This window comes from Agelaius phoeniceus, chromosome 6, assembly GCF_051311805.1.
Source record: "Agelaius phoeniceus isolate bAgePho1 chromosome 6, bAgePho1.hap1, whole genome shotgun sequence".
NCBI lineage: Eukaryota > Metazoa > Chordata > Aves > Passeriformes > Icteridae > Agelaius > Agelaius phoeniceus.
In genome coordinates this window covers 35,010,844-35,155,022 of record NC_135270.1, presented here as the reverse complement: position 1 = coordinate 35,155,022, position 144,179 = coordinate 35,010,844, and the positions used below count along the sequence as shown (strand labels likewise).

The 144,179-nt window shown below is 37.0% G+C and overlaps 1 protein-coding gene across 3 annotated transcripts; it reads left to right on the top strand.

Annotated features, from left to right (window-relative positions):
- Positions 1 to 30,875: 30,875 nt before the first annotated feature.
- STXBP6 (syntaxin binding protein 6) lies at positions 30,876 to 126,527 on the top strand. 3 transcript variants are annotated; one of them, XM_077180387.1, is made up of 7 exons: positions 30,876 to 31,020; positions 62,216 to 62,314; positions 66,540 to 66,725; positions 102,450 to 102,580; positions 104,382 to 104,547; positions 122,135 to 122,292; positions 123,447 to 126,527. In XM_077180387.1, exons 3-7 carry the CDS (start codon positions 66,572 to 66,574, stop codon positions 123,468 to 123,470), a joined length of 633 nt encoding a protein of 210 aa, XP_077036502.1. In that variant the 5' UTR covers positions 30,876 to 31,020; positions 62,216 to 62,314; positions 66,540 to 66,571; the 3' UTR covers positions 123,471 to 126,527. The 3 variants fall into 3 exon arrangements, with proteins under 3 accessions (XP_077036502.1, XP_054490754.1, XP_077036503.1); XM_054634779.2 differs by lacking the exon at positions 30,876 to 31,020 and adding an exon at positions 31,580 to 31,718; XM_077180388.1 differs by lacking the exons at positions 30,876 to 31,020; positions 62,216 to 62,314; positions 66,540 to 66,725 and adding an exon at positions 31,585 to 31,718.
- The last annotated feature ends 17,652 nt before the right edge of the window (positions 126,528 to 144,179 follow it).

The following is a 144,179-nucleotide window of genomic DNA, read 5'->3' as shown; positions in this document are numbered from 1 at the left end:
GGCTAAGAAAAGATGATTTTGTCAAAAATATCATAATATTGTACTTTGTTAGGAAAATTATATTAATTTATCTGATTATATAAAATTTTTAGTCAAATCACTTAGGAAACAGCACAGAAATATAGGCAACCTATGATAATCCCAGAGATCTTCAATCCTAACTAGTTTATAGTGCAATGCTTTTAATCTCCAATTGAGCAACTGTTTAAAGAGGTTGAAAGCTTTCTCAGAATTATAGCATTAATGTTCTTTCATCATTAATGTTCATTCATTAGTTCTCATGGTTCATTTTTATTAGACTAGACTAAGGCACTGGGTTTTTTTTAAAGAGCATTCTTTTATTGACAAAGAGTCCCAGGGATATAAGCAACATAATTCTTAAGCAAAAGAAAAAAAAAAAAAACAAAAAAAAAAACCTACCAGAAGTATATAGAAGTAAAAAGTATAAAAGAAGGAAAAAAAGAAGGAAAAACCAGTTGAATTACCATAACTCCTCTATGGCTTTTTCTCTTTTTTTTTTAATTTAATTCAATGAATGTAACCAGTCACCATCATTATTTTACAGGGTTTTTTTTTTTCTATTAGGGACAATGTCTTTGTTCCTAAGAACAATTCAAATTATATGTGTTCGTCTGAGAAGAAATATGTGTTAATATGGTTGATGAATGTGCCCAAACCTCACTCTCCAAAAAGCAAATAAATCTAGTATCTCTTACAACTGCCATTTAAAATGAAACTAGCACATGTAACATACCTATTGAAATCCATCCTTGAATAGATCTATTCTTTCCATCCTTGTTAAAATGCAAAAGCTGTTTGGACATAGTGCTGGGAAATCTGCCATAGGTGAGAGTGCTTGAGCAAGGTGGGATTAGGACCAAATGACACCCAGACATCCCTTCCAACATCAGCCTTTCTGTGATTCTATGAAATTAGGCTCAAATGCATTTATTTGTTTACTCAGTAGCTCATCTAGTATCCCAAATCAATAATGTGGTCCATTTTCTGTGGGAGTGATATTTAATGTTTAATTTTAATTTTTGGAGGGAGAACATTTCCAACATTTTTTTCAGGCTGAAACTGGCAGGGACAGGTGAAATAAACTATTATTGTGATCATCCAGTTCTCCTCATTGATTTTAAACAGTTCTGACAAGTATCTTAGTCTTCAAGATATTTTCTAGATCACTAAAGCTAGATAATAGGAATTGTAACCTGATTTAATGTTCTTTGGGGCAGAAAGTCTCCCATGTTAAACAATCAGGTGAGTACTAGATATCCTTTGTCAAAGAAGGTGGCAGGAGCAATGGGACAGTCTGAGTACCAGAGATGTTCATACTTACACTGTAAACTTCTACAGATGGGTGAGATCCACATCACTCCTCTCTTTCTACACCTAAATCTTGCAGTCAAATTCCAAAAATGTCTGCCTACTTTCTGATACCTGGTTTCAGCAATGCTTAAGATATGACTCTGAATTTGCCACAGAATGAACTGGGATAATGACACAACAAGGTTTGGAATTCCCAGGAAACACATGCTATGGAACTGATGGGCAGTCTCTCATGAACTCGTAGGAGAAAGGCTTCCCTGAAATGTTTTGGGTGTCTTAGGCACCTGGACCTCTGAGAGATGTTTGTGAATTTGGTTGTGAATTTGTATGGATGATTGTAGTTTGATTTAATTTTCAATAAAATGGACTGAAATAAAGAAACATAAAATCTTCTCAGAATTCCAGATAATAATTCAGAATATCACTTATGTCACATTCCACACAAAAGAGTGTCTCAGAAAATGTCAGAAACATGCCATATGTTTTCTGTTCCAATTAACAGAAAATACCTCACAATCCTGCAGTCACCAAAGTGAGATTTGTTGCAATTCAAAGGCAGACATGATCATTCATACCAGTTAATACTGTTGTGCTAGTGTTACAGGATAGAATATGGCTCCATCCTTCTAAATATGAAAGTATGTGAAAACACTTTTAAGAGCTGAGATGTAAATTGATGCTTATGTAGACCATTAATTCAATATGGCACTTAGGGACATGGTTTAGTGGTGAACATGGTGGTGCCAAGCTTATGGTTGGACGTAATGATCTTATCCGTCTTCTTCAACTTACATTATTCTATAACTTTGTCACTATTTTTAAATGTGGCTAAGAGAATACATGTCCTAAATAATTCATACACAAATTGTCCTGGTCCTGGACAGGGCAGGTGAATTTTTGCAGTACCTGGGAGAGGGCATGGCCAGGAGATGGAGGTTATTTTATACCACCTCACATCATTGCCAGGGGTGGGGGGAAGAGAGTCCCTTCCAGGGAGAAGGAATTCCTTCCAGTCAAGAAAATACAGAGGAGGGAGTTGTTGGTGTTGTTTATTGTAGGGGGATTATTTCCTGAATCCTTCCTTTCTGCACTTTCTCTCATTAGTGCTGTGGCTGTTACCCTTTTTTTTCTTATCTCCCTGTGGTTTTCAGCAAATTGTCCTTATCTCAACCTGTAATCTTTGTCCTCTGTGCCTCCAGCTCTCCTCTCCAGCCCAAGGGGTGGAGGAACAGGGGAGTGAGAGGTGCCTCTCTCACTCCCCTGTTCCTCCACCCCTAGGGGTGGTGTTTTAGTGGGAGTGTTAAATTGGACAATATCATTCCTAAACCACCACACAAGTCCTACTGAATATTATCAGGGCTTGGGCTGGCGCTGCAGTGTGCTTGTAAGTTGCAAACTTACTACGTTTGACACTAAAAACTCTTGTGATTTTCAAAGAGTTTTAATAAAATGGCAACACATTGTCAAGCACATAGGAACATGCCGAGAATCAAACATTATGAAAGCTTTGATCCTGCAAATGTTCTTAAACATCAGTTTCACTTTCAATTTTCAGACATATGGACTCAGTGCCTGTTTCTTCTCCACAATTAATGTTTCTATAAGACAGGAATCTTACACTTTCTGAGACTTTCTGAATCTTATACTTTCATCTCCTGTGAGTACAACACTAAGGGAAGAAGAAGAAGAAGAGGGTAATATTTATCAACACTTGAGTTTTCTTCAAGTTAGTAGGCATATCATGTTTGTTCAAACACTTATACGGTACCGGTACTCTCTTAACATGAACATGCTTCAAGAGAAATCTTGCCTGTTTTCCATCTTCAAAAGTCTCACTCACTGAATATAAGCCAAGGTTGACTCAAAATCTGATGATTCTTTGCTTCCAGAATGTTCATATGGTACAAATTCTATATTCTGTGTTTTATAATTGGGGAAGTATGTTCTGTGAATTATTAGCAGTTCTAAAGGTAAAAGAACAATTTGTGGTTCAAACAAATTTGCAGTAGAAGGACCTGTAATTTCATATAATTTTGTTATTTAGAAGATCTGTGAAACATTTCTCCTTAAAGTCAACCTTGCATACTGAAAGTGTTTAAATATCAAATTTATCTTCCTCGATGTGCCATTTTCCCCAATAAAATTCCATAGTTAAAACTTTGACCTCCTTAGACTTTTTGATAATTGCTAGATGCAATTTCAAATAATTAACAACATCACTTTGTTAGTTTAACACAAAAATTCAATACCGCTCTTCCCAAATATACTGTCAAGTAAAAATTAAGGAAAAGTAAACCTACAGAGTTGGAGAGATGGTGAGGAAAATGTGAGGGACTTGTGATTTTGCTGATGTCTGGAGTTATATTTAGGTATAAGAAGTGAAGAAATGTTCTGAGAGACAGATGGATATAATAGGCATTAAGTTTTTACCTTTCTGTGAGTCTTTTTCAGCTCTGAGGTGAGGTAATATTCTCTTTGACTCTGAAGTATTTTGTAGTAAAAACCGAAAAAACTGGGAAATTTATCCTCAAGATCTGTAGACAAGAACAAGCATGATGGCAGCCTGAGTGTTTAAACAGCTAAACATTTAAATGTCATTTTAGGCACCTTCTGAGCACTGGCTTTTTGTTGTTTTTCCTTAGAAACACCACAGAGAAGCCACAGTTCTGTTTTGCTGGCAGTGCATGAAAACCTGCCAAAGTGACAGGCCCCACAACAGAAATCTACTGTCCTCAGAGTGCTGCCTGTGCTTCTCAAATCTGCAGTCACCCATGTTCAAGGACCAGACCCTTATCTGATCAAATCAACTTAATGCTTCCACAGTAAATGCATTATGTTCACTTATATCAGAAGGAAGGACTTCTGTGGACAAAGAAAAATAGAAAATAGTGTGAGAAAAGTACAGAATTTGAGGAATTGCAAATGTGGTTAAAGATTTCCTTGCAGTGGAACTTCTTATGGATTTGCAAGGCATTCTTGAATATAACATTTTGGAAAAAAGAGAGAGGAAATCAGTTGGAGACACAAAACATAACTTTACATTATTCTTTGTCAGAAAAATACAGACCTGATCTCTTTCTGAAGATCTTACATTGAGAAGCTGCATTGTTAGCAAAAGCCCCACTCTCAGTAGCAGTAGTTTTAAGTAGCAATTCAGACAATAGATTTTCTTTCCATTCCTTGTACATTACCTTCAGTAGAGATTTATCTAAAAGCCATTTTTGGACACTGTCCCAGAGCCCAGACTTCCTTTTTCTTTATTGGTACTACTAAAAAATAGTACCAATAGCTTCACTACACACCTCATATATTAAATACATTCAGCATTCCCCAAATTTTAATGGTGATAAATGAAACTAAAGACCACAAATGGATTAGCTTGACTTGATTGCAAAAGTTAATTTTAGAGGTTGAAAACATTAATGTCTTATTTCGATGAGCTTTTAAAAGCATGGAACATAATGACTTTCGTGTGCATTGCTTTAGGATGCTGCTGAATATTAAATATAATTTTATTGGATAATAATATGTCTCTGCTATCAAGAAAAGCGACTCAGACTGGAAATGTTTCTACTTAACATAATAGATTTTCTACAATAGTATTTTCTTCAAAAGTCATCACCAAAGAAGTGGTGTTTCTCACAATAGACTACTTCTAGTATGTAGCTGAACCAAACTTGCAGGAAATAAAGCATAATTTTCTTGTGAGTCAATAAACAGGATTAACTGGTGCAGATTAAATTATTTCTTTTAGAGATCCACTATGCAGGAAAAAGAAATAAATTACTTTTTAAATTACTCCTATTTCCTCAAGCTGTTTCCTGCTGAGTTACCAGGCCTACAGTCACACCTCACATCAGGGAACACCCAATTTGGCAGTAGCTGCTTTATCTGCTTTTACAGACATGAATACACCAATATTTTAGATATTAAAATTAAACTGCTGCAGTTGGGCAACAAAGAAAGATACTTGTTTACTAATGCAGTTCATATAGAATTCTGTATTCAGCCTCTCATTTTCATAAGGCCTATGAACCAATAGTATAGTTAGTTAAATTAGTTAAATTAGTTAAATAAGCAGTGGAATAAATATTTTAGGAACTTTGATGAACCTTTATCATCCTAATGAGTTCTATTACTTGAAGCTGCTGCTGGCCAGCTGTGACATCAGATTCTCATGCAGCAGTTTCTTCACATGTGTGAGAGCTTGTGATTAGAATTTGGGTGTAGTTATGTGTGTAAAAATGTGATCAACAGCTCATATCCCATCTGTGTCTACTAATTCCTCCCCTGTCCATGCTCAGTGTGAAGCTGTGCCTGTAAAGGTGACAGGGGAATGTGGCTGTCCCTAGAGGCCACCACCTGCCCCTGCACTGTAACACCTGCATAATGTAGCCCAGCTGCTCTTGTCTATTTCTGAGCGCTGTGGTTTTCCTTTGATCTTTTACTCACAAGGTGTCTATGGGTTCATCTCTAGACAATTCAGACAATTCAATGTCTCATTGCTAACAGTGAGGCTTGGAGGAGGATTGATCATGCAGCATGCATCCAACATGCTGGAGAAAAGGTTTCCTTGATTGTTTTTTGTAGGTATGTTCCTTGCCTTATTTAAATTATGCAAATAAACAGGAATTCTGATAAGGAACAAGGTAGATCTTTCACTATCTGCTTACAGATTTGTAGTCTATCTTTGGTTCAATTTTCACACAGAAGTTTTTAATAATAGCTATTAATTCATACATGTTCTTTTGGAAATAAATGTCAAAACATTTTTTATCCCACCGTGTAGTGGAGCACAGAGTGACATGAAGTGATTTGGCCAGTGTCATACAACAGGTATGCCCAGTCCTAAGTTTTGCAACATGCTTTCTTATGCCTAGTACAGAAAAAAGAGAAATCCACCTACTTTGATTCCTAGACAAATGCATTTTCTCTAGAAATATAAATATCATTTTTCTTATTCTCTTCTAGTTCCGAAAAGCAAATCGATTCTTCCCATATTGGTCACAGATACCTGCAGCTAATAAATACTTTTTAAAAACTAAGTACCCAGATTTTAATAATTAATTTCAAATATAATCTCATGCAAATTTGTTTGCATGCACCAACTACAGTTCCAAACTATCTCATCAAGCAACAAATAAACATTTTCCTCTGATAGCTCAGATCAGCTTTAGTATTCCATGCCTACAGAAAAATTCTTTCTCAAGAACTGTCTATGCTCAGAAACCAAAACAGAATATAATTTTCTTTGACTCAGCTTCCTCTTCAAGCAGTTTCTGCACAGCACTGAACATAGTTCTCTAAATTAAAACATTTATTTGTGCATGGAGGACAACTGCATCAAAAATTATGTGCAATAACACCATGAGCGAATTATCACTATAATATACATATACATAAATCCAAGCTTTCCATTGTACATGTCTACAAAAGAAATTCTCTGTGGAAATGTACCCTGATGCAAATTTCAGGATAACAATATTTGAATCTTTATTTTATTTCTAACTGGAGTTTATTAATCAACATATTTAGTGTGTCAATAAATACTCTAGGGAAAATTTTAATGTAGTTGTGCAGCAAGCTGGAGACTTATTTCTAATGTTCTGATGTATTTTTTCAAAGGTTTTGTAAGTAGCTGTGATGAGTCAGATGGTGTCCACAAGCAGAACTGTTAGAAAAGTTGCAAACTATGTTCAACTGGTTTTCACATGGTGAGTTAACTTTGACTAAAGGCCAGACCCCCACTTGGCTGCTCATTCCCTCCTCCTACTCAGCAGGATGAGGAGAAAATAGGATAAGAAAGATTGTAATGAGATAAAGACAGGGACATCAGTTACCAATAACTGACTTGAGGAAAATTAATTGAATTTATTGCCCATTAGAATATTTCAGATAGTGAGAAACAGAGACAAATATTACAACATACTGCTTCTCCCCACTTGCCTATGTTCAACTTCACACCTTCACTCTGCATATGAGCTCTGGAAAATTTAAAGCAACTCAGTTTAAAGAAAGAATATTTTATTAGCAAGAATATATTGCTAATAACTTACCTTGTTTCTTACATACCTTCTAGAGCCTTAGTCTCTAACACATGACCTTGGTAGAATCACAAATTCTTAGGATAAGCTTATGTGGAAGGTACCTACAAGGAACATCAAGTCCAGCTGCTGGCCCTGCACAGAAGAGCCTGAAGAATCACAGCATGAGGCTGAAAACATTGTCCAAACACTTCTTGAACCGCATTTCTCTCCGTGATAGGTTATGCTAAAAGATAATCAGTATTCTCATCTAAGGAATGCATCTATTTTTTTCCCCCATTCCAGGGTGATGCTTTCCCAGATTTGATCAAACTTTAAAGAGTTTCTTAAATTAATGTGAACTTTGAAATTCAAGTGCATAACTGTTACTACAGTAAATAGATACCATTTGTAGCACTGTAAATAGAGCTTCCAAGAAAGCAGAACTATTGAGCCACAGACAGATGGTATCTGAAATTCTGTATTCATTTTGCTGGTTACCAGGAATTTTTTTTTTTTCCTGGCTGTAATAACAGCTATATGTTAATAAAATGGCAGTTTTGTGATTTCCCTAGATATCAACATTACCTAGCAGATTTTGTATTTTTTTAACTCTCTAGCACTTAGCATCTGTGCTATCTTGCAGCCTCAGGTTTCATGGTATAACAAGGATCTTGTCCTCATTAATTCAGGGAAAAACTTTGGAGTACAAACAATAAAAGGTAAGCTTAAAAAAAAATATATATAACCCCATGTGGAATCCAAATGGATTTGTAAGACAATTCAGCAGCTTTAGAAAGCTTTAGGGACTGGCAATGCTAGATGAAAGTTTCCACAGTACAGCTATTTTGTCTTTTTTAAAGTTTCATTTGTTTTTCATTGTTAATTATCATTGTATATAATTCATATGTTAATTTTCATTGTTAAAATTTTCATTTTTTTTATTTATGGGAGAAACTATTATTTCATCTGATTTACGACATATTACATAGAAAAGAGCACTTCTGAAACTTGAATAACTCTTCAAGACTCTAAAATAATAACTGAAATAATGATGCTGACAGAGCAGAAATTGAGAAGGTTGAAGGCTTAAAAAGAGGAGTAAGAGATTTATATCTGGAACAGTTATACTTTGAGGGGGTTCAGCAGGTAATGTCAGAAAGAAAAGAACTATTTTTTTCCAAAAAAAGCAGTAAAACCCCTAGAATTCCAAAGAAATTAGTTGTTATTTCAAAATGGGGCAAATTTTCCATCATATATTTTCTCTTATGCAAATTATGCATCATATATTTTCATTGTATATTAAAAGACATGCTATATATATAGTTTCAATATATCAATAATGTTTAGTCAGTTTGGTGACTTATATAATTCATAAGTTTTTACCAAAATATTGCTGAAAATGTATATATGAATAGAGTCAAAGCACTAGTTAAATTTTACATCAAATTTACTGAAGAGTCAGCTAGGTTGTTCAATAAGCACCTTCAGCAAATGCAAGCTAGCACAGATACTGGAAGAAGCATTCCTTGCCACCACCAAAAACATCCTCCTGTTCTCATTGCTGCCATCCTCATACCAGCACAAATGACTGGGTGTGCTTATACAGTGTGCAGCAAGAGAGCTGCACAGATAAAAATGGAAAGAAGGAGAAGAGGCAAAGGAATAATTTTCTGTCAGATCAGATCCTGCATTCACTACTTTGAGACATGAACAAATTTTGGACACATCTGAGCCTTAAGAGCAGGGAGCATACAGGTAAGGAGTGAGAAGGATTTCTCTGGTGGAAGTGGTGACCTGTAATTGCTGAAATGGCTGCTGCAAAATTTCCTTGTGAGAAGTGCCAGAATCAGATTGTGGTATAAGCTCACTGTGCTGGTTCAAATATATTTTAAAATGACAGTTAGAGATTTTATTAGCAGCATTTAGTTGTTGCAGGATTATATTGGCAAGTAAATCAGACAAATATGCAGTAAAGATCAGAATGAATAACCTACAACAATCTTACTTTTCTCTTACAGTTAGATTTCTTTTCTGCTATGTTGCAGGTTTCTTTCTTATACTTTAGCCTGGATTCCATGATTTTTATCTATTAATGATACTCCCATCTTAGGATCTATACCTGGTCATACAGAGAAAGGAGTGAGGTGTTATCTTAGGCCATTTACACTGAGATTGGGTTAGTCTAGACTCATTATAGTTCATTCTGCTATATGAGGAATGCTCTTTGCTCTGGGGCTTACTGGAGCTGAAGTACTTCTTTAAGTCTATCTTTTACTACTGGTAGAATGGCTGAGACTTTTTAGGTGAATTTAAAAGAGGATTTCAAATAAAAACTTGGCTTCAGTTTCCTATTCTTAAGTCACAGAGGACATACTATTCTGCTTTTTATAGAGGCTGTGTTTTAAGAGATGTAGAGCCATTTTCCAAATACTTGAAAATACAAAATGCTTCCATACTGTTGGAGCCTCCTTTCAATATCTTTCAGGTTTAGGCTAAAAACAGAATTACCTTCTCTCTGAAGCACAAGGCCTCCTCATATAAAATACTGTCCATGCACATATTTAGAGGTAAAAATGCTTTGTAGCCCTTTAAGAAGGGTGGTGAACTTCTCCCTGTACAGCTTGTTCTCTCATAATGTATGAAGTTGGGAAAAAGAATGGTATCTGCTCCTTTTGGCACTAACTCACCATGTTTTTATACTGTCATATTTCAGGTCTACCATGCCTACAACTGAGCATGCTCAGTGTGTAAGTCTGCAAGTGAGTGGGTAAGGAGTGGTTTTGTGTCCTGTGCTGTAACATCAACACAAGGACAGCTGCAGCTTGGCCCCCCAGGAGTTCTGGAGATTAACTATCCACTGGTCTTAGGCACAGCTGTGTCAGCTGCAATATAAATTTTACTGGTTTGAAGCTTAAATATATCGAGAATAAAAGTACTGGGAAATAGATGTGCTAAAGCAGAGCAGGAGTTTTCAAGGTACTAAACAGAAAATTTCGTGCTTGCAATTAAAACAAAAGCAAACAACAGACATAGTATATAGGGTTTGCAAATAAAATTTCCAATCTATCATAGGAAGTTCATTTCATATAGTGGAAAATTAAAGCCCTAATAATTTTCTATTAATCACACCTTAATATAAAGAAATAATGACAGCTTCATGAAATTTTACTGTGTTCATGTGTATTTTTTTCTGGTTCATGTATATTTTAGTTCTTCCAGGGTTGATAAATGCTTGTATTTTTTATGAGCAAAGGGTAACTGCTGGAATTAGTACTGACACTGATACCAGAACAATAAACCTGTTCATCCAGATGTTTGCTTTCCAGTGGGGGAAGGAACCATTCACCTCATTCTTCTGACTACTGTCATTTGGCCATTTCTCACACCAAATCAGCCTCTAGTTGAAAGGCACCTCCATCAGCATTTATCCATTTATAAATGCTCCATCAGCATTTATCCCAGCCCCCTCCTCCGAGCAGGTCTCGTTTTACCAGGTTTCTCCAGGCTAGGTGCAGCCCTGAACACCTTGCAGACTGGGGAGTCTGCAACACCTGGGGCCAAGCTGATCCTCTTGGTAAAAAGGTTTCTTTATACCTAAATGGAGTTTTTCCTGTTGCAGACCTTCCTGCTGCTCCTGGCAGACCCCATTCCCCAGCCCCACAGGCACCGTGCAGGAGCCAGCCCTGGGAGCACCAGCCTGACAGCTGTGCCCATCCTGCCTGGGGTGATCAGATAAAGAGGGGGTTGGATGCACAGAGAGGAGAGCAAATTGAATGTATGGCCCTTTGCTAGATCAGCTTTCTCTCCCAAAAAAACCAAAACCTGAGGGCCTTGAAATTTTATATCAAGGCTTGCATTTATTTTTGGGGAGAATAATGAAAACTTGTTCCCCTGGCACTTAGGGAACAGTAAGTGAAATTACAGTATTCTTTGAACAGACTAAACTTTTTGTCTTTAAAAAAAAAGGTGGGGTCAAAAAGGAAGAATTGTGCATATTTGCAGAATTCTAGCTGTCTGTCAAAGGCTTTTGCTAAACACTGCTAACTTTGGGCTGATCTTACAGTGATAGATGAGCTGTAACTTGACAAAATAAGGCTTGAATTTTTTAATCAGTAAAAATATGAGTTATAAGAAAAAAATTTCAAAATACGAGCTTTATATTACACTAGATGAAGGGCATTTCTGTGTATATGAGAAAGGTAGATTAGTTATAAAACTATTTTTAAAATTGTGCTGACTCCATTTAAATTTATAATGTCTCTTGGAATTAAACTATAAATATTTATGAATTATGTTATTAATTTCTGTAACAAGTCAGATTTTATTTGAATATTTTTGAAGCAAAACTATTTCCTTGGGTAATGGGATCCAAATGAATAAATAAAAATGTTCATTTATAATAAATATCTAACATGAGAATTTGCAAATAGTTGTTTCCTTTGGTTTTTATCCTCTCTTAATACCTATCATAATGAGCTGTGAGCTGAAAAAGGTCATTTGTAGTATGACAAAGCTGTTCAAGTGGTGAATTAAGCTTTTAAATTATATGGAATATTAGAGTCATTTTTTATCTGAACAAATCAAGTTTAATCCCCCCAAGAGGGCTGACTTTCTAGACATTAAATAAAACCAAAGGAAATATCTTTAGAACTTGAATGTCTTTTAATCTATTGTACTGAAACCAATGGCAAATAATTTCTTAAAATGTCCTTTTTATGAACTATTTTTGTCTGTGTAATAGGCTAAATGCTATGGAAGAAATCTGCAGAGAACTGTTACCAAGCACCAGAAATTTACAATTGATTTATTTCTAAGTTACAGCTTAATAGCTATTAGAAGTTAGCTAATACTGCATGAATCTCTGTTCAGAGAAGATATTGAATTGCACATAACTGAAAGCTGTTTATATCCACGATAAAGGGAGTTGATATGATATTAGAGGATGAAATGCCAATTGTTTCAGAGTCATTCTAGTTCACATACCTGTGATGCATACATGATGTATTAGTGACAAATTTCAAAATATAAAGCAGCAGGTTTAGGCAGTAGCCAAATTTTCCAAAATTTCTTTTTGAGGCCTCTTAGCTTCTGTATACGAAGAAGACCAAGAAAATAGGCTTAAAAATGAAAATCTATGGAAAACATTTTGAGGGTGTGGGAGTGTTAAAAAAAATAGCTGAATATACAAATGTACTTTTCCCCAGGAATAAAAGGGGAAAATTAACATAAATATATAATGAAATAATCTTCTGCTGCTGGAAAAACAAAACATGTTGATATTGGGTTTTTTTCTGTTTTACCTGGCGGAGTTTTTTGTGTTTTGGTTTTTTGGGGGGGTTTTTGGTGTTTTGGTTTTTTTAATGTATCCATGTTCCTAGGAAAAAAAGCTTTTTTCCTATATGAAGTAATTTTAATAGTAATATTTCTCAACATGAAATGGCAAAAGCTTCCTTTTATAGACAAATATTGGTAAATCATGAGAAAAGAAATGACGTTCCGTTCTTTTTTTTTTTTTTTTTACAAAACCACCCAATACGTGTGGTTCATCCCGCGTGGTTCAGAAGGTGGCACTGTTCTCCCTGTTGAGTTTAAATGCTTGTGTGGCATATTGGAACAGGGAACAGCTGTCATTTAATGAAGTAATATGAATTCCTTCCCCGTCCATTAGCACATATGTCAAGCAAATGGAAAAATAAAATGTATTTTAACACTTTTCTTATTATTCACTGATATAAGTCAAGTAATATCCTTTTACAATTCCAATTATGTTTCTTACCTGCCTCTCTGTGCTTATAGTATGTAAATAATTCTTATTCACACAATGGAATTACAGACTGCAGAATTTCATTATGAATATCTTTTCTTAATTGTTTTTCTCATTGTCAGACATTTGTTATATGGTCTATTTTGTTCATTCTGCCCACAAGTATATGCCAAACACAGTAAAGACAGCAGGCCCTGAATACCTCTTAACTCACCCAAGTAAATTATTTTGTTTTCTCTTATAAAGAAAAGAATATTTACAGTTTTCAGAAAGGGAAAATAATCCACTTTCTAGCTGTATCACATTAACTGAAAAACTGTAAAATAACAGATGTCAGTGCAGATTGGATTTATTTTTCCAATATGCTTTCAAATGAATGAATGTGAAACTGTTTAATACTTGTTGTATCTCAGAAAGTTGGTTATATTTACATGATTTGAATGTCTGTTTTTTTCAATGTTAGAACTGCAGTCACGTATGTGGGAGGTAACTGGCACTTTCCCAAAAAAGGCTAGCTGTATGGGCTTGTCATTTAGCATGACAGACATCTTTTCTTTCCTATTTATTTTGTGGTTTCATAAATCAGATCTTTTGTTGTTGTTGTTATTGTTGTTGTTGGGGTTTTTTTCACAGTTAGATACTGAATGTGTATTTCTACTCACAGGAGAACTCAATAATCAGATTGAGTCTAACAATGCTCTATGGGCAATCAGGTCTAACAATGCTCTATGGGCAATGAAAAAGGCTGTCCTTCTCCAGGGAGAAAGACATTGTAGTCTTCTACAATGGGGTTTCTTGTATTGTTGTTGAAGCTGTACAGAGATGTTTTCTTATTGATGCAGATAAAGAAATAAATTCATTCATGGTTCATTACTTGTTGGCATCGTGAGAACGTGACAAAATGGGATACAATAATAAACCAACCTTCAAAAAGATCTTCAGGAAAACCAATAATGTTATTGTCCTGTTACTCTAATCTACACCCTTGGATGCTGTGGAGTCACATGTACTTCCATTAATGACAGAGACTTTTTTTCCACTTCTGTGCTATGGTATCAATACAGTTATGGAAGAATGAGCTGAGCTGGTCTCCAGCTTTCCTTCTACATCATACACACTGTCAGCTTAGCTCTCTGTCTGCAGAGCCCTCATTAAAAGGGGAGTGGAAGGAATGAACAGATTGCTTTTTTCAGATTCCAGATGGAGTTTGTAAATCTGACAGGTGAAGAAGAGAAATGAGTTGGAAAGAAAAAATTTCATGCTTGTGAAATTACAAAAATCTGTCAAGAAATTATTCAGAAAATGAATATTGGACAAATTGGGGTTGTAAATTATACCCTTCCTGAGTATAACAGTATCTGAGGGGTTAATCATTCAAAAATGCTTGAAACTGACACCCAGATAATCTGCAATTGCAAATATGTCAGATGAATACCAGCTGAGATCCTTGTCCATGAACAGATTACTTTGTAGAAAGACTTGTGCTATTAGGTGTTTATTAAAATTTTATACAACTTAATATACTGAATTCTTTTGTGACCTTGTAAGCATGAGGCTGTAATTTTCCAGATATGTGTATTAAACTACACTGCACATGTGATAATGAAATACATAAGACTGAAATACAAATTTTCTTTATCAGTGTGAATAAGTATGTGGATATATCTGACTGGTCTCTGCAAATCCAAGCTAAGCAGTTATGCAATACTACTGGTAGCAGCAGGTTGAGATGAGATATAAACTATTAAATATAAATATAAACATATTATCCATATTCCAGATTACAGTGTGTCATGGTAGAGCCTTTAGCTGGCTTGTAAGCCTCTCCAGAGGACAGAGAGGTGAAACAAATGCTAGGTAAAATAAATAACTATATGTCACTGGGTTGAGCACTCCAGTACTTTAGAGTATTTAAAGACTAACACTACAAGTAACTCATAGAAAGTCTTTCATATTAATTATGATCCAGACATGGACCATAATTTTATAGAAAGAAAATTAAATATGTTCAGAATATGATGATAAGAATTAAGCTACTTAATTCTGCACAATAATATATGCTTTAATAGAATTACTTCAAGATATTAAGAAAACTTACTTTCTGTTAGCCTCTCACTTTGGTATTACACCATTAATTTTAAATTTAAAAATAAATCTAATTTTCTTTTTGATTTTTATATTATTTTCCCAGGTTTTGTACACCATTATTCTTGAAATAATGTATTAGTTTTGCATTTTCTTATTGTGAGTATTCTTATCTTATGTTTCTCTTGACTTTTCATGCAAGAGCTGAAAATTGAAATAAAAGGAATATTGCATAGGGTCAGTGCAAATGCTTATCTAATCCTTGCAGTGGCTGAGAGTGCCTGCAGAAGAGTACAAGAACCAGGGTATTTATATTATTCTTTCTCTTTTGGATTCTGGAAGATCAGTAAAACTGGAGGCTTAAAAGAAACATTTTATGTTTATCAGCTATAAGTGGAACTATCTTCCTAAAGTTATCTTTCTCTATTATCTTTAAATACAGGAAAAAAATGGTGTTTATTTTTCATTTACTGTGCTCTATCCTCCAGCCTTTATAGTAGAGACTGAATCAAGATGACTGTACTTTCTCCTGAAAGAGCCCCAGAAGCTGTGAATCCATCAAATGATGTCAAAGCACCTAGAAAAAACTGATATGTAAAAAGCTATTCCTATAGCCTGAAATGGGTTATTGTCAGGGCTTCAAAATCTGGATATAAATTTCTTCTGACCACAGAAGGCCTGAATATGGGTCAGAGTAGAGCAAGTGCTCTCAAGGAATATGAGATTCATGATTTTGCTCTCAGTGGATTGTAAACTGCAAAAGGCTGCATGCCTGCAGTCTGCATTCAGAAAGAACTCTGGCTCCTTTGTATTCACCAAGGGATATCAGACTCCTAGATGTCCTCTGGGGAAAATATATATATATATATGCTGGGAAAATAAAGGTCTTGTCTCTGCCTCAGGAAAGTGTTACACTGATGCTTTTATAAACTGTGGAAGTATATTTGTGACCTGCTACGCTGTCTTGTACACTAGAAATTCTTCAGGCTTTTCTTACAAGATGTTATTTTTCCTTTAGTTTGATTTAGAAAGGAAAACTACCTTTTAGGCTAGTATTTCACACCTCTACTGTCTTCAAAGTATGCAGAAAAAAAGGATTATTTAGTCATTGAGTCAGAGAATTCTAATTTCTCTTCCCATTTTTTATCTTTTTGCTTTAATCTAGGCTCTTTAGGAAGCAGACATATTATCTATTCTCATAAAGGCTCTGGTAGAGATTTATTAGCAACATACTTCTGAATTCTTCAGATTAATATATGACTGAAATGCAAAATGCCCTTACTGATTATAGAAAATGCAGCTTGTATTTCCAGAATACAGCTTTTTTCATTGACTTAAGATAGAATTAAATTCTGCTGCATTTGTGTCCAGGGTGTGTATTAGTTAGGTAGTAAGAACTACCAGAGTCTCATTTATTTTGTTTCTCACCAAAAAACATGCATTCTAAAAATATACTTAAAATATTACTTGGGCAGCCTCTAACAGTGCTTGGCTTTGAATTAGTCACCAAGTATTGAGAGATAATTATAGCACTTAGAGTGAGTGTGAGGAATTGTGGTTCTAGTTGCTGAAGCAGAGATAATTGCTGTGAACAGACTCTCCACCCAAGCCATTCTATAAACACTCACAGTGTTTGGGAGAGTGGTGAAGAGATTGCTGAATGTCCACAAGTTCATAGCCTAGAGCATTAAGAGGAAATTTGTTTCAGTGAAATCAGTGGTAATTTTTTCTTCCACAGCTGTGTCTTACTCTACCAAACTATCTGAGGCTCAAATGTATTTATCAGTCCATCTCCGCAGTGTTAGTAGCATCCATCTGACAACAATACCTGCTTTCTGCAGAAGTATCCCCAAAGGATCATGACTTCCTCATGACCCTCTCTTCTCTTTCCACTTCAGTCCCAGATGTCCTTACAAGCACCAGAAAAACCACACAAGAACTGAATAAAAACAGTCCTCTCCTTGCTGATGCAAACCCCCTCGTTTCTGGTATCTAGCAACTCACTGGCATGCACAGGTCTTTTTTTTTTCCTCAAGATATGAATGCCCTCCATCCCATTTACATGGGAATATTTGGCATGTAATAAGTTTTTAGGTGGTCCCCACAGATGCCTTGATTACCACCATACCTTTTTTCTCCAACTTTCACTAAAACTGGAACTGTACACAATAGCAATCTGCTCTATGTAGACTGCAGATAAAAGTGCATCCAAGGACTCTAAGGTTTGATGAAGATGTTGCCTAGGCTGGTGCCAGAACATGTTCTAGAAAACTTGCTGTTGTTTCTCTGTCCCCTTGTCAATCCCACAAGCTTTTTCATGTTTTTCTCAAGATCTCTCTTCTCTTTTTCCCACTTTCAGACTGGCCAAAACGCAACTCTGAATTTGGCAGCAATTCCCTAAGGAAAGAATTCATCCAGACTTATCTCCAAATGCAGCAGAGCATGTGGGGATATTCTGAAAGAATATGGAGAGGGATTTCACATGGAAGGAACTATGAAAAAATGCATACCAACTGAAAAATTCCCAAGTAGTAAGTCATGCATGTGATGACTCAGCTGGCCTAAGGAGCTGAAGCACTCAAAGCATCTCTGTTTCAGGTACAGACACTTGGACACTTATGTCAGATGTCCTTTCCACAACGGCAAGAGAGGAAGGAGCTTGTGAAGAACTCACTCTCCATTCTCACTAGGACAAACACAACAAATTAGTAGATTTTCTGAGACCAAGAATAGAAAATGAAGGCCCTTCCTTTCCTCTTTTCCTATGCTTACCTTTCTACCTACCCAATGGAATATCTAACATAACCATGCTCGCTCTTCCAGAAACCTGAATCTACAATGTGGAGTTCAGCTACCTGCAAGACCAGCATCTAAACTTCCTTCTGGAAATAAAAATAAACCCCCATAGTCCCCTATCACCATCTAAGAAAATATAAGAAACATTTGCAGAGTATGATCACATACTGAAATTACTTTTGTGTCAGACACAGTAGCCTATGAAGATGTTTTAAAAATACAGTTCTGATTCAAAGTGCTCTTCATTATCTGAGTATGGACTTTTAACTTTTTTTTTTATGATTTTAGTATCATGTAAAAGATTCTATTGTTAGACTTGTTTCACCATGAAAACCAAGTCTGAGTTTGTGTCCCATCCTCCATTTGATCAGGCGAGTGTATGTTCTTTACTATAGACTCAGTGTGTTTTTAAGGCAATTGCATCTTATTTGCAGATCTCTACATTTTGGAAAAAAAAGCCTAGTGCTCTTGTGTGCACATTAAATGAACCATATTTTAAATATCTGAGAAAGAGTTTTCATATATGATGTGATATCAGGAAGTAGTTTTTTTCAGCCCAGTCAGCAAAATTAGGTTCTAATGGAGTTAATTATCCCCCACATGAGAAGCAAGTGCTTGCAATGTGGCATCTTAAGAAGCAAAAGTATAAATTTAAATATGATTTTTACATGCTTTTAAATTAAAAATCACATTACATAATAATATTTATTGTCTATACACAATTTTTATCCTAGACAAGTTGTTGTAACACAAAATGTCAATTCCCAGCTGTTAAAAACATGAATTCTATTTTGTATTTTAAGTTGTTTCCCCTTGAAATGACATTGCAAAAAATATATTTTTGGGAGTAGTTGTCAGTGTTTTTTAATATTATGTGCTTCTTCTGTGGGATTTTTACCTAAAAATAACTACCTAAACTACCTACCTTGATATCTGCACACTCTTCGCTCTGTCTATTTTAAATATTTTTTGCACACTACAAAGTGGCAGTATGTTTTTAAGGAAATACACTTATGGTCCTTTGTTGCTATATTCTGTTTCCAAAGATCTGTAAATAAAAATTACATAAAACTCAATAAGGTGGTTTGAGTTTTTGGGGTTTTTTTATTTCTTCTAGCAATTATCCAAAAGTATTGACATCAGTATCTGTATATTTATGTAAAGTACTTCAATAATTTTGACTTTAGGGAACAAGCTCATTCTAATATTTAATAGCTAAAAGGTCAATTCAAAACAGACTCTTTGTACAGCTTGCTTTGAGTTTTCAACAATTAGTTGATCAGTTGTGATTTTTGAAAAATCTAATTACAGTCTCAGAGCTGTAGGACATCTTGGATTTTTTAACAAATCCTTATGTATTGAAAATCTCTTTACTCATCATGAAATCTGAATAAATATTTAATAAAAATTTTATTTTATTATATAGTCATAGAAAAAAATTACTGAATCACCTTAACTAATATCTTGAAAATAGAAAGTGAAAAAATTATTGACTGATTTTAATGTCACATTGCTTTGGACTGTCAGGATGGCGAGCTCTTTAGAAGAATTCCTTCACGAGAGCTTGAGGCATCTATAAAAAACACCAGAACATCTGGGTTAGACCAGTTATAATCTGAGTAAATTGTTAGGTTTTGAGTTAGTGATTCTTCTTCTTCTGGGTGCTGACTGGTGAAGAATTGGGAATTAAAAAGAACAGACATGACAGGCAGCATCATGTTCATAACCCAGATACAACTGGGGTGAGAAAGCACAAAGATGATTCCTTCTGTATCTGTCACTCACGAAGATGATGGGTGAGAGCTTTTGAACTGGTGGATGCTACCTCCTGAATTGCCCTGTCAGATGATACTCAACAGTAGGCTCTCTGATTGCCAGCAATGTCACCTGTCTACCTCCTCAGCTGAAGGGGCAGCTCAGCACAGATTTATTTCTGGGTATGGCCATCGACTCTCTCATCTGGAAGCTGCTCTTTCACTGATGGCCACACTACAGCACTCAGTCAGTATTGTCCCCAGGCTCCAGACACTACTTGGTGCTGGTGTCTGGGTGTTTCTGAGAGAGACATCTGGCAGTGAGATGCATCAGCTGCACTGCCAGCTCTGTTCCCTGCCTACCACTCTGCACTTTTTGGAGAGCTGGGAGCTGTTCCGTGGCTGCACAGCTCCATTCCCAAAGCCCAGCTGCTCTCAGGTTGCAGACCAGAAAGGTTTCTAAAGGGTACGCTGGAAATCACTGGGCTGAAAGGCAATGCTGTCCTGATAGTGATGTTTCTTTATCAGGGGCTATTTTTGCAGGGCAGAGCTAAGAAACAGGAGAGCCTAGGAACCAACTGCCAAAAGCCTCCTGAGTGTGCCATGCAGATAAGCAGAGGAAAAACACCAGGCAATCTGGAATGGCTCCCACGTGCCCACAGAGAGTGCAGATGTAAATGCCATAGTATGAGCTTTTCTGCACTCCTACCTACTCCTATTCAAATCTGCACTACTAAGTGAGCTGAGGGCATAGGGATCCCTTTTAAATCAATATGAATGTATGGCCCTAAGTACCCATAGAATCCTTTCTCTCCTAAAAGCCTTCCCCTAGTTTAATTTAGTTTTTTTCTTACGTTAAACACTCCTTCTAGCTAAAGTTCTCTGATTCAGAGTTCTCAGTATTAACACCTGAGAACAAAATCACAGATCAGTATTTTGAAAACAAATGTGTTCTGAAAACTCTCAGGGGGTCCATGATATTTTCAATTTATTTAGTTTAAACTGCATTAACCTCTAAAAGGACACAGTGCAGTTCTTTGTATATCATTCTATGTATTGCTGCAGTGTACTCGGTTATCTTGGGGAGAAGGCTTTGCCATTTTAAATTCTTGTATCTGCACTGTTGCACAGAAGAATATTAAACACATGCAAACAAAAGATTGCAGCTGAAAAGAAAAAATGTCTTGTGAATTTAGTTTACTGACTGTAAGCAGTAGAAGAGTGTTGGGGGTTTTAAAATGCTGTGTATATATATATATATATATATATATATATATATATATATATATATGTATGTATGAAAAAAACCAGCTGAAAAAAAATGGTTTTCCAGTCATAGAAAGATGTTTTATGGGTACACAAGCAAAGTATTTGCTTTCATGAGAGCAAAATGGAGAAAATAAGTTTGAGAAGATTACCAGATCAAACAAGAAGTAACTCCATGGAAATTAGGGAGCTACAAGAACAGAGCAAAGTCAAAGTGCACATTTCAGAGTAGGGCCAGCACATCCTGATTATCAACATTGATATGCAATGGAAAAACACAAGTTAGCTGCAGTAACATTCTCATTCATAGAACACTAAAAACCAGCATTTGGACCTTAACAAGAGTGTATAATTTCACAGTTTTCTCTTCGTCAACTGCCCTTTTTATCTTAAGTATTTTTAGCCTGACTACTTTCTTCACTTCCCTTTAGAAGGAATCAAGCCTCAGGAGGCAGAAGTTGCACAACATGGATATTTCATTTATTTTTCTTTCACCTTAAAAACAAAAGTTTACCTTTAGATACAAAAGCAAAAATATACAACAGATATCCACACCTTTTTCACTTTTTTTCACTTAGATAGGATGGCTACAATGAAAGCTCATTTCAGAGCTGCTTATTTAAACACTAAAGTGCCCATAAAAGAAAGAATTTATCCTAACTGTTTGCCAGAGATATGCAAGTTAAAAATAGTATGGCAGTGAAGCAAAACACATGATGACACTGTGCCAGATGACAACAAAATGGCCTAACAATGGAAAAGAAATTAATTTTATATACAGTAAGTTTTTCTCAAATACTCTTATTTTCTACACAGATTTTCTCTTCTCAGTTATCCTGTATTATAGCATGACTCAAAAGCAGAATAGGTAACAAAATGAAGTGTTAAGTACAAATTAGAGATATGCTACTAGACCTTGGTGTTTGGGGAGGTGGGAGGGATTATTTTGTAGGAAATAAATTCTAGATTTTATCCATTAAATATCTTCAGCATTATTTCTGTTAAGTAACAACAGAATTTGTTAACAAATTATCAAACAGAAGGCCATTCCAATATTTTGTATATAATTAGTTTAAATGCCTCACAGGAAATATTTCTGGTAACAGTACTGAATGTGCTTTGAGAACTGAATTTATTCAAGAGTTTGTTTGGTTTTCATATTATGTTATCTCTTTCTTTTATAGACAGAGGATGTTTTACTATTTTTTTTCTTCTCTTAGTTTGCAGAAATTAAAAGTTAAGGAAGAGATATAATTTAGAATCCATTAAAAAGAATAGGTCATCATTAGAAATGTTAAACATAAAGCCTAAACAAGACAAAGTTTAAAGTGCAAAGAGGTTCTTCCTAACTTATGCTAAGAAATGTTTACATCAGTAATTAAATGAAAGGAAATTAGTCTATTGTTACTATTATACAGAGAATGAAAGCTTTTCAGAACAAACCACACTTTAAAATTACCTGAATATCTAGAAGAGCAAATTTCAATTACTTGAAGAGTTTATGATCCTTCTTGGGAAGTTAAAATTACTGGCCATAAATGGGTATGCAATTAAACTAATTTTCTAATACTAAGGCAAAGTATTCTTTTTTAAATCCTCAAGACTATAAATTTTTAAAGTACCTATCCATTACATGTGCTCTGATCCCTCAAATGCAGTATTGTCAATACAGTAACCTCTCCCCAAATTGATTATGTCTGTATATTGGCTACAGATATTGAATCAACATTTTTAGTATTTAAAGAAACCTGATGGTGTTATCAGTTGTATTATTTGGTAAGTGATTTAGGATCAAAACCACAGTATTGATGAGACTCCATCTTTGAAAGAAATAAACAGACTGAACATCTATTGCTTTACCTTTCTGTGCATGTATATGTGTGTGCCTGCATACATGCACAGCTGTTTATTTTGACAAACATGGTTTTATTTGTCCCCAGAGAAAATGGTGCCATTAATCAGCTAATTATGAGTGCAAAACTATCCATTGGGCATTTAATTATTTGTCAGAGTACACAAAGCCATTTCACCCAACTGATTTTTTTAATGGTTAAAGAGGCTGAGTACTATGTTATGTACGGGCTGAAAATTGATTATCTTCAACACAAAGTGAAACTCAAAAGTTATTAAGTATTCACACTTGCTGCTTTCTTTTTTTTCTATGCAGTGGAACCTTTTTATGGCTGGAAATGGAGCTGACTGGACTCCAAGGCTCTTCAAGGATTGTGCAATCCCCCAGGGTTGGTGGGACACAGAGAGGATGCACTGGCTTTGCACTGCTTAGGCCCCCCTGCGAGTGGCTTTTTCACCTCTGTTGCAGAAAGTCTCAGGGCACTTGTACTTAATCTTCAAGAACTTTGGTTATTTCAGAAAGGTCCCAGTTTTAAATAGTGTCCCCACAGAAATATATGCATATGTAGGATATAGATACATATTTAAACATTAAAAAAAGTTTATTAAATAACTTTTTAATTTCCTTCTTAAGACCTCTGATTTTACTCTTTCTGCCTCTGAATACAGGATTTAATTTACTGTTGATAATTGGGCAATGCATCTTACAGCTTTCAGATTGTAAGTGGGTTTCTACATAATAATCCTTACTATTATAAAAATCATTCTCTGACATTCTCCTACTTTCATAAATCCTTATCCAAGCAACCTGTCCACACAAATTATTTCTAACCTAATTTCAGTATGACCTCTGGAATTGGCAGACAGTGAACACCTTTTAGAGTTAAATGCCTTAACAGGGCCTGTGGCTGATTTTACAAGACTCAAATCTACCCCTGAATTTAACACTATTTCATATATTAAGACTGTGACAATTTTGACACTATTTTCAATTTAATATGTCCTCACAAGAGGCAGACATAAGGTCAGTTGTAGAAAAACAAAGATAAAACCCTAGGAAATCTATTTTAATGTTAGAAATCTGTATTAGAAAAAAATTGTCAACACAATTCCAAGAGCGATGATGCAAAATTATTTATGGAATGATTTTTTGTATCTGCCTTCTTGTGTTTTATTCAGACTGGTTGCAGGAAGTAAACTCATTAGAACAACAAATCTGAGGTCTGGAGAATAAAGCCTGGCAAGATCTCAAAGCTTCTCAAAGATTTATGTTCTTCCACTTTTTGACTGATGCTGAATCCACTGCTCTGCAGATACTGATTTTCTGATTTTTTTATGGTTTAATTTGGTGATTCTTAAAAAAAATAAAATATAAGGAGAAATATTGGTGAGTAAAAATTTTTACAGTTCAGTGTGTAATCCAAAAGCATGCCTTTTCATTGTGTTCTGCTTATGATGAATATTTATAAGCAGAGGTTTCACTTTTTTTTTTTTTACAAGTAAGTGAGTCCTTTCAATTTTTCTTATGACTTACTCCTACTTTGAAGATTCAGAAATACACAGTTTGGAAATCCTTGAAGGATTTTACATGGGATGTTACAAGAAATACAAGCAACTTTCTCAGTCTCTGAGAGAGACATCTGCCCACCACAGTGACAGAACACAGCTTTGCAGAATCTATCGCAGTCCAGGTTCATCTCCTCGTGTCCCCCTCAGGGCTGTGTCAGGATAAAACCTTCTCAGGCAGGTTTTGAATGTCTGTGCTGGCCTCAGATCTTACTCCCAGTTCCTCAGGTGGACACTTGAATCTAACTCAGACATGGAATGACAGAAAATATTATTGGGTTGAGACCTTCAGAGGTGATTTTGCCCAAACTCAAAGCAGGGCTCACTTGAAAGACAGATTTGCCCACTGTAGTGATGGCTATTCCACTGCTCCCCTGAGCAACCCCTCCCTTGGTTCTGAGAGTGTATCATCACTCTCACGCCCAAGAATTTAGTTACAGATGTGTCTATGGACAATACTGTAGTTGGGGCAAAATTATTATAGTTACATCAGTAAATCTCATTAAGAAAACAAGTCCCCCTTAACCACCAAGTTACAGAACAAAATGTACTGTTTCAAACCTACCAGCTGCCTTGAAATCATGGCCACAATTTTAAAATATACTTCTAACTTTACAGTTCTTATTCTTGTATATTATTTTATGCATTTAAGATGGTTCTTAAAGTCTAAGATGCAGTTTTTTGCATATCTGGCCTTTAATTCTTTACTTGAAAAGGTAAAATATACTTTATAAACTATTATGCATGCCATTTGTCAAAAATTGGTGTAACTCTGTTTATTAGTTTAGAATGGTGAATTTAACCTGTGGATTTTCACTAAAAACACTCTTTTCACCTTCAGAATATCTACAACTGCTCTGGAGCATATGTTATCCACATCTCTCATCCATGGCTCCACTTATATCAGAAAATCTGTTAATCTCACAACTAGAAAGTACAGGGTACTCTTCTAATTCTGAGTTGTAATCAGACATGACATATGAGATGCTTGTTTTTTAGGTATAATGTATTATTAAATATGAATTCCTTTGTATTGACAATTTTCTGTAAATATTTGTGTTTATAGCTTTGACTGTCTCATAGAATTACACTTTAAACAGAATGTAAGACTCTGCCTAAATTATTTTCCCTTAATTAAAATTCAGAGAGTTTGTGTATGTATATATATATATATATATATATATATATATATATACTATTTAAAAATAATACCTATTGAAGAAAATATATTTCATGTCCATTTTATATTTCAAATATAAACCATATAATGGTTTACACATTAAACAAAATTAGGGTTCGTAATCACTGAAATAACACAAAGTAATGGTTTTCCAGAAGAACAAAACTTTCCCAAAGCAACCAGATTTTTCTCTTTTTTTTCATTCGCAGCTGCAAGCTGAATAGAAAAATAAACTTGTTTCTTTCATTTGTATTATCTAGTCTTGGACATAATTTAGCAAAGAATACTAAGGAGCTGATAAAACATTACACAAGTGCTTTGTACAGGCATCACAGTAAATTATGCAGTGCTATTTGCTTTTTCTCCCCTTTACCATGAAGGGTATTTTTTCAAATAATTGCTGTTAACTTTCTATGAACTCTTAACTCCAAAGCAAATAGCAAAATGTAAATTTTTTTAAATTAACTGTCATGAAAGCATATTTCTAACCTTTCTAAAGTCCTTGGATGTCATACTCAGACCCATGATATTTAACACCACTGTCCACATGGCCATGATACTAACCATTAAGTGATGATAAATAGTAAGGCATGCTGTGCAAATGATATATAATTTTATGTTGCATTCCCCATACCCTATTACAAATCACAGCAGAATTTCTGTGGTTAGGTCATATACTGTGCTAGGCCAGGCAGCACATGATGTCACTCCCCTGATAATCATAAACATTATGCACAGATTTTATCTACTGGTCAAAAGAAACCTGTAATTAGTGACTAAGCCAACCAGATCTAATAAAATGACAGGGTCTTTCCAGTCCTATAAGCATGGAAAAATAAAATCCCTTAAAAACTTCCACTGCTGCCTAGTATATTTTATGTCTTTTCAGAAAAGTGCATGTTCTCAAAAAAATTTAGGAAAATATCACAAACATTTCCAAGATGTCTGAGGCTTACTTGTGCCCCTTTACCCTGCTCTGCCTTGCTGTGCCTGCAAGTCTTCTGAGCCACCACTGGTCAATGAAGGCAATTACTCATCTCATTTTCACATAGTTATTTTTAAACTGGTCCAAGCATGTTCTGACAACACAATCCAGTACCTTCATTGCAGGAACTGGGACAATTTTAATGTATCCCAGTAATTAGGGATTTGGATTTTCCACATATAGATAGACACATATCTATCTATGTCTCTGCATATCTTGATGTTATCTTAATTAATTAGAATTAAGGGTTATTTATTTTGGACAGTGTTCCTACTTAATTAAACATTTTAATTTTCAATTGGCAGGCTTAGAGGAGATCTGAGTTTGCAGTTAGAGATAATTCTTTTAGTGTAAACAGAAAATTAATAAACATCAGAAGATATCAGTGAATAAAGAATGAACAGAAAAATGGTGAAATATTTTTTTCTTGCCTCATTTTGTCTGTCTAAAGAAGGATAAAACCATCTTTTGAATGTAGAACAGCATTCTCCACATGCTGTTCTTTTATTGACATATTGTAGTAGTGAAACTTCCTGCTCTTGTTTTATGGTGTCGTAAGATGAGAGGCCCACAATGAACCTCCTTTGCTTTACATGTCCCAGAGATCCTGCTGTGGAATATCCCATAGCCTGACATGGCTTTTTGCTCAGCCTGTCTTGCTTCCTATGCTCAATCCTTGTGGCTGTTCTTTCAGCTGCATAGAAGGAATATTTTCAGGAAGGTGTTTGAGGGGAGAGATATTTTTATTATATGGGAAAGGAAGAGTCCTGAAGATAAGAGAGAAGGAATGCCTCCTTTGCTACCTGCCAATGCATTCTGCTGCTGAAAGAAGTGCAGAATTCCTGAATGTTCCCTCCACAGGTAAGAAAGGGCTAGAAGCATTTTGTCAAACTACCCTACTATCACCAAAAAGTCTCTATCTATTAATGTAAACATCAATTTTGCATTGAATAGATATATAATGCTTTTTTTTGCAAACAGTAGTAAATCATATTAATTCTCTGGATTGGGTTGTATTAAATTTCTTTTTGTTTAGCAACACTTGCTAATACTGAGGTCTTCTACAAGAAAATATGACTCAGCAAGGATCATGGGAAGTATCCTTTTATGTTAAAATTTTATTTGTATCTTTCACAAAAATACAGAAGCAAATCTGTCCACTTACTTTTGTACATATGGAGGCATTCTTTCATGATTGGAAGAAACAACACAACTTATTTATTCTGAAGCAAAAAGAAAAACAGTGGTGGTCCTTCAGATGACACACTGGGGACATGCTGTAGTTCTGCAGTTTGTATGCATTGGTCACAGATGAGTAGCTTCTGCTTTTATCCACGCTGCACAAGGGTTCACCCCTCCTGCCATCAGCTCTTCAAAGGGCCCACCTCTTGGCTCAGAGACTGGCTGCTTTCCTACTAGGCAACAGGAACTCTGCCTGCCATAGAGACTGCCCTGCCACCACCCAGTCCCTGACTCTCTTTACTTCTAGCCACAGACCTGGTGGATTTGCCATGAGGGGTTTTATGATCTGAGCACTAGAACAATTAGCTAGGGGGGCAGTGTGTGCAGGTGACTCAGAGCCCAGTGCTGGCTCCTACCTGACAATTCCAAAGTCCAGGACACAGCTCCCCTCTCTATGTAGTTCATCAGAAAATTGTATCACACACTTTCTTATGATCCATTTTCTCTGTTTTGCAAGTGTAAAGCACTTAAATTGCTTAATGACTTTGGCTATGCACTAAGCGTGAGGCCCAGCACTTGTCATTTAGCAGCCTTGCACATTCAGTTTATGCTACCTATCTTTAAATAATACATTTAAAAATAATTTCCTATATAAGACTTCAGGTGTCCTGCACTGTTAGTGCTGTGAGGAATTGTAGATATCCTGCTTATTAGTCCTTTATCAAGCTGCTTATCAGTGACATTCTGGTAGTTCAACTGCATAACTGTAACAGTCAGACTTCTGCTCTCTAGGCCCACAAAACACTTTCTTTAGTCTTAATTCTGAGGTCATGTTTCTCAAAAACAGTTTATTATCTAAATGTAATTTTAAGTATCTTGCACACAAACCATTTCAATAGCCTTATGTGTTCCTGGAGCAAAGGCTGAGGTTTGCTTTTGAATACTCAGATGAGTCTTACACACAGATAACCACCAATATCTCTATTTCATCTCTATTCCAGTGGAACTGATGAAGAGGGAACCTTTCCAAATCTGGACCTCTCTCCTGATCCCACAGGATTACAGGCAAGCTCTGACTTTGTTTCTCAGATCTCACTCCTGCAAACACTATTCTTCTTAGAGATGTGCTTTGGTACAATAATTTAAAATTATTTAAAACACTATCACTACCTCGGTTTAAGCTCTGTCTCCTGGCCAGCAATTGCTACAAGAAATGTTTATGTTAGAGGTGAGGTTTGTTTGTACTGAGATAAAAGACTATGAATTGGGGTAGGAGAGACACAAACATGTCCTGTTCTACTATGAAGAATTCTGGAATACTGCAGTGGGATTAACCTTTCAAATTCATTCATCTAGCTGGACCCCTTAGGCACTTAAATAATTTTACATGGTTGACTGACACATTTTTTTTATGTTGCTTATGGCCATTTCCATGTGGAAACCCACTTGCTTTCCTTGCTTTCCATGTGGAAACCCACTTGCAACCCACCTGTGTGGCATGAAGGTTGAAAGCTGCTGGACAGTTTTTGTATGCTAAATCTGTCTAACTAATAAATTTATCCAGACATAGGAGGAGAACAATGGCTGAGCCCAAGCATGCCACTCAGCCTGACAAGCCCAAGGACACTGAAGACATTTTACAAGCATACATGTCACTGGAAATGACAGGCTATATGCTTAAATATAAACTCAAGGCCATCAATACACTTTACATCAATACATTTCTAGCAACACCAATCCAGTAACCCAAATTAAATACTATTAGTTCAAAAGACAATGGAAGCAAAAATTAGACAAATTTGAAAAGTCTGAGTAGCTGCAAGAATAAAAGCTGGAAATTTAATTTCAACTCTTACCTAAAACACACTGCTTGCAAGAATCTACAAGAGGGAAAAAAAAAAAAAAAACAGAAAAAGAAGAGGAAAAAATCTAAAACAAAATGAAAAAAAAAACAACTAAACAAAAAAATTCCCAAAACCTGAAGCTTGCCAAAATACACTAAAAAGAGAAGAAAAAAGGGGTGAAAGGCTGAAGGGCTGAAAAGTGTCATTATTAGTGTTCATGAAGACATATTCAGCTTTTCTCTTGGTTTCTGTAATCAGGCAATACCCATTGTAACTTCAGCATTCCTAGTCTGTATTGCTGCAGGAAAATTAGAAAATAACATTTTAAATGACTCAGTGCTTAGATAGTAGATAAAGATGCATCACTTATCTGGATGTTCCCAAGTTTATCTTTCTAAAAAAAGGTCATGGGGAACTCTTTGAAGATCTCAATGCTCAGATTCATCAGAAAAAAAAAATAACCTTGTTTCCAACTTTGCCTTTCCTAACTGGCCTGTCCTCCCTGTTTTCTGTTCATGGCTATCTATCTGGCCTAAAATTCACAGATGCTGGAGACACTGAACTCTACTAGCAGTCATATTCACAGAAAAAAAGGGATCCATCTTTTGAAAAATTGGTTTTAATACAGAGGGGCAGCTGAAGGCCACTGGAGGTTGAACTTCTAATATATAAAATAGGAAGACATTTTCAGGAGGCTGTTGCCTACAAAAGTAGATTGACCTATTTCCATTATATCCATGCAAAATTTATTGGAATTAATATGAGTCACTGAATGGATTTCACAGCATTTCTAAGAGAGATCTAAAGGAACAGCAATACAAGTGAGTGTAATGGTCTGAAAAACTGAGGCTGTAGGGAACTGCCACTATGTAGCATCAACAAGCATTAGATTAAATGACAGGATCAAAACACACACCCCCTGAGGAAACAGTCCACTTACATTTCTATTCACTAACGGAAATTGTACCAACTACAATTCACATTGACAATCATACAAAAACTCAGCGTTAAACATTGTAAAATAAAGTACAAAAATATTTTGCAATGTTGTGAATGTTTATTTTCTAACTAACTGGCTCATTATTTCCAAGCATTACATTCCCAGCATTGCCACAGTGGACACACAGCAATGCGTGTGGCCCAGGATCTGGACACGTCACTGACACCCAATGTAGAAAATACAACAGCAGAATTTGTTTCCACCCTTATCCTCTGAGTGTGGAGGAACATCCCGCTGTTATTTGTGTGACGCTCTAGCAGCAGACAATGCCTTCCAGGAACGTCGCTGGGGGCCTGGCAGCGATCGCACACCTGACCGATCCCAGGATCTCCGCGGGCCGCTGGGAAGAGCCGAACCCGGCTCCCGCCCCGCGGGCTTTCTGTGCCAAGGTGAGAACGCGTTTCTGTTCCCAGCACGATTAGTGCTGCAAAACTCGTCAGAGAGCTGAAAGGGCGCTTTACACGTTCATTTTGGAGGTTTGCCCGTCTAAACTCTTAATTCCGGCGCCGGGCTCCTCCGCCTGCCCCAGCGGCTCCGGCGGGACTCCGGCCGCGGCGGAACCCGGCCCGCGGGAGGCTTCCCGGCCGCGGCGGGCGCACGCCTCGCCTGCGGAGCGCTCTCGCGGAGCGGCGCTGCCGCCAGCCCGGCTCCACGGCGGCCCCGCGGGCGCGGAGGCGGCGCGCAGCCCCCGAGCAGCAGCGTTTGGGGTTCCCTCCCTTCAGCGCTCCCAAACTCCACTCCAACGCGCTTATTTCCTCCTGCCTCCCAAGCCAGCTTCCTGCCCGCGCAGCCACCGCTTCTCCCCGGCATCCCGCCCGCCCTACCGCGCCACGCCGCCGGTTCGCGGGCGGCCCGGGACGGTGGCGGCGGGGGCGGTGGGCGGCCCGCGGGCGGCCCCGATTGGCGCAGCCGGCGCACGTGGGGCCGCCCTCACGCCTCGGCGCTGGCAGCGCGGCCGCCGCCGCGGGGCACGGCAGGGCAGGGCGGGGGAGCGCACCGGGCTCCGCTCCGCGCGGGTCTCCGCGCACCGCACGCGGCGCTGCGGCGGGGAGGGGAGAGAGAGGAGTCGAGCCGAGCCTGCGGAAAGGTGGGTGTGGAGGGGGCCAGGCGCCGCGCTGCGGGTCGCGGTGGCCGTGGGGTGGGCGATGTGCCCGTCGGCTCCCTCGGTGGCGCGCCGCGCTCGCCCCGTTGGGGCTGCCGGCTGCGCGGCGCCCGCGGGCGGAGCTCTCGGAGGGAGCGGGCCAGCGAGTTAGTGATCAACTCCGCGGCGGCGTCCCCCGCCCCGGCACGGCGCCGGGACCTCCGGGGCGCGCTGGGGGTGCCGGGCCGAGGCGGCCGCTCCCGAGGGCGGCCGGGGCCGCGGGGCTCCGCCGAGCGCCGTCTGCGGGCGCGGCTGGGGCGAGGCGGGCGGTGCGTCCGGCAGCGCAGCCCTTCAGCCCTCGCCGTCGGAGGCTGCGGGAGCGGGGGGGGCCCGGCCCTGCAGCCCCGGCACCGGTGGCTGTGCTCTGACACCGGCCCCGAAGTCTGCCTGGAGCCGCTGGTGCAGCCCGGCGGTGGTCGGTCCCTGTCGACCGTCCTCGGGAGGCTCTGCGGGTGATGAAGAGCAGCACGGAACCGGCCAGTAAATGTAAAGCTGATGCACTGCTCCCCTTCCAACACGATGTTTCAAGAGTAACCTTGTCAGTCCGGTGGACCGACCACCACCACCTTCCCCGCTTTCTGTTTGAGCCAGCTTTGCTAATGGAAAAAAGTAAAATTTACAGTAGCTGTAGTCATTACCCACTTGTGATGGATAATCCTCAGCTGATGAAATCTGAAGTTCAAGGAAATATTTACCATTATTTAGAGAAATGTGTTATTCTTTTTTCATCATATTTTGCCCCCTGTCAAACAGAGGAGCTTATGTTTAAGGAATTGCATCACTTTGCAAATCCCTCTATCTTTCTCTAAATATAAGCTGTCTTAGGATGTCTTCAACTTGGCTGTTTTCCTTTTGTGAGTCAGAGCTAGTGTTACTGCTTTTCATTGCTTGAACGGGCTCCACAGACCCATGACACCTCTCTTCAGAGTTTTAAGAGTTGTTGCTCATGTGATGGGGATCATCTGGCAACTCTGCTTAACGTTACTGAGGCAGACAGGACCTTTTCCAGCCTAAAATACTGGAAGATGACGATAAGGTATCTTGATTTTCTTTTGATTATGACATCTAATCAGTGCTGCAGTGACTAACTGTAGGGGAGGTCTGTAACGTGTCATCTCTTGTAAGGGAGGAGTAAGCAGAGGGCAGGGAAGTTGTATCTTGCTGGTGATGCATTGCGTTAGCAACTCAGGGGTTTCTTTTTCACATCTGTTGTTTCCAAGCACACTTTACCTCTGATTCTTTCTGTAATTCTAGTAAGTTATTTTAATGAGGCCCTAAGAACTCAAAACATAGTGAACACAGAATACTTGTGGTAGTTTGAGTGCAAGTAATCGTAATGGGGTGTTGGGCTTTATTTTATTTTTTTTCCCCATGCTCTGTGAATAGGAATTTTCAGCTTCTTGCCCTTAGGAAGAATGTCTCCCATGGGCCTGATCTTAGTCTGCTTGGTAAATACTTGAAAAAGTCACTTTCAGTGAAATGTTTAAGGCCTTTCTGCTTGAAGAAAAGCAGTTACATTGTAGTCGTGCTACCCTAATTTCCCATCTATTACTCTTGATTTTTTTTCAGGACTATGCCTTAAAAGTTGCATGGCACCTTTAAAAATACACTGAGGTAAAACAGCGAAAATAAAAAGTACTCTAACATTTTGAGTGTAGAGTGAAAGCAGCATTTTGGAAGTTAGCCCAATCACCATTTTGTGATAGCTTCCTCTGGTGAAGGAATTTCTAGGTGGAAAAAGAAAGCTGTGAAGAACTGTGCAATGGAAAGTAAGGGGTATCTTTCCCTTGAGTAAGAGTGTTTTCTTGGTGACTGAGATTTCTTTTAACTTGCACATGTTGATTTCTCATCTCTATTTCATTTATTCTCAAGTTTCTGAGTGTCTCCTAGACATGGTCTGGATAGGAACATGTAAAGTCAGGGAAGTCCGATGATAAAATGGTGTTATGAGCTATAGAAAGGTCAAAGAGAAGTACTTTATGGTTTTTTTTCCCTTTGAGATTTGTGTTCAGATCACCTCAGTCCTGTGTGGATGTGGGATGTTTGGACAGTGAAAATAATATAATCCATTTATAAAGTCCTCAGTCTGAACGGGTTTTTTTTCGTCCTAATTGAATATTCTTTCTTTGTACTATTTAAGGCATCTTTTACTAGAAGTTCACTTCTTAAGTAAGATGAATTCATCAGTAGGTACTTCTTGTGTTTGTAGTGTTGTTACTAGATTAAAGCATACATTTTAGAAAACTTAAAAATACCTTTTTTTTTTTAAAAAATGCAGCTTATAAGACTATATGGGATATCTTCTGTTTTATAATGAATAAAATTCTGTGAAATGCCAGCTCTGCAAAAATAGTACTGTTAGTTTCCTTTGGGGAGAAGCATTCTGTCTGAGTAATAGTGCATTTGTGCTCTCTTCTTTCCTCCTTATTTCCAGTGTCCAGCTGGTAAGCTGACATTCCCAAGGCTGTACAAAAGTGTATTAATCACAGGTGTTTGGATAATATGGTGGTAAGACAAACTTGCCTTCTGTTTTTAACCAAGCAGGAATGCCATAGCTAACATGTGTGCAGAGAAAAATCAAGTCCTTCAAGGGAACACCTAATTTTCCTAGTCCTGGGTTGGTGATCTGGTGATGCTGGGGATTTGAAAAATGGATGAAATAAAAAGCCTTGATATTAATTTATATTGTATCCAGACATGCCAGTGAATTCATTAATACACTTTTGCATATGACTGCAGCAGTTAGTGCTGCTTTAACTGTATAGAAGCATGTTTAAATTTAGGCTTTTGGTTTGCTTGTTTCTTGTTCTGAGTCAGGAAATGCAAACTAGGATGTATCTAATATTTTATCAGTTCTAATAAACATTGTGTGTTTGTTTACAGTTTCTTGTTGTGTAGCATTCCTTGGTTATACAGATCTTTAATCTTATCCCCAACAAATTTCTTAAGCTTGAAGAAAAGGAGAGGAAAATAATAATAATAATAATTCAAAACAAGAACTATGTTAACAAGAGAAGGGACTATTGGTTTTCCTGCCTAAATGATGTCATAGAACATTTAGGCTGTAGTGTGCAGGGAGAAAGTGGTTTTAGGGAAGTGGGAGGAAGGAAGGACATTGCTTCTTACTACTTTTTTTCCCTCCTCTGGGTAACCTGCTATCACGGAAAGGAATGATGATTTTTCAAAAGCAAATGCATTTCTGAAGCTGTATATAGCAGAAATAGACTCATGAAATATATTCACTGGGTAACTGAGGAACAAAAAGATATCAGACCATTTAACAAAATCATTGTATTCAAACTCTTTCAAAATTGCCAGTATCCTCTTCCATCCTGAAAAATCTTTTCCCAGTAGTCCATTTTCTTTTCCAGTATACATTTGTTGGAGGCCCAGTTGACTTCTGGTATGTGTTGTTCATTGTGGTGCTCTAGAGCTCACAGTTGAACATTAAGCTGCCTTTTTTTCCATATTAAGCTTAGGCAGACATCCTCTTCACCTGAGGTTTTTGACACAGACGGTGCTGTGGGGCTTCTTTGTCATAAGTATAAAAGATTCCTTTGTAAATGGGATTGCATGACTATGAGTTAGCTTGATACATTACCTATTCCTACTTTCCCTTTCATCATTTTTCTTTGCAGATAGTTTTGGGAAAGGATTCCTGCTGTGCTGAAGTGCTGCAGGTTTGGGAGCAGTTTGGACTGTAATGTTCCTGTGTTCTTTACAAGACAGCACTTGTATTGGATTTCTGATGCTTAGAAGACCCAGTTTCTGTGTGTGTGTGTTGTCAGTTTCAGACTTTTATATGTAGATAACAGTGCTAATCTACTGTCAACAGCCCCAAGGGAAAAAAAAAGCAGACACTTCTGTTCTGTAGCATTTTGATTTCCTCAGTAAAACAGGAGCATTGTGGGAGTTCAAGGTTGCTCAGTGGTGCACAATTCTTCCCAGTGGCTATGAATCCAAGTTACTGAAGGTTTTTATGGTCATGAACTGCGGATTAAAGTCCAGCACTAAAAGCTGAACTTGGGGGTTTTTTACCGTTTTAACTTGGTTCCAGTCTTGCTGTAGACATGGGAATGGTGCTGGCTCCAGGAATCTTTTTTTTTTTGTTTTTTCTTCTACCTTTATTGTCTTGTGTGGTTTTAAACTTCAGACACTTTCACTTCATTATCTCTTCCTAGAAATTGCACATGTTTTTTATATATGTGAAGTTTCTAAGTAGTGTGAGACCCTCTGTGTAATTACAGGCAGATCCATTAATAATATGGCAAACCCCCAGATTATGTGTATCTGTATGAAACACTTAGGATGGAGAGACTTTGGAAAACAGGTTTCTGGGTAGGTTGAGTTTTTCTTGTCTGTGCATAAAACAGTACAATTAAATGTATCATAGTAATAAATAAACTTGTTTTGGAGTAGATTTCAATGTAAGAAATTAACATACTCTTACTTAAGCCATGGTTAAATTATTAAGATTCTGCCGCTGTGGAAACAATTCCTTTTTCTTGATGCATCAACATGAGATAAAACTGAAAATGTAACTTCTGTAGAATTTGGTGCTTGCCATTCATCTGCAAAAAAGAAATACTTATAATTTCTTCTTGCAAACTGTGCTGGCCAACAAATTTTTTATTTACACAGTTTGGTTTTGGGTCTCCTTTTCACAAGCCATTCTGTGCTATGTTTGCAGCCTGTTTTAGAAAACACTCTTTGTATCTTGTGAATACTTGCTTGGAGAGCCAAAACAGTAATTCCTTAACTTTACTTACAGGTTTTCTTCAGTGTTGTGCAGAGGTGCAAAATTGAGATGTAATCTAATATTTTTCCTACCTTTCCACTTGCTAGTGTATTTAGGAGGAGGGGAAGAGCAAACAACTGGCCATATGCAGTATTCTAGGATGTTCATGAGTTTCCTCTTGAATTGTTTGCCTTTAATGGGCCATATCAACTTTCTGTATTCATTTAAAGCTAGACAATGCTCAGTTCAACATTGTTAATCATATATGGAAAGAAAGAAGGAAAGAATATGATCAGTTATTGACAGATTTGAATTACACAGAGTGAGTTCCTGTTAGTTAATTTATTTCCTTGAGCTTGTATGGCAGGTTCCTGACAGTGTAATAGTGTCCAAGAGCTTTGATATACCCAGAGGTTAGTGACTAGTCTGTAAGCACATCTGTGACTTTAATATAAACATGGCAAATAGTTTTTTGAAGTGGCAATTTGTTCAGTGTAGGTTAACAATCAACTCTACTCTCTAACAGCAAACACTTGTAAGTCTGTAGGATGCCATGCTGGGGCCTTAGGCTTTCAGGCAGCCTTTCAGGAGAAAGGATGGGTGCTCAGAGATGTAATCTGCTCATGTGTGACAATGCAAAGGGGCTTCTTTCTGGCTTCCTGCTGGCCATCAGTTCCTTGCTGGTAGGCATCCACTGCAGGTGGGCTCTCTACCTGGGCCTTTGCCACGTTTTTCATTGCATGAAAGTTACAAGATTCAGAGAGACAAAAAAGTATCTGATGTCTTTCCACACGAAAGGGCCAACAAAAAACTTGTGTTCAGCTGCCCTTAGTGTCTTAAGGACAGATTTAAAGGTGGGTGTTTAAAGTCCAAGTTTATAACTTAGTTTTGTCATTTTAAAATCTAGATCTATGCTGAAGGGGTTGCCTTAAAGAAGCAGTCTGACTTAAAAAACAGAAACCCCCAAAAGATCACAGAACCATAGAACAGCTGAGTTTGGATGGGACCTCTGGAAGTTCCTTTTTACAGTTTTATTATACCACTCTCTTTAGGAGAAGAGCTGTGTTAAGCATAGCTTTTTTTGGACAGTGCTCTCAGGTCCATGGTGTGATTCTTGGGTTTGTCTGTGCAAGGCCAGGAGTTTGACTTCATGATCTTTGAGGGTCCAACTCATTCCAACTCAGGATGCTCTATGATTTGGTTTGGGGCATACAGAAAGGAAGTTGCAGCTTGTAAATATAGAGGTTCACTAGTATGAGGGGATATCAAACAAAGAAGACTTTGTTTTGTAAGCAGACAGCTGAGTGAACTCAGAGGCACATTCTCAGATGGAATGGAGTTCTTGGTTACTAGAACTGAAATTTTCCTAACTTACATTTTTTTGAACGCTAAATGGGGACCTTTTAAGAATCATCTTACATTGTGCCCAAGCTATTAATTTTTGTCTTGATCAGTACAGAATTTCAATTTCATTATGAACACATTTTCAATATGTTCTTTGAAAAAGCAGTATTCTTGACTGATTTTAGTAAAACTCACAACTTAAGAAAATTAATGTGTCAATTATTTATTTAAAACATTGGTTTTACTGTAGCCTGTGTGCATTTACAGCTGTTCAGAAGTGACTGTCAGAGGGGCAAAGAATGATTCAACAGCATATGAGGTGCTGGATGCTTCCCACATCATTGATCATTGGTAACGTATGATCTGTATTTGAAAAATGTAACCAAGACTGAATCTTTACATGTTTTCATGTTTCTTTTTCTGGGCAATTGATTAGTTAGTTTGGCTATAACAAGAGACTGTGTTTGCTCTAAGTTGGGGTATTTGGATTGCTTTCAGTTCACCAGGGCCTGAAATACACATAACGAAATTCACAACGGAAGTGTTTGCTTTGAAGATTCTGATTTAATTTAACTCCTGTGGAAGCTAAAGGCTGTAGCTGACTTCACTGGGACTTGAACAGAGCAGGTAGGCAAGCTTTGTCCCATAGAGTTGCTTTAATGTTTCTGATTCCTGTGTATTTAGTAAGGCTTCAGATGTTCCTTTATTATGTAACTATAGGGCTAGGTAATGTGTTTCACAGATGCTGAGATGCAGTTACAGTATATAACCTATTGTTTAAATATCCAAGTGCAAGATTAAGGATTTGCCATAGATGATCAGTTGTACCTTGCAGAGTTGTTAATTAGACACAGATTGTGTTTTTGACTGAGTCTGGGCTTAAAATGAGTCTCTTTTATGTCAGTTCTGCATTGAGTTAATGCTGTCTACTTAGGCACCTGATTGTCTTCTGACCTGAGGTGTCCACATTTCCTGTCAAGTCAGTGGAAGGAGTTGAAAGCCTTGGGGGCATGAATCACAGCATTGTAGTGTTTCACAAAATAGTAATGACATTACTTCAGTAAGCAGTATTAAAAAGAATGAACAGAAGAAATAGCTTTTATGTGCGTTGGGAGTAAGGCAATACAATTTTGTCACTGCTGTGTTAGCTGAAGGTAGCTGTGTCTGTTGGGTTCCACCTCATTTACACATCTTGACACGCTACTGTCCCTGCTTGCCCCAGTTTGCCAAGGTCCTACTGAATTGTGGATGGTTCTTTCCCCAGCCCAGGAAATCAGATGCTTGGGGGTGTCTCTTGAGAAAGTTTTGGGAAGGTAAGCTAATTGATTATCTGTGAAATTTTTCAGGAGGAAGCTAGGACTTAGGACCTCTAACTTACTTTAATGATTTGATGGGATCTGAAATGTGGCATTTAGTGTCTTAAAAGCAAATTCCTTGTGTCCAATATGATATTTTAACACAGAGCCCTTATCTGACCAAAGGCTAATGTGACACCCTTTAAAGGATTAAGAAACCAGTGTGCATATACCTTGATAAAGGAATTTAGTAGATAGGAACCATGTATAGGGCACCTTCAGGTCCTTGTGAGATTACATAAAAGAGTTTCAGGTTCTGTTTGGTTGCTAAACAATGTTTCATTTTAGAGGACAAGAAGCCTGCAATTAAAAAATATTAGACTTCAGTAACTTTTAATTTTTTGGGGGGCAAACATTATGCATTTTAACCTCCTAAAAAGAAAACTTCAAGGATAAGCTCTGTAAGCTAAGAAATATACTGGATTTAGTCATGTCTTGTAAAACAACAGTGCATTAAACTGCCCTTCTTTTTCTTTCAGCGGTGGTTATTGTGAAATATACAACAGTGTTTTGGAGTGGGAGTATAAGGGCTTATGATGGTTCCGGATGCCTGTGGGTCCAGTTCTACTGCTAGTTACTTCTGTATAAATCTTCTCATTTATTCTTGTAGAAATGATTGCTTATTTGTGAGAGTGGGCAGGTCTGGGCTGAGGCAAGGCTTGATCCTGTTGTCCTTGGAGTGCAATAACAGTGCTTCTGCATTCCTCTTAAGGGGGTGATAAGACCATGTTTGCAACTCTGCTTTCTGTTCCTCTCCACTAGTTTATTAGGGAGCTGGTTTAGTTTTCTGGATGTTTGGGTAAAGAAAACTGAGAATTCTCCAGTAGTATCAGACACTTGTTTATTTCATGTTTGTTCCCTATGGAAACTTGTGAAGCAGGATATAGTCAAGATGCTGACATAGCTTGTGATTAGTTGCTTGTTTCAGACAGTAATAGCTGATGTCTTCACATCTTAACTTGGTAATACTGACTGGTTTTGTGTGTGAAAGTAGGCTTGTTATTAATTCAAAAGCTAAATGTGCAGTTTTGTTTTTGCTTTTTCTCTTCTATTTGGTTACAGTGGAAAGTGCAGGAATGGATTGTCTTTGACAGTAACGCAGGTACCACTTTGGGTGCTAAGTGAGGCTTCCTTCCAGCTCTCTCTGAGCAGTGATTAAGCTGAAGAATGCATTTTTGCAGCCTGGTAACACTGACCTGGTGGCCCCATAAGTGCTTAGCAGATGCCAAACTCTCCCATACATTTATGAGCTGGGTGTGGTGACCCCTCATTTTCTGCAGAAGGAAATGATCTTAAATGAGTTGTTCAAGTTGATATCTGTAGTAAAACTGTGATAATACATCTTTCTAGTTCTGTTTTTATAGATTATCAGTGTATCAGACTTCATCTTTTAAGCAATTCAGTAAGAAATTTGTAATCAACTCTGTGTGCATTTGAAAGCCTCTTAAAAATTTGTCAATTTATCTCATGGAGAATCTTGCCCAATGTATAACGCAAACATCTTCCCTTTCCAGCTTATAACAAACCTGTTAGTTTTCTAGAATAAAACAGGCAGTGATGTATATGGGCTGTTCTTCTGTCTCTTTCATGGTGCATCTGTTGTGTCTTCCTCTGTGTCTGACATAGTTTGTGCATGTACCCCACACATAGTCTGTGCATGTCTCTGCACAGAAGGAAGTGAATTTTCACAGGTGGAGCAATAAAAGCCACCCTTGTGAAGGTGTAGTGTCTGGATGTTTCGTAGGGAGTTGGTTTGGTGGCTGTGAGCAGTTTCTCACTTCCTGCTGGTGACAAAGCAGTAAATCCCAAGTTGTTTTTCTCTATGTTCCCCCCACTATGTGGATTTATTTCATGTTCGTACAGCACGGGCTTATCTGAACTTCAGGATGTTCCCAGCTTTGACATGAGCGCTCATACTTACTTTTGCCTTTTCATTTAAACATTTCTCCTCCCTCCATTTTCAAAAGGGTGGCATGAGGTGAGGTTGACAATTGATGTCTGTTATGACTAAAAGGGAACCTTGCTTTTCTGATAGAGGGATAAATACATAATTTAGCTTGCAGTAAGAGGAAAGTGCTTTTCATTTCACTCAGTGAGCTATGCTGAGGAGGGGATAGTAGGGATTCAGAAAAATGGAATCCAGACTGTGATAAACTGTATTGTAGTATGTTATGCTGAATAAAATTTCCTGAAAATAGAAAAGAGATATTAGAGGACTCCCAGGAAATGCAGCAATTCCCCTAGAAACATGTCTGAGATGGGAGGAAATGAGAGTTCAGTACCACTGAAACACAGAGAGGTGCAATGAGTTGTCTTCTGAGGTGTGGGAGCTATGGGAGGTATTTATCTGATTAATGAACCAGTAGCACTGGTTCAGCTGTCTTCCATGGATGAGGATTATTCCTGTAACATGGTCTCAGCTGTGTCTAATCTCCTTCTAATGTCACTCTTTGTTTTCTGCCTTTATAATTTTGTCTGTTTCTTCTTAATTTCTCACTATTTTTTATCTTAGCATCCTTTGTACATTATTTTAATCATGGGGCAGTTCTCTTTCAAACCTCATTTAGCAGTTCCTAGGGACTTCTTAAAGGCCTTAATAGGTGTGTATTTCCCTGTCATGTGTCAGTTTAAACATTAACTTTGGCATCTTTTGTCAAAGAATGTTGACTAGAGATTGATTTCCTCTATTTATAGGTGAGTTATCACCTTTCTTCATGTTCTTACTTCCTCATTTAAATAATTACACTTTTCTAGTTTATCTTAGAAACAAGGTAACTTTGGGAAGAGTAAGATGTGACCCAGATGACTGGAAAAGGGGAAGGATTTTGCCCATCTTGAAAAAGGATAGAAAGGAGGATCCTGGAAGCTACCAACTTGTCAACCTCACCTCTGTGCCTGAGAAGGTCATGGAACAGATGCTCCTGGAAGCCATGCTAGGGCACATGGAGGACAGGAAGGTGACTTGAGACAGCCAGCATGACTTCAGCCAGTGCAGGTCTTGCCTGATGAAGTGGCCTTCTATGCTGGAGTGACTCCATCAGTGGACAAGGGAAGCTATAGATGTCATTTATCTGGACCTTTGACATGGACCTCCCCAACATCCTTCTCTTTAAACCGGAGAGAGAAGGATTTGTTGGGTGGACTGTTAAATGGATAAGAAATTGGTTGGATGGTCACATCCAGAGGGCAGTTGTCAACTGCTCAGGGACAAGGGACATCAGTGACAAGTGGTGTTCCTTAGGGATCTGTAAAGTGTGTTGTTTAGTATCTTCTTCATTGATATAGACAGAGGGATTGAGTGCACCCTCAGCAAGTTTGCAGGTGATACCAGGCTGAGTGGTGTGGTTGACACACCTGAAGGATGGGATGCCATGCAGAGGGACCTGAACAACCTCAGGAACTGTACCCATGGGAATCTTAGGAGTTTTAACAAGACCAAGTGCTGGTGCTGCACCTTGGCTGGGGCAACCCTGGTATCAGCACAGGCTGGGGATGAACAGCCCCAGAGCAGCCCTGCCCAGAAGGACTTGGGGGTGCTGCTGGCTGAGAGGCTGCACGTGACCCAGCCGTGTGTGCTGGAACTTGATAATCTTTAAGTCCCTTCCAACCCAAGCCATTCCATAGTTCTGCAGTTGCATGACTTACTTTGTAGTTTCCATTTCCCTCTACTTGCAATTCTACTCCCCTTTCACAATGTTTCTTCTGAGTTGCATACTTTCAATGAAACAACAAAGTTATTGACGATAAGGGATGAAAGGTAAGTGTTCTATGAATGCCACTGTGGTATGTTCTAGATCTTTCCAGATATGTTACTGCACTCTGTGACAGGATGTGAAATATTCCACACACATTGAGTAAATAATAGCTGTTATGAATAAATGCTTTTAAATTAGCAGAGCTGGATAACTTGTTTCTGAACATCTTAAAATGAAAAGCCTGAAGAAATGTAGATAGAATAAGGAAAGACCTGGAATTATGTTAGATATGTAATTAAATGGTTGCTTCTTATTCTGTTGTGGAACAAAAGAAGCCAATGCTTTGCCAGTGCTGAGGGGTCACGGAAAAGAAAAAGACAAATTTGAAATTGTAGGCGGTTGTTTGCCTCGGTATGGTGCTGGCAAGTCTAATATACTTTATTATGTGCAGAGTATTCTGTATATAATTAAGCTTAAAATGTGAGTAACGTACATTCAAACACAAGAGAAATGCATCTGTTATCTTTTAATCTTTCATTGAATGGAGCAATTGATTTCAGTGTAGGATTATCTGTATTACAGGGTACAGGACACGGAAGGGCTGCTTCCACTTCTGGTTGGCATTTTTCATTGTTCTAAAATGTCTGAGCACTTTAAGTATGGGCAATATATATATAATACTTTGAATTTTCTATTGTGTTTCTTTAAAATTACTGGTTAAAGGTTATCTTTAGTACATAATTTACATAATTTCTAAATTATTACATTATGTGTATGTACCTGAGATCTTTGCTTTTTAAGAGGTGAATTCGCATCTCTGCATAACCACAATATTTTGGTTTATTTGCTTAGGTCTTTGGCCCACACGGACATCTGAGGCAAAAACATTTTTGGAAGGTTTATTAGCAGTAGATCCTTGCTTGATTCCAGATGGAAATCTCTCAGTTCTCTTGGGGGTCCTATGAAATTGTTCTTTCCTACAGTAATAAAATAGTCTCTCAATTATAAATGGTGCTAGAATTGTCAAGCTGAGCGAGCAACTAAAACTAATGAGTTGCAAAGAATTCCAAGTATGCATCTGGCTTTAAGGCTATACCCACAGTTTTGTGATATCTTTATTTGGGAAAACATCTCTTGCTTTCTTTACTTGCTGTGCAGATGGCCATATAAAAGATTGCTCTTTGAAGGAAGACTAAAACATCAGTAGGCATAGTAGATAAAAGCACAGAATGCACTTAACACTCTCTTTCTTAATTTCAGAATCTTTCTCATGAGGATTTAGAAGCAGCTCTTATAATGATGTAGCTTTTGAGAAATTAGTATCCTTGTAAAAGCTAGATGAAAGCCTTTTAAGAAGTTGTAAGAACAATATTTGTACCATGTGCTATGTGCCTACATTCATGGCTCCTTTATTATAGATCTTGGTTTTTACAGAGCTGCCTGTCCTTGCAAACCTTTCTGTATGAAATTTTCTTGGAGAGACAGAAGGTTCTAAAATACTAATAGATCTTGTAGTCTATAACACAAGTGTACTTTGCAAATGAAATGCTTCTTTCTTTTTTCAGCAAATGGAGTAATGTGAATACTTTTTTGAAGAAAAAACCAAAACCCTAAGCTTCCCCTTCCCTCCTTTTCTCCCTGACCAAAGTATTTTGGGATATTTGCTTTAAAAATGTAGTTGACTCTTTTCATTTTTGAAAATGTTCTAACATGTAGACAAGAATAGTAAAAATTCTTAATCACTGCAATCCTGATAATATCCCACTTTTTAAAAAGATATTAGTTCTGTTGGATTCTTGGAAGTATATGAACTTGTGGAAGACTTAAGTTCAGCTACCTTAGTGGTGAATGACCAGAAGAAAGCACATCTAAATTCCATTTAGGGTACACTAAGACCCTAATAAGGATATTGCTTAGTGGGGTCTCTTTTCTGAAACTTCCCTTCCTATCTGTATACAGTGTGTTTCATTGGTGGCCTTGCTGTACTTGTCAGGCTGAATAAAGGCTGTTAGTTCATATTGTGACTCAGCATCACCTCTGAAATGTATACTGTACATCTGCATTGTATGGAAACTCACTAGTAAAAAACCCCAAGCAACTTTTTAGTATTTCTTATATCTACCAAGGCTCAGATTCAGACATTTGAGTTTCTGGGTGGGTTATTTTGCTTGAAGACTGAAACTTACATAGGCAACCCTGAGAAACTGTTGTGATAGTAACATGATGGCTGATACTTACTGGGTAAGGATGAAAATGTTATTTGCAAAGTGAATGTGTGCAGAATCAAACGGATCTGCCTTATCTCTGTGGGGTATGAGAAATTTTTGGTTCATTCGAGGTTTATTTGCCTTTGTCTTTTGTTTATACTGTGTTCTATTTTATTAGTGATAACATCTATGATAAAATGCATGGCTGGATCCTTGCATAATGGGAAAGCTACTGAAAGAGCTCTTAAATATAAGTAATTATCTGTGAGGCTTTACCTGCCTGTCCTGAAGATCTCTCTCAGGGATTTCTCCAGTTGTTGAACATAATGAGCACAGACCATCATTAACTTTAGAGATACTTGTGTGCCTCACAGGATTCTGGGTCCCTGTTGATTGGATGACACTTACTGATTTTCTTTGTCTTGGAGGAAGACATTTCTCCTTTCTTTTAAGTCTGTCCTGTCACTGCTGCACATTTGTCTTTATATAAAAATTAGTAGGGATTCCCTTCCTTTTCTTGTTTTCTTCTTTCTTAAGTTTCTTTCTCATTGTTCTGTTGTTACATACTCAGATTGCCTTTCTTTTATCTTCTGTTTCATTCCTTCACCAAATTTCACATAGGTATGGGTGGTTAAAAAGACTCTAGTTGCATCAGGTTGCCTACTCAGGGTACAGCATGATTAGTGTGAAAGCTTGATATTGAAAGGAGAAGATTTCAAAGATAAGTGTTAAACTACCAGCAAAAATGTACAAAACCTTGATATTTACCAAGGTGTAGAATGCCATGCACACTTCAGTAAAGAATATTGATCACAGTACTCACAGAAGTGTATTAATAATCTGGATAAGATTTTAGCAATCTAGAACAATCAATCCTAGTTGGTGCAAATTTGCTTAAAAATATTTACCTTCTGACTTCAGTGTACATTCTCACACTTCTCTGGCCTTGCCACTGTATTGTAACAGGGCTCACACCCCCTGAGTAAAGCTATTTTTAATTCCTTTTAGGAATTAATAGAGGAGGGAATTTGTTTCTGGTGAAGCCAGAGCTGTGTACAAGGAAAGTACTAGGTCTGAATTGTTCTTATTACAGTAGTGAAAAGGCATTAGAGCGATAAATAATTCTGTTGTATAGCAGGAAAGACAAAAGACAGTAAACATTTGCATTTGATCTTGAATCTGATTTACATAGTTTATTTAACAAGGCTATCTGCTTTGATTGTAGAAGAGCAGGAACTTTTGGTGATAAGGTGAGTTGCAGTTTGAGTCTCCATTTATGCCTTTCCTCTGTTTGTACCTTGGGCTTACTGGGTGTCAGATACCTTGAAGCAGTTAATAGATCTGCAAAAGCTAGAAGGAATACTGCTCACATTTGAATGCTCAGCAAACAGATGTATGTTATTTTAGGAAACCTGACAGGTCTTAGAGTAAACTTAAAAGTCACCAAATGTACTGGTACATTGAGAACACATCTCCTCAGTGTGAATACAGCTGCACTACCCTCCTGACTACTGGGAGATGAGATCCTGGGAAGGGTGAGTTCTCGTAACAGAAGGCAGAGAAAACCTGCTGATGTTTGAAGGACCTAGTTCTTTCTGTGTGTGAAGTGCAGTTAGCATCATCTTTGCAGCACAAGGGAAGAGAGAATGAGGTAACCTTCTTGTGAGAACTTCAGAGTCCACACTGACTGGGTTTGAAAGCACTGTATGAAAACATTCTGTAGTTTTCTGTCCCAGCAATAGTGTAGCCTGGGAGTAGGGCTGAAGACTATGGTTAATATCTTTGGGGTGTTGACAAATTGCAAATGAAAAAAGATTACCTGGGCTAGAAGGGAAGATTATATTCATCTTCTTTCATTGTCAATTACAGCAGAAATAGTCAGAATAACATCTTAATTTCCAGTAGACTGTTCAGTGTAGATTTAAAAGCTCTGAAATATGTAGACTCACATTTGTTCATGAAACTTGGGTAACTTGAAGCAAGTTGGGAATGTTGTTCTTCCTTTCACCTGCACCCCTCTATTCACATTTTGAAATTATATTGGGATTGTATCACCGATTTCTGTCATGTGTGATTGCAGTGTTGTAGGTTTCTGCCTCTCCTTAAATGAAGGTAAGAAAAATGACATCATTCCTATTGTCATTGAAAGCGTGTTGTTGAGTAATAACAATGAGGGCATTTTATTAAAGCTGTAAAACTGTCCCAGATCTCTCTCTCATCAAAACATGGTTCTTCAAACAAGACTGAAATACTCCAAAATGTAGTCTGCCAGTATATGTGAACTAGAGGACACAGGCTCAAAGATCAGACACAACGTAGTGTAAGCACTTACTGAAACTAAGTTTATGTAAAAAGTGGTAGTAGGTAATTTCTTTTTTTGTCTTCCTTGGGCTAAAGCTAATAAAAGCAGACTTGTGTGGATCAGAAATGGTAATATTCCACAGGTATAGCATTCAGATCCAACACTTTGCTCCTAATTCCTTTTCTTCCGTATCACCTGCATAGTACTGCTGTCTCCTTCCCCTGCAAAAAAAATGTACTCTGGAGATCCATAAATTGGGAAATTATTTCATCTCCTGTAAGCAGCTAAGTTCATTATCACTTCTGTGTATTCAGGTTGTGGTATGAAATTTGCAGATTTGAATTGCTCAAGACATTCCTCAAAACTATATCAAAACAGTAAGCACAGGACAGGAGTTAGAGCTTGATGGAGTTGAAGTAGAGGTGTTGAACAGAAAGTAGTACTGTGGTGAATAAATAATGTGCTTGGATTATCATAAGAATTTTAAAGGATATTGGGGCTGATTTAGCATAGAGACAAACGTTTTTTTCTTAAACTACATAATGAGAGGAAACATTGCAGTAAGAGACAGACTGTTCCTGCCAGACACTAGAATTATGACTACATTGATAAAGTTAGTTGGGATGATTTTTTTTCCTTTCTAAGGTGGAGGTGGCAATTCCTCTTTTAGAATATGATTTCTGAGATCTTCTGTTAATATGTGCAACAGTGAGACTGCCAGAAAATGGTTTTCTAAAAATGCAATCTCTTAAGTCAACCAAATGCTTCATTGCAAGCAGTTTCTTTTAATCCACAAGTCAGTAGGCATCAATCCTGTTTAGTAGTTTGAGTTTTAAAAGAAGAACATTGATGTCACACTGAAGCTTGCATAATGCCAGTGATGGCTGCCTAATAAATATTATTTCTATGAGCTATTCTAAATTCTAGATTTCTCTGGTAGTGCAGATACTGTACATCATTTTATGGAAATAGAAATGGATGCTCTTCTGGATATTCTTTTCTGCATTGTTTTCCATGTTCAAGATTCAGAATGACCAAAGATGATCTTTTGCCTACCATTTTCCACCAGTGGGCACAGCAATGTTTGTAAATATTTCCAATTTAGCAAGACAAGTTTATGAAGGTAATCAAAGAAAGGTCATTTTGAAATAGAGCAGGAAGAGAAAGGGAACCTTCCCCTGTTATACTGTCCTTCTACTTAGGTGAGAATGGCTTGGAAATCTGACCGTTGCATATGGGTTTGCTTCTTTTTTTCCTTTTTTCCCCTGTTGGTTATTAATAGAGTGGGTATACTGGAGATTAACCTATGTTAAGCCCTCTGTTATAGTATGTGGAGTGCTGTCTCTGAACTAAATTGGGAAGAGAAGTGGTGATATGGGTCAGAAGGATACAATTTATGAATGTGAGTTTTCAAATCTAGTGTTTTATTTCAGTATACTTTCAGTTTGCATCTGTTTATGTACTTGACACAGTATTACTACGCATAACTTTAGGATTGACCATTCAATTGTTTGTTGGTTTTTTTTTATTTATTTTGTATTTTGGAGCATTTCCTATTATTAGACCAACTAAAATGTAACAGTTTGTTGGTGAAGTTGATAATATCTTTTGCTGCTCTGGCTTGAAGGAAGAGCTGTGCTCTCTGTTCATTGATTACCTCTTTGTTTTGTATGATTGTGTTAGAAGGTGGTAACTGGCACCTTGCTTTTTCGTACTATTTAAGGATGCCTTGTAATTAATATAATTTGCTGTTCTTCAAGGTAACTAATTCACATGCGCAGTAATTCAAAGGAAACCAAAAGGAGGTTACATGGAATTTCACTTTTGGCAGTGCTTGGTAAGCATGTTTCATCATCCCAGAAATTCTGTTCAGTCAAAGCCTAATTTTGGAAAAGAAGAAAAACTGTCTGTTTCTGTCTGGAACTTGCTTGATACAAAGCAAGCAATTAAGCTTTCTGCCTAAAGACTTGTAATTTGTATTTGAAAAAATTAATAACTGTAAGGGAAAACTCAATAGGAGTTGGAATCTTAGGTTTTTCATTTGATTTCAACTGTCACTAAAGATTTGAGTGGTTTCATTTCTTCACCTAACCTCTTTTTATGAATATGCTCTATGTTTCTAGTTTCCTTCTCCTTTGGGAATGCTTGATGACTGTCATTGTGGATTTTTATTTGAGTGAAAATGACAACTTGAGTGTAAGTGACAGTTTTCAAATCCACTTTTAAATAGATACAAATTTTCCAAATGCTTTGTAGATTATATCAAACCCCTTGCCTTTAATGGGTCTGTAGGATCTCTTCAGCAGATGCCAAGGTGTCCATCTTAAAACACTGTCAGGATCACCATTTATCCTTTGCCCATTGTAATATCTGTGGTTTGCTGCAAAAGTGCTGAGCAATCCCAGCATGGATACCCATGATTCATGAGTCTGTTGCATACCTTTTGTGCATAAGCCCTGCAGTTACCTCATGCTTATGTGTCACAAGCACAGGCATGAGCCTGGTGTGTAACAAGGAATGCTCAGGTGAGAGAGGAATGCTTGGCAGAGCACTGTAATTAAGCATGGCGCAAACAGGACATGTCCGTCTGTCAGATGTGAGCTGTGTATTCTGCAACCAAAATGTCCAAGTAAGTGCTCATCCTTTGCATGGACAGATATGTAGTGTTTTTGATCTTTCCAATGCTAAATGACAGAATTATCATGTGCTAAATGGAAAGCTCTTATTTTTTCAGTTTTAAATTTTGATTTCAAAGATTTAAATCTGTATTTCTTCTAATACTGTTCAAACTAATTTTATCCATCAAAACAGGGACAGTAGTTTCTGATTTTGAAATGTCAGATTACTAGTTTCATTACTACTTTTTAATGCATTTATGCACCCTGGCAGTGTTTGTGAGTTTGAAGTATTATGCAGATGCAGCTGAGGTATAAATTGTATAAATGACATTAGTAGTAAGATAGACTAAAGGATATTAAAACAGGCCAAGCAATTACTTGTTCCATTTATTTATATCTTGTATGCTTAAGGGGGGTTTCCTTTGGTTTAGACAGATGTAGCAATGACATTTCCTGATTTCATGTCCTGGGGCAAAAAAATACCTTTATACTACTATATACCTAATACTAGCTGCAGGTGCAGCTAATTGTCTGTTCTTTCTGTTTCTAAGGCCTGCTTTCCCAGCTTTCTGAAAAACTTCTTACCTTTACTGTTTCCCACAGGAGGTTACCTTGAGTTGGTGTTAACTGCTTAGAGATTTATCAGTTCTAAATAATGTATGTTTGAGTTACCCCCAGTAGGGAATGGATCTTTTGAAATACTTTTGAAATCTATTTCCTGAGTTTCCGTAGTTTAAACTTCTTTCTGAACAAAAACTTCCTCATTGTCCTGTCACCAGAAATAAGTTGATCCATTGTTTTTGGTGTTCTACTATAAGTAAGTCTTAACTGAAATTATGCCTGTCATTGGTACCTGTTTATTTAGGTTTTATTGATATTTTCTGCTTTGAATTTCAAAACATCACTTCCTTATGCAACAGAGAATACTGTAAAGAATCTTTTTTATCTGTAAGTGGGTATAAGAGTGCTTGTTTACAATGGGCAGTTGTGCTTGTCATTTTGTGTATTCACTGACCAAACGGGGAGAAATCCTGTGGAAATAAGCCTTTGAAATTCAGCAGGATTTATTTTGAAATATTACCTCAAAATTTCTCATAACTGTTCAGGGAGAAGTTTCAGTCTTATTTTTTATATACCCAGCATTTTGAAAAATAGAATTAAACTATAGAGGCTTGTAGCGTAGTCTCTTACTGATAGTTACATCTACTAGTATCTGTGAAACTGCTTTTACTTTTTTTGAACCACTGCACAAATTGCTCAGAAATCTGATTTTAAGTGTTAATTCCACTGTTATGTGTACACCATAGCAATGCTAACTATTTGAACTTGTTTTTCTTTCTGTTCAGATATGGTTATAGATTCAAGGTTTTATTTTCTGTTTTAATTTCAAGTTTACAGACTTTCTTAAATTCAGATGACTGCCTACTGGTGGCCCATATGGAACAGGAACCATTCTTAACTGTGAGCGAGACCATTTTGGGCATAATTCTCCTTTTTGGCCTGCTCTATTTATCATCTTACTAGAATGGGTTTATGCTCCCAGGATGTTGATAAATGTTGATGAATTGTAGTTTGAGCACTATTATGCATATCGTATTTGAATAACCAGGAATTTTTATTGACACATAAAGGATGTATATGTCTCTCTAATTATCATAGTGTTGTTGAAGTGCTTATCTTTTTATCTTGACTTAGAGTGGAAGAACTGGCAAGGCTTGGCAGCTCCTTTGCCTCCTGTCTAATTTGGGTTTCTTGCCAGTGTCACTGAAGCAATTTTTAATGTGCTCTTATTAGACTAGAATGGCTTGTATCATTTTTCTTTTCTACTAAGTCTCAGCTCAGAGCTTGTCAGCAGGATTATGTATGTCCTTGTGATGCTGGTGTTTCAAAGAACATTATCAGTTACTTTGGCCCTGTGTGTTGAGTCTTGCCTACAGGGGGTGTGGTGACTGAGGGAGATGCTACAGCCTTTTTAGGTCATCGTTAAATCAGGCTGCTGCTGTCATTCTGCAGAAGTTTTGCAGCCCTCCCTCTGAAGATCTCCATCTGCAGTTTTGAAGTCCTTGCTGCCCTTGCTATACACATATAAGCAGAAAGTTTTTGATTCAGTGGTATAGCTTTTCAGATGCATGTTGTCTTCTTTCCCACTGCTGAGCTGGGCAGTCTCTTGCATAATTACCTTTTATTTGAAGAAGAAATAACTCCAGCTGGCTACTGCTGCTGCATTACTGTGTGCAGGCAATGATTAGGTGTTCTGACTTTCCTTCCTTGTGCTTCTCTACTCTCATTGCTTTGCCTGTCCTTTGCTGGTACCTTCTCTAGTAGTCTCTCTCATTATCTGCCATCCGTTACTTAAAACCTTCTAAAAGCAGGTAAAAATAAGTTTTGTTTGCTTGATTCCTTTGTTTTCCCTTCCCCTGTCCTTATGAAGTTGAAATAACTGCAAAAGGCTTGAGTAAGCACAGGCTTTAGATCCTGTTTGCTGCTTGGTGTGTTTACTCAAGCTGTTGCTGGTGTTCCTTGTGCAAACAGCTGCTGGTGGTTTTAAGTTGATCTTTTGTTTCTCACGTTGGTTAAACCTGCCTAGGTGCCCTGTGTGCTGGGGTTTCCCTGTGGCTGTGGCACCAGGAGTGGTGAGGGCTCCCTGGGGTCCGGGCTGTTGGGTGGCCTCAGCCTGGGGCATGGGACACCTCCCTGGGGCTGAGGTCCAGCCCAGGCTGGGGTATCAGCCCACCAGCAGCTGGGGGGGCTGGATCAGAAGTTCTGCTGAGAGGAGCTTCCGTCTCACAGGGCTGTAGGGATGGCCTGAGGCCAGGCTGGGATGTGGGCCCACAGGTTGGGACTGGCTTGCTGGGGCTCATGGCCACCTGGGGGGAGCTGGAGAGGAGCCCTTTAGAAAAGAGTAATGCAGGAATAGGACTGTCCTGCTTTGTCTTTTGCATACAAAGTAAAGCCTGATTATTTTTTATTATGAGCAGGACGTACTGAAGGAATTAATTCATAAACAAAACATCTGTCTCTCCAGCAGTTTTTTCTGCTGGGATTGGAATGAGTCATGAGTTTGGGAACTGTGCTGGTCTCAGCGCAATGAGATCACCAGAAGACTTAAGGATTTTCACTGTGTTTTCCAGGAAGAAAAAAATATATTGTGACGTTAGCAAAACTTACCCTCCTTTTACATTTGCACATGGCCACCTACTCTTATGCCTTTATGATTTTGGGAACTGTCTTCCAGGAGAGCAGTTTCCTTTTGTTCTCCAATAAAGCATTACAGAGACTTGGACAAGACTTTCTATACTAGTAAAAGTTAACAATCTGAATGTAATGAGAGGAAATGAAGAATGTCAGGAGTGGTAAAGAGCAGTATGTTGTTGCCAATTCAGTTTTGTCCTAAACTTAGATGTGGGTAGATACCATTATTGAGGAAAAAAAAATGAGTTGACTGACTAAAAGTAGTCCAGAAATGTTTAAAAGAAAATAAGATTTTAACTGTAACTTACTTGAAAAGCAGTATTATGGCACTAGGAGATGGAAAATAGTCATTGAAAATGAAACTCTGTTCTTCTGCACTTGCCATTTCTGAGGTTTTATTTATGAAATGTTAGTTTATTTATCTAGCTAAGTTATGATTTACTTACAAGAAGAAATTGAAGTGATCAGTGCTTTGCTGCTCAATCAAATTGAATTGACTTGGTTAATTCCTTCTAACTTTTATAGGAGCTGTAGCAGGTTTTTTAATACTGTCTAGCAAGGCTATTGTATCTGTATTCTCTGGATTTGGTGCTGTAGTTCTTACTGAGAACAGTCAGTAATTTTGTTGGCAGAAATGCACACAGTCATGTTAGCGCACAGAAATAAGCCTTAATGTCAGTTTGTCAAAGTACATTGTCTTAATAAGTTCCTATATACCTTAAACATGCAAGCATATTTTAGGTGTTGGAAGTTGTAAATGTGTCTTGTGAATTTAAAGCCACCTGTGTAAGTTCTTAAGCTTCTTTGCCTGTTGTGTTAGCCATTGTGAAATGAATATGTTTGAAGTAAATTGTTAGAGTGATTAAGTCTAATGAATGGCCAAGTATCAGGTTATAAAGTCATGTTTATTTACCTACTGACTGTGTGAAATGAAAAGTAAAGGGTAAAGCGAAGCTTGATTGAATCATTCATGTTTTTAGATTAACCATTCTCTTTTAATGTAGCTGATTTCTAGATGGGTGATTTTGAGGAGTTACAAGTCTGGAGATAATGCTACTGATACGTTTTATGAGTTTTATGGGTTTTGTTGTTACTATGTCTGCAAAATATATGAAAGGAAAAACCTATAGCAAGAACAGCACTTGATTTAACATAAGATGTACTTACAAAATTTTCTGGGTGCTGTATGTAAGCAGTTAATTACTGAATTATGGAATTGCTTTTAACTACTTATGTTGGTTGTTGGATTACAAAGGCCAAGTAGTTTAATAGCTTTTAAAAAAGTGTGGTGTTACAATTAGTAGAGGTTGTAGGTCCTGTTGAGTAAAGAAAGAAAAAGATAAAAACTGCAGTTGAGTCTATAAGTTGACTGTAACAGGGACATATCATTGTCTCTGAAATGGGTTCAGGATTCAAAAATAATAAATTTTAAGAATGTAATTTTAGGACTTGGTTATAGAGGAATGTGCAGAGATGAGGGTAAGGTTGAAGAATGAATTAACCCAGTGAACTGTAGATTACTGCCAAGAGTAGTGCATAGTCCTCCCACAGTCTCACTGTTTTGATACTAATGTGCAGCTGCAAATTTTAGTATAGGTTGAGTGTTCTAATGAATCAGGAAAATACTGGGAGATGAAGGATGTTGACCCCTTTATTTGGTAACATCCCACAGTTTATCTGGCATAAGCCACTACTGAAAAGCTTCTGTTGGTTGAGGACAGGACTAGATTTTTTTTCTCTTTGAAACAGTATTCTTATCTGTAACTGCAAATTTCTGTCCTTGAGCAATTGTATGAGTTGCTACTGTTGTGTAGTGATGGTTAGGTTTTGTATAGGAGGAGGATTTTCATAAGGCTGTTTATGGTAGAAGAAGAGTGATTTGAGATAAACACATCTGTATCTACATGAATTTGTTTTCTAGGCTGCACACCACAGCCAGGGCTATGTGGCTGTCAGTTGTTTTCCCTTACCTTGTATTCAGATGTCTTAGTTAAAGATGTAATATATTTCTTCCTGCTGTTGGCGCAGAATGCATTTGTGAAATAAAACTCAGAATATGTACTTGTTCCTTTCGTTGAATGCCATTTTATCTAGGGGTGTGGCCATGTAAAATATGATGTGGGTTGTATGAAGTTGATTTTGGCACAGAATTGTTGCAGAGGCTTTGTTGCTGTGGACCTTGTCAGTTACTATACATACTAATCTGATAGGGGAAAATTGAAAATGCCACTCAATTTTAAAATGTGTATTTATCAGTCAAGTATGCATTTGGTGCTAAAATTACCTTTTCATAAGCCTGTGGAGATATACTGAGAGATTATATTATTTCAGGGTCCATAGCTGTGCCTGCTCTTTAGAGACAGCATAAATTATTCATTGCAAAATGCTGGTTGACATTTAAGTTGGAAGGGTGTCTGATAATTGATTGAGCTGGTGTCTTCTGGGATTTGTCTGAAGGAAGACATACATTGTATATTTTGTCATAGTTTTTGTTTGTTTTGTTGTTTTTGTTTTTTTTTTTTTTTAAACAGCCCTCTTACTTTGACGTGGGAAATTGGTAGATTTCTGGTGCCTGTAAGTCTAAGTTCTGTGTGCAATAAGCATGGAACCACTCCTAAATGTACGAAGTGGATGATACAGGGGGTTTGTGTTGTACTGTCTTGCTGCATCCTCGCTCCCTGGACAGGATGCTTCCTAACAAATGTCGGTGTTACTCCTTCATCCACCTTCTCACCCTCATGTTGTATTGTCTTAGTTTCAGGCATGCAAAATAGACATGATTCTCCTAATGTTTTCACCTCAAATAAAGGCATTCCAGTCTCTTCCTTGGCAAACTATAAAAAGACATAATAGAAATATTTTTTGTTTGCTTGGGCTGTCTAGGTTACCATAATTCTTTCATCCTTCACTGTGCTGTTATACTGTTGTTCTCAGAATTTAATGTAGAACTGGAAAATCTTGCTATATGTTTTACAGGTATCCCATACATTGATTAATACCACACTGATCTGTAAGAGATACTAATCTAAAACATAATGGTTTGTCCGCATCCATAAACCTGATGAAACCTTCCCCTACCTCAAGAAGTTCCTGCTTGTTCCCTGCAAGGAGTGCAGAGGGGACAATGGTATTTTATTTATATTTTTATTTTGAAAGAAGACTGTATTCTTCCCAAGAGGCTATCACTTGACAAAATTTCTGCATTGCCATGTTTGATGGAAACTTTCTAGCTATTAAAATAAAACAATTCTACCACTGATAACTGATTGCAAATTACTATGAAAATAATTAAGGAGAACTTACTTGAGATGAGAGGAGAAAAGCCAGTAGTTTCCTATCTAGGTTTTTCTCAGCTTTCTCTAAGATTGAACAGGTCAGTCCTCAAACCCAACCAACCAAAAATAAAAACCCGCACAAAACCCCATAAATTTCAATGTACAAGGTCTGTTTGCAGTCATGGTTTTCTTAAATAGATTCTGTCAGGAGAGCAGAGCTAAGTATCAAACATAGTGGGGGCTAGAAGCCGTGGATGACACTTTTAATCATTTCTGAGCTGATAACATCCCTTGAGCAAAACACTGGATCAGACCATTTTATTTTTGTTTGTAATTTCTTAAGTTTGCAGAACACTCTGCAATTTTGCAAGCTTTGTTGAACTCACCCATTTTGAAGTAAGTGATCCTTGTAACTGCTGGAAGATTCTTGGAAAGAAGTATGCATCATGTCAGAAATGTGTTCAGGTTGTGTTATTTGCCAGAAAGAAAAACTGTTTATTTAACTGCTGCAAAGTATCAGCACACAGCCAACAGATGGTTTACTACTATTACAGTGTTTGTTTTCCCTCAATAAAAACATTCATGTAGTAGTTCATAGAGGTGTGTCTGCTCTTACAGAGATCTTAATATCCCCAGAAGTGCATATATTTCATTCTTAAAAGCATTATGCATTTTGCTAGTAAGTTATTCTTCTTAGGCATTTGGAATGATTGAAAAAACCCCACTATTTATATTTACCAAGGAATGTTGATTCACCTTTGATGGATGAAATAAAATGCTTTAATACCTTGATGTTATCTTTTATTGTCTTGTCCCAATGTATTACTATGCTTTTGTACTTTTCCTCAGCATTAAAGTAATAAAAGGAACATTTTCTTTTTTTTTTCTGGTGTGGGTGTTGCAGGTTGCAGTTTAGAAAATTGAAAATATTTAGCCTGACAGGCCTGACTTTGTTCCCTCCTTCTCTTTTGGGATATTTAATTTAATGGACAGCTGCAACTTGTACCAATATCAGTTATGTGAGGAGGAATGGAAATGGAAATGGAACTGGGAGGATTTGTAAAACCTGATTTCAGAGTGTACTGAATTATACTAATTGGAGAAAGCAAGTGGTAAGAGTACTATGTGCCAGTTTTGTGGGGTTTTATATTTTCTTTCTTTAAAACACCTTCAGCTGATGCTGTAGGAATAACCTGTCTCTCTGGCAACCTGTACACTAAATTATTAATCCATTTAATGTGTTTTTTTCAATTATCAGTACTTAATAAGTCAGAATCTGGTTCCTGTGAGATATCTTGACAGAGTAGGTGATGTGAGTTAGTGTGTTGTAGTTATGGGTGCTATATTGAAGTAATAGCTTTGCATCATTTGTTTTGTGTATTCCTATAGGCAACAGTTCTGATAGTTGTGTAACAGAGACAGACTTTTAACCTGACTTTTGCTACCTCTCTGTTTAAGCCAACAAATAATGGAGTCAGTATACCAAGAAATTTTATACTATTTTGAGGCCCATTTTTTTCTTTTCAAGGAGACCCATATGAGCTCCTGTTTTAGCACTTTTTAGTAAGTTTGGTTCTTTGTAGCAAGTTTTGATTTTGAAAAATTTTGTCTAGATTGGCTCCATGCCATGTCTTCTGTCAGTGATTTCAATATTTGATGAAAGTACATGACATTTTGGGTTCTTCTCTCTTTAAAGCACAATTTCATGATCCTTGTAAACTAACACTGCTAGGGGCCCATGGGAGCCCTAATCTTACCACCTGCACTTCATTCGTGTGTACTGACACACAGCTGTGGAGTGCACTGTATCAGGGAGCTTGATCTGAGTAAAACCAAAAGAAATCACTATTTTTTTAAGATAGCTTAAAACTGGATTAATTCTCGTCTAGTTCACTGCACTACCACAGAAGCATTTATGCTGTCACAAGGAAGAGAAGTACAAAAGGAAATCAATAATTTCTGCCAGAACAAGTGCTCGTGGTGGTCATAAGTTCAATGAGAAACAACACAAACTACTGAAAGAAATTGTGCATGTTCTAAACTACAGCCCTTTCTACTAGTTCCCCTTTCCTTGAGGACCATGGCTGCTCCTTCTCACCAGTATCCTTTAATTTCATTTTTTAGTGATTTTTCTTTGCCAAAATACGGACAAACAATTGAACTTCAGATCAGTTGATTTGGGTTTGTGATAAAGTATTAGGCCATGTGAATAATTTGGAACTGCTTTAATGGTGCCTCTGATGCTGTCCCACGTGATATTAGTCACATTGGATTAACTGAGGAAATTGGGTTCACATGAAAGTAGCATAAGATGTAGAAACAAATTATTTAGGAATGTATTCTAAGGAGTTGGTATCTTTCTAGTTCTTACTGGAAGAGCGAAAGGAAGCTGTGTTATGTCTCAAACCCTTTTTAACTGTCCAAAGTGATGGCACACAGAATGTACCTCCTGACTTTTGGTGAGTGTCAGTCTAGAGAACTGCAAGTGTTAAAAGACAGAATTGGACTATAAAACTATTGTACAGTAGGAGAAATAGCCTTAAAGCAGTAAATACAAAAATCCCCTGTTAAGTTGGAATAATTAGTTATTCAGGTGTCAAATTTCTTTTTTTTTTTTCCTTTCCCACAAAAAGATTGAAGAACATGGTAGATGTTGAAGTGAAGCTCTTGTGTTTCGCTGACTATTTATGGCAGTAGCTGTATAAGGCAGTAGCTCACTCCTTATAGTTTGTAAATCTTGAGTTGGTAGGGGCCCATAAGAGCCACTAAGTTCAACTCCTTTCTCCTCACAGGGCTACCTAAAACTAAACCATATGATAAGGGCATTGTCCAGATGCTTCCTGAACTCTGATAGGCTTGGTAAGGTGACCATTTACCTGGGGAGCCTGTTCCAAAGACCCAACAAATAGTTCTTTCACTTGACTCTGTTACCATCAATGAAGCTGTGAGTCCAGACTTGAGGATTGCATTTCGGAAAAGATGTAGGGTAAAGGGAAAAGGCCTAGAGAGGTGAGGTGTTTGGAGGAAGAAATCTGTGAGGAATGGCAGAAGAAACTGTGGCAGTTCCTCCTGCAAATGAAAGTCTAAGGTTGGTTTTAATAACTGGTCTTAAGATCTAAACACTTCTAAAAGGTCATAAGAATTAAGCTAACCTCTTAAGACTACGATGTACAATGTTGTTATGCAAAAGTAGTAGCTCTTACTGTTGTTAATGTCCCAGTGTCCTAGGGCAAATTTTTACAAATGCAAATCTGGTCTCTCTGTGGCTTTGTTATAACATCTGGTCGTTCCTAAATTTCTTGGTGAATCTGTGTGATTCGAAATGTTCCTGTTAAAAAAGGATGACTCCAGCACAGGCTTCCAAGAAGTTCTTGACTGACTTTTGGTAAACAGTTTTGTAGATTGGGGGGTGCTGTTTAATGTGGTGTTGTCCATCTTTATTTTCAAATTCTTACATTCTTAAAATAATAATGACTTTCAGATTGTGGGATTCTTGCAAGGAGAATCTGAGTGGGTCTCTAACTGTTGCTCTTCACTCAGAAAGACCTGGAGAGGGCTGTACCTCCTCTGCAGAGATGCCTTTGCCTCCCTGGGGCAACTCACAGAAACACCTCCTGCTTTTCATACCAGTTCCAGGGAAGGCACATTTAGGGAACACAGCTGCTTTTGGCGGTTGAGAAAATGCTGAAAGAATCAGTGTCCACTGATTCTTGCATTATTATTTTATTAATTTCTTACGAATATAGTTTTGATCCAGAATGCTGTGAAAACATAAGCAGAAATTAATTTTGATTTGCTGCAGTTCTTCAATATATATTTGTTTTCTGCGCACCTATTTAAAATAATCTACTAACAGCCTGCAGCTATTCACACACAGAATCACAGTACAGAAATGTTATGTCTTACATTTGAGTTGGATTTTTCCCAGATTGCAGTATTTTACATTCTTTTCAGTATTACATCCTTTTTGTGAGCTGGGATCTATGACACTGTTTACTAGGACCTTAGCTTCTAGATCTGGAATTGCTGTTTTCTTTTCAGAGCATGATATATGACCTGGAATATACAGTAACCCATCCCTCAAGATGTTTCTGGTGCTTTATGTCACCTCCTACTTAATTTTCAGTACCATTTAGAAACAGTTTAGGGGCACAGTCTCAAAAGAATGAAGTGATACTGCATCTTCTGCTTTTTCTGCATCTTCCTTGAGGAAGTACAGGTATTACTTACCATGAGCCTCTGTGTATGTATTTCACTCAGCAGAGCAGAGTGCAGAAATGAAAGCAGCTGCTCTGTCTTCCACATGCAAGTGGGACTGGTTCTCATTTGCCCATTTATGGGATTTCTGTGGTGTCCCTGATAATCTGTCTTTGTAAGGAGATGTTTGGGTTTTTTATGAGGTGATGGAAGAGGGTGTACCAAACTTCTAGGTGTATTTTTTTTTTTAAGATTGTGTTACAGATTAAATAAACTCAAAAGTACCTTCCTTTTTTTTTCTGTCTCTATAAATGTGTATTCCATTTAGAGCTTTTTATCTCTTTAAATCTGTAGGTCCATACTACTTGCACAGAATCCAAATCAACTTCCCTTGTAATGAAAGGTTATAGGAAATGCCCAGGGCCTCAGGCTGCCTGCCTCAGGTGAAGAAATGTGTTGAGCATTGAGGCATTTACTGCTTCTGTCTGACTCTTAGATCCTATTAATGTGCACTTCTCCTCTCCAATTTTTTTTTCCTTCACTAAAAACATCATATGTTCTCAGACCACACAGTATGGTAGCCAGTATAGTCTTTCATGTTTCTTTTGCTTATTCTAGGCGCTTTTGAGAAATTCAGTGATTCAAACAAGGCTTCTTGAAGGTTTCAGTAAACAATTCTGCAAAATTCCCATAACCAAACAATGTCTTGATTAAAAACAAAGTTAAGGCTTGTATTTCAAATTTACAGTAAATTCTGCCATGTGTTGGTCTTGGATTAGGTGGGCTATGATATAAACCTTCACTTAAAAGACAGAAAGAAGTTACTACTTTAGCATGTAAGATTCAAGTTTTCCATTTAGGCGCTGTTGCTCTCTGAAGTCTGCCTATGTCCTATTCAGCGTGATTGGGCAGTTTATTTTGTAATTACATATGTAAGTGAAAACACACTTCTTGTTTCTAGTTTGAACTGCTACAAATACAGTTCTAATTTAATGATTTTCATATTTTAGAATTAATACATTATTCAAATGAACCAGTCTTAGCTGAGAAGTTATTTGGAAAAATAAATTGGAAATGTGACAGCCTACAAATAACTCTGGAGAATGATTGAAGCTTTCTCAGTAAATACTTCTAAAAGTTGTAAACCCGTGTTAATAGGAAGTAATGGAATGTTTCTGGCTGCTACAGTGGCTGCTGCTATTGTCCTAATTTAAATAAATATCTTTCAAGCAAAGTTAGATTTGAAAATAGGATGACAGAAGATGATCTGATTTATTTTTTATGTTCAAGCATTTTAAAGATTTTACCTCGACTGTTTCAGAATAAGGTTGATCAACTGATTTGATCCCTGTATGCAAAGCTAATTAAACTTGGTGTTATTCCTCTAGGATAAAGTTACACTTAATAAATGTATTGCAAACCAACTTTTAAAACTTGTCTGCTTTAATATTTGCTCTTTAAAGATTTATAAATTAATTGCCTTGGGTTTTAAATGTTTGGTTTTTTCTGCTTTTTTTCAGAATTGTACTAGCTATTTGTTTGAGATGACAGCAAATACAGGATTTTGATGACCTGTAATACTCAAAGAAGTTTAAACACTTCCAGCAAGTAAATACCAGGCAAGTATCACAATAGCAAAAGCTGGTTTTTTGGCAACAGTGTCTTGCAATTATTTCCTTAAGTAGATGTCATCTTTCAGGATAGTGGCTTTATTAAAAGCAGATTTGAGTGCTTGCTAGAGTTACTATTCCAAGAATAGTTGGTTGCTCAGATGATTTCACACTGCAGGCAGCATTTCAGTGGTTAGCCTGTCCTGTGAGCCCTTCCCTGTTTGTGATTAAACTGAAGATCCTTAAAAACAGCCAGGTTTAGCATACTGAACATTTTTTTCCTTTTTTTTGGAAACCTTTATGTCCTTTTCCAGCTCTTGCTTTGTATTGTAATTTACTCCTATTTGAATTCTGAATGCTGAGGATTAGTTTCCTTTCTGCATACCTATACCCTCAACAAAGATACTGTAAATCCCTTTTTTTCCACTTATTTGCACAGAGTCCTATGAAACATGTGGGTGTAAAGATAAATTAGCCATTTGCTGGCTGTGTGCCTGAAAACAGTCTGAGATTCTGGCTGACCAGAAAACTGTCCAGTTTTTTTTTGTTATTGAACATGTGGGATGCATTAAGGATTCAGCTTAATTATCTTGGTTTTATTTAATCTTCTTTTTAAGAAATTGCCTTTAATTGTTGCCCCCTCACATACTTCTAGAGGAATAGTCAGCTGTTCACAGAGGGAGCTTTTAGTGATAGAAATATAGTAGAGAAGAACTGTAGTAGAGGAAGATGTGAGAAGATGCAAATGAGCAGCGCATTGCGGGCACTTTTTCAAATCCACACAGGAATCTTTCCTCTCTGTGTTTCTTCTTTGTGCTGGGGCCACAGTGTAAATGCTGACATTCTGTTCCATAATGCTATAGTAGATGGAGTGAAAAATTGCAGAAGAAAAAGGGGGTCTTTGTTTAGCCTAAAAGCATCAGTATAATAATTTGAGTGGAAGTAAATATGTGGAACAAAGCATGTGAGGTAGGAAATGTGGTCTCTCTTTCTGAACTCTTAGGTTTACTGGAACATTTTAATCCCCCTTACCTCAGAGGGGTTAATGCTGCAAGCAGCAATGCACTGTCTGAGAGTGCTCAGAGATCCTCAGAGAGTGCTCAGAAATCCAGGATTTTATTTTGTATTTGAGTACAAATGGGAGGAAAATGTTTGTGTTCCAGTGCATGAGTTCATAAGGGCCTTGAGTGGAAACTCCTGATGGTTTGAATTTGTCCTGGAATGTGCACCAAGAGAAAACATAATTTTGCAAAGAAATATGCATATACAACATGAAGTTGTGCACGTACAGGCAAGGGTTTTGTTTTGTTTTGTTTTTGTTTAAGGAAACGAGGGATTTTGTTGGAGAATGGGAAAAAATGAGACTTATTCATGTTCCTTGAGGAAGTGTATATTTTTTTTTTTAAGTAAAACTGTCAGAGATTGTATTATCTACACTTGTGAAAACAGGGAGCATTGGAAGGCTTTACTTATTTAAACAGAGGTCTTCTCCATACCTCTACTAGTGCATAGGAGAAGGTTGCTTATTTGAATTCAGCTGCTGATTTTTTGACCTATGAAAAACAACTTCATCTAAACTATATTGACATCTCAATCTCAGAAGTCTGTTTGTACACGGCACAGTTAGTTATTTTCTTCTGTAAATAAAAGGGCTTTTATAGTTTGTGTTAGTGTCAGTTTTCACATCAGATTTGGCAGTTGTGTCAAGTACACACTGTTAGATTGTTTGAATATGGCTTCTGAAGCTGTTGTCAGCCCAAATTCTGGGAACAGAAGGATCAAGGATCACAATCTCTGAAGTCAGGAGTCCACACCTTAGTTGGAGGTTCCAGTTACAGTCCAGGTATCTGCTGTGTCTGTGTACAGCTTCTGGTAAATGTATACAAACCAACTTAATGTCAAAGCCAGTGGCAGCATGCAGCAATAAACCACTAAGGTTTTGTGATACTGTAGGTAAGAAAAACTTGCATCTTCTCTTAATCCAGGAAGCCTTTACATCCCTGAGAAATCTTTGAAGTCATATTTATTTTACAGTCCGTGACCATTAAGAAAATGTCTGAAAACATCTATTCAACAACTCAGTTGCAGAATTAACAGCATCAAATCATTGCAATCTGGAAAGCACTTTTTCAGTTGAATGTCACTTGAGTGTCTTTTAACCTGACAGCACTTCTGTGTGTTTTCCCAAAAAGCTATTCATTGAAAATTCTTTAGGCGCATGAAGGTCTGGGTTTTGCAAAGATTATCAGTCTCTAGTTCAGTCAGGAGGAGGTCTGGGTGTTTAAATCCACTGTTGTTAACAGTGGCCTTGAATTAAAAAAAGGAAAAAAAATTAACCCAAAAGCTAGTTGCAGTGTTCTAACAGTTTAAATGCTGGTATGATGTACTCTGCAAATATTTCTATAACACAGAAGAAGAGAGAAGTATGTGATGAATGTGAAAACAACACATTTTCTTTCAGAACTTTTTTCTAAGTAACTAACATGTAAGTTTATTCTTTTGATTCTGTTGTCATGTAAGTATTCATTTTAAAGGATAGATAACTAAGATGTTGGGATTTATAAGATCACAGCTTGTCAGGAGGTATGCATTCTTTGATCCCTTGAAATTGATCTGGATTTTTCTTTTGATGGAGACAATTTTTAAATCCAATTCACTTTTTTAAAGGTTCATCTAAAATGATCTGATGCTAAAACACGTCAGAATTCAAATAACTATGTTGGTTAACTGAGGTATGCTGTTACAGATTGTTTTGGCACAGGATTCTGTTTGCATCCCAAAATTAGCAGGTGGTGAATTAAGTTTGGACTAAGTTGTGCTGTCTCATGTGTAGTTTCGTTTTTTTTTTTAATTTTCCCATTTTTTTAAGATAAGGAAATGTCATAAATAGTGACAACAAAACGTTGAGACTGTAAGTGTTTAGGCAATTACCTTGCTGGTAGTATGTGCACAAAAAATAGTGGATCCGTGGCCCTCTTGGGTTTATAATCTAATTTGACTGTAGTTTATTTACATTTATTTTAAATTATGGCAAATATCAAATGATCCCACAGGCAGAATTATCAGGTAGTTCAGGCTTGAGTATAATCATTTTCGTACTAAGGAAACTAAGGATGTCAAAAAGATCTGTCAGCTTTAAAGTCTTAGTAATACAGAAATGTGTAAATTAATATATGTGCATTGGAGTGTCATTACATTGGGACAATTAAAGGTGTCATTCAGCAGTTTCCATGAATGGGAGCCTGGGTATGTGTTACAAGAGTCAGTGCAGAACTAATGGGAGTTACAGCTTGCACAAAGAACCTGTTAATGTCCCCTCTCAGTTGTCCCTCCTTTAGTTAGGCCCCTCTGCAGGCTGTGGTGAGGTTTGTTTTTTGGGATGTACATGACTAAGCAGCTTCCCTCCTCCCTCCCTGTTCTCTACAATAATTTTTTCCTATATGTATGTGTATGTCTCTCCTGAAACAAATGTCTCTCCTAAGTCAACTGTGCTGTTTTGTTACGAAACACATTGAGGAACTGACCTGAGTCAAAATGACACAGCCCAAAAGTAGAGGTGTGGTTTTGTCTGTGTTGATCCCGATGGTGTCTCTGACACTGTTTCCTGTGCAGTTGCCCAGTCAGTAATTCCAGAGTTGAGGGGATGAGGTGCTAAAGCTGCAAGAGATGCAAGAGCTGTGCAATCAGGTGCTGTCACCAGGAGCAGTGCTCCTGAAGGAACAGTCTCACCAAGTCTGAAGCTGTCTCTGTCCTCTGTGAACGTGACTTCTTGTGTGCCAGCACAACCACGGTGCTCCTTCCCTAAGCCCTTGCAGTGCTTTCCCTGTGTATGTGGGACACAGATCCGAGTTTCCCTCAGTTATCAGAGGGGGAATCAATGAAGCTTTTATGCTGCATGAAGTTAAACAGGGTGTTTCTCTGAGAAGATTTTGCAACATACTGAAGTGCTAATGCTTCTGCCCAAAATAAGCTAAGCTTGTATGAGCAAATTTAAGAAGTGTGGAGAACTTCAGTGAAGACACTTAAATACTTTGAAAATTCTGCCTTTACAAATACGAAATTATTTTCTAAATTCTTTGAGGCATTAGAAACTTTCTTTGAAGGTCAGAGTTTTTAAGTAGACTTTGATATAACTTAATAGTTTCTAATATTGTGGACTTTGATACCACTTAAGAATTTCTAATATTGTTTTATATTTATGATTTTTTTTTTAATTTATGATTTTTATTTTTAGAGAGCACCAGTCTGCTATACCTGTGATCTACGATGAATGCTAAATCTGCAATCAGCAAAGAGATTTTTGCCCCACATGATGAAAGGATGCTGGGAGCTGTTCAAGTGAAAAGAAGAACAAAAAAAAAGATTCCTTTTCTAGCTACTGGGGGTCAGGGTGAATATTTAACATACATATGCCTGTCAGGTAAGTTTAATGACTTTTGACATCCAGTTATTTGTTTAGGTTTATCTTTGATTAACTGAGCAGCTGTTGTCTGTAGCCATAAGGAGCTGGATTGTTCAAATCTTCATAGTGTAATGAGAGAATTGTAGCGCTTATACCTTTTGCCTTGAGGAACCACATGCTCTGGGCTGTTTATATTTATACACTATAATAAATTGAACAAGCGGATTCATTGTTTTAAAACCCCTAGGTGTTCTCACAGCACAGCTGCAGAGTATGAACAAATAGAATATTTGGTAACAGTCTTTCCTTAGTCAGATTAAGATATTTCTTAGAAAGATGAACTTTTCAGGACATTGAAGGGATATACAATGTAATTTTTTATGCCATGTTGCAATGACTGCCAGCTGAGTGTGTGTGAGTACCTTTGGTATTTAGGGTGATTTAGTCACTTAGGTTTTTAGGCATATCAGTTGCTCCCTTTGAGTGTGTGCATCTTGCTGGAAGTACAGCTAGTGGCCAAAAGCAATGTGCTATGACTCTCAGAAAAGTACAATTATTTTTGAGCTAAATGAGAGTTTCATGACTCTTTCAAATTGTGGTGTTATTTTTTTAAATAATGTTAAAACTTTCAAAGCACGGGAGCTAAAACTCAGTGACTCTACTACTGTTCTAGCACATCACATGTCTGCCCAAAAAGTGTGAATTTACTGAATGTTACTGAGATGTATTCAGATACATATGTACAAATACTTCTGTTAAAATACAAGCTGCAGAGGAATTGCACACACATACTGAGGTCAGCGAGACAAAACAGAAGGCCTTTCATTTACAGCTGAGTATTTTGCTTGTCATTGTAGGATCGTAGAATATCCTGAGTTGGAAGTGACCCACAAGGATCATCAAGGCCAACTCCTGGCCCTGCATTTTGGTAAAGCCAAAAATGGCACCATGTGTCTGAAAGCATTTCTAAGTGCTTTGTGAACTGTGCCAGGCTTGGTGCTGTGACCAGTTCCCTGGGGGCCCTGTTCAAGGGCTTGAACACCCTCTGAATAAAGAACCCTTTTCTGATACCCAGCCAAAGCCTTCCCTTATAGAGTTTCATGCTATTTCCTCAGGTCCTATCAGTGTTCATGAGAGTGAAGAGATCAATGTGTGACCCTCTGTTTCCCCTTCTGAGGAAGCTGTAGACCACGTGAGGCCTTCCCTCAGTCTCTTATTTTCTAGGCTGAGCAAGCCAAGTGACCTCACCCATTCTCCCCACATAGAGAGCTTCAAGGAAGGATTTAAAAATTTATTCCCCTAGGCTGTTCCATAGACTTGTGGTTGGAATACACTGTGTTGATGTAAGAACTTCATGCTTCAGTCTTCTCAAGGTGTAGAGGAAACTAATCTAGGCCTCTCAACTCTTAAAGAAATGTTCAAATCACTAATGTTTTTAAGCAAAGTTAAACTTTTCTTTTGGCAGTCATATTTTTCAAATGTCAGTCCAGTTTCTTTTTTTTAAATCTTCTTGTAAAGAGCAATCGTGTTCTAGGTCCGTGCAGTAAGTTTTGAGATACAGAGGTGTTTGTTACCCATGTTCATGATTAAAGGTTAGAGATGTTCTCTATGCTTACAATTTTCTGTAGGCTAAATATTCTATGGGTGGATTTTTTTGTCTTTTACTTTTTGTTATTTGATATTCTGTAAAACTTAGGCCTCCTTCTGCTTCCCCACCCCATATTCATATGCATCAGTCAATATGGATTTTAAGACAGTGTCTTAAATGCATTTATTGTTTTACTGCCACAGCATATTATGAGTAAGGAAGAAATAGTGGATGTCCTGACTTAAGCAGAGTTTGCCACTCATGATAAGGAGAAGCATTCAGGATCTAAATAAAATTACTTTGTGGCAGACACTGAAAAGCTGCATATTGATGTTGCAAGAACCCTCACATATGGCTCACTATCCATGGTGTTTTGCACACATCTGAGATCAGGTTTTCTCATATACATTTGTAGTTTATATTATGAGAATACAGTATGATTGGTAATATTGGTAAGCAACAAAGTGACTAGGGAGAGGACTGCCTGGCTGTGTTTGATGTCACATTCCAAACAGCCTGCTCAGCCAGATATGCAATTCATTAGGGTCAAGTGCAGTTAGGTATGTATTCGGGAATCATCAAAGGCACAAAACCACACATTGGGGAGCAAGTGATTCTGCCACTGTGTAAAAGAAATTGTGATGAGGATAAACTGTGATTTTTGCCTATTCCTAATGGCTGTGAAGCAATAATGCTTTTAGTTGTAGCACATTGTAACAGAAAAAGTTTCAGTTTAGTAAGGCTAAGTTAATGTAGTCATGGCAATTTAGCTGTGCCCCAAACGGTCCAAGATGGATTGTATCTTGGGACAGCAGAATATACTTGATTACCTTCCTTTTTTGATGTAATATGAAGCAGTGTACAGTGTACGCTGTGAAGCAGTCACAATGGTGGTTGCCTCTGAATTTGTATTTACATTTCAGGCAACATTTCATGTGCTTTAGTGCTGAGTGTTGCGACCTCTTCCCTGGAAAAGCCTTTATCAGCCTTTGACTCTTGTCCCAGGTTTGCTATGTATTAGGTAAACAAAGTGACTGGAATATCTCTGTGTTCATAGTTTTCTTGGACTAATTCAGTTTGGCCTTTGCTGAAAGGAATTTGATAATTTACTCTTTAGAACAGAATTTGACAGTTGAAAGAATAGAAACTGACTCCTTATATCCTTAGGGGATATAAATATAAAACATCGTGTCTAGTTGTAGTTTCATCAAAGATATGGTACAGAAAATGAAACATCAGCCGCTGTGACAGCTACTTCTATTTGCTGCTCACTTTGAAACTGAGAAATTACACAAATTGTTATAACCAGAGTTAAATGTTTTCCTTTCAGTGTTGAACTGAATTTTGGTGTTGAAAAGACATTTTATCATAGTTGTTTATTTGAATTTCTGGAAGCGTGGATAGAGATGCTGAGCAGGGAGAATGCCTTTAGCCTCAGAGATGGGACAGTGAACCATTAAAAGAATCGAATATTGAGCAGAGTGAGATGGGAGAATAAGGAAGATTCTTCTTTAGTATTGGTATTTGAAGTATGTACTGGGTTTTTTGATTGTACAATATTGAATACTGAGATGTTAGAAGTAAACATTAATGCTTTTAAGAGGTATAGATAAAGCCTGTAATCTGAAACTGAACACAGATTAAGCTAAGAAAGCTGTAGCAAGAGTGCTTGATAGCCTGGTGGTAACCAAGCAGCTGGGTTACCTGCAGCTTTCTAGCCTAGTGTTGGAGCTAGCCAAGTTAAACTGGCAAACAGAGCCAAGACAGATCTTTAAGGAGTTATTTAGCTGAAGAAGAACAAGAAAGGAGTAGACAGATGGGAAACACAGAGGTGGGGTGGCTGTAGGCAGAACAGAGAAAATGAACACTGGGATTTTTGTAATGTAAAAGAGGATTTAACACAGAGAAAAGACAAGAAATTCAAAGCTGAAAGTGGATATTTATCACCTCCTCCACACTAGCAGACCTAGTGAGAGTTATTGGATCAGGTCTAAGTTTTAATTTTGTCGTCATTGTCTTATGTAATTGAAACATAATTGTTTAAAATAGTTCTTAGCCTTATTTAGAATTCTGAATTAAGTATAAAATGCTTAAACAGTCACTTCAGAAATATAGGTCATTGGCCTACTTGCCAATGGCTGGTATTTTCCCCTCTGTTTAAATGTTGTGAGAATGTTACTTCAGTGTTCATCAGATTGACTTTCAATCTGACCCACTTAGATGTCAGATTCTATTGCATATTTGAATATTTATACAAAAAAGGTCATGACTGACATAAGAGAATTGGTCAGCCCAGAAGAGCACACCAGCCAAATGATGATCTGGTCTTCTGTAAGCTCTGACCTGGACAGCTGTTTGCAGACAGCTGCAGGCCAGTTGTGGTGCTTTGCCCAGCCCCATGGACCCAGACTGGATCATGGCTGAACATCTGGGCACAGACTGGGATGTTCAGCAAGGACTGAACAGAGTCCAATGCAAGTTTCATATTGTGTTTTGTTTTTGTTGTGAAAATTCAAATTTCTTTTTTCAGAATAGAGAAAAAAAAACAAACAAGCTTCTTTCTTCACTATCTTATCTTGGTAATGGCTTCTTTAAGGTGAAGGTTTAATAGTTCAAGTATCTGTAGGGCAAATAATGTCTAGCTTCTCTTGCTGTGCGCTCAGTGACCTAAATTACTGCTTTAAACTGGCCGTAAGTTGGATAATGGAAAGCACGGGTGTTTTTCAAATTGTTGCACAGTGTGGTTACATTCATGTGCTGTATTATGCGTGTCTAAATAAATATATATAAAATGTACACATACAGCATATAGCTTCTAGTGCTGATATTAACAAACATAATTGCCTTCATCTACTTATAATGAATTATTATGATACTGACTATAGTTCTTAACCAAGACTCTTTTCCTTCTTTTGTCAGAACATACTTTGTCTTTGTTAGGTACTTCTGGTATTTTAACTCCTTTCTTAAAGGTCTTTGAAAAACAAGACCTCCTGCATTTTGAGTGGAAGTCAGATTAACCTTCTCCATTATTGATCTTTCTGTATATATTGAAATAGAAGAGAAAATGATGAACTACTTTGGAGGGTAGGATGCATTTATTGATTGTATCCTTAATATGTCTTGATGCTCTGATCCCTCCTGATTCTGAGTTGTCCAACATAATATAACCAGTCCTTTTCCACAAGAATTTTGTGTAGGAGGGCATCTTTTTACAGCAACACAACAGAATTATGTATTTGAAAGCATTTAGTCTTAAGATTGATGTGTTTTGGTTTGCTTTTTTTTTTTTCTTTTTAAGGTGGAGGAGGAATGTATGTTTGTTCCTGTGCATCCTCCCAGTACCCTACTTGATCTTATTCACATGTAGGAAATATTTTCTCAATGGCAAGCTGAAGATGTGTAGTTATGTGTCTGCTGTTCAGCACTTTGTTTGCCCCCCAAATCCTTCAGAATAGAATTGTAGCAGCTGGATAAAGCTTAGCAGTTTACTGTGCATCAGTATTGTTCCCCAGAGCTCAGTATTGCACCCAGTCCTGATTAATATCTTCATTTATCATCTGGATGAGGTGATCAGGTCCATCCTCAGACAGATTACAGACTACACCAAGCTGGGCAGGAGTGTTGATCATCTGGAGGGCAGGAAGACTCTGCAGAGGGATCTGGGCAGGCTGGATCAATGGGCCAAGGCCAGTGGTATGAGATTCAACAAAGTCAAGTTCCAGATCCTGCACTTGGAGCACAAGAGCCCCAGGCAGCACTACAGGCTGGAGACAGAGCAGCTGGGAAGATGTCAGGTGGAAAAGGATCTAGGAGGGCTGGTCAACAGCTAGATGAACGTGTTCCAGTGTGTGCCCAGGTGGCCAAGAAGGCCAATGGCATCCAGATCTGTATCAGCAATAGTGGGGGCAGCAGGACCAGGGCAGTCCCTCTGTACTCGGCATTTCTGAGGCTGCACCTGAAGTCCTCTATTCAGTTCTGGGCCTGTCGCTGCAAGGAAGACATTGAGGTGCTGGAACATGTCCAGAGAGGGGGGTAATGAAGCTGGTGAAGGTTCTAGAGGGTAATTCCTTTGAGAAGCAGCAGAGGGAATTGGGGTTGTTAAACCTGGAGAAAAGGATGCTCAGGGAAGATGTTACTCCAGCTGCCTGAAAGGAGGTTGTAACAAGGTGGGGGTCAGCCTCTTCTCCCAGGTAACCAGTGATAAGACAAGAAAATGGCCTCAAGTTATGCCAGAGAGGTTCAGGCTGGACATCAGGCAGAACTTCTTCACAGTGGGGCTTCTTAAACACTGGAATGGACTGCTCAGGGTGGTGGTGGAGCTACCATCCCTGGAGGTGTTCAAGAGAAACGACTGGATGTGGCACTTAGTGCCATCGCATATCTGACATGTTGATGTTCAGTCAAAAGTTGGACTTAATGATCTGAGATGTTCTCCAAGCTAAATGATTCTGTGACTTTCTGAGTCATTTTTAAAAAATGTGTCAATACACAGAATTTCTGTTACTAATGTTGCTTTCAATTCTATTCAGACTTGATCTCTTGAAATTGTTTTTCCTTCCACCTCAATCAGACATAAACTCCCTGAAAAGATTTCCAAAATCTCAAATGAGAAATCTTGGAAAAATGAGAAAGGAGAAAATGTGATCAAAACAAAGACATTGAAAACAAAGACATTGAAAAATGTCAGGCATCAGATCTGTTTATTCAGTCATATTTAAATTTGCAGTAATTAAAAGGAATAAGTTCAATATTCATAAATACAAAGCCAGTTTTGATGCAACAAGATTTATGCATAAAACTAATTGGTTGTAAAACTGTAGATTGGAAGTTGTACCATTGGAGCTGCTTGATGCCTCATTCATCATAAAAGAAGCTTGATGATATTATTAGTTGGACTTTGTGGGCTTTTTCATGGAGGTATGCAAAATTTACTACACGAAGTAACTACTACAAGAAGTAGTTATGTTGCAGACCCCTTCACTCATCTCCATGTTCCAAAGAGAATGGGGGCTCTCTAGAGCTTTATCCATTTATTGTAATTACTTGTGCTGGGTAGGTTTGTATTCCTTAAGAGCTGGCAGCACCTTACTTCAGTGGTGATGATGTATTTCAGTGCCATGTTTTGCCCAGATTGTGGCAGATGCTTGCATCAAGTTTAATGCCAGGTTAAAATGTTTGAATGTCATGATGTCTTTGGAAACAGTTTGTTCATTCTTGGTCCAAGTGAGGCTTTTGGCAGGGTTTGGTGCTATCTTGTATGTGATAAAAATGCAGAGCTGGAAAGTAAGGCTGTACTTAACAAATTTTCATGGTAGCTGTCCCTTCAAGTTGGAGTACAGCAACCATGCACATTAGACCTGTGTGAGTATCCCCTAATTGCTAGATTTGGCAGAAGCTATTCTTGTGGTACCATAACAGTTAAAACTGCTGTGTTTTGCTTTGCAATAGGATTCATTCTGAACAGTCTTCTTAGTTTTTGTAGTGCTGGAGTGTAGTATGTATAATACCCTGACTCACTGCATTATGGACTGTTGAACTTGAATCATACTGGGCAGAAAACATCTGGAATGTTCCCTTGATGTTGCATTTTAGAAAGCATTTCTATTGATTGCTGTATAGTTCTGCTCTTAGAAGTAATATCGTCTTGTGAACAAAACCAGAAGTTCTCTTTCTGCCTGACCAATGCTTACTGTATTAGACTCTTTTAGTAGATAAACATCAGATTAAAATCTTATCCTTTTATAGTACTCCAAGCTGTATGAGTCAAAGCCTGTAAGTTTGCACCATACATCTGGCCTTTAAATACTGTACCATGGAATAATTTTCAGCATGGAGCAGCACGTAAGAAATACTTAACAAAGGAACTGCTAAGCTGATTAGAATACTGCATTAAGCTTCTCTATCATTAGATAGATTTTATTGTTGCCTTGACATAGAGAAAGATGAATAATGCAGTTCTGATGTCTAAATGTTTTCTGTTTGGGACTTTAATCTGTAAATAATCCTTTAAAAGCAAGTAAAATTGAAAAAGAACAGATCAGAACTGATGATTGATTTTCTGGTGTGTTTAGCCTGTGTCCCCCAGTTTATGCAAACTGCTGCCACAGGAGCTCATATACCAATCAAGTAGCAAGACAGACCTGAAAAACACAGTAGGGTGGAATTAGTTAATGGACTAAGTCTGTCCAGTCGTCCCTTACTGTTATAATATCTGAATGTTTCAGACTGTTGCATTAAAAACAAGCTCATATTCTCATGTTTGCATGTATATGTGCTACTGTGAACCAGTGCTCTGCATTTACAGCAGGCATTGTTTTTCCTCCAGCCTACTTACATTTAGATTTTTAGTAACTTGTTTTTGTACTCTGATTATGCATATCCTAACAAGAAGGAAAAAACAACATATGAAGGGTGGGGAGGCTGAGAGAATATAAACTATGCAAAGTTTTTTTGGCCTTGTATCAGGGAGGAGCCTGCCCATTAGTCCAAGTTAAAACAATCTCTAGTAACTGTTTAGTTGGAACAACTTCATAGAGAAAGACTGGCACACCCAGTCAGCTGCTTTTCTGTTCATTAGAGCTCAGCAGCACACAGTAACTCTCAGATAGCCTCAGGGAATGACAAAGTTAAAACCCTACAAATTCTCCAGTGTTACTGTTTTAAACAAAATTTCATTTGGGTGAAATTTTCAGGGGTTGAGTCTGAGAAAACTTTATAACATTGCAGAACGTATTTGTCAGGCAGTAAAGTTCCTTGGGCATTTTTAGCCCCTAATTCTAAATAGTTATTAGAAAATTACTTTAGGCATTTCATTCTCTTTTTATTGTCTACTTAGACCTGTCTTGGGAGGACAGGCTCAGCTGGAAGGGAAGCTGCAACATAAATGTCTTGCTGGATGAAATAACTGGTAAATGCTTTTCCTGGATAATATGATATCAGCCCCTGCTGTGTTAGTTTTCTTAAACCTGTGCCTCATGTCACTCTGTGGAACACAGATAGTGTGGAACACACATAGTAATGGCAAGAGCAATTTTCTGTGACTGGATCAATGACTTGGAAGGGAATAGAATGTTAAAAGAACATTCTCTTACTTCTAGCAAGAGAAGTGTTTACAACATGTATTTAAAGCAGTTACATAAAGTATGCTTTTTCTGAGTGAGGCAAAAAACGTGGAAGCTGAAGTAAACAAAAGCTTTAAACCTTCAGATATTATATTTATTCACTTGCTTTAATGGCAGATTGCTAAAGAAAACTTGACTGTTTAAGTGTCTGGGAATATCTAAAGTTGTCTAGAATACTATCTGAGAAGATTTTAGGCAGCTGAAATTTGTTGAATTTGCTCAAAAAGAAAACAACATCTAGGTAAAGAATGCTTAAAAGTTTGGAAATAATTTCTGTTCACCTTTATTTTTGTACTCACATATCATGATTTCCTTTAAGAATATTTTTCTTAGGTTTAGCACACATAAGTTTGCCGTACAAATATGCAGACAATCCTTCAGCTGTACTATTTCAGGGAATGCTGCATTTTTGCCCAGTGTCCAGTCTGTAATGAAAGGTAGTTGGGAAGCAAAACAAAAATTGTCTTTAAGTATGGGGAAGAGAAAATGGGTTGAGGAGATGGTTTGAAATTTTTTAGGAACTGGGAGAAGGGGGGGGTTTTACAGTGACATTAGGAAGAGTCTAAACTCATAAACCACTGTGTGGATTGACTGATTAAGCAATTCATATTTTATTCATTTGGATGCCGAAATTATTTTTTTTTTAGTTTAAAAATAGGCTTTCCTTTTGTCTCCTGTTTTCCCCTGACCACCTAGAGATTAAAAAACGTAAGCAAGTTTGCTTACAATTTTGCCTTTGGATTTTGTGTTGTACTTTGGAAGTATTTTGAATCACATAATTCCATAAATTCCATTTAGGTTGGAAAAGATCTCTAAGGTCATTGAGTCCAACTTTGACCAGTCATCACCTTGTCAGCTAAATTGTAGCACTAAGTAACATGTTCAGTAATTTTTTCACATCTCCAGGGATATGTTCTGTGTGTTCATATAATTTTTAACTAAAAGTGAGGTTTGTTTGTGTTCCAGCTAGAACCTGATGTATCCTAATAAAAGATGTTTGTGCTTAGGTCAAATAGCTTTTGTTCTGGCCAGGGAGAAGGGTGAGGAGGGGAAGAACAGAACAGAAAGAATCAACGTGTACAACTACACCAGCTGGTTGAACTACAGACTTCTGTTGCCTCTAATGATGTGTTGGAGCATGAGGTTGCCTTTGTGCAAGTTAGGACTTCCAGTCTGTACTGAGATATTGTGAGGACTAAAGTATGTCATGGTTGTGAGAGTTTGTGATCCGTGTGATGAGAAACAACTTTTCTTTAAAGGCTCTAATTGCCTTTTAAATATGATAAAAATGTTTCCTTGTTTAATAATTTTTCAGTCCTTATGTTACACTAATCAGAGAATAGCAGAACAGCCTGGGTTGAAAGGAGCCTTAAAATAATCATCTGGTCCAGTCTTTATTTGTTAAATAATATATTTTAAAAAAACAGTGCATAGTGAGGCACTGGTGTTGTTCAGACTGTCTGCTGGAATTATCCAGAGCAGCATCCTAAACAAGTAGAAATGGTGTCAAGAATAGTTTCAACTATTCATTTAGGTAGGTAGCACAGTCTCAAGGACTTGAATGACCAGAGGTGTACTACTGCTTTGGACTGAAAATTTAATGATGTAGAAAATCTTGTAAAACTTACATGTATCTGTGACTATCTGCTGCTCTGCTTTTTCTATTGTAAGTGTTTATCCATAACCCATGGTTTCTCACTGATTCAGCTCAGTCACTTTAAAGAATTTCATATGGTTCTCAGGTCTCTTTGATGTGGACCTGTTCAAACAGTATTCCTTTTTTTCCATTTGCATTTTTCTCTCTTTAAAAAACACCTGCATTATTTAGGGCAATCAACTTGGTTTCATGATGTCTTTCCCTTTTTTACATATCTGTAATGCCTTTAGAAGATGGGAAGATATTTGAAATTCCCTCTTTCTGTGAATAGCTACTATTCTAAAACAAATCAGTTGTGACCAACGTCTTTTAGTGTTCTGACTAAAACTTGCACCAAAGTGCAAGTTTTACTTTGGCAAGGTTTCTGTTTGTTACTTCCACTTCTAAAATATGCCTTTTTCTTTATGATAAATTAATTGCATTATTTAGCCATGGCTATTGCTTCTTGGAGAAGTTTCAGTCACTAACCATAGTTGTTTCACTTCAAGTTAATTCTTGTTTTAATTTTGCGCACTTCCTTCCTGAATGTGAATATTCACTAGTAACAAGCCATTGTCCACTCGGCTCTATTTCTGCTTAACTCAATCTCCAGCTGTCCAGCTCTGTGCAAAAATCTCTCCTTTCTTGAAACAAAACATAACACTAATTCTCTCTGGTTATGCCAACTTCTTCTGTTCCTAACACTAGTAATGTTGCTGATTGTTAACCTCATGTGATTGATTATTCCACCCTCTTTTATCTTTCTGCTCTATTTAAAGAATCCACTTTCTGGCTTTTCCATCTTGCAGTCAAGCTCTTAATTTTCAAAACCTCATCTGCTCTTTTGGACCATATTTTTGTTTTTCTTTGTTTTTCCTTTTGTTTCTAGAATCCTGCTGAAGCTGTAAACCCAGGCTTCTGCTATGCCATTTCCGTGAAAATTTGATATGTTATCACTTGGCTTCATTCCAAGTTCAGGAGGAAGGAATCACTTGGAGTACATAATTCCTATTTCTTATTTTCCCTGACCACTTTGTCTGCACTTTAGTTGGATGTTTGATGTTTCTGGCAGGTTTTGTGAACTCCATGCTTTATCAGTGATTGGCTAATAGGAGATCAAAAGGTATCCAGTTGATTTGTGTAATATTTGATTAAAGCAGTCCTAGGAATTGCTTGTCAGCTCTGTGCAGAAAGCTTCTGCACATAACAGAAGGGCAGAGAAACTGTTCATACAAAATGGTTGGAAATTTTTTGGCTGTAGAGCTAGGTTTTAAAACTATTTGAAAAAATTAAGAAGCTCACAGAATAGTGAAGAAATAATGATTACTAGAGCAGCTTTGTAAGGCTGTATTTTTGTCAGTTAAGGAGGGTCCATTAGGACACATTTGTAGGGATGGAGTACTGGAAAAAACTGAGTTGCATTCTTTTAAATGTTTGACCTTCATCTGTAAACTCCTGTGGTTGTGCTCTGGCTTCCTTTCCACCTGTTTGAGTGTATTACTCCTTCCCTCTAGGAAAGCTTTTGGCTTTATCATCCATGCTTCATTCTCTTTCGCCTGTTAATCTCAATGAAAAGAGCATTTACAGCCTCTTCAGCTTTTTTTTGTCCTCCACAAATACTGTCACATATAACAAATAGTCTATTACATTATCCATGTGTTGGGGCTTAAGTAAATATGGAAGAGAGGGGTACAAATTGAATTCAACACATACACCTTATGTTTTAAAATTAGCTTTAGACATAGTTCCTCTATTTGTTATGTTTTCTCAGAGCATTTCTTGCAAAAGAATACAGATAAAAAATCAGTAATATGGTGACTTCATTTTTTCTCATAAAATACTTTATTTCTAATAGTGTAACATGTTAATAAGTTTGTCAAACATCTGCATGTATATAGAAAATAGAAGGAATGAAAATTCTTTCAGCTTTAAAATGCTGCCTAAGCAGACAATTGTATTTAATCATAACAGGAATGCATCAGTTTGAGGGCCGATATTAAAATTGTTTTCCTAACAATAGAAATGTTTTTTAAAGCATGGGGTTTGTTTCATTTTGAACATATTACAAATATCTCAAGAACTAGATGGAATTGATATTCAGAAAATTCTGAAAATTTAATATAGGCAAATGCAACTTTGTCAAGCTATTTCGTGACTATGTGCTTTATCTGTCAAAGCAATCTGACTCAGAGTACACATAGAATTTCCTAGAATAGGAGTAACTTGACTGACATGTCCTTTATTTTAAGATGTTATTTTTACTGAATCAGTAGTTTCATAATCTTGTTATCAATATTCTTGAAACAAAGGCAGTTGCCACCAAGTTGCTAAGTGACTATAAGCTTTCATAAGGGGTAATTAGTACTACAAAGAAAAGGGGTAGACTGCTCACTTTTGATATTTCCAGTATAAATCTAAAAATTCTTGTCTAACTTTCCAGGTTAATTCTTTGACACTGGTGTGGCTGCAATTTGTGCAGAACTTAGTTTTATCATATTGGATAGTGAGTACCAAAAGATATCTTACAAGAACCCTCAAATCATAATGTAGTTGATTGTAGGATTGCGTTTCCACAAGATGTGGTACTTCCTTATTACCCTAAGTGTTGGCTAGTGCTTAGTTTCATTTTTTAAAGCAAGTGGAAGCAGGATCTTTGAGAGGTACAGGTGTCTGGAAGTGTCAGGACTAGCTGATGCCATACTGTGCAAGGTGTGCTCAGTACAATGTGCAGCCTGCAATTTAAGATGCAGCTGTGTAACTCCTCTGCTCATACCTGCTCTCTGGCCACATCTTTTTAAGTAGAATCATCAGCCACCAGTGAATGAGGCTCAGAACCTCTGAGGGGTCTGAGCACCTGTTCATAGGGCACATGTTCATAGATTTGTTATTTTAGCTTTTGGTAGTCATTGTATTGAAATGCAATCTGGATTAAGGGATTAACCAGCGTAAATTAGAAAGAATATTATTCACTGAATAATATGCCACAAAGAATATTATTTACTGGAAATTATGATGGCTGCAGAACATCCAAAATGGGATTTGCAAGGCATCAAGATACTATTTCTGGATATTTCAAATGCCATGAGGATCTGCAGGAGTCCCTTCACCAGTATAATACGGTATGAAAAGAGTGAACAGTAGAAGTAGTAGCAGTAATAAATGAGATTGCGTTCCTTTCAGTGTTGACAGTAATGAATTGAAAAAGCAAACTGAGGCCTATAAAAGGAGGTTGATGTACTAAACTGATGTTTATCAATAGATGCAAACCATGTGTTGGTAAGGCTTAGAATCTGGAAGGGGTCAATATAATATATGAGCGGGAAACAGTGTTTCTTATGGACATCTCTAAAGAACTGGATGTACTTTCAAAGGAAATGCAGAGTGATGTCATGTGTTAGCTCTTTTCATATGTGCACCTTTGGGATTGCTTTATTGCTCTGAAATGCAGAGAATGCTTCAAAATTACTTTCTTGTCTTCCCTATCTTTTGGGTTGTACTGGTAAATGAGTGATGTACAATTGATTACACTTGTGCAATCTGTAAAACCTCAGTCTATGGGTTAGCATTGTCATAATGCAGTAATAAAATTTAATGGTTTTCTGCGTATGCATTGCTGGGGGTTTTTTAACTCTGCAGGGTCATTCATATGATAATCAGTCTTGACTGTATCTTGTTTGTATTACATATTCTATAGGATATCTGTGGGTAGCATTTGTGTAACCTTTCAAGATGCAGCTGCTGCTGATGTTACTGAATCCTTTTCATTATGTATTCATTACAGAAGGATAAATAAACATAGATTTAATAACAATGGCAAGAGAAATCTACTGCAGTCTGGGATACACAGATGCAATTCGTATAGCCTTTTTCTTCATTTTGTGTTCAGTTCTAAAGTTCCTAATCATTAATACAGCAAGAATCCACTATGAATTTGCTGTATAGTCTCTTAAATTAAATTTAAGGCTGGCCATCATAGGATCAAAGAATTAGTTACTAAAGTCTGGGATTCCTATTAAAGCTAACTGATTAGTATACTGTATTGGTAAAGGAAATCCCTGAAAGAGATATTAATCTGAGAGTAATGGTAGTATGTATAAGATTCTGATTTGAAAATAATCTGTTAAAAGAATCTCATTCTCTTTAATATGTAGGGTATCAGAATTTCTTGCTTTCTCATGAAAAATCTTAAAAATAGAAGAGTTACCCCTCCTGCAAAATACTATCGGTAATACTGTTCATTTTTTAACTTCTCAAGTTACAACCCCTCCTGAGACTCGTTCAACACAGGAGTTGGTCTGAACTGTGTGTGTGGAAGGGTAAGGAATTACAGGAACTTGAAGTAGATGTTGAGATGACTGATTTTTCTCAAACAGCTACAAGCGGGGATGGAGAATAACTCAGCCAAGTATCAGTATGTTTCTACTCCAGGGACTTGAACTAGCTAATGTTATTCCAGGCCATGGGCTTTTGAATCCATGTTTACTTGCTTCATTGAGAGAAGTACCTGCAACTCTGATAGCTCTTTATCTTTCTCAGTGAAGTATTACTTGAGTGAGATTTTTGCGGTATTGAGGAGGACTCCAGGCATTCTTAAACAGAATTTGTGTGTTTATACATGAAATTTTTAGACAAACAGGTATGAAAGAGCACACACTGGTGTTTCTCAGGATCCTGGTATGTAGCTCAAACCCCTAGTCTCACCCCTAGTGCAGCAAATTGTGTGGGGAAACCTGCAAATGTTAGAAGTCTTGATCTTATATTTAGGGAAGACTTCAAGGTGGAAAAAAGGAAGGATGTATCTGAGGCTGAACGCCAGGCAGGTCTGTGGCTTAGATTTGTTTTATTTTCAGCTTTCTGACTTGGTTTATGAAGAAAATCCTGAAAAAGCCTTGTTTGATAATGTTAAAATAATTGATCACAGGTACTTAAGTAGAATTTTTGAAAAGTATACTCATATATTGTGTGTTAGGATTTGGTTATCCAAAGAAGTTGTGGATGCCCCATCCCTGGAAGTCTTCAAGACCAGGCTGGATGAGACTTTAGGCAACCTGATCTAGCCTGCCCATAGCAGAGGGAGATGGAACTAGATGATCTTTATGGTCTCTTACAATCCAAACCATTCTTAAATTCTGTGAACAAAGTGTGAATGTATTTGTGTTTTAATTTGATTTTCCAGATTAGAGTGATTTATCTTCTTACCCTGATCTGTAATTAAATGCAACTGGTGGATCCCCTTCAGGCATATGGGAAACACAGTATCTTAAGCAGCTTCATAAAGCCATGTGTTTGCATTCCTGTCTGAACAGCAGCATCTCTAGCAATAATCCAGAGAACTTGCCTCACCATTAATATAGGTACTTTGGGTGAATTTAGTGATATATCCAGTGGTGCCTATTGTGCTGGTAGTTGTAAGGTTTTAATTATCTACTTCATGCTGTCTTTCTTTTGCAACTCTTAGAACCAAGTCTAATTGGCAGTGCTGCCATGGGAGACTGTACTTAGTGTTCTATTGTCAGTGGTTTTGTTAAGGAGAGAAATGTCTGGCTAATCTAGCAGTAAAGGACAGGTAAGACGTAAAACATGAACAAAATTCGCATGCTATTTTTGTAATGGTATCACATTGTGCTACATTGTTTGGTGAATTGGAAAGTAGATAGTGTCCTAAGGCATTTATAAAAATGAAGGAATTGAGTTGCTTGATGACAGCTTCATATTTAATTGTTTGCTGAAAGATATAGACCCTTTCTTTTAATCTCATATGTTAAGCTGTCATAATTTCAGATAAAGTTATTAGGTAAATATTTAAATTAATTAAATGTCAGAAGATAGAGTTCAAGTCCTATGTAGTCTCTTGAAAAGTATTATAGGAAACACAGGTCACGAAACTGTTTTAAATTAGTATGGTCTGTTTTCTTTATGAAAGTGAATTAATGTGGTATAACTTTTGACAACTTCATAGCTTCTCTCAAGCTGCTAAGTATTGGTTGTTTTTACTTTTTGACACTTGAAATAGTTTTAACAAGTGTTAAATCAACAGGTGGATGCAGCTTGAACCAGAACTTACAAAACATTAGATTAGAAAAATGTCTGTCTACCAAATTGATGTTTAACTGATATTTAGTCAGCACTTATCCAACCTAGTGGGGACTGATATAGTCCAAGTCATGAAAGAAAAGGAATTAGCTCAATAATGTACCAGGGGATGTTTCAAAATGAAAAAAAATAGCAAAAAAAACCCCAAAACAAACAAACAAACAAAAACACAAACAAAAACGAAAACCAAAATAAAATAAAAAAAACCAACAACAAAAAGAAAAAAAACAGAGCAAGAAATACAAGTCTGAAAAAAATCTGTAAAGCAAGTCCTTCTGCATAACTCTTTACTTTTGTTTCTTTGGCGGCTCTTTAGGGAGCTGCCATTCTCTCCCTCTCCAAATGGCACTGCAGTTTGTGCAGTCATATTACTGATCCAGGTCAGGAACTGATTCAACTGAAAAATATTTTTCTTTTCCTGTGTTCTTTTTCATCCTGCTCACTCTGCAGTCTGGTTCCACCTGTGACTGAAAGCCATGGCATGGGACAGAGTGAAAGCCAAGGCAATGGGAGGAGGCACCTGACAGCAATACCTGATTTATGCCATAGAGGTACCAAACTTGTGACCACGACCTCTGCTGCCTCTCCATTGTCGCTCTTGTTTGGTGCTGGTACAAATCCTGAACAAATTGATTCCATGCATTTGGCCAAAGCTGTATTTGAATTTATTGAGACCAAATGGTGTCTTCATAAACAAGTTATGCATTTACTAAAAGTAAAAAATAAAAATATTATATGTTAATAATCAAAACAGGAACAAAGTGAAAATCACAGGGCTTATTTACTATGCAAGGGCTTTCCTAAGCAGCAACAAGTGGTTTTACCCCACTGCTTCAAATGTGCTTCCCCCCTTATACTAAAATAGTAATTTCCGTAGGCTCCCCTTGATGAATCAGTTATGTATACTAGGATATACATTTAGAGGAACTGACTGACATAACAGCCCATTATATGAATGAATATATTCACAAGCAGCAGAGCATTCTCAGCAAAAGTATTAACAGCTCACAACCCAAATAAGTGTTTTGGTTCAGTCACCTAAGCCTCACAGATGGCTAGCCCATTGTAAAGAAGATATCATAACCATGTCTTAAAGCATTTATTTCTACCAGATTTATGTGAAATACATGATTTATTTCCTCAAACCTATTGTACTTTATTTGTCACTGAATGAAGACTTACTAAGTATCAACATTGTTGATCATCTCAAATATTGATTTTTATATGCATGGCAATTGATTAACATGTCATGTGTTGCAAAAATAGATGTATAATATATCCTTATCTTTCTAAGGGAAAATGTAGATTCTGATTGGTAGCATCAGGTGAGTTGGGAAGAACATATGCATTTTTTTTTTTGTCACTTTCTAATCCTTGTATCTTATGGTGGGATATCAGTAAAGGACTGCTTCTCTCTAAAACAGAACTATTGCATCAGATAGCACCCTTTGTTATAGGAGTACAACACTAATGGGCGTGTTCCCATGGGTGGGCACATGCATAGATGACCTTTCTTCAAGGTCTCTTTAAAATTAAATGAGTAACTTATGTCTGGATAATTTGACCAACACAGAAGTGTGGAAATGTTTCTGTCCCTTTTTTAGATTCCTTTCTAAATGCCTGGTATGTAGGGGTGTTGTAGCTGTGAAACATCACTTGGCTGATTATGCACTTCAGCTCTTCTTAAGATACATTGATGTGGTTCAATTATTTGCTTTAAAGTAATCTGGTCCTGGTTGTATTTTTATACTTTTTCTAGTCATATTCAATACCTGTTAATCAGGGAATGTTCCAGCATAACTTGGCACACAAAATACAACTGAAGCAGACATCCCTTTAAAATATAATTAAAACCTAGGGACCTTACTATTCCCCTGTTATTGTCCAGTAATCCTTGAGCATTTGTAAGCTATTGAGATGCTTCTTTTAAAAGTCTGCTCATCCTTACTGTATTTCTTGTGCATCATGATGCTGAGTTTTACTAGGGAGAGCAAGATGCTAAGATGGAAACCTTCAAATGGGATAAGGCTGCTCTGCTCCCTTCCCCTGTAATTTTAGTCCTCGTATCCTTTTAGTCTAAATGCCTTCGCTTTCTTTCCATGATGTAGTTTCTATAGCTATATTCTGGATCACATTCAACTTCTTGTGTTGGCAGTCTTTGCAATTATACCACATTCAGTAAATCTCTGAAAAGGCTAAATTGACTTCTAAAGAGCCTTTTGAAGGCCTCATTACCATCATTTTTTGTCCTGACATGCTAATAGGGACACACCCCTGCACTTTTAGCAGTGCCAAATTATTAAGTAGTTGAATACCTGTCCCTGTAGCATCTAAATTTTCTAAGGTAGTGCTCTTTTCTTTTAGTATCAAATAGCATATTCTGTATAGCTGTGATAGAGTCAGTCTGTGGGAAACCAAGAACTGAGATGCAGATGTGTTCCCTTAAGAACTGTTAAACCAGCTGATGCTGCAATGTACTGCTTGTACATAGCTGTCTCCAACAGACATAACCTTTTTAGATTCATAGGTAATCTTGTGGATTTAAGATTTTAGTTCATGTAAGAGAAAACCAGTTCAGTTTTCTCAAGCCTGGGAGGACCAAAGGGTTCAGTGAGCATCTGTTGCTGATGCCACGGGAGATTTTGCAGTAAGCGTTATAAACAAACAGCTCTCGCAGTAGTTAGGCAAATCAAATGACAGGTACTAATTACTGTGTCCCAGTGGTTCTCAGGTATTCTCATGTCCCACTTATTGTTTCATGAACAGAGACTTAAGTTTTGAAAGACAAGTTATTGCTTCTTGAAAAGCCAGTGACAGAAAAAATGCCAAGTAAGGAAGAACTCAAATAGGAATGGTGTAATGATTTCAGTATGTAATTTTAATTAAATTTTTTGAGTTCTCAAATGATCATGTGAAAAGATGGAATGGGGAATTAAACCTCTTATAGCAAGGGGTCCTATTCTTGATCTTTTATTTATGTATTTTGGGGTAAAGCACAACAACTTTGGTTTTAGTAGAACATCTTATCTAGTAGCAGAATGCTGTTCTGAATGAGTATAAGCTGAAATGGCTTTATCTGCAACGAGTCATTAACTGGGAATAACTACCAGTTGGAAAGGTAGTGGAAGTTAATATTTGTGAAACAAGGTAAGGTTTCTCATTAGGAGAATCAGCCTGTAGGGTGGGCTATGGTGTTTTTTTCTCCTTTCCCCCACCCCCCTTTTTAAGGTGCTGTGTCTAACTGCTACTATTAATGTATACTTAGGCAAGTAAGCTATTGAATACTGATAATTTTTAAAAACTTGTGTTTCTAGGAAATTTCTCTTAAATTTCACTCCAGAGCAACTTACATGATATGATAGCTTTATTGCTACAGTCTTGGGATTTGGAAATATCCAGATGATTTTCCGACCTTCACTGGGAGACAGAGTCAGAAATTATGATAGCTGTTGACAATATGCTAGTATTGTAAATTCTTCAAAGCTGTGAAAGCAAGTCTTTAGAGTGTGAAGCAAACTCTGTGTGGTTTTTTTTAAGTACAAAGATTTTTGCATTTTTGTTTCAAGCCTTTTTAAAACTTCAATTCTGTTTCCAGCTTATAACTCTAATCTGAAATTTATTTATTCAGTAAGGTTCTAGTATGCAAAAGAAAGCAAAATAAAGATTTGTTGAATAGGTTTGTCTTTGCAGGGACTAATTTTTGATTTTTATTGCTCCTATGGAAAAATAGTAAGCGCTTTTCCCCTCTCTAATAGAAATTCTTTGGCAGCCATTCTGTTTAATTTTTTTAGTTTCCAAGGAATTATAGTTTCCAAGGAATTCAACAAATACTCTGAGTTTTCTAGAAGGAAAAGGTCTGGAAGTGCACTGTATTTTCTTGGTGGGTAGAGGACAGAGAAACCAGCTATAAAGGCACCACATTTGGCTTGCTTTGAATTACCTCGGTCTCCTTAAGGTGTGTGCTTATCTGAAAGAAACAAAACATTAAAATTATTCATTGTTTAGAGCTTATTTGTACAAAAAAATAGATACCTAGCATTGAGAGAGCCAACCACAAAGCATAGATCTTAATAATAAAACAGGTCTTGATGCAGTGTAGTGAGGTCTTCCAGGCTGAACAAATCAAAGCAGTTATTTATTATTGAAGCAGGACACAGTTTGGCACTGCATGAATGAAATTGTCCTCAATGTATACAAACAAAAAATATTAGCCTTAGGCCATGTGTATAAGACAGTGGTCTGGAGCTGTTTTCTCCTGAAACATTGGGCAGAGACATGAAGCTCTGATCCAGTTCTCTTTTGATGTCTGGGCCTGGCTGGCTGGGAAATGGTGCAGAAGAGAACCATTAGGGGAAAATAGATTGTGGCAAAGCTCCTTGTCTGTTCTCCTTTTATCTTGACTTAGGAAGATTGTCATACCATTGGTGCAGTGCTCTGATAGGAAAGGGAGTGTTGGGAGTCTGAAGTGTGCAGACAGTAGTGGTGTGTAATACAAATGTGTGGCTCTAAGCATTGAGAAACGGTGATAGATGGGCTGCAGTCCTGCATCTGCCAGCCCCACTTCCTGAAACTGCAAAGAGCTGAGCCCAGTAAAGTAAATAACCTTTGATCTGAAATGAGACTTTCACTAGCTCATACCAGCATGCTTTAGACTTTTACAGTGTTCTTTTTACTGCTCAGCATTTTCCTTTAGCCACCTTGATTCTGTCTTTGTCAGATAATGATTATTTAATCTTCTCTCTATTTTATATTTCTTTCCTTTTTAGTATTGGATAATATATTTTGTTGAAATGATCAGTGATTCCTTTTTAAATTGATGATAGCACAGTCTTGACAAACCTTTTGATTCATCTATTGGGTTTAGTATTTCTGGTTTTGCTTCTAAGCTTGAACTTTTTAAGTGGAATTATATGGATTTGTTGCTGTGGTACCAATAATGCCTTGTTCATAAAAGATTCAGCACTATAGCTGGCTTCCAGGCTAGAATAGTCACTCTTGAATATGTAAAATTGTCTCTGCATGAGAAAAAGGTATTACACAGGAATATTGGTTAAAGGGGTTTTTTATTATGTAGATGGGAGTGGTTTTAATAGAATTGCACTGAGAAAAGAAGCCTCTGATCATGGCTATGCAGTCCTAATAAGTTCTTTAACCATGGCAAGGGGAGGAGAGGAGCATGGGGCAAAAGGAAGAACAGATAATTCAGTGTTAAATTCTCTGTATTCAGAAAGAATGTGAAAGGGTGTTAGAGTATAGAAGATGATGCGTTTCGAGATAAGATATGCATTTTTCTTAATTTTTGGCAAAACTTCAAAAATATGTATCCTTGCCAAAAATACAAAAATAATCTCATCTAAATCAAGATGTTTGGGGTAAGGGGCAGAGGAGAGCAGTCTAAAACCTGTTTACTAGAAATAGCCATTCTTTGGCTTTTAGGTAAGTCACGATTCTCTGAAGTAAGTCCTGGTTCAACTCTTTAAGTGGCATTTAGGCATTAAAAAACTAGAAATAGGTTGCTTGTAATGCTTACATTTATTTACTAACTGTCCTGTTACACTGTTCTCCAGGACTTATTTTTTGTAAATTTGAGGTTTCTTAATAAGTCTTAAACAACATAAGTCTTAAACAACATTCACTGGGAACTGCTTATGACGCTGAAGTTACTTCTCTTCTTGCTTTGGCTGAACTTTGTTGTTCTTTTGCTTCTTTAATCCATAAAACATCCAATCTTAAGTCCTTGGTATAGACAGTCATGAAAGGATTGGTATTGATTGCATCAGTTGATGAGTGGGTATAAAGGCCATGTGTGTAAATCAGGATTGGACTGGGCCTTACACCTCTTGACAGCCTGTCGAGCAACTGGACAGATTGCATAATATATTGTAGTCTGTGGAGAGGGACTTCATGTCTTCTGTCTTCAGTAAATGCTAAAGTTCTCAGTAAAATAGGGCATCTTAACTCAGTTTTGCTTTTAATATATTGATAGTGATACACCAGAAACTTACAATTTCACAGTATTTAATTTTTTTATATCTGAGTTAAAACTGTCGGATTTTTTCTGTGGAATTATAAAAGTGTTATTCAGTGAGTGTTTTTGAGGGATCAATTTTGTAATTTGCATCTCTGGACAAAGTTGTTGAAGTTTAACCTAATTGACAAAATCTGCAACTTTAAAGGAAAATTATTTTCTTTGGGAAGTTTTGACTCTTTTTGTTGGTCAGCTCTCATCGTATTGTTTTTGAATTTTAAACTTAAAAAGTAGCTATATGTGTCATTGATCTATAAGTATACCTTTCTCTTTCTTAGTGCTTTTAAGCTCAGAAGTCAATACATGTAAATAATGTTCTGAATGTTATGACTTTGGTTCTTAGTTGATTGTTTGATCACATGGAAAATGTAATTTCAAAGGACATTAGGCAGTAAACTTTTTTTCTTACATTGATTTAACATCTGTATCATTAATTGATTTACTAGGGAATTACTAATCTGCAGTGAAAATACAAAGCATTACTAATACTGCTCTAGTATAGAGATTGACAACAAGGAGGCGTAGAATGAAGTAAAATTTTGAAGTATCTTCTAAAATATGTCCTTAATTCATGGAGTATAAGCAGAAATAGTTCATGGAGTATCTTAGGGGAAGTGCTTTGATGTACCTACTGATCAGTGTTCAGAATTTACTTTCTAAATTGCCATAGCTGAGTATGAGTGCATGTGTTGCAGTGATACTGATTTGCTTTGTGAAGGTATTACTCAGGATGCAGTCACATGTTTTGTCTGCAGCTATTAATAATTTCAGTAATGCAACTGTATTTTCATTTAAATTTTTATAATAAAATTTTATACTGGACTTTTTTATTTTGGAAATGCCAGTTATTGTCTTTTGAGGAGAACATGGCTAGATACTGGTCTCAGTAGCTACACTATAAAGGTTTTATATGTTAAAGTCTTTTGGCAAGCTTAGAAAGAATTTTATTTCACAAAGAGTAATGGCTTAAGGAAACTGAAAAACCTATGGAGGTATTATTGCTACTACTGTAGTTCAAGTTAAAACCATTCTGTTCATGTCTTTAACAGCAAATTTTAGTGTAGTTCCAAGCCCTTGAAAAACACATTGATACATTTAAACTAAGCAATTTACAGTCAAGATGACAGATTTTCTTCTTTGCTGCACCATTTGTCTTGTTTTATCAAAGAGTATTTATGGATGATTCTAACAGGTTAATTACAGGACAGCCTTCATGGACTAGGCAGCAGACAAGCCAACAGTCATGGGGATTCTTGGCTGTAACTGTGCAGTGGGAAGAAGCTATTAGCAGCAACTTTACAAGCTATGAGGCTTAGAATAATAGATTATGATTATATTAATACTGTGTATTAGAGAACAGAAAAATCAAGCAAATGCTCTACTATACATAAAACTTCAGAAGAGACAGAGGACCTATTCTTTCAGGATGGGAATTTTCTGTGTTAGAGGTATATGAAGCAGAGAATAAAAAAACCTCCCAAGGAGTCATAAACTAACTTACAAAAAAACCCTTTTTACAAAGACAACCGCAAATACAAAAATGTATGTAAGTTGCATAGTAATAAATTTCATGCAAGAAAAATAGGAATCATTTTGCATGTGTTGACAATACACTTGTTAATCCTGGTGTTTGGAGATTCTTCTCTTTCTTTATATGTTTAATTTTGAATGGAGGGAAGAGAAAAAAATTACAGTCTAGTAGAAATACTGGGCATTTTTTCTTTTACTTTATTCCCCTACCTTAAAGTGCTTGCAGTTTTTACGGAGTGGTCGGCACAGTAAAAATGACTGACATAAATGTTAAGAATATAGAACTTGAACAGAAGTAAATGCTGACAGCAAGAGGGCAGTTAAGTTGAATTAACAGAGTTATTTCTGGGTAGTGTGTCATTTCTGTGTATTTTTAGAGTTCATTCAAGCTCTCAATATAAGCTTAAGGAAAAATTACTTAAATTGAAAATTGCAAATCAAATTTTATTTGTAAATCTGCTCAGCTCTAGGCCCTTAAACACTATGTTTCATGTGATTTTAAGTGTTAGACCCTGAGCTTTCAATAATTAAGTAATGCTAAAGTAAAATATTGGTGCGGGTAGAAATTATGTGTTACGTAAAACTGACACTAAAAGACAAAATATCTATAGCTCATTACATTAATGTTCTGTATTACAGCAGTAAATTGATGCTTGTAAAGGAATTTATGAATACCTGAGTAGACCTAATATCACTCACTTAGATGGGAATAGAGTCATGTAGCACAGCTTTCCCTGTCCTTGTAGGCAGATGGGGTAATTTGTATAGCAAAGCTGGAACTATGAAGTGAGAGGAAGAGCTGAGAGGAGCACACGGGGCTCAGAGCTGTGATTCTGTGTCTGTGCAGTGGCTCAGTGTCACAACGGGATGGCTGCTGGTGGCATGGTGGCTGTGGAAGCTGATCCTGCAGCCAGTCCTGGTTCATTTCCTTTTCCATTACTAAAATAATGGGATGTGCTGTGTCCCTCAGGTTTGCAGGTGATACCAAATTGGAGGGGAGGGAGGTAGGACTTTCAATAACGCGGCTCTAGATGTGGGAATGGGGAAACAGAAAGGGACTTCCTGATGTTTGGCCAAGACAAGTGTGAAATCCTGCACCTGGGCTGGAATAATCCACTGCCTGGGGTAGAGGGCTGCCTGTCAAGTCAGGAGAGGTAAAAAAAATCCCCATAAGAAAGTGAAGCTCTTCATTTGGTTTACTATCTTTGGCAATTAAGTAACCTCACTGAATGATAATGTTTGCCCCAATTTGAGCAGGAGTTTGACTTGGTGACCTTGAGAGAAGTCAGATTCACTTTTGTGATCTTAAACTGTATAAATGAGCAGGTAGCTGTGAAGGAACTCTGGCATGTTTTGACAAAGTAATTCCAGTCTGTCTGAAATCAAGAATGTTTTGGTAATCTGAGAGCTGTGTACAGGCTTCTTAGAGTTTCATGATGGAATTGGTACAAGCAGCATAAACTTTCTGCAGAAAGAGCAGAGTATTAGATTCAGATTAAATCTCTGTCAACAAGCTGGATGCTTTCTAAGACTGTCACATACCAGTGGACATTTTTTTCCCTGAAGATTGAGTTTGGATATCTCTGTTAGTCCTGAATTGGACTTTTCTTTGAATGACAAGTACAATAAATAAGAGCTAGGATGCTGTTAAATGCAAGACATCTAGTGAGAGATGAAAGGTTCTATCAAAAAAAACTAACTTGGTTTTATACTTGCTCCTTAAAAGTATTGCCAAAAGTATCTCTGCTCAGTCATAAATTAGTTGGTTATCTTTTCCAGAATTTAGCAGTATAGTGTGTCAAGATTGGAACAATATTATGCTGTGAAAGAAATTGTGTTTGATTTTAATTTTCCAGAGCAATATCCCTCGTGAGGAAATCTGAAAGTCAAGTCTTACTTATTAAAGTTGGTATTTGAATCTTACTTTGCTTTTCAGTGGTGGATGTTACATGTTAATTCTGAAACTATTGGATGGACATGGTTTTATTTGGTGTGTTTCTGTATCCTGCTGTAGAATGGGTGGACCTGATATGTTCTGCTTTAGGTTAAGTGTGACAGAAGATTTATGAAAGTGAACACAAATTACCCATTTTCTCAGGATTTAGGCAACCAGTATGTTGAGCCTTCTCAACAGATTATGGTAGATACAAGAAGTAGCCTCATTTAGGGTCTTCCATTTTAAACAAATCAGAATAATTATTTTCATCTGGTCTAGTTTGAACCTTCTAATGTCTGGCTGGAAGAAATCAAATGCATTTTCCATTTCAAGTGTGTTTCCAGAGTTTCTTGTGAAACATGTAGCATGGTACATATGATCCACTCTTGTTACCTCCAATGCACTGCGAGGGACTGAAAAAAGTTGGTCAAAAGATGATAAAATGTCATGAGACAAAAAAGGAGCAACATCGCATTTCATTTTTCAGGCTGTGCTTGTCTTTCAGTCTGCTTGTGTTTAGAGTTCATAAATTCAAATATATAGTTTTAGAAAACCTGCCAATATTTTTGTAGGTTTTTTCACATTTTCACAGTCTTGCCAGGTACGAAATTTGCCTTATCATGTCCTGGTCTGCACCTCAACTTCTACTTTAGGAAAGCTGAAAATCAATTGGAAGGGTTAAGTACAGGGAGATGTAATGAGCAGTTCGTCCACTGTAAAATACACCCCTCCTGTTGCATTTTGCATGAATGCATAGTGACAAAAGTAGGAACAAACCTTCAAGGCATTATAGTGTTGCTTGTAGTATCAGTTCTCTCGATGTTCAGATTGTTGGCAATTTTTCAGCATTTCTTCATATCCAGACTGTGTTCTTATGGCCTTTTTCTTTTTTCTTTTTCTTTTTTTTTTAACCTCTCCCCTCTTTAAAGTGATTTTACTGTACTTCTAGTCTCCTAGTTTGGAGAAGTGTCTGTCCTCTAAATGCTAATATGGTTTAGGGCTTTTTTGCACTATTGTAACATTGTATTTTTTCTCTCCTGATATATGGAGGAGCTTTTTTTAAAATTTGACTGCAGTACTACTAATGTTCTCTGTAGAACCACCCACCAAGACAGCAGGCAGCTCCATCCATTGTAGACCTTGTACCAGCATTCACAGCATGGCTGGAAGCTAAGGGGACATGTCTGGTGTCTCAAGTTCAAACTGCTGAGTCCTAGATTGTGAAACTGCTTTAAATATTTGAGATTATAGCTCTCTCTGATCCAGACTTTTTATATGTTTCATGCCTGTTCTTTGGGCATTTTTTTCTTCTTTCACAGACAGTCTTTCAAACTGTTGCATTTATCTGCTTCAGGATATCTTTAGTCTTAACCTTTTGAATGTAGGAGAAACCCGGATCTGAGGAACAACTCTTCTTTTTTCCTTCCACCCATTTTTAATTTGGCTATAAATATAAATGTATTTCTAATACTCAAAATCTGCAAAAGAGAGTAATTGGATTTTCCCCTCTCAAGGGCTTTATTAGTGTACTGTGTCTAGGAACACTATGGATATTGCTTCAAAAAAAGTATACTTCCCTCAGTGTAAGTTTCCTTTACCCTATCCTTTGTGTACTGTCAACTAATTTGTACTTTCACTGGCTCTTTTCTGGTAGGAAATTGGTCCAATTCAGTCAGACAAAACGCATGCTTTCAAATAATTCATACTTAACTACTTGGGCAGATACAATCCTATTGTTCAGGTACTTCAAAACAAAATTAACCAAAGCAGTAGTGCTTTTAACAGACATGATTTATTTATTTCTGACTTCATGGCAGTTTTTTGTTTCAGATTAGGTTTTTTTGATAGTTGTTACTTTGTAGAGCGAAATTAGAATGTACCTCTGTAGTAGTAGCTTCTATTGTTGGCATTTGCAGATTGAACAAAATTAGTTCAGTCCACATAGACTTGTTGAATAACACTTCAGTACTGACCTGGAGCCCAAAATAAAACTTTAAAATGTTTCCAAACTGAAATTTATTTTCTCATTTGGCTTTATATCACATTTCAGCTGTACCTTTAAGTACCTCCCCACCGATATATTTCTGGGGTGTTTATTGGTTTGGGGACGTGTGTATGTGTGTGTTTCAATTTCTTCATAGCTTTAAGTGGTTGAAGTCTGACAGACTTTTTTAGTTGCTTATATTGAGATTTAGATGTTTTCATAGCACGTGTATGTGAAGGGAATTCTCTCGGACAGTCTGAGTTACAAGTGCATGGAATAATTTGCCCACTGCTGTTCTGACTGAGGCCATTGTATAGCAAAAGCTGGGGATTTTGTCTTGAATGACTGTAATAGCTCTTTCTTACATCTGCTAATGGAAAGTATTTTTTTTTAGTAGCAGTCTCATCTGCTGTATTTTAGGTCATTGATTCAGTGCAAAATCAAGAAAAACACAGTTTTCTAAGTAACTTTAAAAGCTCCAGTAAACCCTCTACCCTCTTATAACAGTATTCTCTTAGAATGCAGAATCTTAAAAGTTGTTGGCCAGTTTGTTTCATAACCTGAAGCCTCTCAAGTTATTTGAGCAAGCTTAGAAATTGAGCACTATTTGTTAAATACCATTCTCCTTGTATGAGTTACTGAGTAACAAATTCAGGCTTTAATTTTCCAGAGCCTCTTCCTGCCTCTCATGACACTTGCTGTGAAGTTCAAACATTGTTTTCAGGCTGGTGAGGTAATTCCTAGTGTACTCTCTGCTAAGGATGCACATCTGTTAACTTGCACGGGAATTATGCCAAATTCCACTTAAGTTGACAAGCACTTTTGTGCTAATGATTTTAATTGGTTCCTCACAGTTTCAGGTGCTGAAGTGACCAGAATGTGATAAAAGGACGACCCACACATGCATTCACTATGGTTTGTGTCTTGAGCCTTGATTTCTAAGCTAAATTGAAATGAGATTTTCTGCAGTGTGCATACATGCTTACAAGGTGATTTTAAAGTATGCTTGCTGTTCAGCAAAGTCTTTGTAGAATGCTGCCTGCCTTTTAAGGAAAGGAGAGCAAAGAAGATTGAAGGTATAAGTGATCCAGAAAAATAGAGTGAACTGAAATTCTCAATCACCAAATATTCTCCAATTAAGAGACAAGACTCTATCATGCCAGGACAAGGTGAACTACTAAAATAAAATGCTCTAGGTCAGGATCAGCTGGAGCTCTATTCTAATTGAGAGGTCCCCTGATGAAGATTTTGGTGTCTGTGTTGTGAGAAATTCATCATTCTTCCCTGGGACATGGCTTGAATATCTGTTATCTTCCCTAGAGTTACCCTGCTTTGGTAGATCTGCCTGAGCACCATGCTGTCCTCTCAACTAGGTTTTAACTAAACACACACACAATAAATCTGCTGGTTTTGACTGGAAGTATCTTGAGTCCTCAAATGCAGCTGACTGTGCGCAGGAAAAAGGAGGTGGGAAAAGTTTGAAAGTTGGCTGCTTTGCAATATAAAGTAGTAAAAGGCAATTCAAACAAAACCTGGAAGTTCAGTCATCATTCTGGAAGTGAAAATGTGTTTAATAAGATTCCTTTGCAGATATTTGCAGTTAAGCAGAAGCTTTCTCTCTGGTGACAAAATGAAGTCTGCCGTTCTTCCCACTGTTACCTACATTTGTCTATATAACTGCCACTATGAAAAGCAGTTGCCTTGATATCAGTAACTTAAACTATATTGCTGTAGTATTTTAAGAATTATTTAAGCAAGTTATTAATTTAAAACTGAAAAAATTCTATATTTATAGCTTTAAAATTTTGATAGAAACAAAAGATGAGTCTTCTGCAATGGACATGGATGATGAGGGGTTCAGGTGTTTGAATAGTCATAAAGTTTGTTTTTAAGGACAATTATTTACATAGTTCTGTGAAAAATATATGGGGGGGGGAAACCAAAGGCAAGGCATTCTGCCTCTAAGCAGCAGTTTTTTATTAATACAGTCATGTTGGAAGACTCTCACTTCAGGCTTATAACACTTCATGGTGTCATATGCATGAACAAAAGAAGTATTTTTTCATTGCAACTCAAAGCAATATTTTTTTTTTTCATTTAAAGTCACCAGAACACTTTTTTATCAAGTCCTTTATCTTAGGAAGATACAGAAGTATCTTAACCTGAATTTCCAGGTTAACCAATTTTTTTAGTACTTGATTTTTCTTTTACTAGTCAACAGATAAAGATAACTTGCATGTAGAGAAAGGCGTTTCATACATTTTTATCCTGAAGCATGAGGCTGGCAGTGATGCAGTAGAGCTGATTTAAGCAGACAGATGATGCATATTGTTATCTGAACTACTGGGAAGGGCTGTGGGAAAACCAGTATGTGTTTAGACTTAGGAGTAGTTTGCCTCTTTTGTATCTGAAAGCTTCTCTTTCTTCCAATTTGATGTCAAAACATTATGCTGTGCCTAAAGAAACAGAAGGAATTAATGTTTGGTTACACTGCTATGTATTTAGGGCCATTTACATCCTCATGTCCTATTTGGCAAGTGGAGAAGGTGGGACTGTGCTGCTTGTCCCTGCTTTCAACTCCTTAGATCCCAGATGGTGAGAAAGCAGCACTGTCAAATGAAGGAAAGAGGAAATATGGGCAAAAAAAAAAAGGAGATGCCATTCTGAGAAGTCAGGCCTCAGCTTACGAACATTTTGACCAGCAAGCGGGAATTTAAACCTGCCCCAGTTTTAGCTGGTTTTGTTTATTTTCAGTGAGGCTAGCTGTCTTTTGCTGCAAACATATATCCTTCCTTTTCTCTGTACCTAAAAAAAAAAAATTAATCCTGGAAGTGGCAACATAAGTCTGAATTCTTTTTGCCACAGTCTTCTCAGAGCATCCTTTTGTATTATATATAGATCGTTGAGGTCTAAGAAGTGCGGCAGGTGTGCAAGAGGTGATAGTTGGACAATCACAGTGGGAAGGCTCAAAGTTCTAGAATTAATTCAGACTGCACATTAAATCAGTGTTAGTTGAAACTGTTCTGAGAAAACATGAAACACTACAAGTTTTGATGCTCAAACTCAGAGCTGGAATTGATAGGTAGTAAAGCTCACAACCATCATGTAAAGCAGATAGGAAACAGTTTTCCTAAAATTCACATGGTATACTAAGACAGTTTCATGTATATCTGGCTCTTACTCCTCATGACCTAAGTAAGTCAGAATGCACCTGTTTGCTCCATCTTAATTCTCAGCTTTATTTCTTTGATTGTGGGAAAGGTATTGTAGGAAAATCTGGAAGTTGCCGGCCAAGACCATACTTTGGGGACCATGTGACCTGAACAGTAGTAGCTTGAACTACCCTGTAGCCTTGCAGAACTGAGTAATACAAACTTCTACTATCATAAGGGTTAAGGGAATATGTGAGTGTCCTTTCCCCTGCCTAGTCTTCATTTCCTTGCTTTGGGAAGAGTGTAAGATTTTGAAATGAGGGGAAAACAATTGTAAGGTTGTCTTAGTGACAGAAGGAAGACCTTCTTATGCTGAAGGAATAGAGATAGATCATCTTTTCTTTCCTTTTGCTTTGGAGTTATATAGGTAAGAATAGCAAATGGGGGCCAGGCCTCATAGATATCTTAATGCCTTTTCTTTGAGCCTTTGTACTTTGACATTTGAAAGAAAACCCAAGAAATACTTCTTTCTCAAACTTCTGGGGCATTTCTACAAGTTACGTGTGCTTTGTCCTCTGAGACAACATTGCAGAATTGAGTAGCAACTGGACAAAGATACAAAAAAGTCACCAATCTCACTAAGTCTTCCATCATAAATTGCACAGCTTTTTATTTTGAAGGCACAGTGTTACAGTTTAAAAAAAAAGGCAAAGCAAACAAAAAAGCCACTTAAAATTGAAGCATAACTTAAATATTGGCTTTTATTAAGATAGATGATGATCATGTAAGATCTTAGCAAAAATGCCTAAATGATTTGTTGGAGAGGGAATGTATCTAGGTATATGTAATTAATTCGACACTTTTTCTATTTTTTTTAGAAAATACTTTTTACATGTTTGCAAGATAACTCCCACTCAGTGGCTGGTGAAGTGCTCTAGTTTTTTAAGCAATATAATGAGCAGCTAGTGAGGATGGTTTTCCTGGCTGCCAAAGGGTTTCTCAGTAGTTACAGTGACTGCCATATTACTGTCAAGCTGTCATGGACTAAGTGATGGTTTTAAAGCATGTTTGGTGGGTTCGTGAGTAGCTGATTTTTTGAATGCTATAGAAATGCTAACTGTTTCCTAAAATACTACCACACAAAAGGTGAAGTGCATCTAGATCTGTTTGGCTGTGCACAGTAATCATGAGTGTGAGATGTAAAGGAGGAGCTGCTGTTTTCCCGAGAGGATTGCACCATTGCAATCTGAATTTCTGCTTAAGGTGATGACATGCCCAAGGTCCTTGTAGGTTCCTTCACAGAGGAGTAGCCCTCTTGGCCTCTCCCAGAGTTATGTGGTGGATGATACAGAAACAGTCATCTAATCAAGATGCTTTTATAGTTCATCAATAATAGGCATTTTAGGGAGGTGATGAAGTTTGGGAATGTAATGTAAATCTTTCGCTGCAGTACAGAGCACTAATGGCTCCAGATGAAGACAAAGCTGCTGTTTATTGATTATTAAAAGTGCTATATAAAGAAGTTTAGAGAAGTAGATTTTGGATATGTCAAGTGAACCAGTTTCTGGAGATGCTGAGATTAGACATTTAGTGTTTAAATATCATCTGTAAAATTTTGTATTCTCACCTTGAAAGATTAATGCCCCCTGTTTTCAAGAGCATTTAAATGTATGTCATGTATAAGCCTTCAGAACAATAGGAAGTTTGCTATATGAAAGTTTAAGGCTATACATTTCATGATTGGTTATCCATGAGACTCTGAGAGGGGAAAACATCTAGTGCTTCCTGGTGTCAAACTCTTTGTTTTGCAGAGCTGATAGTGTTAATTATATGTGTGATTTACATATAGTAGGCACAATTTTTTTCTTTTTAATACATAGCTCATTTAGCAGTAGATCATTGCCCATTTTGCATGGAAAGAGAATAATCCACAGGCCATAAAAGTTGAGCCACTGTTAAATAACCTTCAATTAGTACTGATTTGTAGAAGATATATGAAACTTGGTCTAGTAGAATGCTGTAAAGTGTTTAAATACAAACAAAGAGTAAATTTAGGGAAGATAGGCACATAAACTTTTACAGTTTTTGAGTTTGTTTCGCACTCACTACTGTGTAGGTTTGAAGTAGAAACAGAACATCTATATACCCCGTAGGTATAGACAGGTTTCGTGACACCCCTGCTTTGTTGGGATTGTTACATTTGGATGCATGGGCCATGGAGTAAGCAATGAATCTTTAATACTAATCTCACTTCTTAGTAATAGCTGTCTTTGCATTTCAGTAGTTGTTCTGGCCTAATTTTGCTGCTACCTTTCTGATACTGCATTGATCTTCTGTGTTCTGTACCATTTGATGGAAGATTCTATATCACCTACTTCACTATGCACCAGTTTGGCTCTCAGTGCTTCCACTGTCAATGAGATTTCTGGCAACTTGTTTGCTACATTCTTGTCAATAGGCTGATCAATATACTTAGTCCAGCTGTGCCTTCTATCCAAGGTAGCTTCTTAAAAACAATTATCTCCCTTTGGAATGCTAGTATCTCTTTTTTTCTTTTTCCCTGCTAAAATTTCCTTGGAATGAATTTTCTGTTTATCATGTTTAGTTCTCATAAGGGTGTTTGGACTTTCACAGACACACTCAGAACTGAAAACATCTAAATTTGAGATACTGAAAAGAGATTTTCATATTGACCTTCTTTTGCTAATGTATTCCAAAGTACATTTAACAACAAGACACTGATCTGTGTCTTTTAAAATTTTCATCCTAAGAACCAATATTAACTTTTTAACTTCATGGAATGATAAGGTATTACATCTGTATTTACTTAGTGTTTAACTCTGTCTCTGGGTGCAGAAGTGCGTGCAGCGTGCTTTTTCAGAGCGGGAAGCCTGTTACTTTTCCTGAATATCTGGGCAAATGGGGTGCACAAAAATATGCAATCTTGCTGTTTAAGTCTTGATTATTTTAGAAGCTCTGACTGCCAGCATCTAAAAGCAGAGAAAAGCAACTTTTCCAATAATACTCTTATTTGGTGGACCATATGGGTAAAATTATTTTTGGAAAGAGTTTAGGTAGGAAAAAAAATAGATGACACACCAGGTTTAGTAGATTATGCAATACAATGATTATACAAATTATTTCTTCACTGAAAGTGGAAATGTGTTTGGGAGTGACTTAACGTACAGCAACAGAAAAGTGACATGCAAATAAAATACACATTTGACTACAGAAAGTGTCTAAAGCTACTTATAGAACTTCCATGGGGTTACACTGATTAAAAGAATATTTGTTTAGAGAAAACATCTAATGCAGGAAGTCAATTTTCCTGCTGTTGAAAAGCTAGCCTTATTAAGTGCTCTTTGAAAACACGATTCTGACTTAATGATACACTAATTTGAGCATTGTATTGCTTTTTTTATTCTTTTCCAAAATCAGAGCAGTCTTCTTTTTTGTGGTTTTTAACATACATTTTGTTTATAATAAGTAATATAATTTTTATTCATGGTTGTTGTTTGGGTACCTAATATTTGGAAGGGAAGGTGTCAAAAAAACTTTAGTTCCTTAATTCTTATACCTGTGTTTTTCACAGACTATTGTCTGATTTGATGGATTTAATATGTAGTAAGCACATTTACCTATGTTTCTTGGCTGGCAATCAAATGTCACAGATGTTGGTGGTTTTATACAAGCATGACCTACATGTACCATGTTGTGAAAAGACTGGAAAAACACTTTGTTTTTTTAAATCAGCAATATCAAATTCAGTCTAAAGTAACAGGTTTTTTTAATAAGGTGTATATACTTACATGGTCATATGGTTGGGTTTTTTTACCTTCTCTGTTTTCCTCAATTGAGAAGATGAGAAAGAAACTATTAATACTCAGTGCTGAATATGAGAAACTTCAGCAAATTAACATGGGGGAAAGAGAACAGTAAGGTAGTTGATGGTACACCTTTCCTATGATGAAAATCGGAGAGAATTGGGTTTTTTCAGCCTGAAGAAGAGAATGCTTTGAAATTACCTAATTGCAGCCTTCCAGTACCTGAGAGCCTACAAGAAGTCTGGAGAGGGACTTTTTACAAGAGCATGTCGTGATAGGACAAAGGGAAATGGCTTCACACTGCAAGAGAGTAGATTTAGGTTCGATGTTAGGAAAAAAAAGTCTTTACTGGGAGGGTGGTGAGGCACTGGGACAGGCTGCCCAGAGAGGTGGTCAGTGACCTGTCACTGGAGATGTTTAGGACAGACTGGATGGAGCTCTGAGTAACCTGACCATGGCAGGGAGATAGGACCTGGGTGATCTTTAAGGTCCCTTCAAACCCAGACCATTCTGTGATTGTGAGAATGAAATGGAAAGACCTTTGTTGTAGTGCTGGGGTTTTTTACAGGATGTTGGTAACTTAAGTTGATAATGGCTAAAATATATCCAATTTTGAGTACTAAACAGCTTGTTTGGCATCATACCACCATTCTGAGAATAAGGAATATGCTTTTCAATATGTTATCCTGGAAAGATAATGCATTCTGCTGTCAGAATCGGTGACATGTATTTGCTTCATGAGACACTGTAGAAAATACACCAGCAAAACAGCTACTGATAAGTGAAGTAAACAGCATGCTCCTGAATCACAAAGCCCATTTCAGTTATATGTTTTCTATATGTTCAGTGACAAACAAGAAACCAGCCCAAGCATCTATTACAAAGGTGAAGCAATTTGAAGGCTCCACGTCATTTGTGAGGAGAACGCAGTGGATGCTTGAGCAGCTCCGCCAGGTCAATGGCATAGACCCTAATCGGGTGAGTTTGAACTCTTTTCTAGAAAATGAAAATTGAGCTGTTATGTAATTGATTTGGGAACCAGGCATTCTTTCTATTCAAAGGGTATCTGGAAATATAAGATACAGGTTTAAGTGCAAATTCTCAAAAAAGAAATAGTTAAGTGGAGTATGTGAAGTAAATTTTAATGGGAAACATGGGAGGAGGCTAAAACTCAGTCATATGGATTTTTTCTTCTTGTCTTTCCATACTTTCCTTACTTCTTTCTCTTTTCTTTGTAAAGAGCAGAGTAAGAGCCTTGTTTGCTTCAGCTTTAAGCCTCTTGGGGTCTACTTTGGCATGCAGCTGTGCTATGAGATAGAGCAATAGGTAGAAGTAAGTACAGAGGAGGTTGCTGAGATTCAAATTTGTGAAATCTTGTGAATCCTGCATTTTTTCTAGGACAGTCCTTTCCTCAGATATTTCGGCATTCCTTATCTTATGCTAGAAAATGTGGTAGTGCCCTTTAGCTGCAAATGGCAAGTGAACACTGATTTAAATAAAAAACTATCAAAAATAAAATAAAAAAATTACCCCTATGTTAAATAGCTGTGGAATTACTCCTTTAATTTGGGCTGTGCAGCTCACCTTGAGCTATCTCAAGATGAGGTTGTACAAATATCTCTTAGGCATTATGAATGCAGCTCTCCAGTACTAAAACAACATAATTAGAAGTTAAAAATGTGTCTCATATTATGTGCTCACCAAGTGATTTTGTGTTATTTTTATAGCAAAATATTTTTGTGACTAGCTCCCTTGTTTCTTCAAAGCTGTGCTCTGATCAGCCACCTAAGCATCTTAATTATGGTGCACTAAATTCTATCACTACCCAAGTCTTAGTACCTAAGTCCCTAGTACCAAGTCTAGTTACTACCTGAAGACTTGGTACAAAAAAGAAGCTCTTGGCCACTGCCTTATGAAATGCAAGGAGTGGAATTGTATTTTCTGTGGGTAAAGGGACTATGAAAGCAAGTGAAATGACAAAGAGGTAAGGGATAAGAGTTTCAGGTCCTTTTACAGCATCTGCTATGCAGCTAGGTACATAACAGATTGAAAGTCCTGCCAAGCTCTTAAGCTTAGAAATGTTTCCTTCAAGCTCATCTCCTTGTGAATTCCCAGGGTTATCAGCTGGAGAAGAACATTTACTAGATTAGCTTGCAAAGCAGTGTTTCCCAAATATTAAATGTATAGCATAATTCTTGCATCAATTCCTTTTATTTTGGCAGCTGAATCTGGTATAGAGCTGCACTGTGATTTGTTCTGGGAGTGGCCTTTTGCTCATGTTATCCTGAGTCCTTTGCAACACTTTATGAAAATGCATTAAATACAATAACTAGGACTTGTTATTTGCTTAGGACTTAGCTTATTTGTTTGGTTGAGCATGGAGAGCAGATCCACATCTTCTATAACATAGTGTGACCATAGATTTTGTGTTGAGAGACATAAATGCTTGCATAATATAGATGACACAAATACATCTGAAGATAGCAATGGTTTCTTATGAGAATTTGACTTTTAATTTTTTGATCTAAAATATATTTGTTTTCAGATATTTTTGTCATAGCTGACTATTCCTCATTAAAAATAAAATTATAATAATAATAGTAAAAAAGCCTTCCTGCCTGTTCGGTCTTTTTTGTTCAAAAATATGCAGTAATACCAGGATGGTTATTAGGTGCGTGACCTTTCTGCTTTTTGCAACGCAGTACATTTTAAAAAATATCTTTCTCTAAATCATTTTTAAAACAGGAATAATAGCAGTCTATTTTTTTTTTTCTTCTAGGATTCCCCAGAATTTGATTTACTATTTGAAAATGCATTTGACCAATGGGTAGCAAACACAGCTTCAGAAAAATGCACATTCTTTCAGATTCTACATCACACTTGTCAGCGATACCTTACAGACAAGAAGCCAGAATTTATCAACTGCCAATCTAAAATTATGGGAGGTAAGTGAATCAAAGGTTAATACTTTGCAGCTGGAAATTATTTGCATGTGATCTATTCTGTGTTCAGATAATCTTGCAGCCTTATGACATCTTGAAGTCATGGGTCTGAACATGCTAACTTAGCAGTAAACTTCTAGGCTTCAGCATTTCTCCACCAAGCACCACCTCACACTCTTCTGTTACCTTTTCATTCCTTTTACGTTAGCTACTGAAACTGATACCAGATACAGATAATTTTGTCAATCAATATTTTTCTTTCAGTGTCTTCTCAAACTAAGAAAAATGTGCAAAATTTCTTGTGTCTTCTCTAATTCTTTCTTTTTCCACATGAAGAGAATTCCTTTGTTTTCTTCCTAGTGTGGTGGTGAGGAGGGAGCTGCATTAGTGTTTTCTATTTCATATGTGAAGTGTTGTGTTGGTTATCTGTTTGCTAATGTTTCTCACATCATCATTCCTGCAAATAAGTTGTTATTAATAAAGCACAACACATTTTGCCTTTGAACTTGCATTATTCTTCTAAGCTTGACCTGTCCAAAATCGAGTTCCTGATTCAACTGACCCAGTATTAACTTTATCCTAAACAAGTGTCATCAGAGTGGAAAAAATTGCCACTGAAGTTCATAAATATATGCTTAACTTCTACTTTTTCAACACACACTAGACCTTGCCATGTCCCATGAAGCACACCCAAATTCTACCTTTGACAGCTTCCTAGATAAAGTGGGAGTATTCAGTAATCCTCTGATAGCAGGTGATGACCATTTCCATATTCCTTGCATGTCATTCTGACTGGGCACGAGTCTGGTCTGTGTATGTACACACACAGTGCTGCATATAGACATTGTATAGGAACTAATGAATCTGCTCATGGATACAGTGCTTCTGCTGTTCTTCACACTATCAACTTTTCCCTCACACTGGGTGATACACTGTTGGTAGGTTTAAATTTGACAGAACCTGTACAAACTGTAAACCAAATAATAGTTGACTAAATTTGTGTGACTTGCTGTGTCAGCCTCACTGAGCCAGCTGTTTGTATCAAAACCCATTTAGTCCAAAACCTTAAATACCAAGAGGATTTTCTGGAATGTATGTTGAAATTTGTTGTCAAGCTCAAATTCATCCCGACTAGAGAAATTAATGTCCAAATGTAGCCAAGCAAACCAAAGAACATAGACCTGAGGATATAGTTTGAACTTATATTATATCCAGTTGAGAATTTACAACTTGGGGTTTTTTGTTGGTGCTGTTATGTTGGTGTTTTTTGCTAACTAGTCAAAGCAGTATATTCAAATCATACTTAAATCTTAGTGCGGTCAGATTTCAAGGCTTGTGACTTCATCCCCTCAGCCAAGGCAGCATAACATTTAAAGTGATATTCTTGTGAACTTTCTGGGATGTTAAATTAATACTTTTTCTTTTTGATGGTTTGACAGTTAACTTCTAATACTCTACAAAATTTTGAAAATAAATTATTAGAATATATATATATGCATGCATTCACATGGTTTTCTAAGTCATTATATAGATATGCCCATCTACAATAGGCATGTGTGTAATGTGTATCTTGTAGCTAATGCGTATTTTCAAAAATAAAAAAAAATTGCCACCAAAGAACAGTTCTTCCTAAGTGGAACTGAAGATGAAAGAACTTGAAGGGCTTGTTTACAAGCCTCTACTTATCTTATTGAACCTTTTTTCCTTCCTAAAGGATAAGTGTGAAGAAAGTGAAACTCATGCTACTCCTGTTTCTGCAGGAAGTGCTTAGAAGCTTAGCTTTAAGTAAATAAGTGTGCTCTGGTGGAACTCCAGACCCTCTTCATGGCCTTCCTCCTTTTACCTCCTTTCTCTCTCACACACAGATACCCATGCACTTCCCCCTATAGCCCAGAGCCCTGCTACTGACTCTCCTTCTGCAGAATCATTTTTTGCCTTATTTTCATTTGTGTGTCATGTAATTATAGTTTGCAGAGTTAAATAGGCTAGACTGTTTTCTGTAACTTGATTAATGACATCAGTACTTGCAGCAGTAATGAGAACTGACTGACGGTGTGGGTGCTACTTCTGAGAACAAAGAAAAAATTGAAGTTTAGGCAAACTGTAACAAGATTCCTCCTACTAGTGTCTTAAACTAAATATTTCGGGTTTGTCTTTTGTTTAGAATTTAGGTGAGCCCTGTCCGTAGCTCACCTGCATAGCTTACATGCATTCTGGATGTTATGGTGGAGAAGAAAGGCAAGCTTGGGGGCTAGAGGCCTTTTTTTGACTGATTTTTCCCCTTGTGTAAATTTATACCATACAGGTTCTGATACTGGAATGTGTGTAATTTGGAGTATCTTTGTGTTATGTTGTTATTTGGTGGCCATGTTAGTCAGGTTGTATTGCTTTTGCAAAGCAAAGTTGGAGATGGCCAGTGTGCAGAAACCCTTAGAGGTTGTGTTCATTGGAACATCTTGGTTCTTGACATACCATTAAACTGACATTGAGGATACATTTGGTTCTCATTTCTGGATAGAACCTTGAGATACAGAAATTGAAACTCTTTAGAGATTAACTCAGGCCCTATAATAAAGAACAAACATTTGCTGCCACCTTAAGATGCATATTAGAAATGCATTTGGTTTTAAGCTTTGTCCTACCTCTACACATTGATATTTAACAATTGTTCTGCTGAATTAATAAAAATATTCTTGGAAACCCAAAATGATGGCATCTTTACCTTTGTGACCTTTTCTGTAGGACACCCTGCAGGAGTTATTAATGAATCACTATTTTTCCTCCAAGAATAAAATGCCAGTGTGGGAATGGTAATGAGTACTTTTTCCATCCAGTATTACTCATCTTGGCTTACCACATTTGAGACCTGCTAAGCGTATAGTGGTGTTTACCATACACAGCAAGATTAATGACTGACCAAAGGAGACAAACAAAATCTTGTGTTAGAAATTGCCCTGAGCATCCTGATCTAGTGGGTGGCATCCCTGTCCATGGTGGGGGTTTGGAAATAGATCCATCTTTAAGGTCCCTTCCCAACCAGGCCGTTATATGACTCTGTGAATTAGGATGGGAAAAAAGACAATTGTTACCCTCCTTTCTGTCAAATACCTGGTAGTTGATTGTTTGTTTCAGTTCTTGCCTGAAAGACATTGAAAACAGTGTGTATTTGAAATAGTACTCTTGCAGACATTCACATGTAAATTAATTCTGATAGAAATTAATTTGACCCCCAAAAAATTAAAAAACAAAATAACAACAGAGGTGAGTTATCTGCAATATCTATTATTTTGGGGTTTTGCTGTTTTGAAATGACCAATGAAATTTAGCCATGTTTCCATACAGAAACTATTTTTTTTTCAGTTTATTTAGGTATTTTTTGCCAACGTATACCAAATACTCAGTTATTGCCATTCTAGAGATTAAAATATTAGAAGTGTTTTCTGCTGCTTAAGACTATTTCAGATGCTTGTTCTTATACCCTGCATATTCATGTCTAGATTAATTCTGCTTTGCAGTTTTACTTAACTATGTGTGTTTTACTGATCTTAAACACGTAAGCCATGTATTGAGATTCAAATTAATAAGAATATTTGAGATATTTTTTGCGATAGAAATTTGGCATATAATCTGAGCTCTAAATTAACTTCTAAAAGAGGAAACTTGTAAGAAAAAAAGTACATTATGTTCTTGCAAAATCTATAGGGATACATAAATTGAGAAGGGACATTTATCATTATAAAGGCTGGTTCCTTTTTCTGATACATATGACTCTAAGACAAGGTAATGTAGAAAGCATTAAGCAACATATTTGCTTGACTTTCTGAAGACTGAAGGTTTAAGTAAGGTGTTCTCTTCGAGATGCAGAATATTGCTGTTTGCCATAGAAATTGGATTTTTTTTTTATGTAGTTGTTAGATTTTGATGTTTTCAGAGCCAGACTGGGCTTCTGTGCTTTGTTATAGTTACTGATTCTGAAAGTGTCTGATTATTTAGACTGTCATTTAGTATAAATCTTAATTATTATTGAAAATATTGCTTACTTAAGTTAGAATTAATTTTATAAATGTATTAGATTAAAATTTAAAGTTTTACAAGTTTAAATATATTATTCCATTTGGAAAGCAGGTAAAGATTGTGTTAATCTGAAATTGATCCTAGTTAGGTATTTCCTTAATGTATAACTAATACACATTATACAGTAACAACCTGTCCTGGCATCAATGCCAGTAATTAAGAACATTAATGAGAGAAGATAAGATTTTCTGTAAGGAATTTGTGACCTGTCTATTCATCTCTTAATCCTTGTTCTGTGTATTCTCCAGAGCTGCTAGAAATGTAAAACATAATTGCCTTTCTGTTTCTTTTAAGGAAGGAAAAAAAACAGTTCTGGGTGAAAGATAAATGAAATCTGTAAAAGAGAAAATTAATTCCTAATTTCAGTAATTTGATTAAATTTTAATACTGTATTGATCTAGAAAGGCAGAGACATCAAATGCTATGATAGTGTTGAACCCTAGAAGAATCTTAAAGTGTGTGAATGTATTTGATTGGAAAACTATAAATAACAGCCTTTTTTTTTTTTTTAATTTGAACATTTATTAGTACTCAGACCAGATCATGACCAAAAAAAAAGGTATAAAGAAAATAACAAAGTCCTTATCTATGAAAAACCTACCTATGAGAAGGGAAACTGGCCTCGCCCCATGTTGTGTTACGGGGAGTGAACACTAGAGATCACATCCTCCAGCTGTACAGTTAAGATGAAATACAACTGCCTGGACTCATAAACTAATGATGATATTGATTAAAAGGTTGCAACATGTTTCAAATGCTCTCTGCAGGTAGATGTTATTTGCTGTGCTTCCCTATAGAAAGTTGATGATAAGTAAGCTGAAGGTTGATGTTTTTCTTCTTTACTCATGGATTGGTCTTAGCACACCTCAGTTATGACACACTCAGTTTGTCAGTCCTGTCAGCCCACCTCAAGGACTTCTTGAGGCACTTCTTAGCCAGAGGTGGAATTTATCTTGAATGTAATTTATGATCATAGTGGCAGAGCTGCCACTGCCAGTTTTACCCTGATTTCTTTTACTAAGATATCTTTCACTGTTTTACCTCACCTAGCTTCATTACTTTAGTGTTTTTGATAGATTTTGAAGGTACAAGTCTGATTTACACATACTCAGTATATTTATATTTACATAGATACATTTTTATATGGATAAAACATAGGCTTAGGTTTGAATATATATTTTACAGCATTTTGGAATTCATCAGTTTTTGCCTAAAATGAGATGGATGTCAGTTCTGTTTTGTGCTGCTGAGCATTACTTGATTGGTGAAAGCTATCTTCTGGTCACCTTTGTGTGTAACCAAGCAAGACCAGACAGAGTTTTTTTGTCCTATATAAAACTTCCTTTAATCTAGCTGACCTCTGATGTGGAAAGGTGATTGTCCATGTTCATAATGACTTCAGAACTATTAGAAATGTAAAATAGCATTGCTTTTCTATTTCTCATAAAGAAGAAACAAAACCAACCTTGGTTGATATACACGTTGGTAAAAGAGAAAAACCCACCATCTGAATGCCCAGGTTTCAAATGTTTCAAAAACCTGTTTCAAAACCTAAAATCTTCCTTTTCTGTTCCTGCAACCTGGTATTTCCTATGTTTCAATGTTAGTTCACTGTTACATCATTTAATGCAGCATTTTTCCCAGTCTGGAAAGTGAATGCATGTGGTGCATCAGTAGTAATAACTATTCAAAATACCTCTATGGAACATACTTTGTTGAATGAACCCAGATACATTTCTCAATATTTCTGAACTTCTTAGACCCTTGAGAATAATTTTTGCATAAATTCTCAGGTTACTTGAGCCCAGAAAACTCAAATGAAGCATTAAATAACAGTTTTTTTCTTAATGACATTGCTCTGAATATTTGACCTTGTCTTGTTTGTAAATCACGCAGCCACTCGCTCAAATATGTTGCTGAAATAAGCAGACATATATTGTGCTTAATGAATTGCTGCAGAGTTATCATTTTCTTACCTTTTTGAATTTTAATTCTTTCCAGTCTGTCAGAAAGGATCTGTTTAAAGAATCACTTCTTGATCTTCTTATGAAAATCCTGTATACTATGTTTTTCATTATCAGTCCCTATAAAAATCATAAGGCACTGGCATTACTATGTATCAGAACAAAGTCAGTAGGAAGTGGGAATTAACTTGTACTTGTTGTCCAGCATTGTCTCCATTCCAAAAATCATTCTAAACTTAGTACATTGTAGTTCCTCATGACTGGCAGGAATTCATTAGTGTTGACATTTTCAGTCTTCTGAACTTCTTCTGCTGACACAAGTAGGATCAATTCAGTATGTATAATGGCTCTCTTTCTACTTCAATAGCACGGGTCATTGCTCTTCTGAAGCATTTTAGAATTTTCTTTATCTTTCACACTTCCCATGTTGACATAAGAAAGTGGATGACCTTGTTTGGATAGTCTTGTTTACTAACATAAGAAACACTATTAAATTTTTTACTGCTGAACAATAAAATACTCCATATTTTCATCTCTTTCCTCCATTTCAATTCTGTGTACATAATTTATTTTTTTGAAGTCTGTTGGCAATGCTGATGCTTAAAATAGCCCATTTTAATTCTAACTCTCTTTTCCATCCCTCGATATTAAGTGTCATTCTATCCTAGCTTATTTATATATATTCAGCATCCACATTAGAATAGAATGTTAGTCTCTACTCTTCTTTGAATTCAAACAAAAAAAACTAGTTTTTAAGTGTCTAGGATCTTTCATTTGGTCTCCAAGTTAACATGTATATGAAAGTTTGCTCCTAACCCAGCTTTGTAAGCTCTTTAGATTTCTGACACTGAAGGGTAAATATAAAATATAGAACTGTAGGCCATCTGTCTAGGTAGCAGAGAAAAATGTCTTCCAGGCTACTTAAGCCATTTGAAAAATAACTCACAGAATTTAGTTTCAATTACTTGATATTTTGATATTCATGGATTAGCATTATTGTTTAATATGAAATATTAATAAATAGAACACAGTGTGTAGTCTTGGTGATGTCTTAGGTCGAAGTGTTGGATTTTTCAGAATTACTTACAAAAGGATTGTTTCAGAAGGCCCACTGTAGTATGATAGTAATTTCCTAAGTAGGTAATTTATTGATTTTTCTGTCTCTCTCTTCACAATATTTAAACTCACTCATAAAATGCAAAACACATTGGATGTACATCACCTTCACTCACTGTGGACTTTATTGAATTACATATTTTGCTTCATTAAAGTAATATATAGTTGATGGATCTGTACAACATTTTCTGTTCCCTCTCTACTGCCAGGCAACTAACATCAAATGGGTTTTTTCAATGTTTGCTTTTATTTACATTTGGCAAAGATACAAAATTACTCCCTTGCCCAGGTGCTGTTTTTGGTAATCAGTAGATACCCTCGGTTTGCACATCTGTATTAACACTATTCTTTCTGTTTCCTTCTCCCCTCCTTCCTTCTCCTTTAAGGCTGCTGCTAAGGTGGTGCTTTAAAACTGGTTATTGATTTGGTTAGGAAGGTACAGAGTGTGAAGTTCTCTACAGTGTTGACTTAAAGGCTGCCAGTTTAAAGAATCAATGCTGGCCTGGACAGGTTTTTAGTAGCATATGTTTTCATAGCATACCAAATTAAGGTCTTTCAGACTCCCTTATCCCCCTTCTGGGACCATAGGAGACTTCTCTTTGTTCACTCTGAACTTCAGCTCACGGTTAGTTGGCTGTTGAGTACCTGGATACTGTGATTGCTCTACAATTTTTTTTTCCCCATTTTAAAATGTACCTTGCAAATCTAAGGAGCTGACATGGCTAATGAGAGCAGAGGAAGAAATTTATCTCTGTTGTCAATAAGGCTTATCTTGTTTTGTTGCTTGCTAATGAAGATGCTGAACAGTCAGGATGATCATTTTGCCTCGTATATCCTCTGTAATTGGTAGGACCTTTTTAAAAGTACAATGTTGTGATGCACAAGGTGTTCTTTGTTATTGTTAGAAATAACTTGCAAGCATCTGTTTAACTCCCAAGATTATAGGTATTATTTAACTACTAGCAGGAATAAAATACACATTTTCTTCATATAAGAAAAGATTTGAGATAAATTTGCCCTCTTTTTGTGCTAAAAGTACAAGATTTCAGATACACAAAAATAAATTGTGGGCAGATGTAAATAATGTTCAGAAGCAATGAAGTGACAAACTGGGGTTGTATTAGAACATGCTACAATATAAAATATTATATGTTACTATAATTGATATTATAGGCTTTATTTCATTGCAAATCAGGAAGACTGAAAAGTATGGGGTCAAATCCGAATAGTTTTACTGAGGTTTAAAATGCATTTATAATATACCGGGTTTGGGGTTTTTTTTTCCTTTTTCTGTCTTACATACTTTGAACAAAATACCGGATTAGATGAATTTTTAAGTCTCTTTGCATCAGCATAATACACAATATTTGCCCACCTTTTTATATTTAAATTTGTTCCTGGCCAGTTTTTGTATTGATGGATATTAAAAGATCCAGATGTGTCAGAAGAAATTGCCTAGCCCACATGGGAACAGAGGAAAGTACTGTAACCAGTTTAAATTTGGGATCACTTCTTACTCTGAAACCTGTATTTCTTTTCAGGGTAGAATAAGATTTTTATAAAGGTGGAACCATTGATTGTGTCCCTTGGGAGTACAATGATTCTTAATGTTGCATGATTGGTAAAGGCTAAATTCAGTGCAGAATATGTACCACTTACATCAAAATAGTTACCAGGCTTTTTGAAGGCTATAAACTTTCCAGATTCAGGTGCAAAGCCTTACAGAAGTTTTTTGTTTACTTTCAAAGAAAGTGAAAGTCCATGGCAATCCTGCTGGTCCAGGCTGTGCGACTTCTAGATTTTATGGTCAAATATAATTTCGGAAGTAAGTTATGTTTGAAAGATAAATTGAGACGTTGATGTTCATATTTAAGTTCAGATTCAAGTTTTCAAAGCTGGAAATCCAGTGAAGATTGTACTTTTTATAAATGTTCTGTCTTTCAGGTCACTCTAGGCATCCTTTCTGGATGATAATTTAAATATTGAAATTGTCTAGAGAACATTCAATTTGTGTGGAATTCATTGAGTTGTAAGAATTGTATCATGTGTGTAATTCATTAAGTTGTATCATCTTACAGGATTACAATCAGAGAAGTACTGTTTCTATAATCTTCTGCTTATTATCTCAAGCTGTTTAATAAGGCTTTCACATGGCTGTTTAAGAGAGGTCAGTGAGAGATGTTTTTTTCTCTTTGGGTCTTTTTAGTAGCTCTTCCCTCTTTAATTCAAGAGAGCTCTTAACCAAGGCTGTCAGCACAGCACCAATACGCATAAAAGGATGTGTAACAGTGAAGAAGGAGGGGAAGAATGTGTTTGTCCTGTGGACCTTTATAATCACCTCTTGTGTTACAGATGTGATGGAAAGCCTTGGGTTAATGTTAGTCTAGGAAATGTAACTCTGTGGTAATGATTTCAACAAAATAAATGTGCTCAGCAAGGAGAGGCAGCTAATGGATGTGTGAAGTCCACCATCGGTTGAAACTTCATCAGTTGATGTTGATGTTGAAATAATGTAGCATCCTGAGTTAGATGCTTAGACTTCACTTAATCCTTTATAATTATTGTGGTGTTTCTTGGGTATCATTCCAGACTAAGTTTTCCTTATTGTGAGCAGTTTCATGACAGTCTTAGCAGTAGAAGAGGTTTGCCTTCATGTTTTCAGTGCCGTGTTGCAGTAATGAGCCGCTCTTAACTTTTTTTTTTATGGCATAATTCTTTCTTCCAACAAAATGTATGATTTTGATTGGTGAATATAGCTACTGTGTGGGAGTCACCTGAACCTTGACAGACTTAGGAGAAACTTTCAGATCAGCAAAACCTGTAATTGCCTCTTGAGCTTTCTGTGGTCACTTGTTTCATTCTAAAGTGTTGTTTTCAGTGATTCAGTACAGTTTGGAGGTGGAGAGACAGAGATTGGGTTTTTGTAAAGTGCTGTCTATAAGAGCAATGTTCAGGCTGGTTTTTATTGAGAGTGGTTGATTGAAACAGATGAGATGTGCATAATTAATGTGCATAATTAGCAGAAAAAGCTATTCAGACATAAACATACGTCAGTCATACCAGTCTTAGGTGATTGGGATGGTGCTAAAATACTGCCTGTAAACATATAGCTCCTGCATTACCCTGAGGAAGGGCTGGCACAGCTAGTTGCTCTCAGGTCAGATGCTGCATTTTTCATTTTATGGTTTGCAGCCATTGTTTTTGACTGATTTCATCCTGACCTTGAACAGTTCTTACTCAGTTTTCATTCTTACTCATGAGCCATAACTTTATTTTCACCTTATGTGGTAATAGAAGTTGGTGATTTTGAATATGCTGCTTAAGTGGCAAACACAGAATTTTCAAACTCACTTACCTGATGAAGAAATAGGAATGTGTTGACAAATACACTGTGTTCCATGCCTCCATTGTAGCAGGTTAATACATTATGTTTCTCAATAATAATTAACACTACTTAAGCAGAAGCTCAATCAATAGTATTGACACAATATCTACTTTAAACACAATATCTACTTTAAACAAAGAACTGCCTTTGTTTAAAAGAATCCTGTGGTTCATTTTCAGGGCATGTTGCTGTCTAACTCTCCTACCCATCCTAAAAGAAATGTCAATACTTTGGTGAATTCAATTTGAAACAAAACAACAAAATTGCATCAGGAGGTGTGTTAACAGTTTGGAGTGCCTTGACAGGGAAAAGTGTGTTAGGCTTTCTATTGATTTTGGCTGGGATGGAGCTTGTTTTTCTTCATAACAGTCAGTACAGTGTTGTATTTTAGATTTGTGACCAAAACTGTGTTGGTAACACACCAGTGCTTTAGGTGAGGTGTGCTTACACAGTGTCAAGACCTTCATGGTCTCTTCCTTCTGCCTTGTCCCCCAGCAAATGGCCTGGGAGGGGACACAAACAGGGTATCTTACCAAAACTGACCAAGGAGATGCTCCATGCCATGTAACAGCATGCTCAGCAATAAAACTGGGGGGAAAACTGCTTTTTCCCAAGGTAGACATTGCTCAGGGACTAACTGAACATTAGGCCAGTGCTGAGTGTTGGCTGGTCACTGATTGTTTTTACATCATTTGTACCATAGGCTTTCATTAAAAATAGATTTTTTTTTTCTTTTAAATATTAAATATACTTCTTCATAGTAGTCATTGGTTGGGGGATTTTCTTATTCTATATGAAATCTGCTCCATCATTCTGAATATTCCCTATGGAAAAATATTCCACTTTTGAATCAAACTTGTTTGAAAATATCAGCTTATCATCATGAAGAAATGTAGTAAGTACAGCATTTTGCCTATGACAGAAATGGCTGGAAGGATTTAACCAAAAAAACCCTCACATTTTTTCTTTATAGAATGACATCAATGTTAGTAAAAATTGACATGAGAGTTATCCCATTTCCAGTTATTTTACCTGTCAGCTGATCTAAATCAGCAAAGCTGGCAAGTTTTTTCAGTGTTCACAATGCTCACAGCTCTCACTTGTCACCCCAGGGGAGCAGTATTTAAGATTAATATTTAAATTTGCCAGCTCATTCTCAAAAGAAGCTTGCCATGGTGCGTAGCTGCTGTTCTTTGTTTTAATTACACGTTCTGCTTCTTGTCAGGTTGGCTGTAATATGAGATCCTGCTGAATTCCAGAACTTTTCCAGAGTAAGCCTCTTTAATACAAAATTGTCATCATGGGTAAATGTCACTTCACAGTAAGGTTTTTGGACATTATTGATTTTATACTCCCCAAGAAAATTACCCTTTCTAGAGAACAAATCAGACTTCCTTCCTGCAGGGTTTTCAAAGTTATTACATAGAAAGTTTTTTCACATTTGGATCTTCAGAGATGAAGTTTTCCCATTTTCTTCCTTCAGATCAGAGGTCCCTTATTGGGCTAGAAGCCCAATTCCCCCATTTAATATTAATCATCATGATGGAATGTAATTTAATACTGATTTTAATTTGTTGGGATATATCTATAAGAAGATGTTTGCTTAGAAAGAATAAATTTGCTAAAAATGCAGTAAAAGTAACAGCATAATCCATACATACCTTGCCCCCACCCCAAGATTAACAACATTTCGACCAGAGTAATGATCAGAGACAAATTCCTGTAATAGAATGATGCAAAGATAATGCTAAAGTAATTTTTCTGATTCTACTGCTTGAAATTTGACTCTGCAATTAGTTCAGCTGTTCAAAAGTATGAATAATTTACATGATATTGTTGCTGTGGAGTACTGAATAAAAGAAAATCTCAAGAGAGCAGGAGGTATTTTAGTTATCAAGATACCTCATCAATGAAAAAAATCTTTTTTGTTTTACTCTAATGGCGCCTCTCACTATTTAACATAAAAAGGCACTAGCATCAGAGATAAAACTTCATTTTTCTTATGACTGTAGCAGGAAAGCTTGTGCTACTTAACTGCCCATAGAAGAGATTTTTCTAGTGCCTTGCAGAACCATAATAAGGGTTGGTTTTTTTGTAATACAGTTGTTTCTAGATCTAAGATTTTGCAAGCCACACTGAGAAATGAGAATACACTGTGTTTGCTAACCAATAAAAATACTGAACTGTTGAACCCTTAAGGTTATTCAGGTAATTTATTTTGTCATGTTATGGGGTTTTTTGTTTGTTTTTAAGACCTCATCTTCACAACATAATTAAATTTTATTTCCTATGGTCTGCAGAAGTCATTCTGGTCATGTGCTGCTTTCAACTTTTTGTCAGCTAATTGTCTAATTTCATTTTTGTCTTTCTGGTTTTCATATATTTAAATACGGGAGTTAAAACACCAGAAATCATCCAGATGTATTTGATATGTTTGAGATGATACTTTATGAGCTAAAAGTAGGGGTGGTTCTTTTTTTGGAGAAGTTTATGGAAATAATTTAGTCAAGATACATGTAAAGATACTCTTTGACTCAAGAAAACCCCAAAGCCACGAATAGTATTGTAGACTTGGAAAATATATTAGTTAAGTATCACTATATATTTATTTTGCTCTAAAAATTTTATTAAAAATGTCTGCTGATTCTTGCATTTTTGTAATTTTCATAATTGTCCACTGATTTTTGTTAACATTTTCAGAATTTTTCTTGAAACATAAAGAACATTCAAATCAGATCAGTGCAAAATGTATTTAGTCTTGTATTTTGGTTTTTTATGGGAGCATTGTGGTTTAGGAATGGTATTCCTCTCTCTAGTGCTCCAACCAAAACTGTGACAGCATTCACATCCCCTCCCCCTCCAGCAGAAAGCACAAAAGGCAAAGATTAGTGCTTGAGATAAGAAAAATTTACTGAAAACAACAAGAAAATTAACAGTAACAGCAAGAATACTAATTACAAATAATCAAAGCTAACTGCATTTATTTCCTTCTCAGAAGTAGGTAGTTGTTAAATGCTTAATTAATGCACGTACAATTAAAATTGAATACTCGTGTTTGCAAATCAGTCACTGTAGAGTCTGATCACTAATCTAAAGATAAATCTCTGCATTGAGCTGAAATATGTTTGATATGGCTAATAGAGAATGTGGTGAACCTTTTATGAATGTGTGATAAAACAAATGATGCAATCTAAAGAATGGTATCTCTATAGACCAATTAGTTTCTTTGCATACTTGATTATGACAGTATTCCTGTATCTTTCGGGTATTGGGCATGGTGGCTAAAGGATGTATTTTTCATTGTGCATGATAAAAGTCCTAAAGCTGACTTCTTGGGGTGTAAGAGCCTCTTGATACAGCTTGAATTGTAGAATATCCTGAGTTGGAAGGGACCTATAAGGGTTATCAAAGTTCAGCTCCTGGCTCTGCACAGGATGCCCCAGGAGTTACACCATGTGTCTGAGAGCGTTGTGCAAATGCTGCTTGAGCTCTGTCAGGCTGGTGCTGTGATCACTGCCCAGGGGAGTCTGTCCAGTGCCCAAACACCCTCTGGGTAAAAAACCTTTTTCTAATATCCAAAATAAACTGAAGAGGTCAGTCAGTGCCTGCCCCTCCTCTTCCCCTCAGGAGAAGTTGTAGACTGCTGTGACTTCTGCCCTCAGTCTCCTTCAGGCTGAACAGGCCAGGTGACCTCAACCACTCCTCATATGGCTTCTCCTCTAGATCTTTCACCACCTTTGCAGTCCTTCTTTGAACACTCTCCAATAGCTTTACATCCTTTGAGTGTTGTGGTGCTGAAAACTGCACACAGGACGCGAGGTGAGCAGAGCGGGACAATCCCTTCCCTTACCTGGCTGTTGCTGTGCCTGATGCCCCCCAGGACAGGGTTGGCCCTCCTGGCTACCAGGTCACTGCTGGCTCAGATTCAACTTGACATTGACCATGGCACTGCTCTCTAGCATCTTGTTCCTCAGTCTGTACATAAATCCACGGTTGCTTCAACCCAAGTGCAGAATCCAGCACTTCCTTTGAAACTTCATGTAGCTGGTGATTACATGGCCTTCTAATTTGTCAAGGTCTTTCTGCAGGGCCTCTCTGCCCTGATGGGAGTCAACAACTCCTCCCAATTTGGTATTGTCTGAAAACTTAGTATACATCTGATTCCTGCATCCAAGTCCTTTTTGAAGATGTTGAAAACTGGGCCCTGCAGAGCCCTCCTAGTGAAAGGTCACCAGCCTGGTGTCACCCCATTCACTGTAACCCTTTGCACCTGAGCCATGAGCCAGTTGCTCACCCATCATACGATCTGTTTATCCAGCTGTGTGCTGCACATTTTGTCTAGAAGGATAGTGTGAAAGACAGTATGAGAAGCTTTACTAATGAAATCCTAAAGGAATCCATCAACATGGAAAACATCTCTCAGGATATTTTGAATCAGAGTAGTTACCTCCTGAAGAACAGCTTAAAAGTTTTGCAGGTTGTAGATTATTAGATTATTTATTCATATGAATGATTTTTCAATATGTCCAGTGCAAGGTTTGCTATTCCTGCAGTGATACTAATACAGGGATGAGGCATAGTCAGTCATACCAGCAACCACCTACACATGCTCTAGAAATACACTGATGAAATTCCATAGTCTATTGACATGTGGGTTTCTGAGTTGCTCATAGATGAGCACAGATTTTTTTTTTGTTTTACTGACTTTCCATTGGTAAGGATACTCCAGAAGTAGTTCTTAGGAACAGTCTCAGAATAGCAGCTTCTCTGCAAGTCACTGCCTATGAGAAAATACAGCAGATCTTACCTGGTGAGAACACAATATTGTGTTCGCTAGAGGGAAAAACAGTTACTGTCACTGTGCCAAACTTTCAAGTTCATTCTTCTGTGCTGAAAATAATGTGGAGTAATAGATCCCAATCTTTGGCCACAAATCTACAAACAGTTTTAGGAGTATAGAAAATAAGGAATATTTTTAGGAGTACAGAAAATGAAAAATATTTTTGTTCTGTAATTTCCTATTGACATGACAGAAGGTCAGCAGTATGTTAGTCTGCTCTGCAACACATTTGAAGACTTCAGAAGATGCTTAGTTTTATAAGTTTGTCCATGTAGCCTGCTTTCCTTGAATTCAGCAGAGGCTTTGTGATCTTGTAAAAAACTGATTTAATTCAGTGTTGGGAGCTTTTAAAACTCTTGTCCTAGAGAACTAACACGATACAGGAGGCCAAAGCCATTAGATCACACCACCAAAAAAGGAAAACTATTTCCAGTGCAGTGTTGCTCAGTACATGTGTTTATTTGAAAAGCTGCCTGAACAGAAGCCAAAATAATAATCTCCTTTAAAAAATTATGAACGAAATAGCAATTGACTGAAAAGTTTCAAAGTAAGAAAGTGTGCAGGAAGTGAAGTTGTTTGGTTTTACAATCAAACTCCTCAGTGTCTGAAGGGAGATCACTTGAAAAGATTAATTTCTGTATCTGCAAAGTTCCAGCTCACAGTATTGTTAGATATTAATCTCCTCAACAAGAATGCAAGCTATTATATTCCTTTTCTAAATGCAACAATAGAAAAAAAAACCCCAAACCTGTAGCAGTTCCACATCTACTTTTTTTTTCTTTTTCTTAACTCCTGATGTGCAAAATGTAACAATATTGGTATTTAGGAGGCCAGGATGTTCTTTTATGGCTATTTCTCATATTGACTCATCATCTGTGAGTCACTTTGTGTAGGTTCTTAAGTCTCTCCCTCACCTCCATAGTTTAATACTAGTTGAGTTTTAGCTTAAAATTGTAAGGCAGTTTTCTTTATCTCAGGAATTCCTGCATATGCAGCTTGTACCGTGCTTCACAGGCTACTCAGGGCAGCCTTTAGCTTCACTATTCATTGTTTGTTTGGCCTTTCTAAGGAAAGGATTATTATTTGAAAACTGAGTCTGAAAGGATTGTTTGTTCTTTTTTCTAATGAAACTGTGAGCTAGTTTCAGCTGTGTTAATTTTTTTATCAGTGGCTGGTACAGGAGAATGTGATAGATTTGTGCTGAACATGGGGTTGATAATATGGAGATGTTTTTTGTTATTGCTGAGCTGGGCTTGCACAGAACCAAGGCCTTTTCTGCTTTTCGTACTGGCCATGCTGACAAGGAAATTGGGCCTGCATGGGAGGTTTGGTAGGAGGAGACACAGCTTGGACAACTGATCAAAGGGTATTCCAGACCATATGACATCATGCTCAGTGCATAAAGTGAGAGGAAGAAGGAGGAAGGGGAGGAAGGTTGGGGTAATCACGTTTGTTTCCGTGAGGAACTGTTTCTGTGTGATGGGTGCCTGCTCTCCTGGAGATGGCTGAATCCCTGCCTGCCCATGGGAAGGAGTGAATTAATTCCTTGTTTTACTTTACTTTAGTGCTTAGCTTTTGCTTTCTCTATTAAACTGTCTGTATCTCACCTCATCAATTTTCTGATTTTTACCTTTCTAATTCTCTCCACAGTCCTGCTGGTGGGAGAGTGAGCAAGGGGCTGTATGGTGCTTGGTTGCTGGCTGGGGCTAAACTACAACAAACTAGTAGCAAAGTAGCCCTTTAAATTAATGTTTGAATTTGATTTTTTAACCCGAGAATATTTTTGAAGTAGGTACACGTCCTCAGATTAATGAGAAACGCAGTCAGTGTGTTTGTGTCTGTTTTCGCTTGTCTTTGTATGCTGGTAAGAACAACAGAGTTAAACAGCAGATTTGCTGTAGTGAAGTACCACGTTCAGTTTTGGGTCCCTCACTTTAAATATGGCATTGAAGTACTGGAGTGTGTCCAGTGAAGGGAACAAGGCTCTGAGAGAATTTGTCTTTGGAGGAACAGCTGAGGGAGCTGGGCTTGTTTAGTCTCAAGGAGGCTCTGGGGAGATTTCATTATTCTCTACAAGCACCTCAAGAGATTATAGTGAAGTGAGGCCAGTCGAAATGGCAAACCAGCTCTAGAACATTATAAATTAAATTACTTGTATTTATTACAAAGGACATATATACTGAGTACTCTAATGGCTTCTTGGTGTTGCAGGAAACAGCATACTCCATTCAGCAGCAGACAGTGTGACAAGCGCAGTACAGAAGGCAAGTCAGGCCTTGAATGAGCGTGGTGAAAGGCTAGGTCGTGCAGAAGAAAAGACAGAGGAGCTGAAAAACAGTGCTCAGCAGTTTGCAGAAACTGCACATAAGGTAAGATTTTAGTAGGATAAAGTCAGACATTTGGCTGCCATAGTTTGTTGAATGAAAGCATGTATCTATACTGCGTTGTATAGAGGCTTGAACTTAGCTCAGGGTAGGTATCAAATCCTCTTCGTGACACCTTCTTCACCTTCTTTGCCTCTAAAAATTTACTTCCATTTGTTGGTGACTGCTCAGGATCTCAAAGTTATAAATTCTGTAAAATAAAAACTTCTCAGAGTTGCCTGCCAAAGACACATTTAAAAAACAATTCTGTTTGAGGAAAGAAAGGAGAGTGTTGGTTTAAGTTCTTTAGTGCTTAAATGCAATTCTAGTATATCACTACAAACATTAATTTCTTTTAAAAGCATACTTGTAACTTGAGTATCAAAGGTTTACAACAGTTTAGTTTGAGTCATTTATTGGTTATCATTTCACCGTTAGCAAATGAGTGAATTTTAACTGCTGCTGCTAGTTCTGTTTTCTAGGTGATTTCCAGACAGCTCACTCATCTCAGTTTTGTTAGCATGCTATTATCTACAGATAGCAATTTTTTATTATATGGAACCTAACCCTAAGCTCTCTGCCTGGTTTGCCAAGTACGTTTGTCTACGCATTTTTTACAGGTTTTAACTCGCTTCCTCTCTTTCTTCTCCCTCTCATTCCCAGTTAAGTGCATTTTTGAATTATTTGAAATGGAAATAATTGGTAATCACAGAGTTGGAAAGGCAATCAGTCCTTTATTTTTCATCATTTTGTAGTGGCAGAGCTCCTGAATAGGTGTTTTAAATTACTTGTCTGGAATTTCTGATTGTAGTTAATAATCAAAATCATTGGGTCAAAATTACTATTCTTCTAAGCACATCTTTGTTTCTGGTGTCTTGCTCTAGCCTTCCTCACAGACAGCAAAATAATGGAGCATAGGGAAACAGAGCTGGGAAAGCAGATAAATCCTGCCTCCTCAGCATGGCAGAGAGAGGCTTTGCCTGTGTGTCCCAGGAAGGGGAATGACTGTATAGCTCTATGCAAAGAAGTTAATGGATTTCAGGCATCTTTTGAAGAATTTGTCTTACAAACTCCTCTTATCCACACTAGCCACATTAGGTTGATACAGCTGTCGTTCTTGGCGATATCTCTTCAATTAATTTTTTTTATTTCTTTTTCAGCTTGCCATGAAGCACAAATGCTGAGATACTGCCCAAAGTTGAAATCTTCTCAAGAGAAGCTGAAAAGGCTACAATCAGCAACTTTTACAGGAGATTCAGTCTTCTGTGTGCTTTTTCCTTCCCGTTCAGTGGAGATGCATTCTTTCAGTTTCTGTGCTGGAAAAAGTGTTGCGTTTCTACTTTTCTGACTTCCTTCTGTTCCTCTTTTTTAATATTGCTACACAGTCCTGCGGTACTTTCTACCTGTGTTTCAGTTGTTACAGGAGTGAAAGCAGACATTGAAAAAGGACCAAATGACAAGCTGATCAGGATTAAAATAGTAATATTCTTCCATGGTTGTATAAAAAGAAAGATTGAACTGATTGTGGACATGTGTGTGGAAATAAAATCCAAAGAAGGGGTATAATTTTCTTCATTTAATGTAGCATCAGCAGAATGTGAATGAATGTTAGAATTAAACATCTGGGGTTGTAGCTATAATGGAGGACAAACTGCTTTGTCCTGGGAAACAGAAAAAAATTGTTTCTTCTAATGTAGGAAGCGTTGCATGTGCACCAGCATTCGGAAGTGCATATCTGAATTTCATTCATATCAGCATTTTACATGTTCCTATTTTCACTTTCAGACTGATTATTTGAATAGTATGCTGAAACCTAGAGAATGTATGCTTGAGGTTTCAAAATAGAGGAAAAAGGTAATTTTTACATCTATACGCACATAGCTGTGCCTCAAACACAATCTACAATTCAGCAATCTTGATATAAAATAGCATTTCCTTTTACCTGTGATTGTGTGGCTAAAGGCTCATGAAAATGAGAATGCAAAGGCCTGGGAAGATGAGAGTGCACTATTTTCAAGACATCTGTTTTTCATAAATTCTACAGTTTTTGGAACACTTCAGAAATGTGTCTGATTTTAATGCCTTCTCTGTTAGCAAGTTGTCTGATTTTTTAATATAGAGGCTTTCAAAAAAGCATGTCTTGGTATACTAGAATCAACTTCTAGTTTGAGTCTCAGCTTTCAATATGTTATCACTGGAAGGATGACTCTATTTCATCTGCATTCATTATATGCAATATATGCACTGTGTTTCTCTTACAAAAATAAGTAGGTTACCTTTTTCCTTCACAGCTGTTTCCTTAACATTTTTAAGATGGTCTAATCTGCTACAAGAATGAAAAGAGAAAAAAAGGAGAAAAAGATGTTGATTTTTTCTTTTCTTAAACCAGTAAGCTAGAAAATAAGTCCTTGCAGAAGGTACAGCCTTCATCTTCTGAAAATGCCTGCTCTTCGTTTTCACCCTCATCTTACCAGAGAAAAGCTGGCATTATATGAATGTACTGTATTCATTGTAGAATATGATTTTTGCATTATTAATCACACAACAGTCTAAAATCCTCAGAGCAGTGCTTGTAAGAGAGATAAAAGCTACTGTAGTAATTGAGAATATTTTACTTACTGCAAGCTGAAGTAACTGAAAATTTCATGGAAATGCCCATTTCATAAAAAGATGCTTGCCTTTAGGAAAGTATTCTCATTTGAACTAAGGACACTATCTAGTTAGCTGATTGCATTCAAACTTAACATCTGTTTTGGTTTTGGGGTTTTTTCCCTGTAATTTAAACAGTTTTGTATGAAGCTTTTTATTTAATTTCACACGGGGAGTTGAGAGAATGGGTCATTTGTGTAGTACCATAGGATCATTTAGTTCTATTTAGCACCAGCCTCAACAGTTACCAAATCTAGCACCTACTGAAAGGGAATTTGGCCACTTCTGTTATAAATCAGAACAGGTTCATTAACAACACAAGTTCTGAACACTCTGTTGAGCTGTGTGTGAGTAATGGTTGCCCTGGAAATGTCTGAATGCTATTGTAATGACTGGGTATTTCTGCAATTAACCAAGGAAAAAGTCTCTGTTTTTTAAACCAAAATTAAACTTCTGCTAGATACAAAATGTTAGGCTATTTTTTTTTTTTAAGATGGATCATAGGTCAGTCAGGGAGAACATTTTTGGCCACACAGCTATCTTCTTGTCATATTTTCCATTCTTTTAAAACTATAATCTGCTGCTAACCTCACAAGTCTCTCTTGAGAGATGGAAGTAGATTCTGAGCTGCTGTCATCAAGCACTTGCAAATAATTAGAAGAAATGCCTAAAACCCAGGTCAGATAAACCTGAAAATAACTAATTGTCTAAATTTAGATTAAAAGGCATATATTTTGAGTGTTTACATAAATATCAGCTGGACAGGACAAGATCATAATTGCACTGCTAAGTTCCAGACCTCTTGTGAGCTGAACTGTACTAAAACATTGCTTTAGTCTCACCTGAGTTTTTCAGCATTTTGGGTTGTTTTGTATCTTCCAGTTAAGAGTATGGTTTTTATCATAACTCAGGACTTTAATCCAACCATCAAAAGCCATTTATATGGGAGCTTTAGGTAACCTAAGTCTTCTGAATGAAGGATAAGTGGTTTGTCTGTTTACTTTGTTCTTTCTGTTCATTAAACTACAAGGTTTGGTAGTTTTTAGGAAAAAAATCAAGATGTATAAATGTTTATCCAAAGGTAAATCTTAGAGCATTGCAGTTTCCTTCTGAAACTTAGCTTGTAGTGTATAGAACCTAGTATTATTAGTCATGTACATAACATATAATATGATTCAGGTTAATGTTTCATATGAAAGAATGTATTTGTAAATTGTAACAATATTATTAGTTTCTTTATCTTTTTAAAGTTCTAAACAGAATAAAAATGATGTATTGTTAGACTTGACTGCTGTACTGCAAACTCTGTCTTAAAAGGTTACTTTTGTGTCTAGCAAAAGTTGTGTATTATGTGAAATATTAACAAAAATATGTGCTCTTTAAACTGATCTTAAAGGTATGTAGGTTTTGTCATGATTTGCCAGAATTGTAATACTTGCTGATATCTATTGTAACCAATTCCTTGGAAGTTCTCAAAGATGTAGAAATTATTTTGTGCCATTCTGGGGAGAGAAAAAAAACAGTGGGACCTGCTCTCGACTCACTACTGGAAACCCTGATTTTTGTCATTAAATACTTTACTGTGATGAAAACTGTGTTTGGATTATTTGAGTTCTCTATTCAAAATATGAATTGTTCTTGAGTTAGTTTTTTGTATTTCACTCTAGCAAAATTATATTGAATCTTAGCAAAACTGAATAAAAATTATTTTCTGCTATAGTGATAAAAATTTTCTCTAGAGTACTGTAATTAAAAGAGAAGTAGTGGAAACTAGGTTAAAGCATTTCCTGTCTAAGCAGATTCCAAAAAATAATTGCTAGAGGTTGAAGTTAGCACCCTACCTAAAGGCTGTGTAGGTTAAAAAGAATCCTGGTAATTTACTTTGCATTCCTATGAAATGCTTATTCTCAAGTTGTTAATGTCTTCTTTTGGCTATCTAATTTTATTTTTTTTTTTTTTATCAAAGCACAAGCAATTTTAGTTACCCTATAAGAATAAAACTATAAAGGTAGAATTCTTCTACACACAGAGAAGCAATCCCTTGGATTCAAATGAGGTCTACTTGCACAAGAACCATATCCAATATGAACTGCCTTTGCTGCCATCTCTTTTCAGGCTTAAATGTGATCCCTGTGATCGTAATCTCAAAAATTTCTTGTTGACAAGTACTGTCAACTGTTCAATTACTCTAGTTACTAGGTAAGTTTTGCTTGAATTCATGTTATCCATTGATGTTGAGTACCATACATCTCCAATGCCTAACCTGTATGAACCTCTTGGTAAAAGAAATAGATCTCTGGTGGATCAGAAGCTAATTTGATCTGGACAGCATTTTGGTGTAGATTGAACAAAATGTTCCGATCATTTTTGAACATTCTTGTAGATCAATTTCACTATGTCATTTTTTAAATTTATGTTATGACTTTCATAACTTATCAGCCTTATTTGTTGCTGTGTATAAATTAAGGAAAAGATAGGGCTTTGTTTGTCATCTTTGATTCATGGAAGAAGTTCAAGCATGGATGTTTGCTGATTCAGTATGTTTGGTTTCCTAAGTAAAATATATGTTAGTATGTTCCTGAAGGGATAATATTTGACTGAGAAAATTGTTCTTCAGCTACAAGTCATGGCATCTATGAAGATACAGATACACACTACTTCAGGTAGTGAGCAGGAGTGCTGTCCACTACTCAAAAAGGATTGCAATGTCTCAGATTAAAAATGGCTTTCTCTTGTTTCATAGTTCCCCATGGAAGTGGTCAGCTACTACTGGGGTAAGACATTAATTTATATAAACAGTAACTTCCGTAATAATTTCAAAGCATCAACTTCTACTTCATGGCACATCATTACAGTCTGTTTCATGCATCATCTGGAAGCACTGAGTGGTATTTAATGTCTCTTTCATTTATACTTTTTCTATTTGAGCTGTTACTGTCTTTTTTTTCTGCTGTGACCTCATGCAGTCTAAATTGTGGCAACATTTTTTAATGATGGTGGCTAGCTTTGGCAGGAGTTGACATGGGAATACAGGCCCAAAAAGTATTTCACTATTTATTTTTACAATAACTGAACAAAAGCAAACTGAGGGTAAAGGTCTGTTACGTGGAGGCAGCATATTATGTTAGGTGTTCAGGGCCAGTATCCAGAGTAGAAAAGTAACCTTGTTAACTAAGCAAGTCAGGTGGCTTTAGAAGTGTAGAAAATACATATCTAGCAAAATACTAATTGATATTTCAAACAGTTTCAGAGGTTTCTGGTAGCTAAAAGTGTGCTAGCTTACGCAGAGGACTTGAAGCCTGTCTTGTGTTGAAATTCTGTTGGTGCTAAAGAGGAAGGAACAGTTTTTATTTGTGTCAAGTATTTTTTCCTGTAGAGAAGAGAAAAAATGTGGTAAAAAATAAATGAGAAAACAGTGATATTGTTTCATACTGTATTGAAAACAAAGTCTTCAACATGTGCAACTAACAATAATCATCATGTTGATTTGCAGCCAAACCAGTTGGGGTTTTTTTCCTATTTCAGAAAGAATAGACATATGAAAGCTTTCTTTGCTTTGGCATGATGCTGGAACTAGGACTTCTGCAGAAAACATCTTTACTTGTCAGAAGTATTAAGATTTTAATGAGACTCCTTTTCAAAACTTTCACTGGTTTTATAAAAAATAGCATTTGGAAGCACTTATTTGTTTCTGTGAGAAAACATAGAATAAGGAAACATAAAAGAGAAGGCTATTAGATTTAACAGTAGATTGCTGCATTTATTTGAGGATTGTAAGAGACTAGTCAAAAGCATGGCACTATTACTTTTTAGGAATAAGGAAGTGTAAGCACTGTTCATGCTGCCAGTCTGTCTGAACCTGAGGAGAGGTTGTGCAAGATGAGGGATGGACTGGAGACTCCTGCATCACCAGGTAAGCAAGTCAGAGGAGATGATGAGGTAACTTCTCAGAGAGTCCCAGGGAAGAGGAGAAACATACCCCTTCCTTGGGAGGACACTGCCATCACTCCCAGTGTGTGTCTTCCCCCCCACTTCTTTCTTGCCCCAGCTTTATATGCTGAGCACAAAACTGCATGGTGTAGGATTATCCCTCTGGTCAGCTGGGGTCAGCATCCTGCTTGTGTCCCCTCCCAGTTCATTGTTTAGCCTCAACCTCTTTGAGGTTGAAGAAACAGAAAAGGCCTTGACAATGTGCAAGGCCCACTCAGCAATAACTAAAATATCCCTCAATTATCAGCACTCCTTCCAGCACAGATTTAAAACACAGCCCCTTACTTGTTACCATGAAGAAAATTATACCAGCCAAAAGCAGCAGACTGTTCAGTGTTTTCTCACAAATGGGTAAAGAGCCATTTGCAATTTCCTCAGGACAGTTCTGAGGTGTTTTAAACCTACATAGAGAGAAATGTGAGTGCCCTTGGTCTTTTATCTTACCTGTTCTTTTCTGGTGCTTCCTCATGTGCACTTGTTCAGTATTTGAGACAAGCTGAAAACAGGTCTGTTAAAAGTCAGAGCAATGAAACCGCATGACAGGTATTATTCCTCACTGAGGCCATGAACAATTGCTGAGCTTCCAGTGTCTGAGTGAAATAATAGCTGTATATATAGGATCATTTGTAAGACAGATGGCTGAGAAAGGTACAATTTATCTACCAGGCAAGGTTTCACAACTTTTGGCCTCTATTCTTGTCAAATGCATCATTAATGGGTTAGCTATTTGCTAATCACCTAAACTTAGGAGATGTTAGATTAGAATATTTTTTTTTCCTCCAAGTCTATTCTAGGTGGCAATCTCTGCAACAGCACTGAAAAAGGAAAGGGAGGTGGGGAAGAAAGAGGTCATGTGTTTAGGTTCATTGACTGGGTAGGCCTCATAGAATCTGTTCCTCTGTCTAGCACAGTACTTTTGCAAGGTTATTTATGGCTTCCTTTAATACCCCAACTGTCCTTCCTAGTTCCCACTTTTGAATAGTCTTCAATATTCAGTCTTGTGTTTTTGCCATATTGCTCACTTGAAAGTATCTCGTCCTAAGGGGTGGCTCCACAGCTAAACTATCAGGATTTCTAAGGCCAACATGAAGTACAATCTTTAGTGTTCGCTCTTTGGTGTTTGAACAGCTCCTCTTGCATTATTTATTAACTGCAGATTGTTGCTGTTTGTAGATGAAGATGTAGGCATGTACTGCACATCACAAGGGCAAATTTGTAGTGAAGGTATTTCAGCATGCCTGAAAAATTTAGGATAAGATTTTGCAGTCAGAAATTCAGAGTGCTGGATCACCAGCTGAAGTGTTTCTTCCTTATTCTTGTGAAAGGCTTTTTTTCCAAAGTCTATGATGAAGCTGTAATAAATGATACAAGGTATTTATCTTAAACATAGCAGATTTCACCCTACAAGATTTCAAAAAGAAATATCAAATTTGTTTCATATAAAACAAGCCCCAGAAGTAAGTAATATACAGTAAATTCATGGACCAAAGTAGAATTCAGATCTGAGAATATAAACTCCAGTGTCTCCAGTCCTAATTGAAAATTTCAGGATTGTAGTGGAAATACTTCTAGTTTCTGGATTTGTTAAAAAAAATCAGATACAAAAGCATGCTTCTCTTTGTCTTGCTTGAACTCCTCTTAGCAACCAAGCACTATGCAGCCACTTCATCTTCCTCCAGTGAGACTGGGAAAGAACCTGAAGAATAAAAGTTAGAAAACCATGGGTTGAGATAGAGGCAGTTTAATAGATGAAGTAAAAACCACACACAAGAAAGCAAGACAAGGAATTATACACCATCACTTGTTGTCATTTATATTGCGAGAGCAATAAGCACCTCTAAGCACTGACTCTTTCTTCTTCTCACAGCAGGCAACTGACTTCAGTTCCCCCTCAACCAACCAATCCACTCTTTTATAACACTCTTCTTATTGGCTACAGCTGTGGCCTGTTAAAGTCAGGCCTGCTCCTAATCTTTAATAATTAGCCCAGCTGCAACTCTTTAGGGGTAAGTTTACTTTATATACGACCTTTATTTTCTTATATTCTGTCCTCCTACAATCACTCCAAATGTCCTTGCCTGCTCCTATGTTGAGTGTAACACCATATGGTCTGGAATATCCCTGTGGTCAGTTGGGGTCCCATCTGTGTCTCCTCCCAACCCCCCCACCAGCCTGGCAGTATGAGAAGCAGAAAAGGCCTTTGCTCTAAGCCCTGCTCAGCAATTAAACAAACACCTCTAAATTATCTACCCCATGTTTAGCACAAATCCAAAACACAGCCGTACACTAACCATTGTCAAGGAAAACAACTCTACCCCAGCCAAAACCAACACACAGACGTTTGTTCTTCCTGCTCTAGCAATACAGTACCTTTCATGGCATGCAGTATAGGCTGTTTGCAAGGATCAATCTGTTGCTGCAAAACATATCTGGAAAAAGAGAGGCACCAAAGGAAAGCTGAGAAAAAGCAGCAATAAAGTCTCATTGCTACTCGGATTTTACATCGCAAGAGCAAACAGTCAGCTTTGAGGCTGAATGCCTTTGTATTAATGAAAGAACCCATTTTAAGGTATTTTGGGGAATGCTGTGTCTGTATGCCTCTTCTCACAGGCTTCAGCAGCTGTGAGGAAAAAATGTCTGTTGCCTTGCGCTCAAACAGTTCTCTGACATTCTCTCATTTAGTCTAAGGACAAAAGGATCTCTGTGTCAGAGACACACAGTGTTTAGGCAGTGTCAGCTTCCATTAAACTGCCATTTTGAAACACATAAACCCTCCCTCCTGAAAGCATGGGAAAAGTAATTCAAGGAAAAGGAGATAGATCATAATAAAGCATCAGAAACTTATTCTACAATTATATTTGCTATAAGAATTCATACTGCAAAAAGTATTTCAGGTAGCCAAACTTGAGCAGTTTTCTCATCTCAGCAGAATGCAATTAAAACATGCTTCACAGTATTTTCTGTCCCTTCATTTGGAATTTAGAAATCAAGCATTGTGATTCTCAGTTGAAAGGTATATTACAAAAGAACAATATGGTACAAATAGGAGTACTCATAAAATCAAGACTTATCACTATACCCATGGATGTGACCCACAGGGGAGTCATTTGGTGAGCACTGGAGGCAATAGAAACACCAGTCATGCTAAAGAAATAAGGATAGACTGGGCCACCTTGAACCTAAATGAGCAACAGAAGTCAGCATTTCAGAATGAGAAAAATATGTCATTTGTGGCTGTTGTGAAGGAAATGATCAATGCATTCATGTAGAATGCATGATCTTATAGAATTTAAGAGAAGTTATGATTAGAAAATTAGGGAGACTTTGTTTTTTAACACCAGTTTAGCTGTCTCTAATTACCAGCATAGGTAACTTCATTTTAAGATATGCTCATAATGGCTTTAACTCAACCATTTTCAAGTGTAATGCACAAAGCAGTAAGCTACTTTTCATTCCTAATTAAATGCTAATGTAATGGAGTTTAGTTTAACCCAAATGAAAAGCAAACAGATGTCCTAATTTTCCTTCCAAATAGTCAGAAAATAAAGCTGGTACATGGTCATCCCTTCCACATGAAAGATCTTTGCCATGTTGACAGTTTAATATTTCACCAGCTCTGCTAAGATTCCTTGTCCTGTAGTGGGGTAAAATCAAAGCTTCTAGTATCTGCTGTCTTCACATCTGGACTTTTTCAGTTCTGAGATTTTTTTTAATATTACTACTGAAATAACACGAAGTCTGTGTCTCAATTTTGTTATTATAGAGCATAGTTTCTATCTGAAATACACCATCACGGATTTAGTGACTGACAGCTTATGCTGTGAACTGCAATTACTTGTCAAACCAATGTAATGTTATCAAGTTCTAATCAAACTCTTTATATTGGTAAATATTAATTCCTCTCTTACTAGAACTTGTATTAAAATCTGTCATACCTTTGACATTCCAAGGATTATAAATCAACAGAGTAGCATTTTGCCAGACAGTCAGTGATTCCCCAAATCAGACTGTAAAGGCAGCTACTTGTGCCAGGGGAACCTAGAAATCTCTCCAAATAAAATAGCTTTAGGAGTTTTCTTGCTAAATCAATGTGAAACAATGATAGAAATGCTTAGGGAATGGTAAGGTCTTTTATTTTTTTAAATTGAAGAGAAGAGTTGGCTGGAATCCCTAGAGAGCTCAGGGCAGGGGCTTTCTAGGAGGTGATGATAGGTAAGGGTTGTTTGTATCTTCATAAACTCCCTTGTTGTGTTGTGTTTGTACAAGTTGGACTGTTCCGTTTCCCCTTTTTATGTAATGGTTCTGCCCTGGTTCTCTCCTCCCTCCCTTGTGCTGCCAGTTACCCCAACTCCTCCCCAGTTGCCTTGGAGACTAATGTACCCTTTCTCAAATCCCTCCCCGGTGCCCTGTCCGTCACTCGGCGCTCCCACCCTTCTCTCTAGAACTCTCTAGAAACTCCCAGCTAGAGCGTCGAGTGATTGGCTCAGGGGCTGGGGCCCCACCCTCAAGTTATCCCCATTGGTGTTCTCCCCAAGTCAATCCTTTGTATCCCACTCCCCTCTGAAACTCTGTTTGCCCGAGGATGGACTCCTCCCCTGTTTCCCTCCCTCCTTATAAGCTGTTGCAACTTCCTCCTCTTTCTCTTCGACTGTTGGTTCCCCTGGGTCCCAATAAACCTGGATTCACCACAGCTGAGAGCGCTCTCTTCTTGTTTCTGCTGACTGTAGCCACAAGCCAAGCCACGTCCTACCGCAGGGCAGCGCTGCTGTCACAGCACAGAGCGTTTGCCTCCGTCCCGAACCACGGAGCTTGGGATGGTGCCCCCGTACTGCTCGCGGGGCTGGACAGCCAGCCGGGACAGCCGAGAAGGACAATCCTTCCCCAGCCTGACCGCTTCGCTCCCTAGGCAATTTCCGTGCCCCAGCTTCAGCTCTGAGTTTTTTGTGAGTTGCAGCACAATACATTAAGGCACTTCTGAAGAGGATGTACAGAAAACAGTATGCTGTCCAGAAAAACTTTCAAAAGATTTCATATGATACGTCTAAAACAAAGAAGACACGCAAATACGGTGTCTTTTTATGCAGTAACACTCTTTCAGAGAGAAATTCTCAGAAATTGTTTTATTTATTGCAGTGTGTGCTTAGCTGGTTGGTTTTGCTGCTGCTCTTCTTTGTGTATTAAGCATATTTTGTCAATCTTCCCTGTATGTCTTAGTAATTAAGACATAAATATGGTGCATTTAACACTACTTGAAGGACAGTTTTGCTGAAGTACATGGAATTTTGTGATGGTCTTTTTTGTAGTGTTGCAAGTTCATTCAATGATATAGAAAATAACTTTCAATTTAATTATTTGGTCTCTTAATTGTTGCAAACTACAAATACATTACGGATTCTATAGTAAAATGTATTATTGCTCTAGGTGTTCTTAGCATGATAGTTAAAATTGACTTGAGGTCAAGGATACACTTGGACACCTCTGGATTTGAGATTTCAGTTTTTGGAGTGGAACTTTAGGCTGGATACAATCCTTGAATTAGGTGACAAATGGTCCTTCTCTGCTTTTGCCTTTCCTTTGTTTCCCTTGGAAAGAATGGAACCTGGCCACACAGGATGGCACTGAGCCTTTTGAGATGCCCAAGGAAAAGAGCAAATGGGATAAGTGGCACAGCACATTTTTCTTCAGTGTTGACAAAGCAGAGAGATTGAGACTACCCTGCCCAATATGATAAATTGTGTTATTTAGAACTTCTTTAAAAACAAAAAACATTTGTTTATGTCTCAAAAATGTGAGTTATAGGAAGTAGAACCCTAGAAAGAGATTACTTCTGAGCTCACCATAGAATGGTTTGTGAAGCACAGGCAAGGAATGCAAGAAAGAATAAAGAAAAAAAGAGAAGAAGCAGATCTTTCTGTTCTAGGATTAAGATCTGAAAAGTAAGGGGTTGCCAAATTGTAATTGTTATAAGAAATAAAAAGGGGTTTGCCAGACTTTCTGGAGCATCTGAAGAAGAGATACAAAGAAATCTATTTTCTTAACTGCAGTGGTTGTTAAGGTTAGAATTCCAATGTCCATTTGAAATCAGAGGAATTAAAACTCAAATGTTTTTGCCAACATAGCTTTGGGTCACAATAGAGTTAGACATGGCAATGCATGCACTGGATCAACTTATCATGATCATTAGCCTCTGCAGGCACAGCAGTTAGTTTCAATTTCTAATAAATTACATCTTTACTGGTTTGCAAACAGAACAATGCTCTAACAACACTGGCATGAAGGAGCCTCTCTTTGGATGTTTAGAGGTTTTTTTGTTTAGATGGGGTTTTTTTCCCGCATCTCCCTGGTTTTGTATTCACTTTTTTCAATCAAAATTACATCAATTTTTTATGCAAATGTTTATCTCTCAAGCACTGTCCCTGGAGTTTGGAATTGACTGCAAACCTGTACAGCTAGTACTTCTTCATGGCTTTTTATGGAAAGGAGAACAATTCACAAATGCACAGAATGAGTTCATAGATTTTCCATTACATATGCACATGCAACATCAAAACCATATTCCAATATATTATATCTCTAATTTGTAATATGACCCTAATGTGACTCATTTTGCACATAAAAATCTTCTAAATTCCTGCAGAGTTTTTTAACCTGTATCCCAGTTTTTCATTTGTATCTCAGTAAGATAAATGATGAGGTCACTTGAACCAGGAAACTCAAAAATTTAAAGATTGTCTAAGAAAATTATTTCTGAAACAGTAGGTATTTGTCTATGTGACAATAAGTATTTAGCAGTCAGCTCTGTTATTGATGCACTCATCTATTAAGTCATTTTTGTTTGCATATTATAGCAATATTAATTTTAATTGAAAAGAGATCTAAAATCTTTAACTCTTTAGGATAAATTGTCTTAGTCTTTACAAGGAATATAAGAAGTATTAGTATAGAGTTAATGCATTACCAATAAAAAAATAAAGTAGAAAAAATAAAGGAATTTTCCCATCAGAATTTAATTTCAGATGTGTTTCTGAACTACAATGTTTTATTAATTGATCTTTAACCTGGGATAGCTGGTTATTGGAGATAATTCATTCTTTTTCCTTAAACATCCTTCACAAATAATGTGCCTTCTCACCTTGCTACAGTACATAACTGCTATTGATTACCTGCTCTCTGTTAAATTCAGCTTCTGTTCAGCACTGAAGGGCACATACAAGAGTTCTGACAGATTGGTCAGGACATGCAGAAGGAAGTTTAAGGAGATGATAACTCTGACCTTCAAGTAAGAAGCCAACCCAAGCTGCCATGTGAAGCGTGTCCTTTAATTACCCAAGTCTTTGCACTGATATTTTTTCTGACTTTAGAAATATATATTTACAGTATTTGTGAATGTTTCTATGGAAACACACTAAACAAAGGTACACAAAAAGGTGTTAATTATGCCTGGACAAAAAGAAAAACTGAAAAACCTCCCAAACACTAACACAAACAACAACAAAGAAAAACAAAAGCAAAACAAAACAAATCAAAAAATCCCAACCAAACAAACAAAAACAACCCTAAACAAGCCCCCTTCCCTCCCAAAAAACTAACCTTAATTTTGACTCTTTGAAGTTTAGATTCTTTTTAGTACTTCAGTTCCTAGAAATAATATAGTAATAGAATGCTGTTATGGTTTAACCCCAGCTGGCTGCTGACTATCATGCAGCCACTTGCTCACTTCCCCTTCCCTGACACACTTGGTGGGATGGGGTGGAGAATGCAAGGCTGAGCAGCAAGAAACCTCTGTGGTTTGGTCTATTATTAGATGCCAGTTACTGGCTGGTGCTGTATTGTTGGCAAAGATTATTCCAGCAAATTGGAAGCATGCAGCTTGGTAAATGTAGAAGAGGAGGCAGGAATAACTCCTCTTTCTGCAATAACTGTTGTCTTTATCCAAAGAAGCCTTCATGTGCACTCAGGTTGTCTGGTTAGCCCAAAAAACAAAAGGCTGGTAAAGTTGTTCAGCTTTTGCAGTTTTATTGTAGTCAAATGAAAGGACCTGGGACACTGTACAGGGAATTTTGCTCAAGATCTGATAAGCACATCAATTCTTTAAAATAACATCTTTCTAACCCTCATCCAAACATCCATGTTGTCTGCATCAAATATATTTTTAAGGAGCTTGCCATGAAAGTTTGTTTTTTAACAAAGCAGAATTAAAATTTGTGTGTTAAAAAGCTGTCTCATACTCATTTTCTAGCCATATGTTATTTTTGCTGGTCAAATACAGCTGTCAAATACTCTCAGCTGTATTTGACCAGCAAAGATAACATACGGCTAGAAAATACCACAGCTAATGCCTCACCATGACAAAAAATATGAAATAAAAACCATCTGGGGTATTAATTCTATGGGAAAATTTTTTTTTTCCCTGCAGAAAGTAAGAAATTTGTTCAAATAGATGCAATTTTCTCTCAAAGTAGTTCTGTTGGCAATTTTTTAACCTCTTTTGCTTGTTATTTTTTCTGATATCTTACCTGAGCAATAATTTAGTTTTTCTGGGACAGTTCCTTTCACCCAAGTGTATGCAACATTCATTCTATCAGTGCTGGAATATGCTACTATTATCCTTATTACCATCTCTTTTGCTTATTACAGTTTTGCTATCCTTTAATCCCCAGCATGCTCCTCTTCATCATTTCTCTTTCCCTACAAAAGAGACTGTAAAGCTCCTATGGTTTGGAGTTTGTTTTTTTATTTTTTTCCCCAATTCTTTACTTTTCCAGGTAAGAAACTCCAAACATCTTATTGTTCACAAAGTCACTAAACCTGTCTGTTAGTTTTGTTATGTAAAAGTAAAAATTTTCAATATTGCTTTTGCACTCATTCTCTCTTCCACAAAAAGAGGTCTGACATGAGCAAAAAGTAGCCTGGAACTGCAGGATAAGAAAAATTATCTGTAAAATGTAAGCAATGGGGAAATTCTGAATGTATTCAAGTAATTTATTTTAGCAAAGAAAATCAGAGAATACTTGATGGCTTTCAAATACATGAAAAGAGAACATGAAGAACAAAAGCAATAAAGCGTTTCATAATAGATAGCTTTAGAAGCCATGGTATTATAATTCAGGAAAGCAGATTTAAGTTAGACAACAGAAAATATTTCTTAATGATGCAAAAAGAGTGGAATGGGCATTACTACATTACATTTCTGAAACCCAGAAATGACGGCACTATGATTTATTTTCTCTCGGGGCAGATAACCTCAATATCCTTTCATCCATATCATTAATGGTTCCATGACTTCTGATCTCTTTTCTATTAACTGTTCACTTAAATAGACTCAATCAAACTGGATTTCACATCATCATTATCCTTGTACTGGCTCCCCAAATGTACTCATTACATCATGAATTAAATTAGATTGTAAGTGACCTTTCCTTGAGGACTGCTATAGAGTGTCAGTTCAGTACATGCCACTGTAGAAAAATCTATTGCAGTTATTCTGAACTACATCTCTCTCTCCAAGGCTTCTTGGAAATTGGGAGGAAGGAATGAAAAGTATGAAGATCAAGGATGAGGGAAAAAAAAAAATTGATTGGCTGGTCACACTTCTGAATAATCTTGGACCGTGTCACTGAACACTGTAAGCAGGATCCAAAGTCCACAAGTTGCCTTTAATCAAAACTGACTTGTTAAGATCCTTGTGAGTGTAACTGAACAGCTAAGTTGTAACAGTACAAAACATGGATGTGACTCCATGCCTAGCAGCATTAGTAGGTTACTTTTCTCTACTTTCCTTATCTAATTCATACATAATAGTGAGCGTAAATAATGAGTGTAAAAACTTCTGTGAAGTTTTTTCTGAATGTAAAAAAAATGTCAAAATTCTCAGTAAGGAATTGCTAGACTGCTTTTTTGTTAACTACCTATAGAGCATTTAGTGTTTTGGGTTGTATCTCCAAACATCAAGAGGAGAAGAAAGATAAGAGTGAAGTGCATACATTTCTATTAAATACCTCTACCTTACCCTGTGTGCAGTTGGATACATTACATAGCTTTAGAACTCATGTTTGAATTAGATGTTTCACATGCAATTTGTGTATGCCAGTGTCTGATGATGCCTAGTGGGTCAAAAGTAGTGACCTGGAGATTTTGAGCTACAAGATTTTCTGATATTAATTTTTTCAGAAGCCAGTGATGGTAAGGAACATCTCAGTATGTCCCACTCCCAGCCATGTTTTATCCCTTAAATATGGGATAGTATCTCAGCTAACAGATAAGGTGAAGATCTTGGTAACATTGGAGCCTTCAGGAGCTAAGGTACATGGCAAGTAGGAAAAATTTCCATTGCTGTTGCTTCTTATGTATCTGCTCCTTAGCCAAAGCAACTGGCTTCCTTCTGAACCTCTGATACTGCAAAATGAGCTTTAGTCACTTTTTAAAGTAAATTGACAAAAATTTAAATGTTGTTCATTAAAAATTAAAGAAAATAGGCAAAATTCCAAACAATACTAGCATTATTTCTTCATTTTTTTAATACGCTTCAGATGGTTTAAATCGCAAATATAATTTTTAATGAGTAATTGTTGATTATTTTTACTAAGTCCTAGAGACATCAATCTACATCTTGTGCATTTATTTCCTACATTGTTTAATATCAAGTTTTAGAACTAGTTGATGGTCAAATATATACGAGATTAACCTTGCAATGAAACGTGTTTCTGACCTGTTACCAATGCACTGTATCTTTAACTCCTGTGAATGGAAGTAAGGGGAGTTACTGAATGCCAAAAGATTAAATTCAATTGCTATTAGCTTTATTTTACAAAAACAAAAGTGTTCAGAAATGAGTGGCTGTGATTGGCTTCTTTTCACTTTCCAAGTAAAACAAGATTAATTGTCTGAAAAGATAGTGCATTAAAGAATTATTCTTAAGTTTAAATATTTGAACTCTATGCTCCCTATTTTATGCATTTTTCTTAGCTGTATTTTAACATAAGAATTACTTCATCATATTTTTCAATTTTAAACAGAAGGTCATGCTTGGTAAAGGTCTACTTTAAATCACGTCCATTAAAATGACTCCTACTGTTTTGCAAGTGATTGGAACAGTGGGTACTTTTGCTGGAATCTATTTCTCCTCTTTCTGTTAGAATGTATCAAAGAATCAAGAGTAAAAAAAATTGTCCTTTCTACCAAAGGTGTTCAAATTTAACAGGATAACACTTCAAAGCTATTTTCAGAAATATGCTTAAGGGGTTACATTTCTACCTGATACAGCTCTGTGGCTGATGGTGGGTGATTTTGTCACATAATACTTACTGAGTTCAGGGTTTCTGGATTTTTACTTGTCATTGGTAACCTGCTGTTTTTATAAAGCAGATCCTGCTTTCTGGAGAAGGTGGTAATTCAAATCCAAAGGTACATTTTAATTAACTTTGTTCATGATTAAAACCACTTCCATATTATCTTTGGCGAGTGATGTGCTTGCACTAATGTACACAAAGGGAGAATTTGGCTTAAGTTATCCTGATTAAAACTTTGTCCTTCTAGCTGACTATGCAGAAGCAGAAGAGAACTCTACATTTTCTTATATAAAATTGCAACTGATATAGTATAGACCAAGAAGCAAATTCTGACAGAAATGAAAGAATACGTGCCTTTAAGATATAGGTCAAAGGTTAGGCACAAAAAATATGACAGGTTTTCTTGCTAGCTCTCTCAGTTTCCTTTAGGATTTACCCATACAATTTCTTAAATAATTTCACTGTAGTCTTGGATATTAACAGTGAGATATGTAGGTAGCATTTACCAGGAGACACAAGCTAGATTCTGACCACATTTGGGTTTTTGGGATCCCATTTTTCATTTTGTAAAAGCAAGCCTCATTTTCAACAGGCTTGGTCATAATATATAGCCACATCTTCTCTGATCAAATTCTCATTGCAATTTTAATTGGATGTGATATTCTTTATCACAGATGTTGAAAGAGATGAAAGATGCTTATACCAGTAAAGAAATGGTAATCTTGTTAATACCTTTAAGTCTGTATTTTTGAGATGCTTTTGTGAGTATGCAAGTTTGATATAAATATGCAGACAATGTGTACATGTGCAGGTTTATATGTGTACATAGACACTAAATTTGCAAGATCAGGCTTTTGATAGTTAGAAAGAGCCAGTCTGCTTATGTACAATAAACTTGTAACTAATTTTCTTTGGTTTGTGGTTCAGTATTTGCAGTCACGTCACCAGCTTTTCTCCACAGATCTCTGGCTTATTTCCAGGCATGATAGTATTGCAGATGTAACTCTCTGGAATTTTCATCCATCTTTTTGCCCTTTAGATACAGTGGCTGAAGAATGAGAAAAGATGACTGCAGGGTTTAGGCAGGTAATGGTTTCCTTGGGGAATGGGTTTCTGCCCCTATTATTTCATCTGATGTGAGTGTGATTCTGTGCCTATTTCATCCAGTGCATTTCTTTCTAATGCCTCAAGATGCACTTTTCTGAGTATACTCTGATACAGCTGTGCTTCAACCACAGTGGGTCTTAGAAAATGTTACACTGCTCAAAAAACTGAGGTCCCATAAATTTTCAAATTCATGAACCTAAAGGTAATAATGTGGGACTTTTTTTAATCTACAAATAAAGTGGGAAATAATGTTTCACACCCTAGTAACTACTCTGAAAATCAATACTACTTGAGAAGGACTTGGACTATATTCAGGGATAAACACCACAGAGAAATCGTCGCCAAACTCATCATTCACTGTTCAGAATAGTGTTTGGATGATGGATCACATACAAAGTAGGGACTGACAGCCTAAACATTACATTAGAAACAAACCCAAAAATTGCTGCTTTGTTGCTTCCTTACGTGCAACTAAATGCCAAATAGTAAATATGCATTATTAAAAGCATAAAATACCACAGATCTGCAAGGAAACGCTTCTTGCATTGCAGTAATATGTGGTTTCTGGAAAGTTTAGTAGCAAAAAAGTAATTTAGTTAATTCTTTTTTCTTTGGGGCTGGTTTTGGATGAAAACCTCAAGATTTGGCAGTGTGTGCTCACAGCCCAGAAAGCCAACAGCATCCTGGGCTGCATTCAAAGCAGTGTTGCCAGCAATGTGAGGGAGGGGATTCTGCCCCTCTGCTCCACTCTTATAAATCCTACCTGGAGTGCTGCATCCAGCTCTGGAGCCTCCAACACAAGACAGACATTGACCTATTGGAACAAGTCCAGAGAAGGGCCACCAAGTTGATTACAAGGCTGGAGCACCTATTCCTATGAAGACAGGCTGAGAGAGCTGGGGCTGTTCAGCCTGGAGAAGAGAAGGTTCTGGGGAGACCTTACAGCGCCTTCAGCACCTAAAGGGGGCTACAAGAAGGCTGGAGAGGGACTTTTCACAAGGGTCTGTAGTGACAAGACAAGGGGAGATGGCCTAAAGATGAAGCAGGGTAGGTTTAGATTGGGGATTAGGAAGAAATGTTTTTTTCATAAAAGCAGTGAAGCGCTGGCACACATTGCCCAGAGACATTGTTGACTCCCCATCCCTGGAAGTGTTCAGGACCATGCTGGATGGTGGATGGCACTCTGAGTAACCTGTCTAGTGAGAGTTGTCACTGCCCAAGACAGAAGAGCTGGAACTGGATGACCTTTAAGGGCCCTTCCAACCCAAACCATTCTATGATTATTTTTTTCAGACTAGTGTTGAGCTGCCAGTATACAATGAAGTAATTTATACAAGCTTTCCTTCTACCTTGGACATTGTGAAAGGCGTGTTTCTCAAGGAAGGACAAAAATAATTTCATAATCACAGGTCTCTAACAACTGGAATTTCTAGAGATGTATCAAATATTTTGAAACCAGTAACATTTTTTCAATAATTAATGACGATTCTTTTTCCAAAATGCTCAACTTCTATTAGATGCTGTAAGGAAATTGGTGTTGTCAGACCTGGACAGCACAGCTGAATTCTGAAAAACCCTTGTATACATGTGCAGCTCTCATGGCATTCACATGGATTGGCTTGCAGGACCTAACAAAGCATTCTTGTATACAGACTAACATCTATATTATTCTATACTGATATTGTGTTATCTGTTCGGAGACCAACTAAGACTGGGTCTGTAACAATAAGTATTAATTATGTTATTTATCATTTTCATTTTGCTTTTAGAAGTACTCACAGTGGCCAGTTAAATAAAAGGATAATCAGAAATTTTCTGATTATTTTTTTATTTACTTTCATATGTTTTGATTTTGCTATTCTGAAAACACTGAATGTCTTAGTTTTCAGTCTAGTTTATCTGTTTTAAAAAGAAAGAAATTATATTTTTTTTAAAAAAACAGAGCTCAGGGGGAAAAAAATAAAAAGTGGTGACATTAAAATTCCTGTATTATAAAAAGATAGGCAGATATTGCCTCTCACTGAAGCTGGTGGAGACACATGTGAGATTTCTCTATTCTGTTTTGGACCCATAGTTCAGAAGCTCTGAATTTTAATACTTAATCCAAATATAATGAGAAAAGTAAAAGGCTAGCTGAATAAGGCTCTTAATATTTTTTATATTTGGAGAACGAGTCAACCTCTAACTGTACTTTTTATTATAAAATACAGTCATAAGCCCTGAAGATTCTGAAATAAAATCTGTTTTGACACCCTGCTAATAGCTGTTCAGATTGAACATTTTCTTGTGTCACCACATTGCAGCCCAGCTGCTGCAAACGATAGATGCTTTCTATTTTCTTAAATTGGTTTCCAGCCTCTGGATGGTTTGCTGTGCAAACACTGCTGTCCTCGAAAGGTTCATGGCATCCTTTCAGAGATTTGATATGCTCACATTAATTTCCTCCATGCTTTTTTTTTTTTTTTTTTGGTGAATTAAGCCTGGCACAATTTTTACTCTTTGCTTTTGATTAAACATAGGGGACAAGGACTGCAGTTCATTTACTACCATGTTGGAAGTGCATTATAGAGCATGATGTCTGAGGAGGTGCTCCTGCAATCTGCGCTAAGCAGGCACATTTGCAAATTCATGAGCTGTTTTTGAAATTCATGAGCCATCCTCTGCCCAGTTTTTCCTTTTGTTTTCTACAATAGAACATTCAGAAGACCTAAAATTTTTTTCTGAAAGCATATTACTGCATCTTTTAAAACATAAAAAATATTACAATAAAATGAAAATATGCGTATAATAAAAAGGTCAACCAAACATACATGACTTATGGTCTTCTTCCTTAGCCACATTTTTTTCTTCATTCAATGC

Excerpts from the sequence above, each read along its gene's own strand:
- STXBP6 (XM_077180387.1), top strand. The coding sequence starts at position 66,572 with ATGAATGCTAAATCTGCAATCAGCAAAGAGATTTTTGCCCCACATGAT. Across the intron at positions 66,726-102,449 it reads AACATACATATGCCTGTCAG|TGACAAACAAGAAACCAGCC; the intron begins GTAAGTTTAATG and ends CTATATGTTCAG. Across the intron at positions 122,293-123,446 it reads TTGCAGAAACTGCACATAAG|CTTGCCATGAAGCACAAATG; the intron begins GTAAGATTTTAG and ends TTTCTTTTTCAG.